General features: G+C 28.4%; 2 protein-coding genes across 3 annotated transcripts; one reads left to right on the top strand and one right to left on the bottom strand.

The window, feature by feature from the left end:
• Positions 1-10,394: 10,394 nt before the first annotated feature.
• On the bottom strand, positions 10,395-56,855 carry ago (F-box and WD-40 domain protein 7). The gene is made up of 13 exons (XM_075372839.1): positions 56,827-56,855; positions 51,677-51,763; positions 43,800-44,322; positions 40,942-41,033; positions 38,243-38,354; positions 33,531-33,665; positions 30,084-30,284; positions 25,922-26,101; positions 24,463-24,644; positions 19,960-20,185; positions 18,119-18,329; positions 13,753-13,857; positions 10,395-10,741 (listed from the first exon to the last, which is right to left on the bottom strand). Exons 3-13 carry the CDS (start codon positions 44,292-44,294, stop codon positions 10,578-10,580), a joined length of 2,103 nt encoding a protein of 700 aa, XP_075228954.1. The 5' UTR covers positions 44,295-44,322; positions 51,677-51,763; positions 56,827-56,855; the 3' UTR covers positions 10,395-10,577.
• A 458-nt stretch (positions 56,856-57,313) lies between these two features.
• Positions 57,314-100,527, top strand: eIF2beta (eukaryotic translation initiation factor 2 subunit beta). Of its 2 annotated transcripts, none has more exons than XM_075372609.1 (7): positions 57,314-57,499; positions 66,410-66,578; positions 70,048-70,211; positions 74,371-74,488; positions 86,675-86,879; positions 97,549-97,822; positions 99,758-100,527. In XM_075372609.1, exons 1-7 carry the CDS (start codon positions 57,482-57,484, stop codon positions 99,800-99,802), a joined length of 993 nt encoding a protein of 330 aa, XP_075228724.1. In that variant the 5' UTR covers positions 57,314-57,481; the 3' UTR covers positions 99,803-100,527. The 2 variants fall into 2 exon arrangements, with proteins under 2 accessions (XP_075228724.1, XP_075228725.1); XM_075372610.1 differs by having other exon boundaries at positions 57,315-57,499; positions 86,678-86,879.
• The last annotated feature ends 440 nt before the right edge of the window (positions 100,528-100,967 follow it).

The following is a 100,967-nucleotide window of genomic DNA, read 5'->3' as shown; positions in this document are numbered from 1 at the left end:
GTACAGCACAAACTAACTTAGGTAATTACTAAATATAATGAAATGTAGTACTTCTACAGCCTTTCTACAACCTCCTGTAGCCTTTGTATTAAATTAACAGCTCAGATCACAGAAGGATATGTTATAGAGATTTTAAGTATAATTGATCCTGCTTTTAATTACTTTTAGTTTAAAATTCTTAACTAGCATGTAGCAATTTACGACAAACTCCATTAAAGGATGTTCTATAGTAATTATTTCATCAAAAAATAGTTATTATATTTTACATCCTCAACTAACAACTTCCAAGTTTTACTCTTCCTAGAACTAAATAAACTAATTTTGGATGCCTAAAAATAAATTTAAGTTATTAAGAACTATGCTGGAAAAAAAAGTAAACTCAGATATTTTATAATTGCTTTATTCAGGACACCTTACTGGGACCCTAAGCATGATCTCAATATTATTACTGCACAAAATTATACCATTAAGGTTTGAAATGTGGTACCACCAGTGCAGATACACAGGCATTTTCTACATATCACCTTTTAAAGATAGAACTGTAAATATATTAAAAGTGTTAATTTATTTTATTTTAAATCAGAATAATTTCATGTATATAAGGCTGTGTATAAGAGAAAGTAAATCTTTAAATTTTATCAACTGCTATGGTCAAAACCAGTGCATTAGGCATTTGTTTTTATTTATATATATATATATATATATATGTTTACAGCCAGCATTGAAACTAAACCTAATTTTGTTTAATTCCAATTTAAATTAATTGATCATAACTCTGGCCCTGTCACTTTCACTTTGAACTTTTTAATTTTTTAAAAGTTATTACTTACAAGACTGCTTTAGAGCATACACTCAAACAAATTTAATTAAATAATACTATGCACAGATTCTGATCAGTAACTGAATAATTTTTTACTAATTATAAACCTGACTCATCCTTTACATAAAAAATTTCTTATACATAGAATTTGAAATGCATAACATACATGCAAAGAATTTTAAATTACAGAAAAAATATTACAAAGATTACTTTGATTTCAAAATGTTTATCTGAACATCAACATACAATTCTGAAAAAAGCAACTGTTCAAAAATTACTTAAAAATAAAATACAAGGAGTACAATTCATTGAAGCAAATCTCCATAATTCAAAACAGAGCTAAATTAAATTATGTTTTATTATTATAATTATTTACAATTTTATTACAATGTAATGAAAAAATGGCATCACTGCTAAAAAAAAGTAAAACTTAAAAGAAAAAAATTCAATATTCTTTTAATAATCACATCAATTTTATAATAGTGGATGGTAACATATACCGTATTGCATTAAAATATAAGCTGCACTTTTAAAATCCCCAAAAAATTACAATAAAAGTTATTATTTATAAGCATGACTTAATGAAAAATATTTTAAACAACGATTCAAGTATTGAATGTTGCCAATATATTTTCTTACTGCTGGTACTATTTCATTAAGTGGCTTTTGAAATATGCTAGAATCAGAAAAATAAAAATATGAACCTAATAACCAATATCCATAGTCTCTGAATACATAAGTGCATTTCTTTAAAGTATTTATTATGTGGTTTTAATATATAGTAGACAGTTTTAACACTGATGATTATAACCTTGTTTAGTAGTAAGACTTTTGGTAGTTAAATAGCACACATTCTCCATCTGTCTGAGTAGATTATCTGAAATTGATTTTTTTTTATTTTACAGCTACTAAAAATTAAATAAAATTATTTTTATTTTGTTTTATAGTGTGATATATATCTAAGTTATTTTGAAATTTTAGCAGTCTGCATGTAAAAACACATGAAACCCGCATTGACTTCTGACCAATCAAATATCAAAATTAGTTTTGGGATAATAATTATGTTGCTTTAGTTCAGTTTTAATAAATTTATCGAAAAGTTAATTTCACTTTTTAATATGTTAAAAATCACTGCAGTATGAAAATGTATTAACTTATACTAATGAGATATTATTAGTCAGACATCAACTCATACAAAAAAAATTGATTTTATATAAAACATACCTCAAATTAATATATTTAAAAATATATTTTCACTAATATTAACACTATTATATAAGGCTTAATCCTTATCAAGTGGTGAAATATAGATAAACTACAAAATACATACTTTAAGTTTGATGTTGCCATATTACATTAATCCTTTTATAATTACTTTTATGTTGGTGCTCCTTTTAATTATACTCATGTTTTTATATTGGAGTAACTTTTTTATTAGCGTTAAAAAAGTTTTAAAGATGCACAGATTAAAACTGTGGTAATTTAATTTAGTTTTTTTCTGTAGAATTTAATTATTATTAAATGGTTTTGTTGTAAATATATTAACATAGTAAAATCAACTCCAGATATCATAGTTTAACACTTTGAATTCTAAGCCTGTGGAATTTAAGAACTATAAACATTTGCGTAGTGATCATAGCCGAGAAATCCACATGCATTTGTATTTAATTCCGTTATAATTTCATACATATCGCATTCATTATTACGGTTTATCGGATCTTCTTTAGTTCCTTTGGAACGATCATTTGTTTTATTCTGCACACCGCTGAATATTTTTGAAAATACTGAGTACAAACTAAACTAATGGTTTGTTTTCATTGTTTGGGTTTGAGATCCTGTTTGCTGCATTGAATTGGTTGTAAGCAAAGTAGTTATTTATGTTTTTTTGTGCAATTGCTTTTATTTTTATTTGTAAGTAAAAATAATAATTATTGGTGAATATTTTAGTGTCAAGTTATACTGTTTTCTGTCCAAATATGGATATTCAAGATCCTAATTCGTGAAATGTTATCTGAAAAGCTAACTTTGTTTAAAACAGTAGTATCACAATTTTTCATTTTGTACATATTTATATAATTTTTAGATCATAATCTTTTAAGTAAGTACAGTAGGAATTTCATATATTAAAATAAACTGCATTTTGTTATCTTTCTAAACATGTTCATATCATTCACCTACACTAGTACAAAACAGTTTTTTAAAGCACTCAAAATGCCCCAGGATACAGGGACCGTGCAAATCACAAATGTCTAGGATCCAAAGTGTTAAAATGCAATTGTTTAAAAAGAGACAAAATAAAACAAGGAATTTCATTATTCAATATATGAATCAATTTTTTTCACTTGGAATATAACTTTCCAATCAACAAATTCTTTCTATAAGGACCAACTGACTGGTAAGATATTTCTAGTCTCCAGAAAACCAGCTGCAGTGCGGCTGGCTTTCTTGATTCAGCTGAATATGATATTCATGTTATGTGTATACCTGAAGCTTGTTACATCTAAGAATTGTCTAGCCAGGACATGTTAATTAGAACCTAAAAATAATGCAATTATGATTTTTTAAGACAGTATTTAGGAGCTGCTAGCATTAAAATAATTAGTTTGACCATATTAAAATATATTAGTTGAAGGTATTTGAAGGCTTCAAACAATCAATTTATGTTTAAGCCAAACCTACCAGCTGTACCACTCTGAAAAATCGAAAGGACATAATTTTCTTATACATACTGTGATACAACATAGACGAATAATAAATTCACCTCTAAACAAAGCTAATATATATTTATTATATTTTTTAGTTATATAGCTGACCAAAATACAGTTTATGGATCTTTGTAGCCATTATTGAAATTTAAATTATAATTAATATAGTTATTTAAGTCAAGTCAGTAACTATTATTATTGCCTCATCAATTATAGTTCTCCAAATAATTAGATATTTAAACAGTGCAGCTTATTTTCAGACCAGTATGGTAATATAGAAAATAAAAAGGCATACATTAGTTTGTAAATGATCATTGACATAAAAAGAACAAAAAGTGATGCAACTACAGATAACAGGATAATTTTATAAAAACGTAGCCAGTGAGATTATATATCTTAACAACTTACAAAAAAAGTCTAACATACCAATTAAATGACACTGAGATTAACATACATGATTTTATTCCATATTAATGTGTCCATCATAAAAAGAAAATTATTTATTACGCTGTCGTTTTTTTTCACATTCATATATGTTTATTACAACTGTAAATAAATTAAATATGACATGAACCATAAAATCCTTTATTTTTTAAATTAATAAAAACTTCTACTTCTGTTCTTTAAATGAACTGTAACAATTCTACAATATTAGTTCTACTATCTTACAACAAAAATAAATGTAGAACACTGTAGAAGTGAATCAAAAATTAAAAAAATTGTCTGAAATAATTAAAACACATTGTAAGTTACAAATTTTTTTTATAATCTTAGATTTTTACTTTATTAAAAATTAACATTTTAAACATAAATAACTTGTAAAAAATATTTTACGTAATACTCAAAAAGGAAGTCTAATCGTTTGTGTTCCTGTTAAGTAAAGAAAGGGTATTTAATAATTTGTCTCAACTACAATTATATAAGCCAAATTTTCCTTAATGATTTTCTTCAAGACTTGGAAACAAAATTGTTTGGAGTCAAGTATCAAATAAAAATGATTAGAAGGCGGATTTAAAAATATATAAATATAACTTAGGAGAAATAATAATGAAATCTATTCAAAAAAAATTAATTGAAATTAGAAAAAATGAATAAGTTTTTGGTAATTTAAATAAAATCACTAGAGATTCCTCTGAAAAATAATTACAAACTGGAGCTGAAAAAAGTAAAAAAAAAAGGATGTACTTTTAAGTAATTTTTTTATATCTGTTACACATTTTTTTTAAAATTTGATTAAGATACAAAACTTACACTAACATATTATGAGTGTTAGTGGTTTATGCTAATTAAGTAGAAAAACTAGTAAAAGATTAAACAAATGCTATGTAGTATTTATTTTCCTGATGTGTACATTGCAAACTGTTTAACTAGTCAGCAATAAGCAACCCCCACCACGGCGCAATGAGATGCGTATGATATGTAAATGAGGTGCAGTGTTTTAGACTCAGGCTGACCATTCCTGAGACATGTGATTAATTGAACCCAACTACCAACGTACACCAGTATCCACTGTCTAGTATTCAAATCTGTATAAAAGCAACTACCTTTTACTAGGATCCCAACCTTAAACTTCGACACTGTTTTTAAACAACTGATTTGAAACAAGTTAATCACTAGACCAGCTCAGTGGGCTATGTTTTATTTCAGTAGCTCTTCCATAACTAATTTGTGGCTAGAAAATTCTATGATCAAAAATTACATGGTTGTCTTTTAGTTTTTCAGAATATGGTTTTGCATTTTTTGACATAGGCTAACATTAATAGAATTATTGTACTGTCTAATTATTTACAATCTTACATTAATAGTAGTCACTCTGATCTTTATATAAATATTAACAATATAAGAAAAAGAAGGTGCATAAAGGAAAGTTATGCTTGCTTATTTTATCCAGAGAAGAAAAATGAAAGTGCTACTGAAGAAAGATTGAAACCACAGTACAGGTTACAGTTAAACGATGAAATTAAAAAAGAATGTGTTTTTAGAGAAAATAAAGATGGGGAAAAAATAAAATAATAAAATAAACAGATGGTCTTAGTTAACAGGCTGGAAAGACTAATAATATGAAATCTTAATGGGTCAGGTAATATGTTAATAAAATAGAAGACAAAAACTAATTTAAAAAATTGAAGCTTAAGTTCAAGAGAACTCATTTCACAACAAATCAAATGGATAAGAAAAGAGGCTGAAGGAATGCAGGGCAGAAACACTGTGGAGATAGTGAAAGATAATGGCAATCAAAGGTTTGACCAGCTGAAATTTGGGCAAAAGATTATGATGACTTTATTAGTATATCTTCTGGCAAAAAAAAACTTTAATCATATAAAATATTGTAAATTTCATGAAAAAATCTTGTCTCCTGGAAGCAAGTGGTTTTCAACATTCCTACAACTTGTTACTAAACATCTACTTTCTTGTGTTAGGTTAATTATAAAAAGAAGGCATGTGACTATTACACTAATTACAGAAACATTGTATATTGAGAAACAGATAAGGAGAAGAAAGTTATTAATAATAGAAAATTGCATTTTGTTCAAGAAGTAGATAGGATGCAACATGAACAACCAGAACAATATTTTTCACCAATGGAGGAGAAGAGAAGCTATGTTAAAAGAAAAATGTTCAATACTCTAATGGCTTTAAGTTTTTAATAAAATATTAAAATTACAGAAAAACTTTTAGAATGAGAAGTACGGGCCTCATGTTGATTCTCAAAATGTGATTTAAATACATGCTATAAATTAAATGGGAACTTTTATAATAAACTCATAAGAGTAGAGGAGAGCTGAGATTCGTGAATTATATTAAAAAAAAAGAGTTTTACTTTAATGCTATATTAAACTATAATTTTTGTTCCATTTAATTTCATATACAACAAAAAAAAAAACAAAACAGAAAAACAGCAGATAACATTTGCCAGGAGAGGGATGCAGCCATGGCCTGAAATTTAAAAAAATGCTTTAGATGAAAGTTCTTGAAAACTACTAAGTTTTGTTCACTCAATGTTTTCATAGAATGAAAATTATAAAAAACTGCAGTAACCATCCGATGAATGGGGATTACAAAGATTCATTTTTGAATTGAGTAATGACCAAAATCATGACAAGCTGATCTTTTTCTCACTCAGTGATGAAAAATAAAATCATACTTTTTATTGTACATGCAGTATTTTTTTTAGTTATTAGATAAAAAATTACTCTGATTTCTTGAAATTTTTTAGTTCTTTAATTCTAATTTCTTGAATTTCTGATATGAATTTTCAATTCTTCGCGATCAACAAGTAGACCTGATAGTCATAATATGACTACTAAATGAGTACTAGATCCTTCATTTCTTACCTTTAGTTCTTTCATTATTCTGTAACACATATAACACAAAGTCAAAAAAGGTTCAAAATTTAATGAACCGAGAGATAGCTAAGGAGGAACTGAACCTCAGACTAAATACTGTCCTATTATAAAAAAAAAACTAGAGATTATTATTGTCAGAATTTTAGATCTGTGCTTTTACCTCCGATTCATAGTCTTATATATACTCAAATCTATTATGTAATATGTTTTTTTTATTATATTTTTTAACTTTTACTAATTTATTATATTAAAAAAATTACCAAATCTGATACATGAAATTCAAATGTTATGAACAGTAAACCTGACTAAGAAAAAATTGTTTTATGTTGTTAATCATTATTATTATATAACAATAAATGATTTCTGTAAAATATACAAATAATCTGACTGGCTGAAACTTTAAGATTTTAGTAATTTTCATAATTAAATTCAGTACAATTTAGTCAAAATCAAGTGAAATAAAATGAGGATATTATAAACCTCAATTCTGTAAGAAGCAAGAAAATAAATATTCAGTTGGTTTATTAATTTAACTTACATAATAATAATAATTTAAAAAAAAACTAAAATAAACAACTGAGGTATATTATTTCTTAACAATGTAAAGCTATTATTATTCAATATTTTTACAATTACAATTATTATTATCATTAATACATTAAATTATATCATAAATACTGGCACTAAGAAGTAAAATCTTGACTTCCTTTTTTATTTATGCTTGTTACAACTATTCACATCTGCAGGACTACAGCTTTCACATCAATAATATCAATAAAAAGGACAAATTTACTGGCAGCATTTTATAAAGGAGTATAAGGAGTGAATCTACTATCTTATCATTTTAAAACTTATTAGTAATTAACAAGAAATAACCAAATATATACAGATTCCAGTTTGGTTACAAATTAAGTTACAATAAAATATTACTTATTTATTAATCTTTAATGCTAACAAATTTTCATTTAAAGATAAATTTTCTATTTACTGAACCATTTCATTTATACTATAATACAGTTATAAATAAATTTTTATTAGCGTGACTTATCATTTATTTAAAACACTGACATTTGATTCAAGTTATCATTTAACATATCTATTTGTATTAGTGTACAGTAAGAGAATTACATTAAGTGGTCATTTATTTATAAATTAAAACTGAGTTTGGCTGTTCAAAAAAAATCTACTCGTTACAAAATAGTAAGATAATAAGATTTAGAAAATAATAAAATTTCACATAATATTTTTGTAAATGATAAACAAGTTTTTAATAAAAAAATATAAAAAAACCTTTTTTTATTAATAAGCTGTACAGTTTTTCTATAAACTACAATCACAAGCTGCATAACTTAAACTCTATTTAAAATTACAATATAGTAGTAATAAACACTGTCCCAGTCAAGCAAATGAAAATGTAAAGATGTATATGGAGCAGCTAATGTGACATGTACACAGAAAATTCTGCACGCAGCAGGTTAAGATAATTCATCTATTTACCTTTAAACTACAATAAAAATAAATTACTATTTAATTAATTAAGGGTGTGATATCATTCAGTCAAACTTTAATGCTAAATATTTTTTTATAGAATCTTATTAAACTATCATTTATACAAAAATTTCATTTCATACAGTTCTGTTATTTCTTTTTTTAATTGTTATATTATTATCATGATCACAGAGAAGTTAATATTTTAACAAGTAAAGTGAGAGGGCTAAAATAAATAATTAAATGACAAAAATTCCAGACTACTTTACTGCTTTTCAAAAACTCTGAGAAAATAAAATATAAAAATAATAAAAAATATTACAATTTTTCATCTCTTAACAAGGAGGTAAATATTAGAGGGTAGACAGAACAACAGAACCGGTAGACTATCCTATTCAATAGAAAAATTAATATAATGGTGAAAGAAACAGCGTATATAGTAGTTAGGCAAGCATGTTGTACAGGATTGCAATATGACTCGTAAAAAAATAACTAAAAAAAATGTAAGAGAATGAGATAATATTCAGAAAGAAGGATAAGGGATATATTAATGAAAGTATCACAGACGATCCATTAAAGAAGAATAAAATGATAAAAAAGGAGACACAAAAATGTAGGACGGTAGACATACCATGAAGGAGTTGATAGATTTATTTGAAGAAAGATCTATATGTAAAAGCCAATAGATTTTAAGAATTATAGATAAAGAGCAACCCCCACACAGATGTGGGAAAAACTAAAGGCTAAGAAGAAAATCATTTTAAAATTTTGTAAAGAGCTGGTTCTAGGTAATAGTATATTTTTTTCTAACGTCCTTTATTCAGAATATACGTTTTAAGAAAAATTCTCAATTAACAAAAATCTAAGCAATAATTAAAACAAATCTTTTGGTCTATAAATTAAATAAAAAAATGCAATTCTCATAATACATTAATTCACTTTTTGAACTAAAAATTCAAGTTAATTAAAAACTTTGCACGTTAACATAATATTTTCAACATTTATAAATAAACATCAAAAGCATTTACTCGCTAAACAATCCTCCAAAACTGTAATGTTTATTTTAAATGAATTTCTTGCCAAAAAATTAAATTAGGAATGTCTGTCTCAAAATAAGAAAATAAAACTCAGCATTTTAAGATAAATTATTAAAGTTAATATGGTTGATAAATCCTTAATTGCAAACACAAATTTTAGAAGATAAAGTACAAATCTGTTATCTGCTAACCAACAAAAATTAATAATAAATATTACATATTAATAATGAAAATATATTAAAAAATATACTATTTTTATTTTATTATGTAAATAAATTTACTTAGATATGTAACAGGGAATACATGAAAACAAGATGATTCAAAAACAAATATCTTATTAATGAAATAAAATAAATGCATCTCATTTTTAAGGGAGGAAAATTTTAATTCTTTTATGAGGGTTTCTGAAGCGAATGTATTTTACAAGTAAAAATAAAAAAATCAGTGGTTTCTTTTTAATAACATTTTAACATCCTTCTGTTAAAATATATATATAATAAACTGCTACTAATATAATTAATCTATAAATAAAAGTTCAACACATTCTTGTGACAAGAAAAAATTATCATTAAATAAAAATACAACTCTTATTTTAATGAAAATTAACAAAATAATGCAAGATTTAAAAAAAATAATTTATCGTATAAAATATACTCAAGAATTAAAAAATATATGAATTACAGAAATCAATATAAATTAACAGTATTAAATAAAAATGATGAAACAAAAGAAAAAGCAATACAGTAACCAATAATCTCCTTATACTCTTTTAATTAAGTCTATTTTACATATTTTTCAGTCCTTTCTTTAATAATACCGATGCAGCTAACAAATTTCATATGTAAACTGCAAAAGGTTCTTTAATTATAAAACAAAAAATACATTCATATAAAGCAATTAATTATCAATTAACAATTAGTCTAATCACTGATTACAAAAAAATTCACAATTTCGCTTAAATTAAATTAAAATAATAGTTTTTTAAATTTAATTTCAAATATTCATATTAATTATTAAACACTGTTCGTTTTAAAATAATTATTAAGTATAAACAATGCATAATACATAATAATACATAATAATTATATAAGGTACGTACATTACGGTACACTGAAAAAAAAAACAACAAAAAAACGAGTAAATAAACAAACACAATCAAATAAACAATCACTCTCTTATTTCATTTCACTTCGACATCAAAATCTAAAACTAGAAGCTTTGTTTCTTCGGTACCATTACGACTGCCAACAGCACACACAAGTTTTGTTTCATTTGCACGAATCCTCCAAACAACACCACCACTTCCACCGCTTTCCAGTGCTACCAAATTTCGAATGAAATCACCTATAAATGTAAATTCCAAGTAAAAAACATAAAAAATAGATAAATAATAAATCTTTTTACTTTTATAAAAGGACGGAGAGAGTTCGGAATGAGGAGGTGCTTTGTAGAGAGGGAGAAGAGAGGGTGATTATTGAAATAATAAAAAGAAAATGCAATTGGTTGGGACAATGGCTGAGATGTGACCGCCTGCTGGTGACTGCATTGGAAGGATTTGTAACAGGGAGGAAAGCAAGAGGTCGGAAACGAATGAAAATGGTAGACAATATAAAATGGGAATGAAATTACTATAAGATGAAACAGATGGCACAGAATCGAGCAGAATGGAGGGCGGCCATGTGAAAACCTGCCTTTGGGCAGAACACTTGTTATTATTATATTATAAAAGCATGGAGGATTTAACCTGATCTCATAGTTTCATAAAAACATAATGTAACTTCTAATAGCTGAGGTTAATACAAAATTTGTTCATAAAAAAAAGGTTGCTTTACCGCCAACAATGTCTACTTCCACGCAAATTTATTACTGGCTACTCTACACTCAAAACTATAATTTCTTTATGCATTCACAATTTCTTGTCAACAAACTTTTAATTTAATAATTTCACACCTGCTATTAAAAAATTTATAAACAAGCATTGAAAATAACTATGAAGACAGTCAATACAATTAAGTTTGGATATGAATATTACATACGCAACATATTTAATGTGGTTCACTGTGACCCCAGCAGTTACTGTGTTCAAATAATTACTTTGCATACAGTTACTTTATAGTCATAAAAAAGAATTAATACCGCTTTAAAATAAAAGGTAAAAATCACATGGTTTAATTTAAGTGTAAAAAAAATCTGAAAATAAGGATGAAAATTTAGGAACTGAAACTAAATTGTCCAGGAATTTGGCGACAGCCACATGAACATCGGAGATTAGATCTATAAGGGTGGATCTTATCATGTAGGACCTGGGTAAGATGTAAACTAAACAATAAATTAAATCCTTATAATCTAATGATGCAAAAAAAACTGAAACACATCAACAGAGATCCTGGAACAAAACATTATAGGAAGTAATGTAATGAAATAAGGCTAATAACCAAAATCAATAAGCTGTTTCCTGTAATTATGAAAGTTTAATTACATTTGTACAGTTGTTTCAAAGCATATTGTTAGCTATATATAAAACTGGGGCAAGAGATAATGGCCACCACCATCACAAAGATTACAATTGAAATGGACTTTTTTGACTACTTCTGTACCCTCCATGCTCAAAGTTTAGTTAAGTTTTTCTAGTCAAGTGATCAGGAAAATGATTGAAGTGTTAAGATATAATCACAAATAATAATGAACAGATTGGAAGCTGCTCATTATTCTTTATAAAATGGAAAAGAGTGATCAAGTAATAGTTTCTGTTCAAATAAACATACATGCAGACAACTTTTTAGAAGTAAATTTTTTTTAATTTTGCCAAACACTCACTTCTTATATTACGGACATTCCCTTGTTTATATAAGGACACTAAAAATCTGAGTGATTTTGTAAAAAAAAACAACCTCCCCAATCTGTGCAATAAAATGCCAACATGATGGACTGATTCTATAGTAAAATATTAAATTATGACTGAAAGGCAATAAAGTGGTTTACTTTATTTAAAATAAGGAGAATGAATCTTATAGCAAACCTTATGGTACAAAAAAAAAATTAAATAGAGTTGTACAGACACTAATATGATCAATACCATTCCTTCTTACATACCAAAAGAAATGCTAACAAAACAAATGATCACAAAATGTTGCACTGGTGGACAATACAATACAATTAAGCAATACAATTATTTATATGCTGAAGTTTGTGAAAGATTATTTTGCAACATTTTATTGTCACCCAAAATGCACTTGTATCATGATTTTGATTGTCAACTTTAGTATAAAACGTCACTAATAACTGCCCTTTAATTTAGGAAAATTTCTATTGTATTTATTCACTAATGTTATTTATAGTAAGTACATTCTTATAAATAAATGTCAGTTACTACAGAATGTATAAAGATTCATATTAGATTTCACAGATAAAAGTCCAAGCTTTCACCCATTGATTTATAGCTTTTTTGAGTAATCCTCAGATAGGATTATTTCCTGGAAAATACCACCTGACTGAGCTCTAACAAAGAAAAGGCTGCCATATCAGCTATTAGATGTTGCCAACATTAGTTTTCTTTTTTTATTACGATGCATTAGTTTTCAGTACCAGATTACTCTGTATCACAATTTTGTATACAGTGAACTGTGTTTACTTCTACTAATAAGTAGAATATTAGATTAAATACTTAACTATACTGGTTGTTAAATAATCAATGTAACATTCAACATTTAATTATATTAGATCTTCACAACAGTAATTATTCCTTAAGATGCTCAAAAACAAGACTTCCTGATGATAAATTCTAAATATGTTGTGATAATAAATGCAGAAAATGACTCCCTAGATATAAAGCATAAGTGAAAAAGTTTGCTATCTGTAACTTATCGATGAATTTTTCAATTTTTTATAATTTTCTAAAATAGAATTAAAAGTTTATATCCAGAAAGAGCATTCGTTTGTATTCAACAAAAATAATTTGTATAATGAAAAACCTTGTTAACTTATAAACTAGTTATATGGTACACATTACAGTACTACATGAGCAAAGAGGGATAAATTAATGTCTAAACCATTTAAATATTTACATTTTTCAACAAAAATTCTGTATTTTTATCATCATTAAGTTCGTCACTTAGGATATTTACATTTTTTTTTATTTTGTGATAATAGACATGGAAAAAACCAAAAATGTTAGTGGAAAAATCTTAGTTGAACTTTCTGGAAGTTTTGTTCATAAGATCTCATTTATTGCATAAGAATTTCATTTCTAAGAAAAACTATTAATTAATAGGAAACCATGATTTAATAAACATATTAAAATTTGCCAGTTAACATACTTGTAACTTCAAGGCAGAAAAAAATTACTACGCTCTTACCCGTTTTAACATCCCAAAGTTTAACAGTTCCATCATCTGATGAAGTTATAACAAACCTATTATTGAACTGGAGACATGTAACTGCAGACTGGTGTTTATTTGGACCTAAAACAATGAAACCATAAATAATCTAATTTTAATCAACATAGAAACAAATATGTAGCGCAAAATGAAAAAAAAAATACTAGACAAATAATATATTTTTTCTTTATTGTGCATTTACAGAATGAATACATTTAGGATAAAATAAAACAAATGTATGTACTGGTCTTTTAACAGAACCGGTCACTAAAAACAAAAGACACTTGTATATGTGACGAAAGTGTATAAATGTTTCCAATCTCTCAAAAAAATATAGAAATGAGAAAAATCTGGAGTTAAAGTTTGCTGTCCCAAGTACACTGCAGACTACCAAAAACTCTCCTAAAAGGCTTGTAATCCTTTTGTGGATAACGACTGTATCCCTTCACCATCCTTCATTTACAGTATCTATAAAAAATTCCTATGAAAACTACAATTCCATTCATCTTTGTCCATTTCCGAATCTCCTTACAACACAAAACTGAAAATATTAAGCATTAAATAAAAAATATTTTAAAATTTTATTACTTGATCTTCTATCTAATAAGAAATAAAGATTGTTAGCCAAATTGGCATCTCAACTGATGAAAGCGCTTTGATATTTTCCTAATTATTAGTTCCACTTGCTTATCATGTTTTGTTTTCTTCTGTCTAGGTCAATCGTGCATAAGCTGTTTCTTGATGACAGCTGCTTATAAAATTATCCTCTCTCATTTACATATCCACAAGATATGTTATATAATGTGTTAAACAAAATATGTTATTTCTAGATAATATAGTTAACTTCAAATGTTTATATGTAACGACAATATTGTCAGCTAAGAATTTAAATACCATGTGATTTCAATTTTTCATTCTCTTCAGGACTTCACTGTAATGAATAGTTAAAACAAGATTTCAACAAGAGTACAAATCTTGAAATTAAGAATGACTATTCTCTATTTCTTAGTTGACAAATTCTTCTATAAAATTGTATAAGTTATTTCATACCAACGTTTTTTTCATTGAATTTCAGAATCTACAAAATAGCTTTCACCAGAATGTTACAAATCCTCATATCCAAAAAAGTAATTTAGGAAAATACTGATATAACGTGCAGTGTAAGGCCCTAAAAAGTGGCATAGCTCATATTAAATTAAACATAAGGAAATTGAAATACGTAAAAATTAATTCACCATATAATATAATAAAAGAAACGTTAATTTGCAATAGAACATAAAAAAAGAAACATTTTTACAGCTTCCTGTAATAATTCTTTCTTAAATAAATTTATTTAACAAAATTACACTAAAACAATTATATTATTTAAAGAACTGAAATTTTAAAAAGCAGAATGAAAGCAGATAAATTGTACTCTTTAAAATCCATTTACAGTTAGTATAACACAAGTCTGTGATGGTAAAATTGTCTACAATCTATCTAGTGATTTCAATAGATTTTTTGCTGCAGAAATTGGGAAAAATATTAAAAAAATTACATCAAGTAAGGTTTTTTCACAATTTGTCATTTTTTGTTCAACCTATACATGTTAGCCTATTATAAAGGATCATTTTGTAAAATAACTGTTTAACTAAACAATTATAATTTTTTTTTATATGTGAAAATGCAAGTTTAAAAGAATGGATTTATGATAAAGAAGTTAAACGCTGTAATAAATCTTTTACATAACTGTACATAGCGCCAATTTTGTGTTACTACACATCTGATCATTTTCTGGTTACTGCATGCCAACCTCCCCACCACCAACTGCTATTCTAGACAAAAAATTAAGTTCAGTACCTTTTTTACAACTGTGGTATGCATTTGTGCTATTAGTTTCTTACAACCTCATTCATTTAACTTATATTCGTTAACTATACTTATTTTACAAGTATAACTTATACTTTAACAAGCTTTCATTAAATTAAATTCCAATGACATCAAGAGGCTGTGTCAATGCATCTGACTCATCTTACTATATTTTGGGAAACTTTGCAGTCAAAAAACAACAAAGAAACATTATAGAATTTGTAAAAAAAAAGTATATTTTTCATATATTAGTGTGATTTAGTAAACCAAGAGAAATCTTGGTCTTCTCTAAAGGTTTGTTCACAGTATGTTGAAGTTAGTCAATGGTCGCAAAGAAAAAACCAGACTTTCTGGAAAACAGGCTTTGGAGTATCTATGATTTGGAGAGAACCAACCAATCACAGCGATGATTGTTATTTTTGTTCATGTATTATAATAAAGGAATTCAATTTAAAAAAACAGAAAGGGCATATTTATTTACCTTGAAACATCCTGAAATACCTGTTCCTTCACTACTAGGTAACTTAGATGTTATATGTGATGAAGAAATGGTTTCACAGGCCTGTGCTAATGATGAAAATGATTATGATCCTGAAATGATGAATCAAAACTATTCAAGCAATCCAAATTAAATGATTTGGTGAGGGAATTAAAACCTTTCTAAGGACTCCGCTGTACTTTTAGACTCAAGGTTGAAGGAAGAAAGTTTGTTACTTCCTGGCATTACTTTTTATAGGTTTAGTTACAAAGAAAAAGACTTTGCTCAATATTTTGCTAAAGAGGTTGCATTAGTTTATTATGATGTACCTGGACTCATAGAATAATTCTACACTGACTGTATGGTTTCTGAATGGAGAATGTTCATTAATTTGTCGAAAGGAGTCTTAAAGCAGTTCTTCTGCACAATGGAAGTACACTTCTTTACCAGTGAAGCATTCTGTTCATTTGAAAGAGTGCTATGAAAATTTTGAGTTATTTTAGATTACACTTTGGTATAAGGATCAAGGTTGGAAAATTTATGGTGATTTAAAGGTACTTTCTTTATTACTTGGATAATGCAATTATATCAAATATCCATGTTTTTTGTGCGAGTGAGATAGTAGTGATAGAAAGGAGCACTATAATAAAAAAGAAAGGCCACCAATCAAATCTTATAAGTTGATATGAAAAACATTGAAAGAGAAAGTTTAATAGAGTCAAGAAAAGTTTTCTATCTCTGTTAGGCATTAAACTAGGGTTAATGAAGCAATTTGTGAAGGCATTAAAAAAATATGGAGAGTGTTTCAAGTATCTTTGCAGTCAGTTTCCAGATTTATCAGAAACAAAGGTAAAGGAGGGTGTTTTTGTTGGGCTGGATATAAGGAAGAATAAGAAAGATGAAATATTTCAATCTAAAATGGATGAAGCAAAAAAACAAGCTTAGAAAGCATTCAAAGATACAGTTAAAAAGTTTCTTGGCAACAAAAAAGATGAAGATTATAATAATGTTGTACCAAAAGTGTTAGAAAAATTAAAAAATTTCAGCTGTAAAGTGAATCTAAAGGTGGATTTTCTAGGCTCACACCAAGACTACTTCCTGAAAATCTTGGTGCAATAAGTGAGGACAGGGGAAAAGATACCATCAAGGCATGAAAGAGATGGGAGGAGATACCAAGAAATATGGAACGTGAACGTAACTGACTATTGTTGGATGTTAAAAAGAGACAACCTACTGTGAGACCACAAAAGAAAAAGCACCAAAAGGCATTGAAACAAAAAGAAAAATATTTTATAAGGACGTAAATAGTATTTTACTGTGGATTTTCATTATTTTTAATGAGATTTTAAAATAAAGAAGTAAGACTGGATCATGATGAAATGCTTTATTGCCATGTGTGCTCATTAGTTGTCAAGAGGTAATTAATTAATTGTATGAAGTGCATGTCGTATTGGTTAAGGAAATCAGTTCATAATAATACTGATAATATATACTGTGTATGTACATTATTATGGGAAAATGCACACAAATACATTCTTTAAAGAAAATGTGAATGGTTCTGTTCTAATCCATCTACAACACAGGAAATTTTTCAAGCTTCAACTAAATTTAATCATCTATTCTACAGTCAGCTCAACAGACATTATATATTTTTCCTCAATCTTCGTTCCTATGAAACCATATTTTACGGGAAGAAATCATTAAACTAAATATCTTATTAATCATTAAGGTAAATTAAAGTTTCTTTTTTTATTGTAAAAGTATACATTTGTATTATAATAAATTAAATGTCTTCTTTTCAATTATTTATCAATAATTGTGGTAACACACAAGCTCTTTCTAAAGAAATAATTCACTAATACATTGAACTCAATATGTTAATATGCAAAATAGAATTTTAAGTACAAAATAATTTTACTTTTTATTAAAATATTAATAATGCTCCTGACACTATTACAATTCATAAATTAGAATTTCTAAAATCAGTTACTGGAAAGATATTTCTAAAAATAAACTTACCGGAAAGAGTTTGTAGACATTGACCGGTTAGGATGTCCCATACTTTAACAGTTGAATCTGCATTACCAGACACCAATATATTATTTCTAAGTTCCATGCCTGATGTAAGGGACTGATGACCCATTAAAGTATGACGACAAGCACCAGTCTCTACTTCCCAAACTCTGATACTCGTATCTAATGAACCGCTAACTACATGCACACCATCAAACTAAAATAAAGGAGAGACAAAGTAATTTCATAATAATTTATAACAATATATTGTAAAATTATGGAATATAACATTCTTAATATAAAAATTTATTTACTCTACTATATTAATCCTCCAATAATAAGGACTGATATAAAACTGGTACCAGATATAGTATCTTTTACTTTTTTTAGTATACTATTGGCCATATACGATATGTACTGAGAATTAGTCATAGACAAGTATTTTCATAAAGTTCAACAACAATGATGTAATATTAAAAAAAATATTTTGTTAAGTATCAAAATGAATAAAAAAGAAAAAAATAACAGTAATAAATATAATAATTTTTAAATTATAACAAAATACAGAACACTGGTAAACTGAACACGCAATAATTTTTTTTTTGGAGTGACACATGTTGTTACACAATATAAGGTTTGTTTGAAAAAAAAAAAGGGCTGAACTTTTTAAATTGCATGTTAATGTCTGCAGATTGCATGTTCTGACCACTGTGTGTACTTAGCGGCATATCTTGAAACATATTGCCTTTTATTGGGTTCCAATCTATGCGTTAGTTGTTGAGTAACTACTGAGTGAGTGACGTCGTGTATAAGCTGCTCATTGGATTAGCGAAAAAGTAAAAATTAAGGAGTTACAGGAACATTGCGTTTGTGTGAAATTTTGGGTAAAACTTTTAAGATGTTCTTGAAAAAGATGTCATTCACATTTGTGTTCCTGATAGATTTTAACCTGATTCTGCTTGTGGTCATCTGTCAACGAACGCAGCCTGAATTTTGCACTGACATGATGCACGGCAAGTTTTTCAGTTAGGATTTGATGGCAAGATCCTACACTATGCCGACTTCTTCAGCAACTTCATGGACAATGAAGTTAGAACAGTTAAACAATGATTTTGATGAATTACAGTGTTCACAATCTGAACATGTTGGCCATCTGTTGATTTAGAAGGTCATCTAGCCCTCGGGATCTTCGACAACTGAATTTCTGTCCTCCTTAAAACAACCATAACACTGTGTTTGGCTCATGCAGTCATCCTGTATGTTTGGTTACGCATTTGGAATGTTTCCATGAAACTTTTCCCCAGTTTTATGAAAGATTTCATACAGACACATTGTTCCTTCATTTTTGCTTTTTCATTAATCCAACAAGCAGCTTATGCATGACCTCATCAACTGGTAGTTACAGGACAACTAATATATGGATTGGAACTCAGTAAAAGGTGATATGTTACCAAGCTATGTTGCTAGGTGTACATGCCAGAGCATGCCATCTGCAGAAAGCGCACAATTAAAAAATTTGAGTCTTTTTTTTAACAACCCTTGGATTTTGTTTCACGTATAATTATGTAATGTAAATGTTATGAACCAGGATTTAGGTGTTATGCTAAAAAATTAATTTTAATTCAAATGGCATAAACCAAGTTAAGTTCATTTTCTGCATAGAAGAAAACTATTAACTATTTTAACTATTTGTTAACGTACATAATTTTAATGTATAAACAAAAACTAATATTAAGTTCATAACAAGGGTACATATAATATAGAGTATTTCCTAATATATAAGAAATACTTACGACTAAATATACTCATTTTATTTGTAAAATATGAAGGTACTTTTTTTTAAATACCTGTAATGAATAAACCCTGTTTGTATGTCCTTGAAGGGTATGTAAACATTCTTCCCTCTCAGGATTCCATACTTTAACCATATAGTCATAAGCACCACTAACAACAAGTCTACCATCATACTGGACACAACGCACTGCTGCTAGATGACCAACTAGAACGTGCAAACATTCCCCACTCTCTATATGCCATACCCTTAATGTTGCATCTCTTGAACCGCTAACAACCCTATAAATTGTAACATTTTTTTTAATAAAGTCCAATTGGTTCAGCAAAAATCATCAATTAAATAATTAACTACATAAATGATAATCTGGAAAATTTATTTCTATAAATATTAAAAATGTTAAAAAATAAAAATAAAATAGCTTTTTTAATGAATTTTAAGTAGAAATATATATACTGATATATTTTAGAAGTCGTTAGTAACTAAAATATACCAACAATATCAAGAAAATTGTGGCCAGCACTGTTTACATTTGGCAATTTATGCAAATTTGTTTAATATATCTGATTTCAGATGATGGCAGTTATTCTGTTGCCTCAAGCTGTGCTTTATTAGCAAACAAGAAGCCTGCCAGATGTCGGGGAAACTTGCAGTCCACTTATATGCCTGCACACGTGTTCCTTCCCACCAAGCCAGCTGACTGCGCAACACACTCACCATAGTGGCCCCATCACTCGCAGGTGGCTTTATAAGGAGTGTACAGCAAAGCATGAGCCATTCAATAGCAGACTACCGACAGGAGCAGACCAAGAAGAAGAAGGAAGTCTCCTGGCTGGGCCAGTATGGAATCTTGAAGCGGATTCTGACATCTCGCCAGAGCAGCAAGCCTGGCCAGCTAGGCATGAATCCTGCTAGTGCTAGGTGATGTAGCAGTGAAGACAGAACTGCTTGGGGAGAACTGCCTTGGCCAAACAAACTAACCAATTAATTCGTAACTTGGCACTGAATTCAAAAAATCAATTTCAAAGAATAATTAAAAAAATTTTAGTTTATCTTCTTTAACATTTTGTATTATTTTTTTAGTTTATTTTATTTATATTTTTACTTAAAATTTGTATATGACTACAGTAATGCTGTATAATAAAATACACACTCAATGCTGATCTGTGGGACAGAGTAGTAGGATATCTTTCATCAAGGGTTCAAATCCCGGCTAAGTTTGGAATTTTTCATGCTACAAAACATCCACATCATATTCCTATGCACAAGCTTCAAGCTTAGCAGTGAATTAATCAAAAAAAAAAAAAGGTCTAAAACTTGCAACTTGAATAAAATAGAGGAAGAAATTCATACTGTCATAAGAACTGTTAAAGGGCATATGTCAATGATTTTTTACTCTTAGTTTCTGAACAATTTTCTTAAATTTTTAAGTAATTAAATTGTAATTTTATTCATTTATATAACATTATATGTTCACAGTTATAAGTAATTTATATCAGTGACTTGTAAAAATTGTAAAATATAGTTCTCAATTTATATTAAAATTTACAGAATCCAAAAAAAAATAATCATGAAGTAAGGCCTATATTAATAAATAGTTGGAGAAAACCTTATTCAAAATGCACTGTGAAATTTGGCAATGCATGAATTTGAAAACCACATAGTAAAATGTAAGAAAAGAGGCTTAATGACTCATTATCAATTATGAAATATTATTCATTAGTACAAACTGAAATTGGCAAGCATAATCCTCAATGTTGGTTCCCATTTAACAATATTTATGAATTAAAAAGTTTATATAAAAATATTTTACAAAGTTTATTTTTTGTAATAAAAAAAATTAATTTATTTCATATTATAACTTTGATAAATTATCTTCTATTGATAAAAATCAATTTAGGCTAAGCTTTAGTTTTCAACCGTGATTTTCTAAACAATATTTATATTTGTAAAACTTTTGACTAATATTCTGGGATTTATGAATATTTTAAAACAAAAACCTACTCATCTTTTTATTCTCTATTTCTGTTTTCATTTTACACTTTTAGATTAATTGGCCTGGAATCAAACTTCAGGACTGGTTAAAAGTCTATTCCAAATTATCATCGCCAAACAAAAGTTTTACAAAATCTTATATTGCTTTTTTTTTTTAGATAAAGTCAGAAATAAGTTTTCCATCTTAACTTAATTTTTAATAATATATTTTTACACAAATATTTACATGTCTTGAAAAAATAAATAGCTGCATTATTCTTGCTAAGAAGTTCCTAGTTCTAGCTTTCTAAAAGATTGAGCTGCATGCCAAAAGGCATTGTCATCAAACCATTGAACTGAAACTAGCTGACATCTGATGCCTTTTCTTTTAAATAGATTTCTTCAGTTTCTTAATAAAGATCTGATACACAGTATCGTAGCACTGTAAGGACTGAAAGCTTCCAGTATACTATAAATGCCCCAAAACACCATCACCATGATTTTCCCAGTGCTTTTTGATGTCTTAAATCATTTGACAGTAAGTGTTGTGGACGCTTCCAAAACATGAATTGGGATTTTGTCTCATTAATGATGGAATACCCACGCTTCATCCCTCCCAGTAATTATTTCTACAAGGAGTTTTTATTTTATAGCAAAACATGAGTAAGGGATGTACCCAAATAGATTTTCTGGTGCTCCTCTGTTAGCTGCTGAGGATCCACCTTCTGCATACTTTTTAATATCCTAAATGATCATGAACAAGATCTCAGATTGTACCTTGTGGAAGATAACCTTGCAGTGATTACTAGGCTGTCCTTTGATTATCAATTCAAGATTTACTGATGAGGAAGGATGTCCCACTTCTTTATTTTCCTTCATATTTATTCAATCGTTAAGAAATGCACAACACCAATGTTATAACTATTGCACATTCATCATATTAAAGGGTATCAGTTTCACAATGAATTTCACTGGTAGGTTACAAAATATTCCTTTTACTTACAAAACTTTAACGAACAGCAGATCACAGTTTTTCTAATATGCAGACAGATCTAACAGACATCATTATTGAACTATGCATTATGTATAATAGAAGATTAGTTAATTATTTTATCAAGCAATACACACGTAAAGTAAGCATCATCCATAAACCGACTACATACTGTAGTACGAGGGTTATTCAATAATTAAACAGACAAACATTCCGCTTGAAAAAAGTACTTTTGAAGAACAGCGTTCTGCGATTTTATTTTACTTTCAAAAAGTGTACAACCTTCAGAAATATTCTCTTGGATGAACAAACAATATGGCAGTAGTTACACGAATCGTGCGATTTTTTATGCATGGGTGCAAAAGTTTAAAAGTGGCCACAAAAACATGACCGACAAGCACTGCTCCAGGCTTCCAGTAACAGGGTCGATCTCGGTGTTGCATTATTGTATTGATTCACTTATCCAAGACTGATGACTTGCAGTTGAACAAATTGCTGAAAAATGTTGTATAAGTGTTGGCATAACCCATTCCATCATTAAAAAAACAAACTGAACTACCATAAGATTTGTGCAAGATGGGTTCCCAGAGAGCTTACATTCATCACAAAGCCGAGAGATTTCGCATTTGCATCAAACTCAAAAATTATTTCAATAATGAAGGTGACTCATTTTTGGACAGGATTTTAACCTGTGAGGAAACTTGGATACATCATTTTGAGCTGGAGTCCAAACATCAAAACGTGCAGTGGAAACACTTGAAACACTGGTCCATAAGAAATTCAAAACGCAACCATCGGCTGGCAAGATCATGTTAATCATTTTTTGAAATGCCCATGGTCTGATTTTCTGTGATTATCTGGAGAAGCAAAGTACTATCAACAGCCTACACTACTCAGCCATGATTGAGAACAAAGTCAAGCCTGTGTTGAAGAGGAAATGCATGCTTCTTCTTCAAGATAACACTTGACTTCATGCAGCACAAATGATGCTGGAAACTACTGGCAAAGTAAGTTGGGAGCTCCTACCTCATCCTCCTTACAGTCCTGACCTTGCCCTTTCTGATTTTTATCTGTCTGGTTCGATGAAAAAAGCTTTGCATGAAATCAAGTTCAACGATAATGAAGAGGTAGAGAGAAAAAAGTACAAAACTGGCTTTGAGATCAAAGTAAAGAATTCTTCACTGAGGAGATAAGAAGAAGGCTCATAAAAAGGTGGAACGAATGCAGAGAAGTAGGTGGGAATTACATGAAAAAGTAGGCAAAAAATATTATATTTATTTAATAAACGATTTTTGCTGTACAGCTATTTGTCTGTTTAATTACTGAATGACCCTCGTACTAATAGCAGTTGAATAGAAACTTATTTTCTAACTTCCTTTTGTACAATCAAGGCTAATCGTAAGAAAAATGAACTATTGCTTAACATGATTTTCTGAATAAACTACGATTCAATGTATCACATGCTAAAATGATAAATCAAAACAGTTTTAAAAAAAAATAGAAGTACACTTATTGGATAACTTAACATAAAGTAAAATTCAAGACATATGTACATCAATAAATTAAAAAAATAAAAATAAATACATAACATACTTCTTTCCATGTAAATGCATACAACGCACAGTTGATGTATGACCATATAACGTGTGCAAACAATGGCCGGATTCAGCATTCCAAACTTTTAATGTACGATCTGTACTACCAGAAATAATAACACTACCAGCCATTTGAGATGACCACACACCACCTGTGTGCCCGACTAATGTCCGTAAACACTGAAAAAAATCAAACAATAAATAGTAAGGCTTACTTTCATTCATGAAAGAAATATTTCAGGTTATATTTTGATATATAAGCCATGTGGTGAATTAATCATCAACAAAATTGTAAAGTTAAATCACTAAAAATAAGAATGTCTTATCAACTGCAATAAAAATATATCTGAGATTTAAAGTAATATCTTAAAATATTCAAAGCAAAACTTTTTAATGTTATCCTAAACTCTTCCTACAGACAGGTGACATTACGAAAGATGTACACCTAGAGCAAAAAATACTAAGTGATCGAGTTAGTAAATAAAGATTCTTTTAATACTTTACCATTCATAATGTAAACATACTGCCATAGATAGTTTAGAAAAACCAGTATCATCTTTCTTTTTGCAATTTCTAAATCTGACCTTCAATTCATAAAATATTCTACCCTAAAAGGAAAATGCTATTAGAAAATCTGGAGTACTTCATCAAACAACCTCATCTATAAGCCAAAACGCTCATGTGCACATTTTGTATATTATAATAGCTAAAAAAAGTACTGTACTGAAAAAAAATATATACATATATAGATGAAAATTTGCATACATATTTAAAATTTTTTTTTGCACTAAAAAAGTGAAACAAATTTGTTTACCCAATTTAATATATATATATATATATATATATATTTAGTTCAAATAATATATTCTTTGTGAAAAGTATCACTTAAGAAAAACACCATAATATGCTTGACTGACTGAGTGATTACACTAGACATATAATTTATTCATTCCCAAACTTATAAATTAATTTATTGCTCTATATTAACAATTGTAGTCTTTCTTATGGCTGTGATGTATACAATGCATCTAAGATACATGCAGCACTAGTCGATTTTCTTTCTCCCAGAGTAATTAATGGCATTCATTAGACAGCAAGTGCTGTTCATTACATAGCAACAAAATAAATGTATTATTTGTAGGGATCTAAATGGCAAATACATTCAAGTGGACCTAACCTGTAAGTGTGCAACAGTAAGTTCAGTTCAGCAACAGGCAACAAAAAACCAGATACCACTATGTTTCTTACAATCCCTAGTGACCCTGGCATGCAGCACTTAGTATTCTTGAGAATAACAATATGATGCTAACAGGAGTGACTGGCACATATATGGGATAACCTATAATCATTATACTTGTGACTCCTGATAGAAACACAGAAATTCCTCAGAAATATTGGAGAAATAAAAGATAACATAAGAAACAATAAAAAAAAATAAAAATAAATTAATTAGATACCTTCCCAGTGGTCGCAGACCAGACTTTAAGTGTATTATCGTCAGATCCAGAGACAATACGATTCCCTGAGAATTGAAGGCATGTTATAACGTGGTCATCATGCCCTTTGAGCACTTTTGGTGGTCGGATTGGCCTAACTCTCCAGTTCATCTCTATTGCATGATGCCTCATAAAAGCTGCCTGAAAAAAGAAAAATAACAAAATAAATAAAACGTGTAACAAAAAAGCATGAAGAAAAACTTATAAAACAAATTTAAGAGTAGAACCTGTTCAAAAAAACCCTAATTAACCAGAAAAAGATTAAATCATTTAGATTCAGTTTTCACTTTGAATAAATTTGAGAAAATCAATAGTTTATTATTTAACAGTAAACAAAATTAAACGGATCAATAAAAATATAAATATTATTGATGAGACACAACTCCTGATGATTCACTCAGCTCCTTCTACACTACATAAGCCAGCTCTACCCTAGAATCAGGCAGTATCATTCCATCGCTTGAAGACTCACATTGTCTTGTTATATTCATCTTTGATATATTTGTGAATTACATAAACAAAAACTATAATAAATACAATTTTTATTCATAATTAACTCAAGGCCTTTTATTTAAATAATCAACTAGATGAATAATTCAACCTAACCGAGGTACTTCACCAAGTTGACAGTTATTCAACAATTACCGTGATCTCTTTTCCTCATATTCTTGAAACTGAACAAAGTTTTTTTTAAAGGTCAAATGAAATAAATTATAATTTATTATTAATGATATAAATATATTATGAAATAACAAATAATATTTGTTATTTCATAAAGTCTAGCTGTACGTAGAATATCTAAAAATACAATACAATTTTTTTTTTACCAGTACTATTTTGTTAGAGTTTCATGTTATTATACTGTTAATTTAGTTTGCATTTTGATGTCAATCAGTGATCAAAACAAATTATTATTTTTTCTTTGTCTTTAGTCATTTGACTGGTTTGATGCAGCTCTCCAAGAGAAAAATTATATAAATAAAAAAATATTGATGCTGAGAGATGAATAAATAATGTAGCTTTTAACAAATGTTGATTTAAACATAGGGATTTACAGTTCAAACTGGAAGAATTCATCAATAAATTAATTCTTTAAGATACTTGTAATAAATTAAAATACAAAAGAAAACAATGAAATGGGCTGAATATGAACAATTAAATGAAGGCATTTTTTCTCTGCCTTGTTGGCAGATAGAAGAAAAAGCCAGCAGTTGATTTTTCAATTCAATCATTTTAAGCTCTATTTGTATCTTTATGATAAAATTATTCCTTTTTATTGAAAAACAAAACCAAAATTATAAATTATTTTTTTTCATATTTTTATGTAAAAATATTTATTTCTAATTTTATGATCGATAGTTAAATAAAAATACAGAAAAAAATTGATTGTTTCTATACATACATAGAATTTATTGAACGCTGACCTGTGCAAAAAAAAAATTCAATTTTTTGGGAACTCCCACACTAAAGGGGAACCATTTCGATAAAATTAATCTTTAGGAAAATAATCCCCGAGTAATAATAATAAATTAAAAAACTTTTAAAATTGTTTAAAAAATACAAAGATATAGCCCTAATTGTAATATAAACAAAGTTGTAATTTTCTATGAAGGGGTGAAACTTTTCGGCTAATTTTTTCCCAAGAAATACTTAAGAATAACTGCAATTAAAAAATTAAGAATTTTACATCTTAAATGGAATGAGTAATTTGCAAGAAGGATTTAAATTTAGAATAAATAAAATTTGTTACAACTGACAACTGGGAGTAGAATGGGCAAAAACATTTAAGTGGTTTGAAGGCTAATATTAGAAAATATAGATACAAAAACTTCAAAAAACTCCCATTAATACCTTTCCTGAAACAAGATAAGAGTTAAAAAGAAAAAAATATACGAGGATGGGGTGAAAAGTTCCGGACCACACACATAGATGGTGTTAAAATGCTTAATTTCTCAACTGCGTTTATGTGATTCCATTCTTCATTAGTATACTATAAGAGTTTTAAGTCACAGCATCACTAATTGTAGTATTTAATGAAGTCTATCAAAGTGAAGAATTAGGGTGATTTTTGAAAAATGGAAAGACTAGAATTTTTTGCAGCGATTAAATACTTTTTCTCAAAAGCTAAAGTGTAAAGGAAATTAAAGAAGAGCTTGATATGAAATTGGGAGATGACTTTTCTCCATCAAATACAACAGTTAAATGCTGGGTTGCTCAGTTTAAAATGGGTTGAACATGCACTGTGGATACCCTTCTGAAGTGACTACGGCAGGAATGATAGAAAAAATCCACAAAATCGTTTTAGCAGATAAGATGATGGCAGTGAACAAGGCAGCAGAGTTTGCAGGCATGTCAATAAAATGCACGCGCAATATTTTGCACGGACATTTGGGCATAACAAGCTGTGCGCTAGATTGGTGCCGTGTTTGCTCATACCCAACCAAAAATAGTGTCAAAAAAAAATTCAAGCAACTGTCTTGAGCTCTTTTGGTGCAATCCAGAGGAAGTTTACATTGATTTGTGATGGTTGATGAGATTGATCTGGCTCCCAGTGATTATCACTAGTTTCCTAACCTAAAAAATTGCTTGGAGGGAAGAAGTTTTCTATCAATAATGAAGTTACTGCTACCATAGACGGTTATTTTAAGGAGTTGGACAATCGAAAAACCTAACTGGCATAAGCACTCTCATGGAATGTTGGGCTAAGTAGATAGACTGTAATGTTGACTATGTTGAAAAATAAATCAAAATGTTACCAGGAACAATGTTGTTTCTTATCCAGGCCTGAAACTTTTCACCCTACCCTCATATGTAGTTATATTTTGGGGAGAGGGATGAATATTAAATAACATATTTTGGTAATCTACGATCTTTAAAATAACTTTAACTTTTATAAGAAAGAAGATTTCTGAAGTAAAGATTTCCAATTTTATTTTAATTTAAACACCCCCACTTCAAAGTGGGACTTGGGACCCCCACAAAGTTCTCCTGGGACTTTGTATCACAAAGTCCCAGGAGAACTTTGTGATACACTCTGTATATTTCACAATATACAGGAAATTTTTTTCCAGAAATTCTTGCTCATTCAGAAACAGATCAGCTTGCATTATACTATTAAAATGGCATTCTACTGAAGTAAAATTATATAATTCAAAACTTTAATAACACTCATCCTAAAAAAATAATGACAACAAACTATATTACTATTCTCTATTTAAATACATTTTGTCATAAGATAATATATAATGAAAAAAAAAACATTATAGTAACTTATTTATAAGCAAAATATTTAAAGTGATATGCAACTTAAGAATTCAGTAATTGAACAGATTCACATTTGACAACAAAGAGAAAAATTAAATTGAATTTTAGTAAAAAATATTCTAATTATAAATCAAATTTAATTTGGTAACAAAAGTGCAGAAGTTTCATCTTTCAATCTTTCAGAAGTTCAATACAAGAAGATACATGAGACGATACATTAGGAAATATGTAAAATAATGCCTAAAGCAAATATTTTTTGGTCTTTTTGATATGAACTTAAATAAAATGATTTGGTGAAACAAAAATTAATCCAAAATAAGAGAATTACACAGCAAAAAACCTATGAAACTGCCTGATAAGTCAGTCAACTAAATTTCTACATCTTTAGTTATTCACACCACCGACAGTAATCTTGGATTAAAAAAAAGTTACGAGACAAGTAGCAGCATTTGAATCACCAGGTACACTTACTTCAATTTCAAAAAGCCTGGCATGAAATGCATGATGGACAATAAAACTCTTTCTACCATAAATAGTCTGGTTTAACTCACCAAAGTATTCCAAACAAAACTATGGCCTGAACTGACCATTAACAACAAACAATTACAATTGTAAATACACAAGCTTTTTAAAAGCATATGTAAAAGGTGAAAGAAAAGTATCAATCTTTTAATATCAAATTAATGAAATTTAACAAAAACATTAATTAAAAGTAGATGGTGAAGTATGAACATAAACCACACATACAGTTATTTTCTACACATCTAAAAAAGAACAAAAAAATTCACTTATGATTCAATGTAAAAACAATACATAAAAATAACTTGTATATTAAATAAATTCGGAGAAAAGTACTAACTTTCCATGGAGAAGAAGGGGAATTTGAGTTAGGTGGGCGATGACGAGATCTTTTAGCTGTGGCATCACGGTCAACACCAGCTTCTCGACACTTTTCCCTCCAAAGAAGATTATCCTCAGCTAAGAATCGCCAACTACGGCATGTTTGTGCTGCCCGTAACAAATCTCGTGGCTCAAGGAATGATAATACATGTAAGGCCAACTGGAAAAAAAAATTGATACATTTACAGCACTTTTCAGTTTCAACAATTAATTATAAATAAAGCACCATTAAATAGTAAGAGGTTTTACCATCACTGAATGCAAGTTTCATTAACAAGAATATTATTCCATCTGTTTTACTATTTTCTGTGTACTAAAAAGTAAGTTTTCTCTCTTCAGCCAGGTAAGTTATGTAACTTACCTGACAGTCATTAATTTTCAACAAATCAACCATTGCTTTAATAATGATACTATTCTGTCGAATTCGGAGATGAACTGAACATTTCATATTTTTCAAATAAAAAAAAAAAAAAAAAACAGGCTACAAGTTTTACATACAGAAAACTCTGTAATAAATTTGTTAGAGCGAGCCGCAATATTTTTCTAATATAGAGAAATTTTGTGAAAGGGAGTCAATATATTACGTTTTTAAAATTAAAATATATGTATTTATGTTAAGTATTGTTGTTTACTCTAGAAAATATTTTTTAATATGTAAAGATATAATAAAATTAAGCTAAATTAAAAAATCTATGTAAAAATGCACCGATGTAAGGTTACCTGGATAATTTCATGCAACCATTTTTCAAAGTGATATTGAACACTAAATATTACATATGTGTAAATTCTTTAATTTACATACAACAGTTAAAAAAACATATTACATTTGATTTAACTTAATATTTTTTATATAAGAACCATAATTTGGTAAAGTCACTCTACTCTATTTTAATTGTCCTAAGTTATTTATTATAATTTCTCAAATAGTTTTTTAACAAACTTAGGTAACTCTTAATTTGCTTACGTTTTGTTCAGTAATAATCCTTTTCAGTAGCATTTTCTATACTAAAAGCTTGTTGTTGAAAACAGGTATATAAAGTACATCAAAACAATCCTATTGGCATCAAAAGCTTGCTTAGAAGTTGGTAGAATTTCCATCTTAGTCTCTTCAACATCTTCACTATCTTAATTACTGTAGGTGATGGATGGTTTCAATATTACTGTCAGCAAATTTGTCTGCTTTTGCCACTCCTTCATCAGCCTTTGGATATTCATTAATATCAGATGAATTTAATTGAAGCTACTGCAGCATATTAAATTATTTAACTACTTATTGAGGGCAGATCATGGCTTTCATCTTCTCCTATATAGAAAAAAAAAACTGGCAAGCTGAAACCAATGTTTTATTGTTTTAAACTTTTGAAAAATAAAAATGGCAAGATACAGATTACATGCTTTATCAGCATTTTCTATTTCTTCAATGAGACGAAGCAGCATTTTCCTTTTGAAATAACCCTTAAGAAATTTGATACACTGGTCCATCAGTTGCAGTACAATTTGGTGTTAGTGGGTAAAAAATATTTAATTTGTGCAAGTCCTTGAATATCTGGAAGTGCTGCACAGATATTCACCAGTATAAAATTTTTCTGCTTTCTTTTTTAATTTTCTCTCCCATTCTCATACTTCTTTCAAAATCAGAGCCATCATCCATGCAAATTTATTGTTTCACTAGTTAACAGGTAATGAGTTAAAGTTTTTAAAACATCTAAGCTTTTTATATTTAAGTATCACTAATAACTGCTATTTCTCATTTCCTGTCAAACAGATACAAACTAGAACAGCTACTTTTTCTGTTGACAATATTTTGTTTACTTTTTACTTTTAAACTTTAGTGTTTTACCTGGTAACATTTTTTAAAAAAATTTCCATTATATTAGCATTAAAATGTCTTCTTTCCTTGTATTCTAGGCCACTAGTTTTAACCTCAATATATTTTGCTTCACCATTAATTTTGCCAAACATAAGGAAGTGACTTTTTAAATTTGTACAGCCAGAAACTTGCTAAAAATTTGGCTTTAAAGACTTAACTAAAGCCAAATTTTTAGCAAAGAATTCTGCTTCAGTTTTCAAAATTGGGTCATTAACAGAAGTGTAAATTTCATTGCTGCTGAATCTCCTAAAAAACCGTTTCATCTACACAATCATAAAACAGTACTCAATTTTTTTATAATTATTGCTTTCCTCGAAGTACACCTTCAGTAAATTTTCTCTGTTGTTCCCCACTGTTCCTACTATAGTTGAGACGAAATTAAAATAATAGCAAACATCAACTTACTTATTTTCTTCTTCAAATACTGGGATAATTTTAATTTTCTGTGATAGGAAGAATTTTATACTTACTAGCTATAATCTAAAAAAATAGTCAGGATCTTTAAAAGAACTGAAGATCATAATGTGTTCATACTATAAATAATGAAAGTACTCTTACTATTGTGGTAGCACAACACATTATAGTTAAACTAAACTAAAACTATCATTACAAAAATATTTTTCTTATAGGGAGAGTTTGGTGTATAAATGCTTTTTTAATAAAAATTTATGAATGCTAAAATCAGATATTTTGAAAGTAATTATAGTTAAACTAATTAAACTAAATTATAGTTAAACTAAACTAATTAAACTAAATTATGGTTAAACAAAAATAGAACTACTCCAACTGAGTCAGGGTTTAATAATAATAATAACCAACACAGAAAGCAGATTATACTCTGGTATTGCCCTTAACTGTATACCAAATTATACATCATTGTCACAAGACAATGATATAAAATAAATTCATTGGTATATTCTTTTTAGTTATGAAGTTGTCAAGACAAGTTACAAAATTCAAAGAATTTTTTAATGAGAACTGCAGTAGAGTACAATACAATTACCTCATGGGTTACAACACAACCTGATTTAGGCAAATTTATGGCCTAAACAAAGCCAACAAGGTGAACTGTTCTGTTGAGTTGTTGGGCCACCTGTCCTTGTTATATATCAGTTACATAAAATAATTTATAGAATTCATAGAAATCAGTACATCAGCAGTTGTGATCTAGCGTAACTTGTTTCTATTCTAAGACTTTAAATATTTTGGTTATTAATCCTCAAAAAACAAGACACCCATTGAGTCAAAAGTAGTCATGGATACAAATTTTTTGGGTATTTTAGGGAAATTTCAACTTTTTATTTTGTATAAAAGAGTATAAAGTACATAGATTGATATAGGAATTGTGAAATGACCAGTGACAAAAATATTTTTTTATAAATACATTACAAAAATATCATTACAAAAATATTTTTCTTATAGGGAGAGTTTGGTTTATAAATGTTTTTTTAATAAAAATTTATGAATGCTAAAATCAGATATTTTGAAAGTAATTATAGTTAAACTAATTATAACGAGATTAAAAAATATAATTACCTCTTTGGGAAGCAATGAAATAAAGTCTCTTTGGAATTGGGGTTCAATTAATTGCATCATATGCCTAACCTGTGTTGGTTCACACATTTCAATTAAGCGGTCAATAGCTAATAATCGTTCTGCATTTGACCATCTCTGAAAAAAACAACAACAATAAAACTTACACAATATCACATTATAATTTTAATTAATTTAAAATAGATTAAAGCAAATTAAAAAATCAATTCACAGTATATTATTAATGAATATATTTAATTACACATAAATAAAAATCCTAAATAAACATCATTTGAATAACTATCTAATATTATTATTATTATTATTATTATTATTATTATTATGCTTTTACGGCCAACATGGGACCACTTAAGTCAATTTTAGTTGGATCTTTTCTGAGAAAAGCGTGTTATTTTACTCTTTCGAACTATCTAATATATATATATATTAAAAAATGTTCAACTTCATTTTAAAATTAGAAAATTTGTGGTGTTAAATAATTAAGGTTATACTGTTTATACATACACACATATATATATATATATATATATATATATATATATAGATACGCATACAGCTGTAATAAGATAACAGAGCTGATGTATAATGTAAACACAGTTTTAAATTTCTTGCTACATGTTAACAAAACAAAAACACTACTAACAATGATTTTTTCAGCATTATAAAATAATAATAAAACATTAATTCCATTACAAAGCAAAGAAAATAAATATTTCTTTAAAAAAAAAGTAATTCGTAATTCAATATCACAATTTATTAACTTTATAAAAAAAAAAGAAAAGTTAATGTTAGCACTTTTAAATGAATTAATACAGTGTAGTACTAGTAGAATAATAGATGAATGAAATGTAAAACTTGTTTTTGGATGTCATTTCGATCTTTCATTCCAGTGGCTACTCTACTTAACCTAATGTAATATTATGTACATGTAAGCATCAAAATTTAAAGTTTGTTTACATTATTATTCAGGTTATAGTAAAAGAAATGTAAATATGAACAATAAAAAAAAAAACAAAAAAGGTAGAAAAAATCCCACATTATAATACCACTTAACTAAATTTATATCAGTATGCCAATATAAAGAACAAATAAAATATTTCATATGAAACTGTAGCACAATTCCAAAAATTATAGTAATTTTTCTTTGAAAACAACTAGTCCACTTTTCATTGCTACAAGATATAAACAAACGTATATTTTTTGTTTTAAGATTAAAATAGAAACATATGCAGGTTTGACATGAAAAAATAACAATTTTCAAACCAACTGCATAAATTTTATGCTAGTGCATAATAATAAAAAAAAGGGAAAATTGTAATTAATAAAGTTTACTTTTACTTACTTAACTTCAAAAATACATACGAGGTCTGTCCAGAAAATAAATAAACTTTATTTTTTTAATCTTTATTATTAATTTTATAAATTATTGGTCCTTGTCCCGTTCAAAGTATTTACTTCCACTATTCACATACTTTCCCCGGCGGTGTTTCCTCTTCATGAAGCAGTCCCGGATAGCTTCATTTGAAATGGCCTTTAAGATCCATGAAAAAGCTTCTTTAATGTCATTAATTGTCTCAAAATGGTGTTCTTTCATTATTAACTTTAATCTTGGAAATAAGAAAAAATCGCAAGGAGCCAAGTCTGGTGAATAAGGAGGCTGAGGGAGGAAGTCATCCAATTTTTGGCACAAGACTGACAAATTGACAAACCTGACTGTGCGGGCACATTGTCATGGTGAAGGAACCTTGAGTTGTCTTGCCACAACTCTAATCTCTTTTTGTGGATTTTTTCACATAACTGTTGTAAAACGCCTTGATAGTATGCACTGTTTATTGTTTCACCTTGAGGCAAGAATTCAAATGCACAATTCGATCAAAACTGGAAAACTCAAAGAAGCATTAAAATATCAAAGAAAACATCACTTTGCCACTGGATCAAGACTGACGTGCTTTCTGGAAGTGTGGAAATCCTTTGCCAATCCATTGTGTTGATTGAACCTTTGTCTTGAAGTTGTAGCCGTAAACCAAGCTTTTGTCTCCCGTTATGATCTTTTGCATGAATGTTTCACATCGTCATCAGCTTGTTCAAGAAGTTGCCGACAAACGTCCACTAGATCTTTCTGCTGTTTTGTCATCAAACGAGGAACAAAATTTGCTGCAACTTGATTCATATTCAATTTTTCAGTCAAAATGTCATAGCACAATCCAATTGAGATGCTAACCTCTTCTGCAACTTCTCTGACAGTCAATCGATGATTTGCAACACACCAGATCATTGCTTTTCTGAATGGAGGTGTTATAAGTTGAAGAAGGCCTTCCTGGTTGAGGGTCATCTTCAATCAACTGATGACCAATTTTAAATCACGAAAACCATTTGTAACATTGTGTATGACCCACAGCAATAGCTCTGTAAGCTTGTTCCAAAAGTTGAAATGTTTGTGAAAGTTTTTCCCGGTTTCACACAAACTTTTACATAGCACAATCCAATTGAGATGCTAACCCCTTCTGCAACTTCTCTGACAGTCAATCGATGATTTGCAACACACCAGATCATTGATTTTCTGAATGGAGGTGTTATAAGTTGAAGAAGGCCTTCCTGGTTGAGAGTCATCTTCAATCAACTGATGACCAATTTTAAATCACGAAAACCATTTGTAACATTGTGTATGACCCACAGCAATAGCTCTGTAAGCTTGTTCCAAAAGTTGAAATGTTTGTGAAAGTTTTTCCCGGTTTCACACAAACTTTTACATTGGATCACTGCTCCCGAAAATCATAGATTACAAAAATTGTTACTAACACTTAAACATATTGCATTTAACTAACAATAACACGAAAAATAAACAAGATATCAACAATTCAAGAACATCAGGTTACAGAGGAGGTTATGTGACACAATGCTGCCAACCACACGTCACTAAATATCTCTGTTGGCGTGTAATTAAAAATGTTCAGTTATTTTCTGAACTGACCTTGTATAAGTAATTCCTTGCAATTCGCAAGTGTTATGTTCCTCCACAAACATGAAAACCTTACCTTTATGGAAAAAGTGGGTTATGTTTTAAAATCACACACAAACGGATTGTTACATACAGAAAAATGGTAATATGTGATAAATGCTTATTAGAAATACATGTAAATTAAATAAGTATTATACTTGAACTAATTTATGCATTCAGCTTTATTGTGAGAATTGAAATTATGTTCAGTAATACTAATGTCAACAAAATTTTATCCTAAAACACAAAAAGTTTTTATTTTAAATAAATAAAAAACCCAAACGAACGCATTTTTGTTAAAAATGTTTGTTATTTGTGTCTGTTTTTTTAATTTTTTATGTTATTTAAACTCTTCATAGTAGGGTGTCAATGCCATAATAAATTGACATCTAAAATTCATTGAATGAAGTAGAAATGTTGCTAACTCTAAACTAAAAGTTCCATTCAATGACATGAAATTAACAGGCGTAACTTAAACTTTGTTATTCTCTTTTGCCTGGGTAGTTCAGAGCTCTTCTAGTTTCTTCTATGAGTTCTTCGTTTTCATAAGTTCTTGACTGATGCTTCAATTTCGTTGAAATCTTAGTCTTTAATTTTATATGCTAGTTACATAATTTAGAACAGTACGTTATTAGAGCCAAGGGCAATGTCTTCTAAAACAAAGTTTGGCCATAATTTTCACCAGCAAGCACTGATTGTTGATGTTTTAATTTCATCTACAAATTCCTTTATGTTGGCAATGCATTCTACAATGTCATAATTTTTTCGGCATCACATGAGTAACACAGATTTATTGTCTTCCATTATCTATAACAGTCTGCTGAAAGTATACTGTAAATATTAAGCATTGAGACAGCGACGATCCCTTGATCTAATGGCTATATAGGGCTGCCACATTTCATGGCAGAAATAACATTTCTACATTAAGATGTAAAAATGTTATCTTACTGAATATCAAGGAGCATTACCTATCATAAGTAACATTTTAAAAACAAAGATTACAAATAAAGTTCAACTTCTTTTATATAAAAATAAATAACCACTCAATGAAAAGGGGTGTTGATGCCCAAGCTTTCTGATCGGATTTCCATAAATTGGAAAACGATTTTTATTCTTCCCTTCAATGCTCTTAGATTAAAAGATTACTGTACTATATGTAGAGTAAATAATTTAAAAAAAAATGGTAATTACTGAAAAATCATACTTTTTCAAGAATTTTTTTATTTCTTGTGCTGCCAATAATCCATGAATATTATGGAATTACTGTACATAAAAAATATTAAAAGAATGCTTTCATTAAAAGTCAATAAAAAAAATAATTTTTTTTAATTTGATAAAAAGAATATTCATGATGAAAATAAAAAAAGACAACTCATTGTTCAGATACTAAGAAGGCCTTTAACATTTGCTGAACCATTAAGTCCACTGTAGCACAGTGTGTATTCCACATTTATAATTTTTTCTTCAAATAAGACCAACATTGTTTTGTTCATATTTAAATAATTAAACGTAAAATGTACCTAAAACATTCATAATCTATGAATATGACTGATTCTTTTGTTCACACTTGAACTGAACTGAATTTTAATTAAATCACAACAGATACAACAAAATCTATACCGGGTTTAAATATAAATACAATTACAGATATATATAAAAACAATTACAGACTATATATAAAGAATAGTACACTAACCTGAAATTGTAATAACCAGTCAGTTATTTCAGGAGGTGGGTTATCTTTAGAAGGAATAATAATGCGTGGTAATCTGCTCTTTTCTACTGACTCACCAGATTTCTTCTTTAAGCTGAAAAAGAAACAAATCTATTAAAATATAATTGCACACATTTTATTAGTTTAATTAATATCTAATAAAAATCATTATAACTATTGTGAGAGGAGTAAGTTATTTAAATTATATGTTTTTAATGAAACCCAATATTCTTGGCTCTACCACAAATTCAATATAGATATTTTTGAAAAAAATTACAAAAAATTATTGGAATTATATTTATTACAAATTCAATAAAAACCAGTATAAGAAAACTTAGTAAAAAAAATCAAGCCTTAATAATGTAGCTGGTAGTTGTTGATCACATTATATTGAAAAATTACAGAAAAGCAGTAAGTGATAAAATTCTAATCTCATATATAATTCGTGCAGAAGATAACAGAGATGGAATTCATTCTTTTTAAAATTCAAAACCAACATTTCACAAGTCAGTGGTTGCCAGCACTAATCGTCTTTCTGCTGATTATATAAAAGCGCTAACAGAACTGATCTTTAACAATACAATTAGAAAATTGAAAGTGTTAAAAAAATTTTTTACTTGACTTTTTTGTATTTCTAGCACTAGATAGGGAATCTTGGAGAGCTGCATCAAACCAGTCAAATGATTGAAGACAAAAAAAAAAATGTATTTCTACCCATCTTCAAACAACAAAGCACAATTATCGATTAAAACTTTCTGAAAATAAGGGTATTTTCCATTTTCAAAATATATATATATATATATATATATATATATATATATATATATAAAAAAAGTACTCGATTCAAATATTAATGAATAACTAAAAATATAAAATATTACCAAAGTAGAAAAAATAGTTGGTGATCATTAAAATAATTAAATATTGGAGAATTAATATTGGAGTTGTAATTTTTAATTCAGAATGGATAATGTAATAAGAATACAAAACAATTTCTTAGGTTTATACCCAAGTGACACAGAGCGGTAACCACATATAAAATTCATTTCATCTGAATCAAGATGGTTCAAGAATAAAAAAAAACTATGGTAGAATAACTGTCTATCAAAAAAAAAAAATAACAGTCATAAACAGACAATTAAAATATTACAGTATATCTTATTTGTCAAAGTTTAGAATGCTCAGTTGATGTGAAAGATCGAGATAGATTGCTGAACAAGTGACTACTGGCTTGTGGCACCTATGACAACCTGTCAAAGTACACTGTATTATTAGCAGTGCAAACACAACTTCAGATACCCCAGATAGAACTACTACACATTTACAAGTAGTGGCTGAAATTTAATGCACACTGGAATGTAGCGGAGAACAAAATTTACACAAAGCTACAAAAGAACAAAATGTGTACTGCTGCTATCTTGTAGCTTCACTCTTCTACTACAAACATTCCAAAATTCATAGACTTATATGCCCTCTCATTTTCTGTCATGTTATCAATGTTATGGAGTCGAGTAAGCCTGATATATTAATGTGTCTAAAACAATGATACAAGTTAGTGAATGAATTACAGTGATTGATTTTTTCTGAACAGCAGAAAAAGTGAATCCTAATGATACTCGTCATCTAAACGTCTTTATGGCAATAAAATTATCGATCAAAATACTGAGAGTAGGTAGGCAGTAAAGTTTTATGTATCAGAAGATGGTAAAGTAAATATTAATGATCAACCTCACAGTGGTGGACCAGTTTCTATGACTCATAAGAAGCACCAAAGGAGATGGATGAACATATGACTGTCGCATCAGATAACAATACATCCCCACCCAGATAGGCATAACAAAAGAACACGTATAACCACATTATTGCACAACTGAGCTACAGTACAGCTTTTGAAATATTATTGTGATAAGAGATGATTTTCATTTCACTAATGGATGGGAGATGGAACTTGGGTCATCATTACAACAAAAAAGGAACATTACAGTGTCGAATACCGGCACTATGATTTGCCAAAATCAAAACACATGCCTCTGAAAAAAAAATTCTCTTGACAGTGTTCTGAGATTCCAAACATATTTACGTGACCAACTACCTGGAAGTTGGGTTGACTGTAAAATGGGTAATATATATAGATGTTAAAACACTTCAGATGTGTATGTGTATGTACCAAGTCAAGGAAAGACTGCTAGCATTCCTCATTGATGTAATGAGATACCTGGTTTACTGTTGGGAGAAATTTGTAGCTGTAAATGGTGACTGAGCGGAAAAATAACTGCTGTTTTTACGAAAATAAAATGTATTTCTATGTCATATTTGTTTCATTTCACTGTCTCTTTTCTTTTGCAACTGTGCATTTACATTTCAACCATCCCTTTGTATGTTTATACTTTCTAAATTTGTATGGTTTAAGTTTAACATTCTAAACTTCCACAAACGAGTAATATTTTAACAAATAACAATTTCTACTTTTTTCTTCATATATAATGCTTTGCTACACATATAACTAACAGCAAGCTAATTAAGATATCATGGTGCTGCGGATTACTTCATACCACAAGCTATCAGAACAAACAAATAAAAAAAATTCCTTTAAGTAAACTAAAATAATTTTCATGCAATAGTCTTAATTACATTCATTTTTTTAATATTTTAACAAAATGACATGGCAGAAAGATAATTACCTCATATAAACAGTCTTATCTTCAGAAAAAAATTTCTTGCATGGCAGCCCATTTCGACTATCATGCAGACTATCATTTTGTTTACGTTTTCGCTATAAAAAAAAAAAAAAAAACACTGATTAATCATAAAATAATTTTACTTTCTCTTTTAAGTTCATTATAAAGCAATTTGATTTTCTAATTTTTATCTATCAAATGATCAACTGAAAATATTACTATTTTAGATCTTTAAAAAAATAAATTATTTTTTCAGCCTGTCAGAGCAGGTCATGTATTTTGATTTTTAACTCATCTTAGGTATGTGACAGTGTTAGGAACTTAAAAGAAAAAACACTCGATTATAAATATGCTTCTCTATAAAGTAAAAAAATATTTGGCTGTAATAAATTCAAAAAAAAGTAACAATAAAAAATATTTAAATTTTACCTGCAACAAATCTTTCTTTATTTTTCTAAATAATGATCATTAAAATTTAATAAATATCGTCTCATTAGTTTTTTGTTTTATCATTATGGAAATCGAATATGCTGATTTCATAATTCAGACCCTATTTTGACTTACCTACCTAAATGATTGCAACTTAAAAATTCTTTTAGTTTAGAAAATCGGTTGTGATGGAAGGGGTGAATGGAGGTACGGATGTTTTAATACTTTTGGCCAAAATTTTGCAGCAAACTTTGAGTTGTAATCAAATGCACAAAAGAGTTAATGTGAAATAAAATAATGATGTACCCCTTTGACGACAATATGTTGACGACAATTTTAATGACAATATGTTGTCATTTTGTTTAGTTTTGGGTGGTAGAGCAGGTCAAGTAATCACAATAAAACCTTTGGATTACTGTAGTTCCACTCAGTGTAAAAGGCCTTTGTATCTCAGAAATTGTTAGTTACAATTTTCTATGTGCTCAATTAACATAAAAACTTAAGAAAATAGCTTCACTTTTGAAGTAGTTACTGAAAAATCCTATCCCATTGTGATTTGCATTTAATTTATAACCAGTGCAATCTTCATCCCCGGTAAGAATATGATTAAGAAATTCATTGTTCCCTTGTTTTTATTGATCACGGTATGTCAAGGTCATTTCCACTTACTTTTTCTAGTTTTCTTCTCAGGAACCACCAAGCGCAAAATTCTACTGTCCAAATATTCATACAGAATTAAGTGTATCATAGACCTTCAAACTGAGAAAATGAACTGTGCAATCCATCCACAGTGAATCTTTCTATTTTCAAGAAAACTGTAGTCAATATTTTGCTAGAAATTCTTCAGGCGACAACTGCATGGAACAGAATTTATTATGAACATTTCATCTTTCTTCATTAAATATGATGAATTTTTTCAAGTTTGATCCATCAATAACCTTATCAACAAGCATTTCTTTTTTTACCTACTGATTCCTACAATCCAGAATTTCTTATATTTAAAAATCTGATCATATGTAGATTTTCACATGATAAAATTTTCTTTTAAACACAATTTTAATTAACAGGAAAAACCAACAATGTATCATAAAACTTCACTTAGATCAAATAACACAACAGAGAGCTTAACTGACTTTACACTTATGACAGAAAGTTACACATCCAAGCACTTTACCGATTGTAAAAATCATTATACTGTTGTAAGAAAAAAGCCTGCATTTTAATTTTAGGTGCATATAAAAGAAATTGTATATTTTTTGTAAAAGTTATATCAATAATATGAATTTTATGAAAGCCCATTTTTCTTCAATTTTGCAGCACAATTATGAATATAATGAGCCAATAAATACTACTATTATTATTATTACCACTACCTGAAATATCACTGATGAAGGAACTGCATAACATTACAAAAAAAAATTCTCTAAGCAAATCTCCATGCAGTTAAAAAAGTATTTTTTAAAGGTCTAAAAAAAGTCTGGTCAATATACATGGCTGCACATAAAAGAAATGTGGATATAAATAGATATGAAGATTTAGGGCAATCTTCATACTGAATAATCAAAAGATTCATGAAAGAGAACATAAGATATGGTAAATAATTCCTTTTTTGCACATTCTCAACTATATAAATTAACTTTACATTTTTTTATAGTACTTCTATATCTATTAAAGTCTCTGGATGCTTAAAGGTGGGCTCAACTTTATTTCTAAACTAAGTATATAGTCATAAAAAGATGTTAACATCTACAAGATATCAAAATTTACACTTATATACACAAAACTAATTAATATAAAATATCTACATAGAGGCGATAAATCATTATCGAGTCTACATAACCTATTTCTCAGAATTTAAAATCCATTTTATTTTTACCTGCAATTAATTTACTCAATTTGGGTCCATAAACCATAATAAAAATGATTGGTATACCTATCATAATTTATAAGAATATTACAAAACTTAAATTGTACAATGGCCATGTTATCGAATAACCTAAATAATTAGCAGAAATTAATGATTATTTGAAATATTTTAATGAAATATTCTAGCAGTTCACTCGGGCCAGCAGGAAGAAAATTCAGATTATAATGTGAAACAAATCAGAAAAATTAAAACCAAAATTTAAAAATGAATTTCAAAAATAAATGTTTTTCTAGAAAATAATGGGGTGCTATCATATCCTATTGGATATGATAGCACCATATGTATTTACAGAATAAATTTGCTACCAATAAATAAATAAAAACAAATTTAACCCCACTGGAACCAGATAAAAATTTCCTTCTTCAAAGTAATCTTATCCTTTGAAATTATTCCTGAAAGGAGTTTAAAAAAAAGACCAGTTCATCGTGCGGAGGATTTTCTTCCGATGAATACAAACATTTTTTTTAATGAGATACATTAAAAAGTATGAACTGAAAAAACTTACCAAAGGATGGTTACAACCTGAACTCGTATTTCCATTATTACTAACTGATTTATTGATTTCACTACTATCATCTAAGTCTGCACCACTTCTTTCTAAATCTTCTTCCACGTCCCCAGTTCCACTTTTATTACTACTACCACCACCACTATCCACTTTACCATCAACTGTACCCCCCACTTCTTCATCAATTGTATCTGGTTCTTCCCAACCCGCATCTTCTTCCATATCCCCCTCCCCCTCACCATCATCACTGTTATTATTCCATTCTAATAAGTTTTTAACAGACCATGATGCAGTATCTGTTGTAGTTGTTGTAGTCGCACACGAAGCCGCAATACTTTCGTACAAAGATCTTCTGGCTCCATCTGGACATTCAGTCTCAGTAGGACTTGGGCTTGTACAATCAGTCTTTTCTCTCTCCGTTGAAGCTGTTGTAGCTGTTCCGGAAGCTGTTGTAGCAGTTGCATCACTACTTGAGCTTGATGCAGCAGCCATATTATTGTCTTCTAGATGTTGATTGGAGCTGGAAAAAAACAAAATACCCACATAAACAGAAAACCTCACTACAATTAAACTGTTATTTTATAAATTACTTGAAAATAGTAACCACTAAACATGTGGTATCTAGTACACCGATTGATAAAAGAACTGTTGTGCTGTAGCTAGAAGTTTTCTTCTATAAGTTAATGTAGTGCATCATATGTTTTGCACGACTGTTGATGAATGCACCTAATCGATACATCAGTCACAGATTACAGACATACATGGCTCAATCAAAAAGTAACCAAATTTTCACTTAACATGTGAAGTAACTAATGACCATTGGGTTCAGACTGACTGTGACAATTACCGGTTGTACAGGTGTGTTATCTTTGTAATCTGTTATCATATTCTGAAATGATGTGCACTGACAATACCGACTATTGTAAAATATAGCTGTGCATCTGTTTTCTTAAGAAAAATATCAAGTTTAGGAGAGTTTTGGCCTATGAGGGAATTGTTATGGCCATTAGAAAGTAGAGGATATGTGAAAAAAAAAACTTTGCAAGGTTCAAAGTAAGCAGGAAACCCCAATTTATCACACAGATTCAAAGAAAAGTTGTCATTACTAAGAATAAATCTGTAGTCCCAAGTAAGATGGCAAACAACCCCAATTTTCCAAGACAGGGGAATTAATTGTCCCTTCCTTCTTCCTTGACTTGTAATGTGGAATTTGCATCATCTGCTAGTTGTTTTCTTGTAGATCTGTCTTGGGACTTCATATTTAGTCTGTAACTTAACTCCAGTTAAGGACGTAAAAAAATTGAAAACGCTATTGAATTTAGACTAAAATTTTTTAAACCACAATCAAACACACAAACCTCTAAAAGACTTTTTTTAATTACGTTTACAATATAAATTAAATAAAATTTTCAAGCCAACAGATCCTAAACTGATTATTAATAATATACATACTAAAACATTTCTTAATCAAATACAATAATTGGAAATCCTTCTCAACAGAAACAATTGCTTGGTCCAAAAAGTTAACCAATAAATTTTATATAATATATATATATATATATATATATATAAAAATAAATGTTTGTTTGTCCTGTATACATTTCTATACCGTTCATCCAATTGTAATGAAACTTTCGTGAGTTATTGTGTGCACATCCGTGAAGATTTCTGAATTAGTTTGGACTCGCTAGGTGGTGGTGAGGGGGCTGGAGATATTTAAAAAAATTGTATTTATGGTCTGATTTGGCTCATATTCAGAATATATATATTAGTTATGTGAAAAGAAATATTTTTACGAAAAAGCATAGAAGGGAAAAAGGGAAAGAGGTGAAGATTGGAATAGGGGAAAAAAGGAAAGGTTAAATTTTGTGATGTTCTATAATGTTTTATCAAACTTTCATTTGTGTTCATTTAATCTACATATAAACTCAAATCTAGCAACAACAAAGCATTGCTGGGTTCAGCTTGTTATAAATAAAATAGAAATGTGCAACGTGTTTATGTATTATTTTTTACAATGCTTCAGGTAAAAATTTCATTTGTTTTGAAAAAAAAAATTGAGAAGGATGATCCAGAGCATTTCTTCCTGTTGAATGAGCAACTCCCATGATTATGAGGTTTGATTGTTTGTGACAATATATGTATAAATACTAGCTGGCCTGTCTAGCCAGAGCCTGGATCCTTGGGGCTCAGGTCAGCCTAGGCAAATCCTGGAGCCAACTCAGGGGTTCCTTGAGATCTCCTGGGGCCAACCACATGACCACAGAGCTCACTTCACCCGCCATTTTATTTGTTCTTTCAGGTCAAAAATATAAAATCACTAATTCTGCTCCTTAATTAATTCCTAAAAATTTCAGTATTACTTTATTTCACCGGGGTAGCTGAAATCAGAGTGAAATCTTTCACTAGCTGTAACACGAAAATGAAGCATTTTAGAATAGATGTTTATGTGAACTTTTTCCATTATTTTCATGAATAGAACAGGTTACGAATGTCCTAGGAAAATTTCATGATACTCTCAGTAAATGCAGCTAATGGTATGTTGATTGTATCAAACATTTAAGGTCAGCTTGGTGGTTAGCGTAATCGAATGGTTAGCACTTATAAATCATATAATTGTTACTATTTAAAACATATTTATTGTATTTATACAAAATTAAAAAAAGAAAACTATCAATGTTGAAATTTACAAAAAAAATTAAAAACATTTAACAAAATGTTTGGATTTAATACTAAAAACAGCCTATAAGAAAATAACACACAAATAAAATCTGTTATATGCTTAATAGATCAATCTATCTAACATGAAAATTGTCAAATTTTGTTTAAATGTCCAAATATTTCTTAACATTTTCCTACCTAATATTTTATAAAACAGTCTAAAAGAATTATTTCATTGAATATAAAGAAAACAATTTTTAAAATTTAAAAAGATTCATTAAATAATTTTCATATTGAAATTCATTATAACAAATCTTAATTCAAAATTTTAATACTATTATTTTTTCCTTCATTTTCTACGGTACAGTTTCTTAACAATTCGAAAGGGAAGAAATGCAGAAGTACATTTCTACAATACATGAAATATAGAATTATTAACCGATTCAACATTGAACTACACACTATAAAAAAAGTCCTTATTCAGGAATAAAACTTTATAATCATCTATCAACTTATTTTCACTCAAAAAAGAAAAATTCAACTTATTTAAAAATCAACTGAAAACCCTTTCAGTAGGAGCCAATTACTATCATTAATAATGTTAATTATATTAGTATTTATTACAAAAAAAGACAATTAATTTTTATTATAACCAATAAATTTGTTACTAATAAAAATGTTATAACAACTATTACGTCACAGAATCATTTTATAGCTAATAATGTTAAATATATTTACTGTAAATAATGTTGTATGGCTTGTATTTGAGTGGATACATTGAAATGAAAAGCATAATTAATATAAAATGTGCAATAATAAAAATACACCGATATACAATTATGCTTTACACTTTCTTCTAGTCTTTCTTATGACTTGAAACACGTAAAGCAAATGATGTACAAGAAACATTAGTCACTTTCTTTCTCTGAGAGTAATGATGTTCACATCCAATACATCCAAGCCCTGTTGTAAATAGAGTGAAGATATCACTTACAGGGCTGAATTTACCTGCATTTTGATGGGCTTGGAATGCTGATAAGAAACTGTATATTTGGCTGAGTGAAGCAATGGAAAAAATATCATTCCTCACTTTCCCTAGAATCACTGGCATGGAATGTTTGTTATTTTTTAGGATAAGGATAAATTATGCCATTTTTTTCGGGAGCGACTTTTCACCCATGTCTAACTGCCTTAAACCCTTATGGTTATGGCATTAATACGTATAAACTGATACATAAATGTTGATGTTTAGTTAACTTTAAATTAAAGTATACAGTAGATAATGAATACAAACAATGATGTTTAAAAAATTTTAATTATAAGACTACACATGTAATAACTTTGTATTTTAATGTGTAATTCTTAAATTTTAATTTTAATCAACTGATGAGGAATTCCTCAAAAGTGCTATTGATACATATGGGAGAATAATAAAAATGAAAAAATAAGGCAAGAGCTCTTAACTGGTTCTGTACTGTGGTGAATTGCTGAATTTTGTTTTTGCTTTTGAATAATGAATACAAGCAGTACTTAATGCAATGTATAATGTGATATGATGTATAAGTAATAATCATATATCACAGCTAACAATTTTTATTTTTTGTTAAGTATATAACAATGGCTTAAATTGCAACATAATTTTACGATCAATAAAGAATTAATATCTTTAGAATTCTGATCAATAAATTTTTCACTCTAAAAGGTAAAAATGCAAAAATTAGTAATAAAAACTTGAATATCTAATAACCTAATAAAATAAACATTATTCCAAAAAAAAACTGGGATTGAAAAATCTTTTAATAAAAATGATCACAAGGCCTCTCTTATTTGATCTGATTTGACAGGGGGGAGAAAGAGTGAGTGAGGGGGAAAGTGATTTCTCTCACTTTATCTCTCTCACACTCACAGACATTGTATGTTTGCATAAATCTGAACTACAAAAATTAGTTTACCAACATTGTGAACATTATTTTGCCAAAATATGTAACAAAATATTTATTATCAAGTAATAATTATTAATTTAAAAAAATATAAATCTTATAAAAAAAAATGTGAAATTTTACAATTCACAATTTATAATAAAATTTAGGGACAACAAAAATATAATCAGTTAATAATACATAACGAAGGAATGAGAAAGAAAATATCTGATCCCCTATATCTAATTCTGTTCATTATTTGTGCCTGCCAATTATATACCATGCAAGTTGAAATGTGGCCACACCCAACAAATGTAACACAAACAAAAGGGTGGGGCTGTAGAAAAACAAAATAATGCAATACACTCTGGTTTAATTGCAAGGCTTCATCAAATATGATAAGAACATAAGAATAAAAATCAAATAAACAATGGTAAACACATATGGTTATGATATGGCAAGACCTGCTTAGCACTGACCCAGCAATCTGTCAATCTGTATAATCTAACAAAACAATTTCACTCCTTTTAGAGGCTCCTGTGCCTTGTTTTTTTTTTTTTTTTGTTTTTTATAATTTGACTGAAATATGAAATGACTCAGATTATTTTATTTGTAATTCCATGTCAACAATTTTAATATTTTATAAGCCCTAAACTGAAAAATGAATTAACCATAATTGTTAATATAAAAAAATTAATAATATAATATTAAATATTATATCTGACATCTTAACACTTTAACTCTTTTACACCCAAGAAATTTAATTACACCAAAATTCTAAAAAGAGACTGTGTTCACTAGAGAATAATAATTTATTAAAAACATATTCATAAAAGTGGATACAAACTTAATTCTTGAATTTAGAGTTCCATCCATTATCAGTGAGTCTGATCTTAACCGTATTTGAAGGTGGAAATTTCTAAATACCTCTACATGTTATTGTTAAGATTCATAAACTTATGTTTATTCTCATTAAAACTGATAATATGTATTTTGGTAAAAAACCAAATTAATCGTTTAGTTTAAAAAAAACACGATAATGCAGATGTGTTTTCGGAGATAATGGTAATTTTAGGTACAACCACAAAAAATTAGAAGAGTGATTAGAATTAGAAGAGAATTAAATCTATTTACCAATCAAAATAAAATATTTATTTATTAGCCATTTAAAAATGCTACTAACAATAATACTTCACTTAACCAGTCCTCTTTGTTAGTGATAACCAGTCTTGTTATTCGGTTGACTATCTGTCCCATATGAAAAATCAAGGGTTTACTGTAATAAAAATAATTTTACAAATATAATAATGTAATAAATTACATTATGTAATTTATTGTATTAATGTAATTGCTCATCTTAGAAGAGCAATAATGATACAGTAATTCTAATATTTGTTTCTTTATTGAATTAGTTAAAATCAAAAGTAGATTCAATGCGTTTCTGTATGTCACGTTATACTCACAATATGTAAAAGGATTAATTACATTCAAATACAGTTATTGCTCGTATGTAGTATAATTTCTAACAGTTCCTAGATTGCTTCAATGTATTTATAAAATATACATACACCTTAATTTTAATCCACCTTGCAACTTTATTCTTTGTGTCACGTTTTGTTAAGAAGTTCCCCATCATCACGTGCTAATGTATTACCTAATCTCGTGTTACAGAAAAAAAAACTTTTTTTTTATACCTTCAAGACAGCCTATTATAAGAGATTAGTATAGTCACATCTGATGATGGGAATTTATTACTGAAACGTGTCATTAGACACAAAGAATGAGATTACCTGACGGAATTAAAATAAGGTACAGTAATTATATATTTTTTACAGAGTCTCTTTTTATGATTCCAAGAACTAACAAAACAAAAGAACAGTCTACATTACTGGTATGTATTATTACTAATTTATTGTACATAATAGCCATTATAACATTGACTTCTGACTGGCTTAAGAAAATAAACTGCTTGCCAAACCGATTTATGGGTTGCAGCCAATAGCAATTTATAATTTCATTACACACATCTGCTAACTATTTTTTCAGTGCTGGTACAGCAGCAATTGATTTAAAATGAAATCTATCAACTGGGATGTGTATGGCATACTCTGTTTATTGGAAATGGAAGTATATACCATCACTAAGATCCATTCATGATTTTGCTGTGTGTATAGTAACAACAATGTTAAAGTGACATTAATAAGTGGAATTGGGAGTGAAAATTTGGAAAGTACACAAATGTGTAGACATGGTAAAACGAGGTAACATTCAATTATGATAGATGAATTATGCAAGGGAATTTTGTAGATAAATCCCATGGAATTTGGAACACAATAATTTCAAATTTATTATGAAACACAAATTAAAACAGTTTTAAGATCAAATTTAAGGAAAGTAGTGTAAGATGCTCATGACGAGTATTTTTATTTTTTATGATTAATTCACCACATAAGCTTGAAGCGTTCACCATGGGAATAAAAAATGGAAATTTTGTAAGTATAAAAAATGTCATGCTGACCAGGATTCAAACCTGGAATCAGACGAAAAGCCAAAATGCTACCACTCCAGCATGGTGATAGGCTAATTGTTTTCCTGTTTAACAATGCAACCTTCATTTCTTAGATCCTGAAATGAACTTATTTGGGCAATTCAATCGGTTGTTTCCTATCCATCACTATAGCCTGAACCTGGTATCAACAACTACAATTTCTTCATCAAGATAAAACTCTGGAAACTACCTGGTACTCCAAATACAAAACAATCACGAATGGTATTAATAGCTAATATATATTTTGGGACCAGACTTTTTTTTATGAGGTCTGCACAGCTAGTATTACAATATTAAAGTACTGGAAATGGAAGGCTTACTGGAATCTGGAAATAATGTATGCCTACAAGTATTACTCAACAAAGTTTAGAAAGTGTAAATAAGAAATGCACAATAGTTTTACATGGGTTATCTAAGCTAGTGCTAGCAAAGTGGAGGAGATAGCAAGAAGCCAGTTGCCGGTCCAGGAAACCATACCCAATCTGTGCATCAACTGAGCTTTCTATTCATTGATGAATGAAAATATGAGTATGATGTGTATGTAAGTAACGTGATGTGCAAGTAAAATAATTAAATTCTTTTATTATAAATAATAATAAATAAACTTTTTTGTACAATTACAAAGATAAGTACAAGCTTTTTATCCAATTAAGTCAATCTTATAACAGCCCTCACGTGTTACTTAATTATATAAATATTTACTATAACCTAAATGTATATTAAGTGAATAATACAAAATTACTCACAAATTTTAAAGATAAAACAGTATAGTGTAGTCACCATTGGGTCTTTAAAGGTTTAAAACTATTTTCAGTCATGGGTTTCCCGAACTCCTACACACCAAAAAACAAAAATTTATACAATAGTACTTAGAATTTTTAACTAAAATATTAAAAAACACACATACATACACTTGCATCATACGCAGTTATAACAGATTGCCTTGACTGCTATCTATTAGGTAATGTCTGCCATGAGACATAAAACTCATGAACCTGCATAAATTGGATTCTGTTCGCCTCTAAGCAAATTAGTTTTTGCTTCTTTATTGAGTTACTTTTTTTTATTACACAACATATTATAAATATTGTTTTAATTTCTTCTAGTTGACGTTAGATATGATTGTTTTGTTTACTTGAAGCTTTTATTTAAATCCTATGAATAGATTATGATAAAATCACATTTAATCCTTGAGTCATGAAACGGTGCGGCAAATATAAATATAACTTATGTATGAGTTATATCTCAGTAGTTTGGGCTGAATCATTGTCACACCTACATGCAAATATACTATATGGCACGTTTAGTTGAGAGTTGTTTAAATGGAATTGACCAAGTGTTACTTTTTATCTAAAAAAAATTGCAATTCATGATCAGCTGTGGAAAAAGGAAATGAAATGTTTACAATTAATATTGCATACTGTTTAACATTTTTATGGGTATTTATTGTTATCATTAATGCATATTACATCATTCTTTTTAATATGTATGTATTTATAAATCAATTGACACATTTTGATAATTAATTGTGATTAATGATTGATTTTAATGTTCTGATTCATACAGAAATCTTTTCCTTTACATTTCAAACATTCTCAATCAATATTTTTATACTTTGTTATATTGTTATTATGTGTTATAAAAAAATGTTGTGAAATTATATTGATACCTTAGGTGATGGTGTGATGAACTGCCAACAACTGAATAAAATTTTTATTGTGAATAGTAGTTATAAACTCCCATAAGAAAGCCACGGTGTGTGCTACTTGTAGTTTCAACTAAATGTGTCATTGAGTATACAATTATTGTTTTATGGGTATAATAATATAGTATAAGCTATCACTTGCCTGGTGTCATGGCATGCTGATTGCTGATGATAAGCAATTAAAAATTTTGTTTCAGTTTTTGTAATAACAACATCATTTAATTCAGTGAAAGAAAATATTTCATTCAGTATTACTGTATTTCACTCTTGGTAAAATACACTCAGTTTATAGTTCATTTTTATAACAGTTTAATTTCATTAATTTTAATTTACCCTGTGTTTTTGTGCCAAAAGGGTTCTAACAATGAGTGATTCTGTTGTGAAACATAAACAAGGAAAACCCTTAAATAGCTTCAAAAAATAATAATAATCAGCAACGTATATAATATAACCTTAAAACAAGATAAAGAGACACTGCTCGAAAAGCAAGTAGTGCAAAAGGTGTTGACAAGAAGAAAACAATTTTAATACAATAAAGAAACACAAGCATGTGTTTGTTTATTATAATCCTTAAAAGACTCGAAAGCATGTGAAAACAACTGAAAAGTTGGATGATTTTACTAAAACCGCTATCAGAAAAAAAGCACATTTGTTTTATTTCAATAATTAGCTTCCTTAACTTGAAGAAAATATTAGATTCTGTGAATACATATTCGGAACTGCCAAATTTTTCTGTAAGTACATTACATAGTGTTTAAAATCAATTAATTTTCATTTCATGTCCTGAAAAAGTTCTTTATTGTCTGGAATGCGAAGATATTATTTAATGATATAGGGAATATTTAAATGGAATTAAGTGATTTTGTGAAGAGGGAAAGACAATTTTTCATCTAAAACTTGGGTTAACACAGAACATGCACACAAAAAGGTGTAAGTGGGTAAAGAAATAACAAGCATAAAAAGACGCTTTTATGAAAGATTTGTCAACTAGGTTGAAAACCCCAACTGGAAATGGTAAACGATTAATATTAATAGTAATGCACATATGAAGTGAAAATGGTTTTTGAATGGTGATTTACAGAAATTTTAATCCAGATCTTCCTAAGGGCATCACAATGAAATGAATGATGAAAATTTATGCAGTGGTTTAAAAAAATTGTTGCAGAAGGATCCATCATAGTAATGGATAATGCACCATGGCACTGCCTGAATACTGAAAAAATTCCAAATGCTTCAACCCAAAAATCAGAAATTGTCAAAATTCTTAAAATTAAGAAAATCGTGTACACTTTATATTAAAAGCAGCACTTATAAAGTTGATATATTCAGTTAAATAAAAATATTCACTATAAAATAGATATGATAGCAAAACTAAGATTGTGTCATTTTGGATCTTCTTCCATACCGTTGCAATTTTAACCTGACAGAATAGATATGCGCACAAGTCAAAGGCTACATTGGGAATAATAACACATTTAAGTAAAGCGTTAAAAAATATCTACTGATAGCTGTTAATAGAGTAGTTGCAAATACTTGGAAAAATTGCATTCAACATATAATTAAAGAAGAAAAAAAGCATGGGAAGTGGACAAAATTTGTGTGAAAATATTATTGAAGATATTGTGATAAATTTTGGAAACAATGACACTAGTTCAAAAGACAGCATCTGTTTGAAAAAATACATATAGATAATATATATATGTATTGAAGAAATACATTGAGGTACAAATATTTTTTTCTGTTTACTTGATGAAATTTTAATAAAGCAATAACTAACATTTTTTTTTTTTAATTTTAATTTTTAAGAGTAATATATTATTTTATTACAATTTTCTAATCTTTGTATTAAAAAAAGCTACTTTTACTTCATTTTTAAGTAAAGTGATTTTTTCTCAGTTGGATTATTCTAAATTAAATTACATTCGAATCATCATACTGTTTGGGGTTTACTGCACACTTCTGTAAAACAAATTATAGTGATAAATTTATGATAATTTAAAATACACTATCTTACTAAACGTCATTTATCTTACAGAAATCAATGAAAAAAACACAATTTTAACAAAAATAATTATTTTTAAGAGAAATATTATTTGAAATAAAAATTTCTCTATTGATGAATTAATTATTCTCTTGTCCTCTTCAAGCTATTATTCAAAACTTAATCTTTGCTTAGTGATACATACAGTAACAAGTAGTCACCCAATTTTAAAGCTCTACTTTTTTGTGATGGGTGAGAAATGAATTTTGAAAGTATGAAAAATATCAAGCCTAATCATAACTCAAATCTGTTATTTTTGAATTGCAGACAATTGAAGAAAATGTAGAGGGAGACATTTAGAAGTTAACTTATAAAAAAACACCTTAATCTAGAGTAGTAGTGTTCTAAAAATAGTTTGTACATAATAAACTGATTCATAAAAAAAATTACCTCATTTATTGCTTTTTACTATGAGTACCTTTAATTATGGTTGTGTTGTGACATAATATATAAAAGCACATGGAGTACAATATGTACTGGCCAAATTTACTTTTCTGTAATTGATGATATTCACAGTACATTTAGTCCTGAGGTCAACAGAAAGATGGTATTTGTAGAGCTGAATATTAGTTGTATTTCAGAAGACATAATATACTGATACATAATAGTAATAATCAGTTCTGTGAAGATGAAACAACAATACATCACCTAATGCTTTGTTTTCTCAAACTTAAATGGCATGCTTTAATATAAAATTTTTCTGAGCAATTGTATCTCACAACAGATTAACTGCAACCATTAAATTACAGAATCTAATGTAAGAACAATAAAAATGAAAATCTTGAAAAAAATTAATTGAAATAAATACACATCAATAATTGCAAGAGGTAAACTCCAAATTATTTTTATGAATTTCATGTGTACTAGACATATCACGGGGAATACTGAAAACTTGCTGGAGTAACGTAAGTAAAGAAATCATTTATAATTATTTTTCTAATATTATGTTTTACTATTATACATTTATATTTACATAAATTATTAATTTAATTATAATTTTATAGTGTTTTTTCCATAGACCTAAATTTATTTTAAATAGAATTATTATTATTATATCATTTTTACTTACTATTATAATAGAGTTTTATTTATTTTTTTTATGAGTTAAAGTACATATTATATAATAATTTTATGCTGACAAATCAGATGGTTTGTAAATGTAATGATCCATCACAGAATATGTATATAGTGAAGTGAAAAAGTTCAAATTCCACCACCATACACTCAACAAAAAAGGAAAAAATCAATATGATGACATCAGAACAATCTAATAATTTAATTTACATAATTAATACACAAATAACTCAATATTTAAGAATGAATGAATTAAAAGAGGCATACTGACATTACCTAACATTAAATATGTTGATTAACCAGATCACACAAGTCAATGTATTCTACAATACACACCATTTATATAATGACTCTTGAATGAAAATATTACAATCGCACTACATTGTGTTTAAAATTCACTCTTCTTCTAATACCTGTTAACTGTTCACCTTCATTAATGGATAACAGTTTAATGCACTAATTTTTAAGTGCTACAGGTAATATTAACTCAATGAATTTAACAAAACACAATATTACTCATAAATAATTGAAAAAGTAGCAAAGCGAAAACCACTTTCTGGAGTACATACCAAAGACCATTTGTATACTGATTCCAAATAACGATACTTCACACATAAGACATAAAACAACACTCAACAAGATACAAATAATTAACTCACAAACTGTCTTTTTTCACATTAGAATAACAATTTTTATTCCCCTAAATAAAAAACACCACAACAAATGAACAACTGCAATTCACTAATATATTTCATTTAAATTAAATGAACCATGAAATAACTGATCATAGTGCAAAGTTAACTGAAATTTGTATATTCTTTCCAAATCTGATAAACAATTCATTTTTATAATTCTTTATATCTAACCTAAAGAGAATAAAAAAATGATTTGTAAGGCCACAATGTCCAGTCACGTCCGACGTTAGAGTACGAAACGTAATGGAAAGTTAAAAAAATATTAAATGAAATAAATTACCATAAGAGAGAATAAAATTAGCTATATTAATAAAACACTACAATGAACAACAAACACAAATTAATTTTTGAAAAACAGAAAATATTCAGCGAGAGACTAACCTATCAACATGGGAGTTCCATTATTCTCGGTCCTACAAAAATCAGTGATGCCTAATTAACCTTCACACTGTAAACGAAAATTCTCATCAATTATACATTTTTTTATACTGTTTAGGGCAGAATAAATTTTAAGGAGAAATAATCCAATTAATAAATAAAAATCAACTAAACAATTTTTTTCACTTGTCAGTTTTTACAGTGTATAAATAATTAATCCTTGACCAATTAAAATATTGTTTTGTGTTCAAATTTTGCAAGTTTGCATAATTTTCAAAGCTAAAGCATCAGGTTATTAATGCCTTAAAAATTATACTGCGAAAATTGTAACAAAAAAACTAAATATTTTAAATACATTCATAAAATTAGACATTTTTTTGGGCGTAATATAGTGTAAAACTATTCATAGGGAGTATTTTATGAAATATATTAATTATCTTTAAAAAATGTTACATCAGAACACGATGTTTTAAATGCAGGTTAACCTGTTTCGCATGTGTACTAGATGGTGATGGCAGCAAGTTAAGGCTGATGCAATAGTAGATTTGTTCGTGCTCCGTATGTGAATTATTAATTTTAGGCGTTTATTGTTTTTATTTGTGCAATTTTTCTAAAGTTTATTATTAATTTAGTCTGTCTTTATTAAGTTAAACACAATATGACGGAAGAAGAGAACGTAAGTAGCATTTTTATTAATTACTAAACTTTCCATCAACCTCATCCAGATGTATTATTTTATTTTGTACCGTGCTTATATTACCGGTTTAGTTTTATATAGAACATTTAAAGTTAATTATAAGTAATCAACGGTCCAGTTATTTGGTCTCTTAATGATTTAGAGTTCTTTTCTTTTACTTAAATTAATTTTCTTATTGAAATTCGGTACTGCATGTGGCACGTTTTTCTTTTTTTAGTTTTTTTTTCTCATTGCCTTTAGTAATTTACCTTTGACTATGAACCGAAAGTGATTATCTTCGTAGTGAAATATTCATTCCGTGTTGTTAGATTTATCGTTCATTTGGTAATTGATACAGCTTTCCTATTATATTATTCATTATAAATAATTCGAGTCATGCCTTGTGAGGAGGTTAAATGAGTTCATATGTTTACCCCTTTTAAATGTGCTCCATACATTAAATGTATTAGTTTTGTAAGTCCTGTCTTGATGATGCAAGTTATGAATGAGATTATATTTTTTAATCTGTTATGGTTTTGGAATGCATGATACAAGAAATTCATAAATTGATTTTATAGGGTTTCCTCTAAAATGGAATTGTATAGATGCAGTGATAATAAATAATGATATAACTTGTCTCTAATGAGTTTTGATTGTCTTATCATGCTTTTTAAGAAATTTGAGACTACAATTATTAGTTTGTAACTATTTTTCCATCTCTATGATTTACAAATTACATAACTTCATCAAATAATTTAGCGTTTGTTCTTAGACTATTACATGAGTCTACTGTTAACATTTTGGTTTCTCTATTGCTATATTTATTAATTTTTTATTTTTATTGAAAAGTTAATACTTTCCTTAAACCTTGTAGTGGTAATTATATTCATTCTATTTGTTTATTCAGTCTACTATAGGCTGATGCCCAATTACAGTTATCCACTGTTTTATTAATTTTTTCCAGTGAGAGATTACGTTTATATTGTATGTTTCAAGCCTCTGGAATTTATATTTAAAAACTTCTGTGAAAATCAGGGATACCACTATGCAGAGATTAGGTGATAGTTCTGCAAATTTTTCAGGTTTAGATATCACCATACTGCATTATTAGCCCCATAGGTCCTATTTTAAATTACTTTAGCTTGATATGCATTAGATTCAACTTCTTTCAATTTGATGGATCAAGTAATAAAATACATCAGTAAATGTAGATAATAAAGCATTAATTAGTTCAGATGAGAAATATTGCTTTCATTTATTTTATGGAGAAAATGAATGTATTTTAAATAGCATTATCCAATTATAAATAGCACTTGTTAAGTAACATTTGTTTAACTCATAATATCTAAGTAAGGTAGAATTTTCAACTAATTTTTATGTTATTGTGATTTTTTATTTCAATTATACCTACTTTACCAACTGTTTTTCCCTGGCATAATCAATAGTGTTATAAACTGTTAAATGACTTGCGTCATTCTTACATATGTCAGATATCGTTTTGTACATACTAAACTGTTAAGTGACTTGCATCATTCATATATATATATGTCAGATATCGTTTTGTACATACTGCTGAATGGAGCTATAAGTTGTAATCTCTCATCTTGGTATTTTCCTATGAATGTATTCCCAAACCAAGGATTTTTACTAATTCATTCTGTTTTAGTTACACAGTTAAAGTTAATAAACTGTTATGTTATCAGTTTCTTATATCATACCCAGCAATAAAGGATATAATTAATATCAGAATGAAACTTAGTAAAGCAATATTAACAACGATAATAATAAGTAAGTAAAAGAAGTTTGTAAAACATTAAATAACCTATAAAACTACTCTTAACCAAAAAACGATGCAATCAACCAACCAGAGTTGAAAGTGATGATTAGCTAAACACAATCCAAACCACTTGGACTATGGCCAATCATGACTTTATGTAGGGTAGGATAAGGTAGGCCTTCACTGTTTTAATTTGTTTACAGAATCAGTTGTCATTACGCAAAAACAAATATTAAAGCTTTAGGAATGATTTTTATTCTCAGAAAAACTTTTGATACATATATGTGTGATTTAATTTGAATACTTTTGTTAAAAAACGACTAAAAATGTATTATTTTATTTTTATTTAAATATTTTGTGATTGTTAAACATTTTTTCTGGATATTCTCTGTTATTCAGCCATTTTTGCTGCTCTGTTTTGGATGGTCGTGTATCATAAATGCTTTATATTACTGTAAATATATTACATTAAGCAACATGATAGAACCAATTTTAACTAAAAAGAAGCTTTTATAAAAAAATTAAAATTACATTTTTAAGCAGTATTACAGATTTACAAATAAAAAAATTTATTTTTTTCAATGTGTTGCCCTTGATTATATTAGTCTTGCTAGTATTGTTGGAAAATTACTTTCTTATGAACCCATCATTTTACCATCATCAAAATTATAATTTCTGTAACAGAAAATTTTTTTTGTTTTATTGAGATTTTAAGAAATGAAAATTTTGAAACAGGTTCAAACATTTTTTTTAATTACAACTAAGTTTAAGTAGGATAAAGCCCCGTAAAATGAATTCTAACAGATTTCTTTAGCACTAGTAGTTGTAGAGCATCATGCATTTCTATTGTCTAATAAAACAAAATTTTGCAATTTTTGAAAATTTATAAAAAAAAAAGAATTTTATTTTAAATACATTTTATAGGTACATCCTGTAAAAAAAATTATAAAAAACATAATTTGAGATATTACTTACTGTTCAAAAAAAATTCTTTACTGGTGGATTGAACATGTAATGTCCAGATGTAATGCTATCTATTACAACTGATGGGTTTGTCCATTAAGAAGGAAAAGTTAAGTTTTTACTGTAGTAATAAGTAGTTTAATAATTAAAAACCCACTTACCAACAATTCTTTTATATATATACATTCAAGCGCTTTCAGAATAAAATTCCATCATCAGGAGCTTAAAAAATATATGTTATAATCTAATAAAACTAAAACTTCTTTATCGTGTAAATTTGTTTATGTAACGTAATATAATATAACAGTGGTTGTCAAATGTTTAAAATTATGTCGACTTAATGTCCTGTCATTGTGAATTTCTCCACCGTTATCTGTGTGATAAATATCCCTGTTTATTTTTTTTTGTTTAGAAAATTTTGTGATCATTTTTTTGGTTGAAACTATTCACCTTGTTACATCCAAGTCCATAATTTTATGCTTTAGGACACTGGTTACCAAACCTTTCCAAGTCACGGCACCCTACCCTAGGTAAAAGTATGATTACTCATAAGGAAGAGATAAAAATAAATAAAACTCATTTATTTTCATTATTTCAATTTTTTTTTTACTTTATTAACATTGTCAAAAATTGCTGCAATATTACAAAACAGTCTTTGCCTGCATCTTCATTCAATTTTCTTCTCCATAGTTTGAGTTTTTTTTTTATAAAAGCTGATATTTTTCCTCATTGCCTTCAAAAGGTACATGCTTTCCCTGCAGAGAGAGATTAAGGGAATTCAGCTTTTTAAAACTTTGCATAACTATAGTAGTTTTATTAAATAATCGGCATCAGAAAAATCATCTGCATCTTTGTATCCTTCCTCTTTCAGGAAAATAAAAATTTCTTGCTGCAATTCAAAGATAACGTGATAAAACATTATAATGAGGGAGCCATTGTGCACTACTACAGTACAACAAAAATGAGTGTTCAGCTCCCATATCCAAACAGTTTTTTAAAAACCTTGCTTTCAATGAACAAGATCTTATAAAATTTACCACATTCACCACACATTCTAACATCTGATTCAGTGCAGGACTCTTAAGACTCTAGAGAAGTCCTTCTCTATGAATAATGCAATGGGTCTACAGTGCATTTGGTGATTTGCTTGGAATAAGTGCCTGTAATCCTCCATAACAGCTAGACAAGGAGCTAGCTCCATCAGTTCTGACATCAATACACTTAGGCCAATTCAAATTATTTTCAGATATGAATGTATCAAGAATCTCAAACAGGTCCTTAGCCTTCGCTCCTGCAATGATATTTCTTACAAAACAGAAGTTCTTTACTATTATTACCATTTGTAAATCGTACTTAGCATCATATCAAATTAACATCCTTATTATTATCCGTAGCCTCATCTAGCTGGAATCCAAATTCCACTCCTTCAATTTTTCCAATTAATTGATCATTGATGTCCTCCACCATATGTTGTATTCTCCGACTAATTGTGTTATTGGACAAAGGCACTTTTAAAAGCAGCTTTCCAGCAGACTCGCCAACCATGATTTTCAGTTCACCATATCTACATAGCCGGTAGAATAAGTTCTTCTGCGATGGTATGAGGCTTTCTTGCATTTCACAATTCTGTAAGCCACCTTGTAAGATGCTAGCAAAGGATTGTTTGGTATTGATGCAGTCTTAAAAAAATATACATATTTTTTTTTGTTTCAGTTCTATAACTTCCTGGCAAAAAAATATGAGGTTTGCCAACCATGCTGTAGTGATTAGCTTCTAAATGGCGCTTCAATTTACTTGGAAGCATACGCTTCACTGCCAAAACTTTCATACACAATACACATTGTGGTTTCTTTTCACCATTAATTTCTGTTGACATTAAACCAAATTCTAAATAATCATAATTACGATATTTTTATTTCTTCACAGTCGTGCCACTGGTTGAAGACATACTTTCTTTATCTGCACTATTATCTTTATTACAGTTCAAAAATCAGTCCATCATTAAAGATACAAGAGCAAAAAGTCAAACTATTTATCAAAGACAACAAATAAGGAGTAATATAACACTATATACTACATGAATTAATTTATGTCACTGCTTATTTATATGAAATGCAGAATTTAATTTCATTAGATTTAGATTATAAACTGACTGGCTGAATCGAGTCTGCAATGCTTGCTTATATGCTTTTTACAAGATCTTCCAGAACAGTCCAAATCTGTCACGAAGGGTCTACCACCTCAACGTATCTAGCACAATCAAGAAGGTGCAGCATTGCCGGCTTGCGTTCGCTAGAATATTCTGCACCAGTAACTATACTTTTATACAGGGTCAAGTAAAAACAACAAACCCCAAAAAAATCTTGATATTTTTAGCTTCTCACTTTTTGTTTAGTTAGGTCAAATGTAAATTTCTTGGTTCAGTTAATTATGAAGCCTTTACAATATTTCATGCCACCCCTTTGTAGAGGCTGCGGCTCCCTGAGGTGCCACAGTGCACAGTTTGGAAATCATTGCTTAGGATGTCATAGTAAGTCTCATTTTTCTGATGTTCCATGTAACGCATTGGATGCCTTGTAACATTTCTACCCAATACTATACACATATGGGGTGGAAACTCGTTTGTTTAACTCGTTCATTTTCTGCGAACAGTGTTGTCAAATCTGTATTAGGCATGCACACTTCTGCAGTTTCGGTCAGTTAGTGAGGGAATCATGTTAGATTGGATGTGAAGATGTCCGTTTTGAGGCCTATGTGAAGGCGAAATTTGATATGTATTTTACTGATGGAAATGTCTGCTGAGGCATTTACATTGGTGGCATCCCGACCGAGGCCTGGCTGGTGACTGTAAGATGTAATCAGTTAGAGGGTCTAAAGATGACCTTCGGTAAAGCCCCTCAGAGCTTTGAATGAAGGGGGTGGTGTGGCGACCGGTAATGTCACAATTGTGGGTGTTTTCCCCCTATGGGGTTGAGATACAGTTTCTACATTTACTTCTCTACATTTTCTCATTTATCTGATTTACACTTGAGCCTCAGTAATTTTGTTGCAATTTCATAATAACATGTTAGTTAACATCTCGATCATCAGCAATTACAGTGTCACAACTCAAAATTAAATATATTTTGAAAACAAAGATTAAAATTTTATTCATTAATTTCTAAACAGTTTTTTACTTTGTTATCAACAAGAATTTTTATTATTCATAAATTTAATCCTGACAATATAAAAATAATAATTGCAAAAATTGAATTTTAGGGTGAGTTTTATCAAACAAAATCAATTCTTCTTTGAGTTGTACCACTGTTGCTTTGATTTTACTGTTTTAATAATGACAGAATCAACTACATAAATGAAAAAAAAAAAATATTGTAACTATATAGTCTTTTAATTTTATTATGTGAATTAATAATTAATTATGATAATGTTTTAATATAGGATGTATGTGATGTATAATATTCATAATTTATTATGAAGAAAAGAAAAAAAATACATTTTCGAATAGCAATAATGAAATTAGTAATGATTTTTTCAACAAAATGTAAAAAAACAAAGTAGAATCTATTGAAAACTAAAAATGTTTTAAATATTTATAAACGTGAAAGAGTTAAATATTAATCATTATTTTTTGGCTGATTTTCTTCTTTTTTGCTTTGTGAGGGAATTGAGGAATTATAAAAATGAGAGTAACAATTAGTAATCAAATTGGATTTTAACAGGGTTGAAGATCTTGAAACTTCTGAGTGATTACTGCTATGAACTGTGAAATAAATCCCTTATTTGTTAACATCTATCAGACTCCAGTATCTATTAAATTGTAGACATCTATCATCTTCATTAAATTTGTTGCATTTCAACCAACAATTTACATCACATGGTGGACCCATTTTCATTCTGGTACTACCTTTCCTTTTTTATTTTGTTTTTTACTCTTCCTAATTTTCTTATTTCTTAAAATGATGTCATTTCAGAATTTTTATTCAATACACCTAACGCTTGAGAACTAGTAGTAGGACTTACTTATATTTAATGTTAAAATAAATTTGAAAACAAGATCCAAAAACTTATTTCCTGGTATTTTACATGAGGAGTGCACTAAACCTTGGTGAACAGTTTTTTTGTTAGACTTTTAAACTAAATATTTACAATTTTTACTGGGATTACCTAAAACAACAGTTGTTATTAATATTTTTGTAATCGCTGTTGATTTGTCAATTAATTTTGCTTATTATTTCTTTGTTGTTTTATTTAATTTACTTTTTACACATTTGTTGTTGTGCTTACTTAGTCACCTGACGACATAAAATAAATCTTCTATTCTGATCTGTGGTTATAATGAACAAACAGGTAGTACAATGGTACAAACAGGTAGTGTAATGAACAAACAGGTAGATATGGTTCCACAGAAAAAAAAAGAGATGCCCCTCCCAGAATTTGCCTGGATGGCTCATGGGAATAATTTTGAAACCTTGATCTGAGTAACATCATAGAATACATACGGTTAATTATGGGATAAAAAATAGGTGTGATTAAAATCCATTAATTATTTAAAATATGAACACGTGATATTAAGGTAATTATATCAAGATAGTAAATATAAAAAATAACTACAAAATAAATCACAATTCAGAAGATGTTAGTGAAAATTATTTTGAAACAAAATGAACATGTTGAAGGGGATGCAGAAAATTTGGGGTTTTTCTCCCCAGTATTTTAATTAGTATTATTTAGAAATTCATCAACACAGTTATTATTTTTGAAAAAGGAAAACTCTTTAATTGTTTTTTAAGTAACTTTATGGAAATATTTTTGAGTGGTTTGGCGATTTATCGAAAGTAGCAATGGAAACAAAATAAGGCACTGCCGTAAGTTACAGTCGGGTTAAGTTATACAACACAATTTCTTGTTTGGCTTGATGAGATGGATATTGTTGTTTAAAAAAATAATTCCCTTTTATCAAGATTGTGCATTCATAAATATAAGCTTGTGGATAACATTTTTGATTTACTAAATATACCGCAATTCATAGTAATCTGTTTGCATCTTGGGGAGCTCATTTTGTATCTTCGAAACTTGTTTTAATTTTTAAATGTACCTCAAAATATTAGATTACACTTTAGATGATGGAAGTATGTGGAATCATAATAAAAAATTAATAATGATGACAACTATAGTGTTTTATTAAGGGGGCTTCAAAGCAAACAGTACGGTTTGATTTTGTTGTAAATGTAGTCGGCTTTATCATCCAAAGAGTACTTGCCATCTAATAAAACACCAGAAATTTTGGTTTATGAGCAATAGAAATACTATAATTATCGTTAATGGGAATTCTGTCTATGCGGTCAGCAGTGTTATTTCCGTGAGAAGCAAACCGCAACAGTTTTATCCATATTTAAAGTTAGATGGTTGTAATCCATCCAGTGAATAATTTTTTTAACTACTATTATAGAATTTCCTATTTCTTTTGCGGTATTTTCCTTTTGATATAGATAAAATTGTCATTTGAGAGGATAACAACGAACAGGTATTTTGAACATTTCAAAAATAAATAATAAAAAACAAGGGACTGAGGACCCTTCCTGTGGCACTCAGCATTTTACATCTTGAAGCAAGGACCTATATTTTTTGTGTGTTTATTTAACAATTTGACAATTGTTTTAGAATTAAAATAGTTATCTAAGATTTAGATTCTAACTAACAATTTTTTCTAAGCATCTTTGGTGCTTAATCTTTTGTTTTCCGATTTATTTTAATAATAATTTAGTGTAATTTTTTGTATAATATTAAAAAGTCGAACGTATGTGTTGCAAATTATAGCAAGTACTTAGGGTATGGATGATGTTTTTTTCTTTTTTTAACTATATAGTTCATTAATTGTTATTTATTTTTCTGAGAAAAATAAATTGGCCTCTAAATCTGTCAATGTACAGAATATATAATATATACAGAATGAACTTTATGAGAGATATTTATTTTGTAAATAATAAATACAATGTGATTCTTTTTATTTAGTAGATCACCAAAATATTGATTTTAACTTTACAAATAATGTGATTTCAGTTCAGCAAAGAATGGAAAAGTGATCGATGTAGGTTTGTAGATATTTTCTTCATTAAGTGTTTGTATATAATTATAAAATATTCAATAATTTTTTATTAATTTATTAACAGATTTTTGATCCTACATCAAAGAAGAAGAAAAAGAAAAAGAGGGCATTTGATATCGATGCTGCTCTTGCAGAAGGTACTGTTAATGAAACTGTTGAAAATGCCGACTCAACTACAACTGATAAGGAAAATCAGGAACCAGTTAGACAAGAAAATGAAATGGATGTAGAAGGTAATTATTATTGTTATTATGTTTGAGCTCGTAATGATTTTGTTTTGTTCTTGTAGATGTAGATAATATTATTTGTATTTTTATTATTTATAAGGGGAACCAAAAGTTTGCATTCATCATCATTATTGATAACTTAGAAGAGTTACATTGCTATGTAAATGCATAATCTGAATGTAATTTAGCCCTTGCTAGCCTGCCTTTTCCGTAACAGAAAAGGGGCCAATATATAGTTGGACATTTTTAATGACTATTTTCAGAAATTGTGAGAAACTCACTCTTAAGGAACTTAAAGATATAATCAGTATATGCATTGGAAAAATCTTTATTGACAAAATTTCGCCATTACTAGATAAAATGAAAACATTTAGTAGCTTGCAGTGGAACATATAAAACATATTTCCAATATTTATTTTATTTTTAAAAATATATAGTTTATACAAATTGTAAAGTCAGGGAGTGAGCCTGAACACACAAAGGTAAAGAAAATTAATATTTGTGTTTTATATTGCTATAAACAATCATCAGGAAATGATGTATGGCTTTTATAAAATTTTGAAACAACTAAATAAAAAAGGTAAGAGTATCATGGTAGCAAAATTGATGTTTGTGCTCTCTGTGATCTAAATTTTGCAATAAAAACTGGGCAGACGGCTACTAAATAGAACATAATGATATTTTGCTTAATATTTTACATTTTTTTATTATTCACCAACCTTTTTTTTTTTGCAGACTTCATTTCATTTTGACTTTAAGAAACATTCTTACTTTATAGCACTGTACTGCCAGGTGCTTAGAAAATTATCCTATCCGTTGATGGAGCTTTGATTACTTTTTACAATGTTTAAAAATTCATTTGGTAATCAAAGGTACACAAACCAGGTCATTCATTTAGAAATTTGTAAAAGTATTACTACTTTAACTGTGATTACCACAAACTAGTCAGTAAATGTGAAAATTTGTTTGTACATTATTAATATACCAAGAAGGATAATGGAATTAATTATAAACAAATTTGTATTTGCACGTTTGAATAACAAGCATTTCTTTTTTCATATTCAGATTAATATTTGGGCTGACATTAGAAAAGTCACATTGAGAAACTGTTAAGCTGTAAATAATTTTTTTCCAGTTTATTACAAAAATGTGTACCCAGCTATTCATTTTTTTGATTCTACATATTAAAATGAATAAAAAGTCATATTAAAAAAGGCAATTCCTGTTCGTTTTCTTTCTGTCCACCATTTTTGTTTTCTTAAGAAAAATTTTAAATCTAGGTTAATCAAATCATAATATTTGTTACACATGTTTACTCTAACTTTCACTTATAAATAAAAAATTACACTGTAACCATATACATAAATTTCAAAATGATGGCGCGCCATGTTAAGTGTTTTTATCTTTTACAAATATAGCTCTGTAATGGTTAGTTTTACCAAAATTAATTTTATTAGCTAAAATAGTAAGCATTTCATTATAAACAGATTGACACCATCTTTTGTCTGTTTTTCAAAAGTAAGGTGTCATTTTGTTTCAGTCAACAAACTGGGTGGTTGTAGAGAATTGACATAATTTTCAGCCAGATTTCTTCAACATTGCTACAGAAATTACTGAACTGAAATAAGTAAATGTTTAACATTTTTGTTTTTATTATCAACAAATGTAATGTAATTATATATCTGCTGAATTGTGATAAAGTTTGTTTGTTTCTTGAATTGTTACATTACGATTGTCATACTGAGTGTTATGGCAGTACTGATAACAGTATTCATTTATTTTTATTCTACTAATTTATTGTATGTTAAATTTCTTTTTTTTTACGTTTGTATTACTTTGATCTTAAGGTAATGTAGGTTTAGAAAACTTCTGATAACTTTAATTGTGTAGGGGTTACAGTACTATAAAATAGAATGCATAATATAAAAAAAAATATTGCAAATGATTGTTTACGTATCAGTAAAATAAAAACATATTTGAACATCAATTATTAATAATAACAGTTGTTTATCGACTATCAATTATTAAGTAAATTATTAGAAAACAAATTTTTTTACTCTACCTTGCTTCTTTTCATAAATCCATCGCACCGTAGGTGTTGATTAATACAGATATAACATACATTTATTTATTTAAAAAGATATGGTAATGCCAATTTCTGTTTCTAAAAAATAGTGTATTTAATTGTGTGATAAAATGAACAAAACAAATCTTTAATTGTCATTGTAAGTTTATTAGATGCTGAGAAAAGATAGTTATGAAAAATTAAAATAATGAAAATGATAAATGGAAAATAATGAAGATAATGGTATGTAATTTCAGGTCAGTAGTCTAACTTCATTAGGCCATGTTTTATGAAAATTTCAGCAAATTGATAGATTCTTTTAATAAGTGGTAAAGTAAAAGTGTTTTTTTTTTCATCATGGTGCATAGTGCATGCACCATTATTATTTATTTCAGAAACATTGTAAAAAATCTAAACTTGCCATAGAAAAATTAAGTAACCGTTTGATACAACTTTTATTAAAATGTACTTATTTTTTAAACATTTTTTATTTATTTCATAAAGCTTCAGAGTCGAGTATATATACTAATATATAACGAACAGTAATTCAGTACAAAGTGTAGAAAGTGATGACATATCAAAAGATAAAGATAATTCAGTTTGAGGTAGCCTCTATTTTAGGGTGTGTTTCTTTAGTGATATGAATTATTCACATTAAAGATAAAAAATTAAATGTTGGGGCATGAATAGCAGTGTAAAGTTTTATTTTTGTCAAAACAACCTGATGTAAAATAATCCATAAAAAACTTGATGCTTTAAAGTTATTTTTTACCAGCAAAATGATTGTATATGTATTAAGGCATAACATAATAAATAATATCATAATTATATAAAGAAACTTATTTATTATAAATATTAAATAAAATAATTTACATTTTCAAATAGAAGAATAACTTTCATATTGTGAAATTGTTTTTCGAAAAAAAGCTCGATAAAGTTGTTTCACATGTATTTTCACATCACATTCACTAAATCCATGATGGTAATAAAAAACCCTCTCTTTAAATAAATTAGAAATTAGGTCCAGTAGCTTTACAAAACATCTGCAAAAAAAATTCTTGAAAGTTATTTTAACTTGTCAATCTTGCAAGATTTTTCTAGGTATTTGTTTTTGAGTCAATTAATTGAATGGGTGGTTGTGAGTTATTTTGAAAAAATTGTTGGTTTAGTGTAATCTGAATAAAATTCTTCAAATGTAGCTTATTTGTAGCTGAAAGAAGTATCGCCAAGTTTTATTAAATAAATTATAAAGCTAAAAAACTAGCAAAAACAATACGCTCAGGATTGCGATATTCAGAAAATAGAAAAGTAATGAAGAGTCCATTGTATTTTGAAATGTCAAACAAAAGATATATAATTCAGCTTTTCATATTGGTTTTGTTTTTTACATATAATTATATTTATTTTCAGATGGAAATGTGGATTTGGAAAGTTTTGGCAAGAAGAAGAAGAAAAAAAAGAAAGCATTCAATCTAGAAGAACTAGATGGAGTGCTTCCTGACACTGGTACCGATAAGCAGAAAGAAGATGCTCCAGTTGATGTCAGTGAAGCAGTTGATGACGCAGCCATAGAAGTATGCTTTTAGCTAATTTATTTGTATCTCAAATTTTTCATTGTAAAGAATTATGCACTTTTTTAAAAGAAATTTTATGGAGACTCATATTATCTTATTGTTACATTTTTAGACAGTGTTTGTGGTATCTCATTTTATTTTTAGAAGCATCGATTGATTATTGTGCTACCCCAATTTATGTAGTCAGCACAGTAATCAATCCTTGCACCTTCAAATTGTACTGAAACCCTATGATCTCATAGCTTTTGATGTAGGCATTTTATCCTTAAATTACAATTTTAAACTATTTTTACTTATACCTGTGTTTTAACAATGCTGATGACATGATTTGTCTTGTAATTTACAGTTTCTCTTTATACGGCATTAATCTTTTTTTTTTTAATCACCCAACTGAATTAGATAACTGCTTATATTTAATAATTCATAAATTTCATGATTGACTCGGACAAGTCTTAATGAGTTTAGAACTTGGTTTATGCCAATGTGTTCATGAAAAGTTTACATAATGAATGAGTTTTATCTTTTCCTTCTACTAACTTGCTGATGAAACTTTCTTCATGAAATGAGTAAAATAGTGAACCAAAGTAATAATAAATACATTATAATACTGTACTTCTAATTACACTAAATAAAGTCTTCATATTCTGAACATTTGAAATCCTGTAGATTGATCTGAAATATGAAAATTAATTACCTTGAAGTTGTAACAGTTCATGTAGGTTACTGGCATATAACTGATGAGGTATATGTTAATGTATCTGATTTAGGTTTATTTGTGGTAAGAATAAAGTAACTTTGTAACTACTCATTACTCAAAGATAGAGCAGTATTTAGCTGGAACCATTTTCATATAATCAGTTGCTTATCTATTACTTGGAAATATTGAGTTTTCATACAACAAAACAAATTATGAGTTTTTCAATTGCGCAAGAGGATGAAGGTTGAGGAAGTGCTTCTGTGTGCTGACAAATACTAGCATTTGATTAGTGGGCCTCCGTGCTTGAAGGAGCAGCTTTTTCTTCAGAACGTTGAAAAAAAATCAGCTTTTTTATTTTCATTGTTGCAGCAGTTACTGCTCCATTAGAACATTTCAATCCGTGAGTTGAATATAACTTTTGCATTGGCACCTGAATGCCAATGCAGGTGACATTCAGCCAGGCAATTAACATTTTCATCCTATTCACTGTAGGATCTGGCATATAGCTAACCTCATTACTGTCTGAGAAAGAAACTGACCAGTGCTTATGATACTTAATTATTTTAGATACAACACAATGTACGACTAAAAGATAGTGATAAAATAATAGATAATGGCTTTATTTTCTTCTGCAGAACCTAAATGGCCTAACTGATTTTCATAAATTTATTTAATATTAAAATTTCCAGTGCGTATATGCTGAGATTGGTATTTATTCATTTATTGTTCCAAAAGTTGTTCTTTATTTGATAAATTACTTTGAAGTTGTGTTGGGTGGCATAGTGCATTAAAACTGACTTCAGTTTGAAATTTTTTTCCATGATCATGCTTATTTTATTTCTAAGTAACTCCTAAGTAGAGTAATAGGCGTTTGTATAGAAGGTCCAACACATGTTTGTACCAACACATAGCCAAGCTGATTTTGAAGTCACTGAATGTTTAGATGCCTCGGGAGAGCCGAGCTATTCAGAAAAATGTTAAAGATTGCAAATAGTGACGATATTCAGTCCATGGCATCCACTTCAACTTTCGTAATTTATGTCATCTTTCATATTTTATAAAAATTTTTAACCCATTGTTTCTGCAGTACAAATCTAAAAGTTTGTAAAGAAAGTTAATAAAATTGATAATTTAGTGGCAGAAATGATTTTCATAGCCCCTGTGTGTTATAGAATATGAAGGGTTTAAAAGATTTTTACAAGAACTTGAGCCACGCTAATCCACAAATGGAATATTAATAATAAAATTGTGGCAGTGATTTCAGATGGGGTGCTAATATGAGATGTTCTGTAAACTTTTTGGTCCATAACATTCCGTGTATTGCTCATATGCTTAATCTAGTAGTAAATGATGCGATTTTACAATGTGATGGTCTAACAGATTTAATTAAAACACGTAGAAGTATTATTGTATTTTAAGTATAGTGTAGTTGCAGCTGTAATACTAGTACACTAACAAATAGGAAAAAAATTCAAAGTTGACGTTATTAGATGGAATTCAATGGTTGTGATATTTGAAAGGTTAATAGAACTGAAGGAACCCCTGTCAGCTGTACTTGCAGTATTGTCGAAAAGTCCACAATCTATAACAGATGTTCAGTGGGATATTTTAACTTATTGTATAAGTTTACATCAACCTTTCGAGCTTATGACAATAGAGATATCTGCTGAAAATTATCCCTTCTTATCCAAAATTTGTTAGAGGAATTTTGCATAGAGTTCATCAGAAAACTGTGGTGTCTTCCACAGGCGAAAAATTAAAAAGTGGTTTAGTTTCTGGGAACAGCAACCACTTGGGAAACAAGGGAAAAAAATAAAATTATTGCATCCACAACGCTTGTATATTCACGGTTCAAAAAAGCTGCTTTTGGACATGTCAGTAACTTAAAAGTGCAGTAGATTTGTTGACAAATGAATTGTCTTTGTTATTTAAAACCAGGTGAAGAACAGCAGCAGTTGAAGAACTGGATGGAAGCTGCAAAGATATGAAATTGCCTAAGAAACTGCAAAAGATATCGGATGTATGGAATATTTTGGACAGTAAAGTTCAAGAAATTTCAAAAAGTGTGAAATGTGGCAACTCTTTAATTACTCTTAGGCAATATTTTGAACAACTGTATGAGGACAGGCATGCAAGTTGTACAACATTGTGGATGAAATATAAAGCTACCTTTCCACAAAACATTTACACATTCTCAGGACCTCTGTGCCATCCAAAAGAGTTTTTACAAATCAGACCAAATTCTCTCTGAGAGAAGAAGCAGGCTGACATGCTATTTTTTTTTTTAATAAAAAATGTATAGAATTAGACAACTGCAGAAACACTTGCTTTCATGGTAATTTATCTAATAGCCAAATTTTTTATCTCACTTTAAACTTAAATACAAGAAATAAGAAATATATATATATATGTGTGTTTTTTTCTTGTATTTTTTTATTAGTTGTATTCATACTACTCTTTCATATTACTATTTGTTTGGTTTAAGTACAACACCGTACTTTTTCATTTAAATGTAAAGATGAGCTGCGTGTTAGAAAATTTAAATAGAGCGTAATTACTTTTTAATTTAGTAGTGCCTCATTAACAGACTATTATTTATTATTAAAAGCTGTGTTTAAGAAAAGTATGTGTTAACATCATTAATAGTAAAAGTTAGCAACAGAAAAATGTCAAACTAAGCAAGTAAAAGTGAGTTAGAAATATACGTTAATTTAACTGTAAATATATATTATTTTATAAAGACGGAGAATTTGTTATATAGGAGGAGTACAGTTATATTTAGATTATATGTCTGCATTTAGAATATTTTTGAAATACAAATTTACTGCAGAATTTAAGTACTGATATAGGTATGTAACTCATACTGGGAAATTAAGTATAATGATGATATGATCGTATGGTGGTATGGCATATTAAGTCACTTTCTTTTTTTTTAATAAGTGTACTAGCTTACACAGTATTGTTCATAGCTGGTGTATTTAAGTTATATGTGTGGAGGTGGAGGTGGCTGAGTGTTGGGGAGATAGAGACAGCATGGAAAGCTAACATTAGATATGCTAGGTACAGAATAAAACTGAAAGAAATGTTTCTTTCTACTTTCTACAGCAGTTAATGTTTTAGACTAACGACTTGTAATTCAATGCAGAAACAGTTTATTTGATCAAACTGTTTACATGATTGTGACTAATATTATCAGAGTTCATTAGTCATTGGCAGTGACTAATTTTAAAATCAGTTGACTAATATTCATTTGTTATTAATTGACTAATTTTTTATAATCGTCTAATCCAACTAATTTTTGTTGAATTACTCCCATGACCAGTGAGGCATAGTATTTTTTTTTATTTATTACCATCTCACTGTATAAAACAGGATTATGAAATTGTACGCCAGCTGTTGCCATTATGAAGAAATAACCTCTTCATCCTACATGCTCATATTATTTTTTCTGTATGTTTTTAGGATAGTTTTGACTTAGATATGGATTTCACTAAATCAAAAAAGAAGAAAAAAAAGAAGAAGGATCTTGATGAATTGGTAGCAGAGGATGAAAAAGAGAAAATTGATGATAAAGAAAATGGTTTGTATATGCTTCTTATATTTTTAAGATACATATTTTTCTTGATTAATTATTGCTTTGTTTCTTCTTCAATTGTATGTCTAATTACTAATAATTAAATTACTATACTCAGATTGAGCTAGTTCAGTGTTCTTTTCAAAATGTTTGTGGTACTGTTTTCAGTAGGCAGTTATTTAAAAATATAATTTTGCAATTTTTGTAGTTGAAAAATTTAGAATATAAGTGTAATGAAATTAAATTATACCTGTTTTATATGAATAGGAGAATGTCAGCCTGTGCATTATTCGTCTTCTTTAGCGAATCTGCCTTTTTATAAGTTTCAGTTGGATTGATTACTTACTATTTTTCTTGGTCTGAGCATGTTCATTTCCTTATAACATGTTTCCTTCATGTCTGTCAGCATCCCAGTCCTTCTTTCTCTACTATTTCTTCCTTATATAATTCCCTCCACCACCCTTCTCTGAAGACAATTAGTTTAGTATATGCTGTCCAAGATTTTTTCATAAAAAAAAATTGTGAACATTTTCTTATATAAATTATTCATAGACAAACATATTGAGAATATTTCAGTTAATAAAATGCAAAAAGAATAAAGAAATGATGTTGTTCAGAGAATGCTTGCTGAACATAATGAGCTAATGTTTTCTAAAATGTGAGAATAGTTGTATTATTTTTAATCTAATTTTCTTAAATTTTCAAGTGAAAATAGTTAAAGGATTGTATCACATTATGCAGCTTTACAATTTAATACTAACAATGATAAATAATTTTTTTTTTTAATTTTATATTGTCTGTCTAATGATTGTGTAAATCTTTGTAAAAAAATCTTAGATTTACCTGGGAAAAAATTCAAAAAAGGACCCTCCACTAATAAGTAATTTAAAAAAATATCAAGTCTGCCTAATTTATGGAGAACAAGGGTTTTACTCGTAAAAAAATTACATAAAGATTAAAGTGACAGCTTACATTTTTGAAGTCAATTAAGATTTTATTTGTTGCTATAAAACTTACAAATTATAAAACGTATTATTTTTTATTTTTGGGGGGAAATATTTATACTCTGTATAAACATATTTTAATCAAAAAGTACGAAAAAGGAAAAAATTCCATTTTATATAAGCAGTATATAATCAAATCTAATACATTGATAAATTAAATAATTATGTCTGAAAAAACATTTTATGACCTTAAAGAAAAATATATAGTAAACTTCCCAATATTGAACATGGTTCAGAAACAACTATCTGTCCATAATTTAGGGTGTTTCTATTCTTTGTATAAATTCAAGTTTTTTTTTTCTGAAAATAAAACACTGTCCTCTATGTTCATACTTTAATTTAAACATATTTTAATCAAAAAGTACGAAAAAGGAAAAAATTCCATTTTATATAAGCAGTATATAATCAAATCTAATACATTGATAAATTAAATAATTATGTCTGAAAAAACATTTTATGACCTTAAAGAAAAATATATAGTAAACTTCCCAATATTGAACATGGTTCAGAAACAACTATCTGTCCATAATTTAGGGTGTTTCTATTCTTTGTATAAATTCAAGTTTTTTTTTTCTGAAAATAAAACACTGTCCTCTATGTTCATACTTTAATTTAAACATATTTTAATCAAAAAGTACGAAAAAGGAAAAAATTCCATTTTATATAAGCAGTATATAATCAAATCTAATACATTGATAAATTAAATAATTATGTCTGAAAAAACATTTTATGACCTTAAAGAAAAATATATAGTAAACTTCCCAATATTGAACATGGTTCAGAAACAACTATCTGTCCATAATTTAGGGTGTTTCTATTCTTTGTAAAAATTCAAGTTTTTTTTTTCTGAAAATAAAACACTGTCCTCTATGTTCATACTTTAATTTAAAAAATAATACTATACTACTGTAATTGACCTATAAAATAAGAGAATAAAAAATAATGTATGATACAAAAATATTAAAGAAGCTACAGTATACAAGAATATTATTCAAAATACATGCATAAAAAGTAATTTTATAATCAAATATGGATAAGTACAATTTATTTATAAGTAGGTGGTTTAAAATTGCTGTCTATTTTTGAACAAAGTCCTGGTTACATATTGTTTTCAATAAGCAGTTGCACCTCTGAAATTAAAATAACACTTCTGGTAATCGTTTTTGTAATATTGTTTTAATTTTCTAACTTCTTTGTCGCTTCCTTACACGTGATTGTAAATTTGGATTCATCATTGTTCGTTTTGGAAGTAATCAAGTCTGAGGCAGCAGAAAGACAGATGTTGTCAGTTGATACATCCTCTGTGTTAAGTGCATCATCAGTATCCAAGTACTCTTTCTAGAGTCCAAACGATTTAATAGGTTGTTGTAATTCACTGTGTTCCACAGAATTTTCATTTAGTTAATTAAGATTTTCAATGTTGAAATTGAAGTTAGTTTGTGGAGATTTAATACTGGCTTTTACAAAACAATATCTCACTGTCGTAGTAGTAACTTGCTTTATTGCCATATGAATCCATAAAACTGCATCCAGCACACTAATGCTTTTAGAAAGCTCATCAGTATCTATATTCATTCATTGTTGACAATAAGTATCGTAACACTTTTTTTCTGTACTGAATTTTAAAGTTCTGAATGAGATCCCCTGATCAAGCGGTTGACATACCACAATAATATTTGGGAAAAGAAATATCAATTTTACATTTACTAAGTTAAAGTTAGGATGGTATTTTGCATTGTCCAAGAATAATATGACTCTTATTTTGCCTTCCCATTGTTCAATCAAAATTTAAAACCAGTCTGTCATTATGTCCCTAGTCATCCAAGATTTTTTATTTGAATATTATTCAATTTCTAATGAATTTATATTTACAGCCGTGAAACATAGTGGCTTTGCCGATTATTAATGGTTTTTCAAATTCACTTGACAAATTCATAGCCAACATAACAGTCAATCTTTCTTTTTCTTTCTCCTTTTACATTTTTCCACTTTCAGCACATTATTTTACTGGGCAAAGCTCAGAAAAAAAGACCAGTCTCATCTGAATTAAAAACGTTTCTTTTGTTATAACTCACTCGTATTTAACTTTTCTTTCCACTCGGACATCAAATTTTCATCTACAGCCCCCCCAGACATTTCAACAAAAAAAATTTTTAAACGAAACGTTATGTCTAATTGGGAATTTATCTAGCCATCCTCCTGATGCTTTAAACTCATTGTAACAGAGTTCTTCAGTAATTTTTAGGGTTTTCTTATGTATCAAAGTTCCAGAGACTGGAATTTTATTAGCACAAGCCCTGCTAAACCACTCATAAGTCTAATTGTCAACCGCTAGGCTTGGTGTTTAGAAATTTAATGTTTGCTTAACTGATAGTCATTTTCAGTTCATGACCAAGTTATCAAGTTTGCTTTTTAAGATATCGCTTATTTGAGTTTGCTTGATACCAAAACGTTTTGCCATATTATGCACACTGAATTTTTCATAACATTTATAACTGCTACTTTTCTTTTAATGTCAAGCGTTTACATTTTTGAAACATTTTAAGTTGCAGTAACAATAGGTGTAACAATTTTTATAAAATATACAAATTGAAGTAAATCACACATATAGGAAATATATTACAATAAAAAATTCAGTACTATACTGTATAATATACAGTACTTCATTGTATAATATACATGTGCACATAATTGATGACCAATCATGCTGAATGATGGATCGATTGAAATCATAACATCAAGGTCTAGGCAGGAAGTGATGCAATTGACAATAGATAAACAAATTAGTCATACAGAGTATAAAACAAGAAAAATTACAATTTTTATTCCTGCTGTTTGTTTTTAAGAACTGATTGAACAGTTTTTATATGTAAATTCATTGTCTGCATACTTTATTTAGAAGGTCCATTATTGAGAAGTATTTTATCCATTAATACCGCTATAAAACTGCCAGGGAATCTAAAAGTGTCCGGTATTAAGAGAAGTCGATTAAGGGAAGTTTGACTGTAAAATATTTAATTATTGCTAAGAGCACATTTGCCAGAAAAACAGAGTTACACATTCAGATACGATTCATACTTGAGAGACAGCCAGATTGATGAAGATGATTTAAAGGAATTGATCTATTTTATTGGAAAAGTTATATTAATGTTAAAAGTAAAATTGAGTGTACCCTACTACCTCCTTCTCTTAATTTCATATATATTGGCTTACTTGAACCGTAATTCCAAATTTTATTTTTACAGAAAACAGTAAAGGTTTAAACTAGTATTAAATTTTTTATGTGTAATGTCATGTAATTAATACATATGTATTTCAATATAACCTTCATTCAACTGAAAACAATTATAACAAATACTTTTAACAGTTTTTTAGGGAACTGTGTTACTTTTTTTCATGTAACACAGTTAATATACTTAAAATGTAGTTGCTATTTTGGAGGCTGTTTCCTGTGATGACTTCTTATTTGATACTCCTGATGATGTGTTCTTTTTACAGAAATATCCCAAACTATTTTTTCTTAAAAAACTTATAAAGCTGCATCAATGAAAATAGTAGATATTATGCAATATTTATTTTTAAAACGCATGTTGGTTACAGTTATATTTTAATTAAATTTGTAATCAATTTATTTAAATATGAGTATTTGAGTATTTAAATACGAGTAATTACTTTTTAATTAATATGATAATTAATTAAAAACAAATATGAGTATTTTTTCTGATAGAACATTGAATTAAAATTACTTTTTAATTAATATGATAATTAATTAAAAACAAATATGAGTATTTTTTCTGAAAGAACATTGAGTTATATATTTCCTACTTGTATTTATAATCTTCTACTATATTATAATTTTCATAACGGTGTGTTGTTCATAATTTCATTACTGCTCTGTGTGTGTTATGTGGAGGTAGTTCATTTTAATATGTATTAAAAGTTTATGTTATCAATATATTTTTTCTTCTTAATTTGTGTAAGTGATGACCATCTTGATAGTAACAACCATTTATTAATTTATTCTCCAGACATTGGTATACCTGCAGGTCAAGATTTTGACTAGTTTGTTGATATTATTTACTATAATCTCTAACTTTCCAGATCTCCCATGGTCATTTGTATTTGAGTTGTAAAGTTTTAAATGACTGACTGAAAATTGAACAATTTTCCTTTTACTAGAAAATTATGATAGAATTTTTTTCAGTCCCGCTATATTATATAGACATAACCCCAACTGCTTCCATCTTTTCAAAAAATTGAACAAATCTTTTGATAGTAAATTTTTTACAAATTATGACAAGTTGGAAAAAGTTGTTGTGCAGCAATTAAGTGAATTACTGACAAATGAGTATAAAGAGGTTATTTTAAAGCTTGTACATTGCTGTGATAAATATCTTGAAGTTATGCCTCTAACTAATATATGCATTTACTGTAGGATGTATCAAATAAACTGTATAGTTTCAAAAGGCTTTAATTCAGTAACCATTCACCACAAACAAATGAACCATGCAGCATATAAGAGAGGGAAGTTTCAGTTGATTGTTGGCAAGTATCTTCCTTATGACAAGCTCCCTTCAGTCTGTATCAAGATGGTGACACTGCAACAGAAAACATTCTGCCTATTTATCTGGCTTCAACGAATGCAAGTCTTTGACAATTGTGCAGTGTGATTTTCATTGACAATACTATATCACTGCACCTCCTGCTATTCAGAGTATTCTGCATTGGCAGCAATAGTTTCAAGGTGTAGGGTATATTTAGGACTCCAGTGTGTCAGACAAAGATGTTAAACTCATCTAACAGTTTTATACTTAGCCCAGAAAAGAGACCACTTGTCATGCCAGCCTAGAGCTAGCTTTTCATGAGTGTTTGGCATGTTTAGCAGTGATATTTGTTACTCAAAATATACTGGATTCAATTGATACAAGCCACAGAGTGATAAAGTGTGTAGTTTAGTGAACTCATCCTGGACAAACTAGAAAAAGATTTACACTTTGCTTTCAGCTTATTGTTCAGTAAAAAGGCCATGTGTCATCTAAGTGGACAAGTAAACCACCACAAAGAAACGATAAGGGGGATTATATCACCTTATATAATAGTCAAGCATGTGAGAAAAGGCAGTTTCTTGTCTGCTGTTTCTGAGAAAAGGTTTACGATCCGTACTTTATTTTATGAAAAACAGTGTTACCAGATCTCCATATCTGGAAATGATGCAGAACTGGCTTTCCCACAGAACAAGCAAATTCTAATGAATTCCTTTTCCCGCTGGTCAGAGCATCACCACATAAGCATCTCAAGCTCAAGGGTTTCTTAATAATAGGTTTCCACAATGATGGATGAGCTGTAAGGGGCCCCTGCCAATTTGATGTTTCACTACTGGTTACCAACAAGGTCATCTGATTTCAATGTCTGTGTTTCTTGTTTTTCTTATGGAGATTTGTGAAAGACTGTTAATGTGGCCAGCAGCTGTGAATAAACTGTCAAACTGAATAACAGTAGTAGCTGTTGCAGTAAGATTAAACATGATGGCTTGTGTATGGTACAAGTTACTATTATTGTATGCAGTGCATCTGAAGGAGACCATATCGAGCATTTGTGAAAATTGTTAGTAAAATCTTCTATTCAAATGTGTATTTTAAAATTCATTGCGACATTGTATGTTCATTTGCTTAAAAATAAAGCCTTTTGAAATCAGATGAAACTTTTTGATACATGCTGTATAATTGTTTAACAAAGTAGTAAAAATATTATAAACTTTCTTTCAATAGAACTAAGGAGAAAGTTAAATATGTACTGTTAGAAAGTTAATTTTATGTTAATAAAAGTAAGTTAATGTGAATTTTAGATGATTGGTTGAAGTAATCTGCTTTAGATGAAGTTACTAGTTAATTATATTTGTTCTGTTACATTGTGTTTGTATTTCTTTCATGTTTTCTTTTGTTGTAAAAGTTTTGTTTTAGTTAAAAAAAATGATATATAGTCGCATGTTTATGGTTCAAGGATATTGAAAGACTAACAAACGTAAAAATTTTTTATAAATACAGTTTATTACTCTAAAAACATATAAAATAAAATAAATAATAATAACAAATATATATAAAACATACAAAATAGTAATTCAAATTAAAAAACAATATTGATGATTTAATGACAATTAAATTACAAATTAAAATACAGTCCAATTTGCTAAAAACATTATAATGACTTAAGAAACTAATATTACATAATAATAAGATAACAATAGAAAAATGTAATATTCATACAGTTCACTTTCTGCATTTATTGTTACTTTTACTGTTTAGAAAAGAACTGCCCTACACTTTATGAATGAATAAAATATGATCACTTTCACTTCTCTTCACAAATAACTGGCTGAACAGCTACTTGTTTTTGACCACTGTCCAAAATGGAACACTCATAATGCACTCTTCACTCATTGTTATCAAACACTTCTTTTATCGCATTCTGCTGGTCTCCAGCAGTATTTATACCTCCCAACCTGCAGAACCCGTCCTTTTGATTGTTCAAGTGCATTGCGCTTGAAAAATCAAATTATGCACTTTTTATGCTTTTCTACATTTGAAAAAAAAAGAATCCGTGTCATTCCTTCTAGATTCTTCTTTCTTTATTTTCTCTCTCTTTCTTCTTTTTGAAATTTTCTCTACACATTACTACGTATTTATATATAAATGCATATATTAAACATATATATATATATATATATATATGTAACAGTTTTGTTTTCAATACTTAAAAATCATTTGCTTTTACTTTGATATCCCTTCGCGTATCTTAAATTTAATAGCCTTAATTAAAAAAAAAATTCTACAGCAGCTGTTTAGTTGACATAGTTTACTAAATCAAGTTACTTATTGAGTCTACATGTAAATTTTTATATAAGACATAGTACATTTTGTATGACAATACAACAACAAGTCTTTTTTTAATATGTTGGAAGAATAATTATATTGTTACTGGTAATAATTAATATCAATAATGATAGACTGGAATGCAGGGTGTCAATTTTTTTAATTAATTTTGAACTACTAACTGTTGTTGAAGTTAAATTGAAATAACTGACAAGTATTTTTCTGTCAACATGCTGCGCTGAGGTGGATAAAAATCCAGAACCGGGTAAGTTGTTATGAATGTTTGAAGTAGAAATAAGAGGAATTTATTTTAATTGAAATCATTGTAAATTACATACCAAGAAGCTTATACTTATTATATTGTAAACCGTGTAAATAGGTGAAGTCAAAGTTAAAGGACCAGTACATTCTCAATAGTTCAGTGAGAATATTTCAATTATTTTGTGTTATTTTCCTAACAGTTTTATTGTTTGTTATTATTATACCTTAATTGTTATTTAAAAAATTACAATTGTACCAAATTTACATTCTTCTATAGCTTTTTCAGTTGCTTTCGCAGCTATCTTAATACTTTGATACTGCTGTTCTTACACTGATGCGAGCTGATGTTATTGCTGGTGTTTTTTGCAAACGCCTATTTCAACTGTAATTGAAAGGTATATTGGGTTTGAATCATGTCCGTTCATTTAGTATATCATTGTAAGTTTATATAATTCATAGTGTTCAAGTGTGTTAAGATTGTTTTTTTCTGAACATATGTTAAATATCAAGACTGTTGTCATTGTTGGTTATCTTTCTACAAAACTTAACATACTTATTTACTTGCCAGCACCAAACATAAACAAAATACATACCGGCACAGTTGTTAATAACATCATCTTATTTTGTCCAAAAAAAAACTACAGCTGAATATAAACAATAAATTTTTTTGTCTTTATAATCACAAAAAAAAACTTACAGAATGCACAGAAACTACTGATGACAGAGATTTCACCTCTAACTCAATCCAACCTTATATATAAATGGTTTGAAATTTTTAGAAGGATAAAACACAAACTATTCAACATATCTGTGTCAACTGAAGACCACAGAGATCATCTAATACTCTGAGTAACTTGCACACTCTATGAATATTACTTAAAAAGAATCGGAGAAAAATAACTCACAAATTTAAGGAATCTGGATATAACATGGGCTTTAGAACAGTCCCAATGGAATATATGACTTGTCCTGAATATGGACAATGGAATATATAAACTGTCCTGATTGCAAAATATTGTATATCAGCAGCCAATTAGAATGTAACTTCAAAGAAAGTTGAAATAACTCTTAAAAACGCTTAATAAAATTAAAAAATGACTTATATTCTAAATAAACAACTACAATTCAAACCCAATACCCTTTTATCACCGTATCGAAATACAGGTCTGGTAAAAAAAAATGTGCTGACACCATGGTAAAGAGCAGCACTGATCATTGCAGATACCTGCAATAGTGATTGAAAATGTTATAAAGTAAGTTATTAAAAATTATGTATTGAATAAATTTGGTTTATTGTTTGAAAGGTTTAGAGTTATAAATAATTTTCATCACTAACCATTGTGAACAAAATCATTAATAGATTGTAATTATTATTAAAAACCTTATAATCTTATTTGTTTTCTATTACTTTTTATGAACAATCAAAATACTTCTTACATTTCTTCATCTTTCTGTTCACCAGTATTTGCTGCTAATTGTAACTTTAGAAAATGTGACAGTTAGATTGATTTTACAAAAATAATAAGGAATATTAGAAGAAAAAGAGGAAAGAATAAGTATAGGGCAAGAATTAAGGTGCATAAGGTTTACTGACATATAAAATCAGTTTATGTTACGTTAGATTATATTAAAGCAGATATGATTGTGTACATCGAGAATCCCTGCTAAAAATCCCGAGAAATTTAGGGCTTCACCCAAAACTAGTCAAAATCATCGGACTAACACTAACGGATACCAAATCCAAGGTTAAATTCAGGGGAGAAATATCTGATCCATTCGACATCAAAACAGGACTGAGACAAGGAGATGGACTGTCACCGCTTTTATTCAACTGTGCCCTTGAATTTATAATACGGGATTGGAAAAAAATAAATAAAGACAACGTTAAAATTGGAAAAGGTATCTCAGTAAATTGCCTAGGCTTTGCGGACGATTTAGCCCTACTATCCCAAAATATAGAAGAGGCCAGATATTAACTGCCAACACTGGAAGAGATTGCAGGAAAAATCTGTCTAAAAATTTCATAGGAAAAAACCAAAATTATGGTGAGAGACCCACTATGCATAAGCAAAGTAAAAATAAACAATAATGACATAGAACTAGTAGAAAACTTTAAATATTTGGGGAAAAACATCACGCACAACCTCCAAGAAAATCCAAACTGGAATGAAAGAATAAATAAACTCATCAAAGCCACAATAAAAACACAAAACATCTATAACAAAAAATGCATGTCCATAAACACAAAAATAAAACATTATAACTCAGTTATCTAACCAGAAATACTTTACTGATGCGAAACCATATTTGGACCGTACCAGACAAGGTTTACCGACAAACTGGAAAAGATTGAAAGACAGATTCTACGACGATGCATCGGGAAAAAACATTAAAAAAGACGGGATTTGGAGAATTATTCCAAACGAAGAGATTTACAAAACTATCATCCCGATAACTAATAAATTTAGAAAGAAGAGAATTTCCTTTCTAGGACATATTTTCAGAATGGAAGAGACCAGACTTATCAGACGGATAATCGAACTTTTCTGGAACAAGAAAAGCAGATCGAACTGGTTATATGAAGTACAGAAAGACATGGAGGAATTAGACATAACCCGTGAAAACCTAAAAACGAAAACCGGAAACTATGAGAAATTAAAAAAATAAAGAAACAAGATTCCTATCAAAACCCAAGAAAACAATAAGCCGGGTGTACTCTGAACAAGAAAGGGCAAGAAAATCTGAAACCCTTAGAAATTACTGGCAAAAAAGAAAAGCTGAAAAACAACAAATCAGCAAGAAAAGAAAGAACTTGCCAAAAAAAAAAAAATGAACTAAAGTGATCCATTATGGTCTTAAAAGTAATAATAAAAAAAAAAAGCAGATATGGTGTGCTGATGATATGATAATTCTAGCTAATAGCATACACAGCCTTCAATATCGTTGACAGCCTATAGAATGACTTGAACCTGTATTAAATGAAGATAAATATAGGAAGAAATAGATTAATGGAAGTAAACAACAGAGGATCTAATAAATGGAAGAAAGAAAAAAAAAAGTAAAAAATTACAGTTATTTGGGGACTATGGTGACAGAGAACTGAAAAACCACAATGAATAAATGAAGGATAACAGTAGTAAGAAGAGACTGCTGTTTATTAGAAGTGTGGACTTCTAATAGTTAAGAAAGAGATTAGCCAAATACTATGAATAGTTAAGCATTGAGTTTAACAAATTTTTTTTACACTCGCATGTATATTCTATTTTTAAGAGTTTTAATATAGGTGATAATAGAGTAATTTGTCGATATTTATATATCATATTTTTAGTAGTTCTAGAAAGGTGGTGAAGAAGATTTGGTGATAATTTGAGATGTTTTACTATTTGTAGATTTTGACATTGGTTTATCCAGTTTTAGAGAAGGAGCACTGACCTTTGAAAGCCGTGGGTTATTATCATCTTTAACATATAGTGGACCATTTATTATAGTTCTAAAATTTTGCACTTCTAAGTTCTAGTTTGATATTAAAACTTGAGTTAACTTAATAAAAGCTAAAGTTCAGCGTTTTATATTCCAGCTTCCAAAGTATTTGTTTATTTTTACTTTGAAATATTTAAAAAACATTAATGGAGCAACTTTACAAAATTAATAATAATTCCCCTCGTTAATATTTTTGTTGAATATCTCATAAAGAAAAAAAAATTTGTTTCAACAGTTAGACTTTACAAACAAAAGGAGTTTATTTCAACCTCTGTTTATTTTCCATCAAGAATGTTTAATTGTGATCAGGCTTATTTTCACCTAGATTAGTATGAAAATAAGAAAAATTATCCGATATAAGAGAAATTTATTTTTGCAAGATTTTGGTCAGCAGACCACAAGTAGGAGTTTAGTGGACTGTATATTCAGGACCTCTCTTTTTAAAGTGTACATTTGCATAGACATCACAAGTGGAAACCAAGGAGCTTGTTATTTAATTTTTAACTTTCACCTTCATGGCAGGTTAATATAATGGTTAATGTTAGTTTTTATATTTGGTAATAAACTTTTTTTTTTAGCAGAAGACAGCAGCGTAACGTGGACAGGGACAGATCGTGATTATACATATGATGAACTGCTCAATAGAGTTTTTGAAATTATGAGAGATAAAAATCCTGATATGGTTGCTGGTAAAAAACAGAAATTTGTTATGCGACCACCACAAGTTGTTAGAATTGGAACAAAGAAAACTTCCTTTGCTAATTTTACTGAAATATGTAAAACGTATGTAATCTATTTTTATGTTTTTAATAATCAATTTAATTTAGTATCATTCTATTTAATTTAATCAATCATAAAAACATATATGAGTTTTTATGAAAAAAAAAGAGGTGTATAATACTGGGATTCATTCAAATGGTACTATTGAAATATTTAGGTAGAATTTAGTTATATAAGTTTGTTCATGACTACAGTAATTTTTTTATTATTGAAGAAATATATTCTAAAATTATGTATATGTTACTTACTAGCTTGTTAAGTTGGACTTGTCAAGATCATTTATGGTTATTCCATTTTAATTTAACAAATTTTCAAATCTTTTATTGCATCAATATTTTTGATTTTGATACTTGGTATACAACTTTGCCCACCTTATAGTGGCAAAAAAAATTTTTTTTATATTTAAAAAAACATTTTTTCTTGAGTAATAGACTAACTTGCCAACAGGTAAAAACAACCATTTTCATCACTTTTTCCATGAGCTGTAGCATTCTTATTTTACATCATACAGAAGTCAAAAAGGGCTTTTGGAAAGAGTAAAGATGGAAGTTCATCTTGAAGTTCTAAAAATTCATTTTGTTTCGTAACCAAATCTTGTAATGTTTACAATTTGTTGATTTTTCAAATTGTGGGCCAAAATAAATAATGAAGGGCTTAGGGTAACAGGCCTGTTTTTTACCTTTTAACTCTTAGGTACTAGTAGCAGTTACAAGAAAATTGGACTGTTACTGAGTGTCCTTCATTAATAGAAATGGCCGCCAAATCATACGATTTTGGAAATTTCTCATTTTTGGGGCCCAAAAACCACATGTGGGACAGGTGGCAAAAATCTGTTTACTTCTATACAAAATGTTTTGATATGTCTATAATGAGATAGCTTATATTCTTGATAGTTTGTTACTTAAAGTATGACTCAAACACACAAACTCATGTTTCAACTTGAAAGTGAATAGCCATGCATGAACATGAATGTAAACATAATCCTGAATGTAAAAATGATAGAAGGTTCAGTTACTGTTTTGATTTCAATGTGATATGTTTATAATGTTGCTAATGTTAATACTGTGATTAGGTAATGCAGTTCTATCTAAAGAAATTTTATTAGCAGTGAACTTCTCTTTTATGTGATACCTTATTTTTAATTTTATTAATTAGAGAAATCTTTATTTTAGCTGTAGAGAAACTGGGATAAGACAAAGTTAGGAGCAGTTGGTAGTTATAGTAACTGCATTGTTATTGCAAGAATCCTTGCATTTTATAAATATGGATTATGGAGTGTTCAATTGGCATTCACACTAAAACAGTATGTCACAAATTGACACAATATATTTTCATGATATTGCATGATTCAGTATTGCATGATATTTTAAGAGTTTACTAAATGGCAAGTAACATTGATATATTTAAGAAGTGTATGTACTGAGACAAAACATATTTGTATTTTTCATAAAACTGAATATTTTGATAAATATTTTTATATTAATGGGAAAAGTTGCTCTGATCCATTTAGTTGTCACTAAACTGGTTAAGAAATCTCTTTGAGAAATATCTTTTGACACTTTCAACAAGCAATCCAAATTTAAAATTAATTCCAGGCAGAGCACTGTATACAAAATGCTTAAATGAAATACAAAAATCACAAGATGATACTGAAAGCGAACTGGAATGTCAAGATATATTTGAGCCTCAATGTGTTACAGTCAAGTTGGTGAATAAAGCTTGCTCAGTACTTGGCATTTCCCTCCATTAAGGTTCAAAAATTATCGAGCAGCACGAAGGAACCAATTTAAAAAAATGAAGTTACAAATATAGTCGAGTCAGTTATCAGTAAATTAAACGATTCCTTTGATTTAAATATTTCTACAGAAGAAACCACTTTAGTACCACAAAATTATGCTGATTTAGGTAGGGAATATGAAGAGTTAATCATTAAAATAAAGGATAAAATGAAAACAGTTACATCAGCCAGGAAAAAATTAATGTTTTATGTTTATTACCAAGCAGCTGGAGAATTCAAAATGAGTTTGTGTTAGTCAGTATTTAGCCTGTCAATCCAAATAATTGGTTAAAACAAGTGGAATTTTGCCACAAATCAGCAAAAAGAAACCCAGTCACGTAATTGATGAAAATTTTATTAAATGTGTCTAAGATTTTTACCAGAATGATGATGCCAGGCAAGAAGGATTGTGTTTTTGTAAGACAAGCTGATGGGAAGAAAATTTATAATCAAAAAGGCTTATCTTACATAACTTAAAAGAATTGTACACAGCCTTCAAAGAAAAACATAATTAAAAAATTGGTTTTTAAAAATTTGCTGATTTAAGACCTAAATTTTGTGTTCTGGCTGGTGGTCAGGTACTCTGTGTGTGTCACCCACCAAAATGTAAAACTCATGTTATCTGCTCTAAAAATGAAATTTGATTATAAAATTCTCCTTTGATATAGAAAATGAAACGTGCATGTTGTCACAGTATGAAAAATGTCCAGGCATTAATTAAGTGCTCAGATTACTGCAAGAGAGCTGGGATGATTTTGATTCTGAAATTATCTTCAAACAGTGAGTTTCTGTTGATTGTTGTGAACTAATTATTCAAATTCTTCCATTTCAAGAGTACTTAGATAAACTTACTGAAAATTTAAATAATCAAAAAGGCATAATTTTTTTGCAAAGAAACAAGCTAATTTCTCAACATTTAAAAGGAAAACTTGTTGGAGGGTGAATGTATTGTAATGGGAGACTTCTCAAAATTTTCCTTTTGTGATGCAGGATGAAGTAGTCATATCACTGGTCAAAAAATTATGCCACAGTACGTCCATTTCTCATATATTTTTAAAAAGAAGGTAAATTACAAAGCCAAAGCTACTGTGTGATTAGTGAGTTCTTGAAGCACAACAATACATCGTTCTGCTTCCAAAAGCAAGTTATAAATAAAGTAAAAACACTGTTACCACCAGTTAAACAATTTAAAAAAAAAAAATTTTTTTTGTTGGCTTCTCAGCTCAGTATAAAAACAAAAAAAAATTCCATAAATTTGTACTACCATCAAGAAGCTTTTGAGATTGGTAGCTGAATGGCATTTTTTTGCCTTATACCATGGAAAAGGACCATGTGATGGTATTGTTGGAAATGTAAAAAGGACTGTGACTAAATCAAGCTTTCAAAGGACAGTCAACAATCAAATTGTTTACCTTCTGAGATGTACAATTATTGCAGACAATATTAAAATTTTAACTTTACTTTTTGGTATAATAAAGATGTTCAAGAGACTGAAGAATACCTCAGTTCTCATTATCAGGTAATCACAACAGTCCCAGAAACAAGAAACTTTCACAGTTATGTTCAGACATCTCAGAAATGTATTCTAAAAGTCCAGGTGACCTCTGAGTCAGAAACATTTACGTTAGTATTGGTACACAAGAACATTAGTGTTTCTGATTGCTTAATAGGTTTACCAAAGCTAAAATTGAAAAATTATATCTGCGGCATATATAATGGCAAGTGGTGATTAGGTGAAGTCATTGAAGTTAAAATACATGAAAATGAAGAGGAATATCGAATACACTTTTTCCATCCAGAGGGTCATGGTACTTCATTCAAGAAATCATTGGGATAATCAAACATGGGTTCAACTGGAAAACTTTTTAAAGTTTCTCACTCCTTCAGAGCTTTTTCTTTCAACTACTGGAAGAGGACACAGCATAACAGCAAAGATGAGCGAGGACTTATCAGTTCTATTCAATAAAAAAATGGTAGGAACCCTGAGTTATGTTAGTTAAGTTTGTTATCGAAAAGTGCAAGATTTATTCATAACTTACATTAGAAAAAGTAAAATAAGGTAAAAGTGAATTAAACAACTTCTTAATATTTGAATTGTTTATCATTCTGTAATTGACTATTTATTAATTATTAATATATTCATTCTAATGAGTTTAGTTTAATTTTTATAATCTGAAAAACTACATAACATTAGTATTTTTGGATATGTTTAAGGTTAGAAGGAACAGTGTTTTTAGTGGTTTTGTTAGCTTCATTACTTAACCCCTTTGAGTAACAAAATAAATTTTATATGGTTCTAAAGTACATAAAAAGTACTTACTGCTGTAAACAATTCAGATTTTTCCTACCTGTTCCACATATGTTTTTAGGCCCCAAATTGAGACGTTTTCAAAGTCTTATGATTTGGTGGCTATTTTTTTTAATGTAGGACACTTGTTAACAGTCCAATTTTTTTTTGTAGTACCTAAGAGGTAAAAGGTAAAAAACAGGCTTGTTACCCTAAGCCCTTCATTATTTAATTTAAAATTTTTAAATAAATTTAAAAAACCTTGACTCTTTTTACATCCTGTTTAAAAATCTATGTGCAAAATAATTTTCCTCTGAATTTTGAATTATTTTGTTGTAATTTTTTACTTCATTGTACAAAGTAAAGTGAAGTAGAGCTTTTCAACGATATATCATAAGTGGTGCTTATTTTCATTGGTTCCAGAGTTACAGCCAAATAAAATTTTAATTAATGAAATATTTGGATCTTAGGGGAAGGCACATCAATTCGAATCAGATTTCATCTCCTTTTTTATTTAAATATATTGATTTATTAGTAATTATTAACTTCTTACTGTAAAACAAATTTTACGATGAATAATAATTCAATAATAACAAAAAATATCATTATTTTTTAATGAAATAAAATTTGATGTACTTTTCATTTTAAAAAAATGTATAAATGTAATTTAATAGGCATACAAGGAAGTCATGTGTTGTCCACATCAGATTTTTTGTGAAATGTATTTATTATAACATTATTGCATATGCTTGTTTTTAAATAATTAATAGGGACTTTAATCACATCTATATTTTATCTTTTAGTTTGTTTTTATTTTTATAATTTATCTTATACAGATGTGATTAGTATAATTTATTACTTAATGATCAGAATAAAAGATTTATTTATTTTCTTAGGCTACTTATAAAATACTGTGAAAACATTCATATAAACATTAGATGTTGCTTATATTCTAATGTAGTTACATTTGCTTGACTTCTATTCAACACATTTTTTTAATTTGAATTTTTTTCCTTTATTTGGTTGTGCTTATTTGAGTATATCTTTTTCTTTATATTTGATTAAAATTTACTTATTTTATTTATAGGTGTATGTACATTTTTTGGTTGTTAAAAGATGGCAAGTAATAGAAATAGTTATACAATTTATTAGGAACAGAATTTAATGTTTATTCTGCATCATCAAAGAGAAAAGTTAAAAAACATACAGATTAAGGCTTGTGAAATAAATATCATGCAATTGAAGAAAATCAGAAACTGAATCAAAATCTAGTACATAAATAATTTTCTTACAAAATTTAAGATATATAATTATAGCAGTTAATAATTTTTCTTTTAATACAATGAACCTTTGGTTTATGACTACCCAAGCTACAGTCAGCTGACTACTGGTTCTAATGACCTCTTAATTAAGTAAAAATAAGTTATTGATCAAGAGTATCAAAAGTTTTTATTTAAAAGTTATTGCAGCATTATTATTAATATTATTATGCATTAAAAGTTATTACAGTCTGTTTACATTTCTTTGCAGTTTTACTACAGCATGTTATTTATCTCCTTCTCTTGACCAACATAACTATTTCTTAACTCATTTAGCTTATACAGTTCAAGTAAACAAACTGCGCATATAAATGTTCAAGCGGTCGATTCACATTTCCTGTATTTAGTTTCCTGTAAATCGTGATGATTACAAAAAGAAACTAAGCAATGTTAATACTTAGCAAATACATGCTAATATATTTTATATTTAAATAAATTTTTTATTGGAGTTTTTTAAGGGTTATGAAACTATCAATTGTCCATATACAGTAAAATTTCAATAACATCTTAGATTAAATTTCTATGATAATAAACAAATAATAAATTGAATTCAGTTTTCGTCATCTGATTGTGAGAAATCTGTAGTGCTGGCAGTATTAACAGATACAATGGGAGGTTTAATGTTGTTTTCTATTATATTATCCAATTCCCAATAATTTGGTTCAGTAGTATCCATTATTTGTTTTATATGTTTTTTCCATTCCTACTGGCATGTTTTATTGATGGCTTTTAAGGATAAATCTTTAACATCAGATATTTTAAAAGCAGTATTTTCTGACACTACATAACTTTTGATTTGTCCCCAAAGTAACTCAGTTGGATTGAGTACACAATGATAGGAAAGTAATCGAAGCACGGTTTTGCCACTGGACCTTGTTAACTCATCAATTTTATACACTTTAGAATTACTTTGAATACGCAAAACCCTTTACAATAATTGTACCTTAAGTTCATTCTCTTCAAAAATCACTCTTTTTGAACTAAGCCGTATTTTGATAGCATTCTTTTACCAAGACACGGCTGGAATTCTTACCTTTTTACATGAATGATAAGGGACATTGTCTAAGACAGTAATTGAACTATCTTCCAGATAAGGTAACACTTTGCCCAAAAAATAAAATTCATGTACTTTGTGCAAATTGCGTTTTTATCGAAATCGTCAACTTTTTCTTCAATTGTTCTGTGAGATTTTGTTTTTTTTAGGAAACTAATCAGTAGATTCATACTCGTGAATCACATTGATGCAGCACAAGTTCCACTTACATTAGCAGTTTTATTAACGGCATCTGAAATCAGCATCATTGGATTACTCTGTAATACGCTTTTATAAGCATTTAAAATGATGTATTTTTCCACATGACTTAAGAGCTTTTTTCAGAGGGATATCAGTAATCATACATTATTATCAGTTGAATTGGTATCAGACACGGTGTCAAAATAATGGTATAGCTCAGGTCGTACAGACACAAATCTAGTTGGAATACACTACACTCACATTCCAATAAACTTAAAAAAATTGCATTATATTAACTTTAAATAACATTAGAGTAAATGAATAAGTAACAAAAACAAAAAAAATGATCATATGAAAATAATCACAGGTTTTAATAGAACTGAGAAGACATAATGTTATATAAACTTTTGATTGCATTGACTATTATGTGACAGATTAATTATACAGTCACTATATATGAGTAATGATTATAATGTTGTATGTAGATATGGCCACATTGTGAATCATCTCGACTCCCGTAGGGGAAGACCCTTGTGATGATTTTGGTTACCACACCACCTCTCCCATTCCTAGCTTTAATGGGAGTGTGTTGTGAATCAGCACTGATGCAAGGGACATGACTCAGCACAATCATGACAAACTCGCTCACACAAATGCAATGTTTGTTAATTCTTTACTCTATAAGTTGACTGAATCCGGTGTAACAAAAAATATATGTTCTTTCCCCGCAACTTAATCTTATTTTCTAAGATTGCTTTAAAAATGTCATTTTACTATCTTGTTCTTGAAAGTCCAGTAATTTTTAATGTGAATCCTGTGAAAATTTAAGATTTTTTAAAACTATCTGTTGTTGCCTCACTTGCTCAGTGAACCATTTTGCAATGGTTTTTTCCAAATATTTTAATTGAAGATTTCTCTTGACTATACTACTGAGGGTTGTTGATTGTAATTATTATTTTACATTATATTTATCATAATAGTTAATAATCAAGTTATCAAAATTATTAAGATAATTTATATGTATTAATAGTGTATGTAAGTTTATACTGATAAAATAACAAAAAAAGAATTTCTGTATTTTTGACAAAATGAAAAAAAATTACTGTAGAAACATAAAGTTTAGGAACTAAGAGATTGAAGTAAGAAGAAAGCGAGAAAAAAAACCAGTAGTTAAATTATCACATTCAGTTTTATGTAATGTAAAAAAAATGAGGATAATTTTTTAAAAGATTAATGCTATGACAGCAGTACTATTATTTCTAAACGTCTCATACCAGAAGTGGAAATTAATTCTAATGGAATCGTTTAACTACCAAATCAACATATATAAGTTAGACAACTATTTCTACAAAGCTATTACTAATATTAAAAATCACTAAGACAATTGTTATGTGAAACTTAGAAAGCTTGATTCTCTGTCAGCAAAGGTTGTTTTGATTTATTTAGATCTCTACACAACATTAAAATCCTTGTTAAAGCTACCAGATCAAATTTTTCAACTGCTGAGGACTATTCTAACACATTAATTAAAGTCACAAAACAAGAGTTGGTTGAATATGAAATGAACTGAATATCAGCAATTCTGATATTCATTGTTCATAAAATATGCTTGTGATTTTTATGCAATAAAGAGATAGATTTTTCTATTAAAATACTATAATTTAATTTTACCGTAAGATTATACTCAAGGAAAATCTATCTGCAGTTGAGTATGCAACATTACGGCTAAGTGATAATAAGGGCTTGATTTATGACTACTTTCTAGGAATTGGTTAGTTCATTATAACAGGGATCTACTGTCTATTATTTTTTATTTAAAAATATTATTTTCTTTATTATGGATTTTATGTTAAATATTTTTGAAATATCAACTCTCTATCTGTCTAATAAAGGAAGCAGTTAGATTAGATATTAGAATTAAATTAGATTGTTTGAAGTGAAATTGAAAATAAAAACTAGAACATTGAAGATAATTTTTGGTTAATTTACAAAATTCACAGCTGATCATGACAGCTGTCAGTTTTTAATATGAAATGATGGAAATGCATTTTCAGGAAGCTTTTTATATAAATTAGTTCATATTAACTTTGATGTTTTCATGTGTTCAAGAACCATGTTATTAAAATTGCTTTAAACACACTATATAAAATGTTTAATGAAATTTCTCGTTAATCTGTACTTCTGATTTGTCCTATCTCTGGTTTAGGTTGCTGTGGTATTTAATTGTACTGTTTATTGGAATCTCTGAATAATTCTCGCTAATTTTTAATATAAATGTTGAAAATTTTTGTCTGCTTTTGAAAAATATTCCTGATTTACTTTAATCTCAGTATTTACACTGTGCCTTAATGATGATTAGTAATAGTAATTTTAATTATTACCTCTAGTATCTTAATTATTAGTAATTGCTTCATGGCCCAGGGAAGTTGCAAGTCTGGGATAAGCTGGTAAAGAGCATTCTCTTTCAATTTAATGCTTCCTTAACAACAGAAACAGCTCCAGGAATAGTAATTAAAGGATGGATGTAAGAATATAGTTGCGAAGCTGGTCATAATTAATAAACCAGTAAATCCTACAAACCACCAAAGTTAATCAAAACTGGGCAGTTTCAGAGCAGTTGGTATTTATTAGGGGCTAATGCTATCGTGTTAATGCTGCTTAAAATTAATTAAATTGGTTAGTGTCTGTGCACTCACCATTTTTTCTCATTATCTCTGTAATTTTTTTATAATTTAAAAAAAAAAATTTTTTTCAAATTTTATTAAAAATTTTTGTGAATGATCCTAAAATATATTTCTTAGATGGCTAGTAAAATTCTTTTAAATAATTTGGAACTAGAAATGATGAAAAATTCATTCAGTGAATCAAAAACTTTTATATGATAAAAGTAAAATTAAGGTAAAACTTACACAGCTATTGACAAAAATTATTGTTTTTTGAATTTTATTATTGCTACCAAATACAAGCATTTTGAAATCATGAACTTTGCCTTAGGATATTCATATTATTGGTGTGTACTTACAAAGATCATCTGTAAAAACGAAGTACTCATTTTATGAAAGGGAAAACAATGGAAAAACATTTTTAACATTTTAAGCTACTTTTCTATCTAGTCACCTTACTAGATACTTGAGCACTTTATGAGTTTTTTTAATTTCATAAGGTATTCCTTTACTGCCTCTTGTTCAGATAAGTTACTCTTTTCTTCAAGTCTTTCTTAATTTCAAATGTTTTTCTTCCAAAAAAGATTCTTTCAGTTTAACAGTTGATAGCCACTAGGGGCAGGTCAGAGCTTATAGGCTGTCTTATTAAAAATGTCTTTTTAAAATTCTACAAGCAGAACCATGTGGTATGTTTTGTGTTCATTAAGCGGGAAACAAAACTCACATCATATAATTTTTCTGTTTAAAATGAATTTGTGAGTAATGTTACAAAAACAAGTTTTTCAATTTTTCAATTGAGTTTTTTAATTGTCTCATGAATTCATTAACATAATGCAGCTGTAATGGGCAACTTGGTCATTCAAATCATGGATATTCTTCCTCCCACCATTAAAATTTGACAACATTGATATTATCCGTCATATTTCTGTACATTGTGATTTCACTGTAAACATTATATGGGCATATATTTCTTGCATTAAGAAACCTATTTACACATGGAGGTATTTCTATTTTCTTAGTAATTTTAAATGTTTATATATATATATAGACTCTTTTGTAGTTAATGAGTAATTTTTCTTTTTTTTAAGTTAATCCTTATTTCTAAGGACTATAATTTTCTGCTTTATTCATTTGTAATAGAGATATATAGTTTATGTGTCGTTTAAGTCGTATGACATGTATAGTTTTTGTCATGACATATCATGAAGCTAGCCAGCTTTAAAATTAAATTGAATTGCTTATGCCAAATGGATTTTAACTACAGCGTGTTCTAATTTGTAACTTTTGTTTAAATAAATGATATTATGATGCTGTAAAAGATTTTTACTTACATTAAATTTTTTACTTTGAAGAGTAATTATAATCTAATTTGTGTTTTAATTTTATTTATAGGTTACATCGACAGCCTAAACATTTATTGGATTTTTTATTAGCTGAATTGGGTACAAGTGGGTCAGTAGATGGTAATAGTCAACTGATTATTAAAGGAAGATTTCAACAGAAACAAATAGAAAATGTATTGCGGCGATATATTAAAGAATATGTTACTTGTCATACGTGTCGTTCACCTGATACTATTCTTCAAAAGGACACTAGATTGTTCTTCCTGCAGTGTGAAACATGTGGTTCTCGGTGCTCCGTAGCAAGTATCAAATCTGGATTCCAGGTATGTTGTGCGGCTGAATTTCTTGTAGTGAACTTCATTATAAGATTGTTTAATACTTTAAAGCCATGCTGCTACAGCTTCTGAATTTCTGAGAAAACACAAAATGCCCTGCAATGTATGGTGTCAGATTGGTTGTCGTTCAGTAGCTTTTATGGGTTTTGAATTTCCTGTTCGCTTGATATAGTTCTATTTTAATCCATCGGGATTTGTTGTGGTATGCTTTTTAAGTTTTTGGTGAAAACACAGCTACAATTGCAAAGCAATTGAGCTTAATAGTTTAATCTGCAAACCAGCTGATTCCGTCACCCTTTATATAGCTGTTTGTTACCTCTTACATCTTTGTAAAATGTCATGTGGGACTCTACTCAAAGGGATGTGCAGAAGAGGGAGGGGTTTCATCAGAGATGGTAGAGAAAAATGTACTGGATTGAGAAGATAGGCTTGATTAATATGCAGACCCAACAAACGTGTAGAAATATATATGTATATATATATATACTTCTTTTCAAGAGTAGACCTTCTCGGTGTTTTTTAGATTATAAAAATTCTCTTGACAATCAGAAAATAAATTTTCTGATGTTTCTTATTACCTCATTAATACTTAAAACCTGCTCAGTATAGGAGGAAATAATTATCCAATAATTATAAGAAAAAAAATACTTCATATTTTCTTGCCCTTGGATGACTTTCTTTGGTGGATTATGAATTGGTAAGGTTAATGAAAGCATTCTTATAGATCAGTATTTCACCTAATGTATAGTTTCCTGAAATTCCCTGATTGTTCTGAAAAATTATAGTTTATCAAAAAAACTTAAAACAACTTAACAAAGAGTATAAATACAATGTGTGCTTGAGATGCTTACAAAGAAGCAAAAAACAGACAATTGTTTTGCAAGTACTTTGATATTTTGACATATCAGGAATAGTGAGAGAAATTATAAAAAATGTTGTGAAGAAGAAACGGCTTTTATCATGTATCACACCTAAATTTAAATAGATAGTCCTTAAGAGCTGAACCATATCACCTTGTCAGTAAAGTAGTTAACTATTTATCAGTAACACTGTTAAGCAGGCAGTGTCAAAAAAATTTGTACTTTTCTGGGATAGATGTATTTTTTCGTGTTATTCATGCCCCCGAGACTTTACAATTAATTCTGTTGTTTATTGTGAAACATTAAAAAAAAAAACAATGACTTATTATCTAAAAACAAAAGCATGGAATTTTGATGATGGTGTCTTTTTGCTCTACTTGTTAGCATTGTTCAACAACTGTGCAGATGTTCCAAAATCTCATTACATCCCTTGAATATGAATTGGACACACTATAACCTTGACATGACACAAGTCATATCATTCACCTGTTCCTAAACCTTAGGAGCTTGTCTAGGGATCAGTTTTTTTATAATAATGATGAACTGCAACATAAAGTCATATGGACGTTTATAAATAAGTATATTTACAAATATATATTGTCTTCATTAATAGCCTAATTAAACATGCTTTTTGGACAACTCTTGTAATAAAAAATTTTTTTTTTCTATTTCTTCTGTCATATTTACAACTATAATTACATCAAGTGTTGCCAAATCTATAATTATTGGTATTTTGACACGAGTTGTAGGTGGTATTTAATTTACCACTTTCCTTATTTTGTAAATAAAAAAAATATTGAATTTGTTATTTTAAATGAATAAACTTCAACATTTTTTAACGGTTACAATGAAATGTATATATGCAGGCATCACTTGAAGTTCAATCTGTCAAGATTTTAGCTTTCTATTTTTTGAAAAATGTGAAACAACCTGAACTGACAAATGAATACACAATTAGAGTTTAACTTGTATCTGGATTGAGTCTAGAAAAAAATTTACTTTTATATTTTCCTCCTTGTTCTTTTAACTTGTTTTTTTATATTCGTTTTTTATATTTTTATAGGCTGTCACTGGCAAACGTGCTGCTATTCGTGCGAAGACGGCCTGATCTATTAAAAGAACAAGGCACTACTGTCACCGCAGTTGTTCACACAGCAGAAATTTTTACAGTTTAATTTTTACACTTTATTATATTATTACTATTATTATTATTATAAAAAATATTATTAAATTGGATAATTTGTTGTCAAACAATTTTTATTATTCGGCATTATACTATCATGTTAATAATAAAGATATAGTTTCATTGTCACGATACATAATTAAATTATTTTAATCATTATTATTATTATTGATAATAATAATAATACGATATAGTTATCTAAAATTAATGAATTTAATTATTAACTACTGTTATTAGTAAAATTAATGTATTATTATAATAATAATCATAAATTTGATACAGATTGTATTGTCCAAGTGACTTATTTATGTATGTAAATTTATTAAATTTTCATGTACGTAATTGTTATGTATATTTAATATGATTTTTTTTTTAATCATGTTTTTATAACTCATGTTAATAAAATTTACTACCGAATTGTTTTATATAACAGTAAAATATTATTGTTTTATGTGAGTAATATTTATTATTATTATTATTATATTATTATTATTATTTTACTGTTAATAATATAATATTTATTTAATACATTTTATCTGCAAAATTTTGTTGAACATTAAATATTATACAGATATTATATATATTTTTTTTCTTTTTGTTCAGTGGCAAGTTATATTGATTATAAATTGTAAACTGCTTTAAAATGGAAACTTTTGTGTATTTTTTTTTTTAAATTTTGTCCCCATTGATGGATGGATATTTATGTATATTTCTGGTCTGTTTTTTTTAATGCTGTAATAATTTTAGTTCAATTTTAAAAGATCCCAATTCATGTATTTTGGTATCTTATTAAAATTACAGAACGTACCAATGACAACATGTCTCCTTCTTTGGTTTTGCCTTTTGTTTCCAGAATGTGCTAGAAATATGACTACGCTGATATTCTTTTCAAATGTTTGACATTATGAAAGGTTTATATATTCCAAATTATTTGGAGTAAAAGAGATTTGAAAAAGAGTTTGGTTTCTAAAATTAAACTTAAGTAATTAAACTTAAGTTTTTTTAGTGATTTTAAGGGCAAGCTAAAATTCATTATTATATGACAATTGTTTTGCATATTGAAACAACATATGCAGTGCTAGGGAATAGC

This window comes from Lycorma delicatula, chromosome 8 (assembly GCF_047948215.1).
Source record: "Lycorma delicatula isolate Av1 chromosome 8, ASM4794821v1, whole genome shotgun sequence".
Classification (NCBI taxonomy): Eukaryota; Metazoa; Arthropoda; class Insecta; order Hemiptera; family Fulgoridae; genus Lycorma; species Lycorma delicatula.
The sequence above is the reverse complement of the archived record's forward strand: the minus strand, read 5'-3'. Positions and strand labels throughout refer to the sequence as shown.

Coding starts and splice junctions, on each gene's coding strand:
- ago (XM_075372839.1), bottom strand. CDS start 44,294: ATGGCTGCTGCATCAAGCTCAAGTAGTGATGCAACTGCTACAACAGCT. Junction 41,034..43,799: donor CAGGTTGTAACCATCCTTTG/GTAAGTTTTTTC, acceptor TTTTTTTTATAG/CGAAAACGTAAACAAAATGA. Junction 10,742..13,752: donor ACTTTGGGATGTTAAAACGG/GTAAGAGCGTAG, acceptor TTACATTTATAG/GTGATTTCATTCGAAATTTG.
- eIF2beta (XM_075372609.1), top strand. Junction 70,212..74,370: donor TTGATGACGCAGCCATAGAA/GTATGCTTTTAG, acceptor GTATGTTTTTAG/GATAGTTTTGACTTAGATAT. Junction 97,823..99,757: donor GTATCAAATCTGGATTCCAG/GTATGTTGTGCG, acceptor ATATTTTTATAG/GCTGTCACTGGCAAACGTGC.